At 41.4% G+C, this 121896-nt stretch overlaps 2 protein-coding genes across 2 annotated transcripts; both read right to left on the bottom strand.

Moving 5' to 3' along the window:
* Positions 1 to 9927: 9927 nt before the first annotated feature.
* On the bottom strand, positions 9928 to 46380 carry Bloc1s5 (biogenesis of lysosomal organelles complex 1 subunit 5). Its single transcript, XM_051194416.1, has 5 exons — positions 46213 to 46380; positions 42344 to 42426; positions 26257 to 26386; positions 21342 to 21400; positions 9928 to 11208 (listed from the first exon to the last, which is right to left on the bottom strand). Exons 1-5 carry the CDS (start codon positions 46322 to 46324, stop codon positions 11029 to 11031), a joined length of 564 nt encoding a protein of 187 aa, XP_051050373.1. The 5' UTR covers positions 46325 to 46380; the 3' UTR covers positions 9928 to 11028.
* Positions 46381 to 57276: 10896 nt separating this feature from the next.
* Positions 57277 to 69000, bottom strand: Eef1e1 (eukaryotic translation elongation factor 1 epsilon 1). The gene is made up of 4 exons (XM_051194418.1): positions 68870 to 69000; positions 66433 to 66633; positions 65254 to 65349; positions 57277 to 57694 (listed from the first exon to the last, which is right to left on the bottom strand). The coding sequence occupies exons 1-4, from the start codon at positions 68954 to 68956 to the stop codon at positions 57554 to 57556; spliced, it is 525 nt and encodes a 174-aa protein (XP_051050375.1). The 5' UTR covers positions 68957 to 69000; the 3' UTR covers positions 57277 to 57553.
* Positions 69001 to 121896: the final 52896 nt, after the last annotated feature.

The following is a 121896-nucleotide window of genomic DNA, read 5'->3' as shown; positions in this document are numbered from 1 at the left end:
GGACAAAAGTCTCCTAAGCAAGTTGGGAGCAGGGGAGAAAAAGAAGGGGAGAAGAGGAGGGGAGAGGAGAACATGGGGGAGCAGGAAGATTGAGTTGGGGGAGGAATGGAGGGGAACAAGAAAGGAGGTAACATAATAGAGGGAGCCATTGTAGGTTTAAAGAGAAATCTCACACTAAGGAAATGTCCAGAGACCTACAACGATGACAACAACTAACAATCCAAGCAATAGTGGACAGTCTACCTTAAATGTCCTTCCCGATAATGAGATTGATGACTACCTTATATGCCATGCTAGAGCTCTCATCCAGCTGATGGAAGCAGAAGAAAACACCCACAGCTAGACACTGAGCCGGACTCCTGGAATTCAGTTGTAGAGAGGGAGGAGTGATGAGCAAAGGAGTCAAGAACCAGCTGGAGAAACCCACAGAGACAGCTGACCTGAACAAGGGGGAGCTCATGGACCCCAGACTGATAGCTGGGAAACCAGCATAGGAACTACCCAGACCCCCTGAATGTGGGTCTCACTTAGGAGGCCTGGAAAGTCTATAGTACCTCTGACAATGGATCCAGGATGTATGCCTAGAGCAGGAGCAGACTTCAGTAGCCCATTCCCATGGAGGGATACTCCCTTAGCCTGGAGACAGGAGAGAGGGCCTACCCCAAGTGACTTGACAGACTTTGATGATCCCTCATGGAGGGCCTCGCCCTCCCTGGGGAGTGGATGGGGGATGGGAAGGGGGGTATGTGGGGGACAAAGGAGGATGGGACTGGTATCAATATGTAAAATAAGAAAAAGTATTAAGTAAAAAACATTAAGATCATATAAGGTACACACACACACACACACACACACACACACACACACACACGGTTGCTTTTAAGTATCTATGCCTAAAGCTATCACTCAACAGTTTATCTTTAAATGTTCTAATGTACTGTCTTTCAATGCTTTTAAAAATCCATTACCAAATGTAGTCAGGCTATTGAGAAATGCCTCAATTCTTTTGCAGTACACTTAAAAAGAGAAGGGATGAAGTTGCCTAGACGAAAGGAATACTGGGTTACAGCATATTCTACCCATCCATTTACTCAGCCATCTATTCACCTACCTCCTGACTCACCGATCCATCAACCTAGCAACCCATGTGTTCATCCATCCATCAAACCACCCATCCATTCATCCACCCCTCCATACATTCTTGATATCCACCCACCTACCCACCCAGCCAGCCAGCCACCCAGCCAGCAACCCACTAAGCGTTATATGCCAGACATTGAGAATACAGAGTGGATCAGACAAACAAGCTTCTCATACAGCTTATATTTTAGTGGTCAAACAGTACCTAAGAACAGGAAGACTGGGGGCCAGAAAAGGCCTTTCGGGAGGTAGCATTTGTAAAGAGAGCCAGTGAGATTAGAGTGAAGGGGTCTTTATTGGACCTGGGAGGTGGGAGCATCCAAGTTGCAAACAACCATGCTGGGAGATCAGGAAAGCCAGCATGGCTAGACGAAACTAAGGGCTTGAGGAGAAGCAAGAAATAACACAGGCAGAGAGAGCTTCAGAGTTTGGGTTTCTTGGTGTATGGTAGGTCGCTGAGTGTTTTCAGAAAGCAAATGCTACCCTCTACAAGATATATGCCGTTATGTACCAATGGGCAGAGGGAACCAAGCAAAGGGCAAGGAATCAGGTTAAGAGGCGATGTCTTGGGCTCGGTGGAGGGGAGTTGGTAAGGTAAGGTGGTGGTTACGAAGCCAGGACCAACTTAGCTAACACATGGGTTAGACTCGGGCTGAAGAACCAAGCCAGACTCTCAGAGTGCTGCTGAAGAGGGGCTGGGGACTGTTTCCCACCTGCAGCACCACTCTGAGTGCAGCACCAGTGGATTAGGTCATCTGCCAGGTCGGATCTGGTACATGCATAACAAGCACCCGTAGCAAGCGTAGCTGCCCGTTACTAGCACACGTGTATGTGCACACTGCTTCTGAGGCCGCATCTGTCTAGATTAGGAGTCGCTGTTCCAGTCACATTCTAAAATAATCTGCCCACAGGCTAGCAATTTCTCCCATCAGTCACCCATGAGTCCACAGAATAATCACCCTGACACATGTGGAACCTCATTACATACTATCAGGAAAAGCACAGATTACTGCAGTTGAAAATGATGAAAGGGGACTGCTTGGTGTAGAGTCCACGTGTAAAGGTAAGGATGGGAGATGGCTGAAAAGGCTTCTGACTCTGCACAGTGTTCCTCCCTTCCCAATCTGATCTACCGTTTCTCAACATCAGGGAAGTTTATAAATCGCTTGACTTTTCCAAGAGTATTTCCAGCATCCTCATTCTCTCTCTCTCTCTCTCTCTCTCTCTCTCTCTCTCTCTCTCTCTCTCTCTCTCTCTCTCCTTTAGCCACGCCCTTCTCCCTAGGAGTAAAAAAATACCTAGGATACAGGCAATCCATAAGCGCTTCCTGGATTTCACGACCATCTTTTCATTACCCAGATCCTCATGAATTCAAGTTTTACCTTCAGTGCAAATGATTCCCTAACCACAGTTCACAAATTATTGCCTGGATTTTTTTTTTTTTGGGGGGGGGACTTAATCCTGACACAGCTCCAGTGAATACAGTGCGTCAAATTCTACTGGAGAGGAATAAAACATTAACAACTAGCTTTCTAATTCCTACTTTTATATTCCACCAATTATGTTTTTATGTCCCCAAATGATGCTTTAGACATTGTAATTCTCTCTTATTTTGAAAGAAAGCATTAAAAGTTTCTCAGAGTCTATGTCAGTCATTATGGACAATGTTCTTGATTCAGTTTTGGTCACACAGCCTTGTAATATGTGTACTTTATTAAATTTACAAAAAGTTCAGAAAATTAAGTGTTTTAACCTTAACTTTTTCTTCTAACAAAATTCTGACATCAACTACATAATAAAAGATATGAAGAAAATTAGGGGAAAACATACCATTTTGAAAAACACTCCTAACCATTCACATTACAGGTCAGTTCCTACATTTTTCTATCTTTATTCAGCTATGTGAATATGAACTTTTTATTTCCTATACACTTTTATCAATAGAAGAGGAGGGAAAGAAATCTTTTATCACAGTGACACCTGCTGGTCTTGGTGGATAATTTTAGATTCTACTGGAAGACAGATTCTCTGGTGCCGAAACTGCTTAGTGGTTGGCTCACACCCACAGTTCTAGCATTTTGAAGGCAGAAGCAAAGGATCAGACATTCTAGGCTAACCTTAGCTATGTATCAAGTTCCAGGCCAGTTTGGTACACACTAGACTTTGCCTCAAATAAAATTAAACATAACAACAAAGCAACACCAAAAGACATGCTAAGAGGGGCTGGGGGGGGGGGGGCGGGAGGCAACATGGTCCCAAGGTCCCAACCCTAGACAAAAAACTACAGGCAACGAAGGAATGCTGAGCGGAAGTAAGTCTTCTCCAGGGAAGAGTGCACCACTTGGCTATTCAATACCAAATGTCAGCCCTGAAAACACACATACAAGTAATGTAATGCAGACTGAGCAGGTTGTGTTTATATATTTAAGAATACATGCACAAGAGTGCGCATACACACACACACACACCAATAATTAAAGAAAAAGACATCATGAATTTAAAGAGGGTAAGAGGAGATATATGGGAAGAAGGAAAGGGAAGGGAGAAATGATATAATCTCAAAATATAAATTAATTACTTTATGAAAAGAACTTTTTAACAATATCTAAACATTGTTTTCTACTTTAGTAATTCATCTGATATATACTGAATTTTTAAAACTTTAGTATATCACATAATTACCATGTAATTCTAAATTTTATAACAAAGATTTCACTGTAACTGCAATAACCATTCTCTTTAAAAGTACACATCTCCAAAAAGGCTGCCTAGGCACTTCTGATGATATCAAATTTTTAAAATGTGAACTTCATGACTTTTCAAATTTTACCTTAAGGAAAAAATGATTAGATCTTACCATTTGTAGAATTTTTCCTCAAGAATTTAGTGTCAGGAGCTGGGAATATAGTTCAGTGGTAGAGTGCTTGTCTAGCATGTGTGAGATCTGAGGTTAGACTACCCAGCATCACAACAAAAACAAAAATGAAGTTAATGTTTGCAATGTGAGCAAGTTCATCAAATAAAAGAGGGATCCATGTGAACAAGAGAAACCCTGTCTAGCTAGCCACACACACTGACTTTCTTTATAGTGAAATTTCAGTTCTACATAGCGATAACATTTGCTCTGGTGGTGAGGACCATTCATGCCTGTTCTCACTGAATGCTGTTTTGTTAAGTTTAAGAGGGAGAGGGGGGCAGCAAGGAGTGATGCAAATCACATATCCCTGTTCTCTTTGGCTTTTTTTACATCTTCATTTATTTACTTGGTGCATGTGTGCATGTGTTACGGAGCGTATGTGGAGGTCAGAGGACAACTTGAAAGTTGGGTTCCTTCGTTATATCTTGTGGGTACTGAATATTGATCTTAGGTGGTCAGGTGTGGTGCCAAACACCTTCACCCACTGAGCCAGATCTCTCTAGGCCATTTCCCTTCGATTTAAAAATGGACATTGTTCTTGTTGGCTGTAGAGGGGAGCTTCTGGCCATAGGGACCATGCACTCCAATGAGGAATCCCCGACACTCCTCTTCCTGTCAGTAAATGTGGTGCCAACTGATCAAGGGACTGTGTGTGCTCAGCAACTCTGACTCATGTACACATCTTTAACAACTTTCTCTTAACCAAAGCTATAATCAATGCCAGATGTGTTTTTGATGTATGCACAAACACTTGTAGGGTATACAAACAGGGCTTACTAACTCATTCATCACTTCCTCTGATATCCTATCCTGAACTCTAGCCTCACAACCCAATAAATGGTCAAGTAATAGTAACCATCTTTAATATTGTAGAATGTTCTACAAAAACCAAACCTCACACATATTGCACAAAAGCTATGTAATTATGAAGAAAAAAAATGGCATCTACCTGTAAAATAGATTTTTACAATATAACTTACAGAACTTTAAAGTTTACCTGACATTGTGTTTGTTTTTAGCTCAGAAGCGGTGCTTTTTTGTTGTTGTTGTTGTTTTGCTTTGTTTGCTTTTCTTTAAAATGTCAAATGAGTACTTCCTGGTTATGAGGATGAAATGAGATTAAGCTGTTTTACAAATCAATTATTCTGTCTCCTTACTGCTGTGGAATATACCTTTACAATGTTTGAATATATGCCACTGTGATTGGCTTAATAAACAAGCTGACTGGCCAATAGCTGAACAGGATGAAGATAGGTGGGAAAGCCAAACTGAGAATGAGAGGATGAAGGGCAGAGTCAGAGGAGTCGCCACAGATGCAGAGGGAGCAGGAGATGAACATGCCATGCTAATAAAGGTACCACCATGTGTCAGAGTGTAAACAAGGGATATGGTGTTAACTCGAAGTGTAAGTGTTAGCTAGTAACAAGCCTGAGCTATAGGTTGAACATTTATAAGTAACATAAGCCTCTGAGTGGTAAATTGGGAAGCAGCTGCTGGGTATTTGGGACCAAGTAACTCCGAAGAGGAAATATTCCTTTATACTGTGAGCTGGTTTTTTACTATTTCACTGACTACCTGAATGGTGAGTTTTGCTGAGGACAGAATGTTAATATACAGTGCACCTATGGATTTATTGCCCCATGAAAAGTGACACACTTGGAAATCTAAGCATGTTCCTCCTGTTTATAGAACACATGTGCAAGCATCTGCATTTTGCTTTACTGTTACCAGAGCAGTCCTGGAGATGCACTATTCTTAGTAGTGAGTCCTAGAATGAGGAAGGACAGGCAGAACGTGTTGCAACTCATCCCCTTCACTACCAGACCTTGAGCTACATCAAGTCAATCACCTGTCAACATTCACGAGACAGCTATAAAATCTTTGTAAGGTGTGCTTAGCTTTAAATGTTATCTTGCCACAACCAGAATCATCCAAGAGGTTTTCTGAGGAACAGTCTAGAGAAGGCTTACCTGAGTGTGTCTGTGGGTTTTTGTAGCTAGGCCCTGAATTACATGAGTGAAGAAATCAAGTAGGAGGTGTGGCTGCACTCTTCTCTCTGCTCTTGCAGGCACGGTGTGACCAGCTCCCTGAGTCTCTGCTTTGACCTCCTCAAAGCGATGGGCTGTCCCCTGGAATTGTGAGCTGAACCAAACCCTTACCCCTCGGTTGTAAGTGTTGCACCACAGCAACAAAATGCACCTGAAACAAAGGATTAAGACTAAACTACAAGAAAATACATGTTGGGAATGATAGTTTCAGGGACTGAGGCTGGAGTTAGTACAATGCTTGCCTAGCATGACTAAAGCCTCGAGCTCCTCAGCACCACATAAATGGAGTATGGGAGTATATACCTGTAACCTTGGCATCTGGGCGGTGAAGCCAAAAGGATCCTAAGTTCAAGGCTACACTTGGCTGCACCATGAGTTCTAGGCTAGCCTGGGCTACAGAAGACCTTGTCTAAAAAACAAAACAAAACAACCCCCCATCAAACAAAGAAGCAAAATGAACAAAAGGTTCATTCATTTTGGATGGATTAATGTTGAAGGTATTTTTTTCTGGTAAACTTAAGATATAGACTGACCCCCTCTCTACATCCATGTCTATGGTGGTAGCCTGGGGCATTTTCACTAACCACAATAAAGTCCTACAAATCAAAGACATCTAAGATTAGGTATTCAGGTATGTTACGCAGGTTTTAAAATCTGCTTTAAAATCATATTACTTATTTTGTATATATGTATGTATATATATATATATATGTATATATATGTTGTGACTGTCACTGTGTGTGTGTGTGTGTGTGTGTGTGTGTGTGTGTGTGTGTGTGTAGGTCAGAGGACAATTTGTAGGAGATGCTTCTCTCCCTCTAGCATCTGGTTCCTGGGGATGAACTCAGGTCAACAGCCTTGACGTCCTGCTGCTTAGCCATTTCACCAACCCATTATGGAGACTTAGAATAAGACTATTGTACTCACTTTGACTTTCATTAACTTATGAATAGTAAAAAAAAAATACCATAGAAATAGATACAATCAAATCTGTTCATGAATAAGAAGCAAAATAATAGAAAATATTTGGCACAACTATCAAAAGAAACAAACATATTCTTTTTGTTGGAAATTTTACTGTGGCAAAATTGCCATACTTCCTTAGCCATTTCCACACATAGAGATCTCTCTGGCTATGGAATATTTCCCCCCAAATGCTACAAAAACGATTTAAGCTGTATTCTTTATTCCTAGCTGAGTTCATGGGAAGTTAATGAAAACAACTGAAGGTGACTTAGGAGACAACACAGTTCTACAGCATAACTTAGCTCTGGTACTGCAGCTGCCTTAGAGCTGTCCCCTTCCCATCTGGCAAGAAGGGTTTCAAACAGCTGTCTCTACATGAGTGACAGGAATAAAAGGCAAGGATGGTATCAGTCTACTCTGGTTGTCATAGGGTTGGTGGCTCAACCAAAGGAAACTATTCGCAGGCCTAGCAGCCATGATGTCCAAGAATGACTTGTTCAAACGCTTGTCATGAGGTCCCTCCCTGGCTTTCAGACAGCCAGCTTTGCTTCTTGTCATACCCTCATGTGACCTTTCCCACTGTGCTTTCAGGGTTAGAAAAAAACCATACACACACACCCTCTGGTTTCTCTCTCTCCCCCTCCTTTTTTTTTTTTTTTTTTTGAGACAGGGTTTCTCTGCATTGCTTTGGAGCCTGTCCTGGAACTGGCTCTTTAGACCAGGCTGGCCTCGAACTCACAGAGACCCTCCTGCCTCTGCCTCCCGAGTGCTAGGATTAAAGGCGTGCACCACCAATGTCTTTTCTCTCCTTTTGCTACAAAATGATCAGATTCCCATGTCAGGGCTGTGAAAGGGCAGCTGCAGGATACAGTGGGTATTAGCGGGTCAAATCTCCCCTCTCTGCCTGGCATCCCAGGCACCAATCAATCAGGCAATGCGAGGTGTCAGACCTTGTTCCTTCATAGGACAGGTCAGAACTTACAACCTGAGTTATACACAAGGGTAAAGGGGGTGTAGTCCAGGGTTTGCACTGTTACTAGGGAGAAGTCAGTGGCGCTGGCAAAGCAGAATGTCTAACTGTCACAAAAGTGACACAAGGAGGACAAAGGTGTGCTGGTCACATAGACAGGTGTCATTTCAGAGGACAGGTGTCATTTCAGAAGCAACAAGGGAAGACAGGGAGAAAGGAAATAACCGTCACCCTGAAACTGCACCCCAACAGCTTTCCATGGAAATAAAACACAAACTGTGGGTAAGTTGGGCAAACAGTGCACAAAACAAGGCAGAACTAAACGTCTATATTTGTAAGTTGAAGAGGAAATCAAGACATTGTTTGAAAGCTCTCATGTTTAATGGAGGAAGAACAGGAAATTTAGGTTTTGTCTACTAACTCGTGTTAAGATTTTCCGGGGAACATGAAAGATTAAAAATTGAGTGTTCAACTTTGAGACTAGTACAAGAGAAGTTCACGAAAAACATTCTCTTAAAGGAATGTAAGAAAACAAGGGCTATGAGAAAGTAGGAAAGTGGGGGGACAAAATGAAATACAAGACCGAGTTTAGTCCCCAGAACCCATATGGCAGAAGAGAGAACCGACTCCCACAAATTATCCTCCGATCTCCACACATATGTGGTGCTTTGTCCTCCCCCAATAAATAAATACTAGACGTTTAAAATGACATAAGTAAATTCCAATATATTAGTATAAGTGGATTATACTTTCTAGCTAAAATAACCAGGAAAAACAAAACTCCAGTTAGATTTTGAACACATCTAGTTGGGGCTGAATGCACTTAGCAACAAAACACATAAAACAAAAATTAAGTTTCATAGATAAAATAGTAAACCCAGTAGGAAAGGAAATTCTAACATATTGCAGAAGCTGAAAGATCATGCAGAAGGAAAGGGAAAGAAATCCTGTACACAACAGGCCTGGCCTAATGGACACCCAGCCAGAAGTGCACATTTCCCAAGCACTGTGAAACAGACCTACTGACCATATGTACACTACAAAGCAGACCCTAACAAATCTGAACAACTCAATTGTATGTGTACCTATTCTCAACTATAGGTGTTATCGATAATAAAAACAGAATTTAAACTCCATATATGTTAGGAAATGAAAGTCACACATCAAGGAAAACTCAATTCATCATTTCTTAATGGTTTAAAATTATAAAATATTAAAATCCTATGAGCCACACATAACCCACAGTATCTCTGCTCAACATAGCACAAATGAATTTTTAAATAAAAATATGTAACAAAGAAGATTTGGAATGGAGGCTAAGGAGACATGTCCTCTGAACACAACAGCAGGAAAGCCAACAGTCTGACCCTATCAGATTTAACAGTGCTACAGAAAACTGAGTGCATTAACATGTAAAGCTTCAAACTGTCCTGGTTTACACTCCTTTGAAAGATAAATACAAATTTAGGAGGGAAAGATTTTATTATTTGTCTGTGATGCACACAAAGCACCAGAAATCTTTGCTGTGTTACTTTTTCAGTGACCAAGGTACACATGCCCACTGGCACACAGAATTCTGATTTGGTGACAGCAGCTATTAATGGTGTGGTGGTTACTAATGACATCCCAAAAAGTGTCTATGATACAAAGGGGATTTTTACTTGTAGCTCCCTCCCTTCCCTTTTCACGTGTGAGATATTTTTGGAAGTTTTTTTTTTTTCCATCCACTGAAGGAGAATTAAGAAAATTCTAGCATGCTTCTGTGTCAGCAAGTGCTCTTTCAGTCCAGGGACCAGAGGATGATTGATGAACCTGTCAGGCCCACAGTAGCAGACAGAGAAAGTTGGCAGAAGTTCAGTGTTACTGAAAGAAGTCTCAAATACTCATTTCATCTCATCTATTAGCTTTAATCACATTTCAACATGAGCCAAGAATGAAGCTTTCACAGTTGGCCATACGTTTACACAGGCAAGCATTGTCAGTGTTCTGCGGTTAGAGTACTGAGATATCACTAGAGAGTTAGGTATTTTCTTTCTTGCCTTGCTTGACTGAAGAGCAACAGAAAATACTAGAAAGACTCACCCACACCTCAAACCCACGGGCTATGCATCTCCTCAAATGACCGCATGCACGTCTGTTTAATTAATAGCAAATTGTGGTTCTTCGATTAGAGTAAGTGCAAGTATGTAAAGATCACAGTGGTGATGGACAGTGGTGTTCCATCCGGAAACAACTGCTGGAGAGCAGGCGTCAATATGGAGGGGATTTACCTCTAACACAGATCATCTGCTGTGTGGGCGGACATTTCTAGTCTGCCCAGAGCCAATCTTACATGGTTCCAAAGGGACTCTTTGGCAGATTCTGCTGACTACCCACTGAGCAGCTGAAACATGCACAGACACTATCCCTTAAAGAGCTTGCCCAAAGCAAAATGGACACAAAAGCAAGGGAAGAACTATGGGTAAGATGATGATCCTTGGAGAGTGCACTTTGGTGGGCTTTTTCTCCTGAGCTGTTTAGAAGATGGAAATACTAAGTTCTATGAGGCCACCAATCGGGTATGTCTTGTCACCCAGTAAAACACACAGTATTGTCCTGTACTGCAAACTCTGGTGTCTCCAAGCAAGTTTGTCCAAAGCCCACCTGGCATCTCGGTCATGGCAGAAGCTGTCACCCCTGCCATACCCTTGGTGGAAATGAAGTGGACTCTTGGAATCCACACACAGCCATCTAAACTAACCACCAAAAAGACTGAATCTGGTTAGAAATAAATCTGCCCCATTTTTCACTCTTCCTCAAAGGATCACATTTAGACACGTAAGCACTCTTCTTCCATGGACATTTATCGGGCTCCAGAAGTTTCTCCCTTCACACCTAAGAGTGCCACTGAGTATATTTCTAAGCTTGAAGAGGAGGCTACGTGGTTGGTGGAAGATCTGGAGGAAAGTCAGTGCTTTCTCGTTCATCTGTCCCTGCAGATCAAACTCTTAAAAGGTGGCAAACTTTGCTAGGTCCTTCTCCATTGCAGCGTATTGTTCTTTGAGCCTTTCCATGGCTCTTCTGTGCTCATCATCCACCTCAGCTCGGCGCTGTGGCTGTTCTTTCAGGAACTCCTCCCACTGGAGCAGACGACACTTCTCACTAGCTGTCATGTGGTCATTAATCACCTGAGAAAACAAAGCATGAAAGCCACATAGCATCTCTCAGACATATGCAGATGACACAACAGAATGTTATCAACTGACAGTTACTATAACCACTGGTGGATAGTCACAGTGCTAAAGTGCATGACTGTTTTGATATGCATTATGAACATTGTACATGAGATCTGTAACTCCAACACTTGTGGGGAAGGCTGGAGGGTCACCAGCCTGAGGTACCGAATGAAAGAATGAATGAATGTATGATATTAGAAACATTTAAAACTTTTCTTACTATAAGTGAACATGGATACTCCCTTAGCAAGTGCTCTACCACCAGCTGTCTCTAGGGCTTCCAGTATTATTAAATGACAAAAATTCATGTCACCTTCACAACTTTTATTTCTCCCAAAGTTCTGATTAACTACATATAAGTCTTTTGGTTTGGTTTGGTTTTTGATTTTTTGAGATAGGGTTTCTCTGTATAACAGCTCTGGCTGTCCCTGAACTCACCAGGCTGGCCGTGAACTAACAGAGATCCATGTGCCTCTGCCTTAGAGGTGCTGGGATTAAAGGTATATGCCACCACACCTGGCAAGTACATAAAGTTTTAATCAAGTCTAAAAATATACACTGTGATGTCACTGCAAGAAGTTAAATTTTCTGTCTTACATTTTCTGAAGCATTTTTTTTTTTTGATACATTTCCTGGGGGAGAATCTAAGTCATCTCTTAGTTTAGTCTCTTTTTTAAAGTGATATCACTATCTTATGTCATATATCTAGGTTGTTTTCAAAATGGTCTTTAACATTTTTACACCAACAAAGGTTTGCTTTCTTTTTGGTACCATAAAATACAGAGTACTGTAAAAAGAAAAAAGAAAAAAAAAAGGATTTGGATTCCATCTAAATTCTATGAAACAAACCACCAGAACCCACACAGAACACGTGAAATCCTTCTAAATTCCTGTATACCAATTCCAAAGAGTCCAAGAACCCTTCCCCCCCAAATAATATAGGCTACTGCTGTTGTACATAGTTGCTTCCCAGAGGTTGAAGGTAAATCTGAATTGCTGAAGACACTACACACTTCAGACACAGGACTTGGAAGATTTGAGCTGGGTCTCACCGGAAAGCTTACTTCCTGAGGTCTACCAGAAGTACTATGTGAGCTGTCAAAAGGGGAAAGCATTGATGCCTATGAATCACAACAACAATTACCATGGTAAGACAGCCCTCAAGTGTAATAGTGGCACTCATATCCTGGCAGTAACCAGTATCTGTTTAACTTATCCTTATACCCCTCAGGTAGGTGCAACTCTCACTCCTGATCAAAGAAGGTCTCTTTATAGCAAATGGAAATTATTACAGAATACAACTGGCCAAAATGCAGAGAACATCTGACCATAGGGTGCCCAACCCCAACTAATGTATCTATTGCATAACCTCTACCCTAAGATTCAGAGAGCATCTCAGAAGAGGGGGTGGGAAGATTCTAAGAGCAAGAGAACCAGAAAGTCTGCTATGAGACTGTGCCTCCTAGAAATGACAAGGAAGATACACACATGAAATCTCACTAACACAGCTACCTAAACAAGACCCAAACAAGGATACCAGTTGACACGCTAACACAGAAGAAGAACTCTCATGGGACCCCATCTCTAGACAAAGAACTACAGAGAACTAATGGAATCTGAGAGTGGGAGAATTAGACTTTCCCAGGGATGAACCCCCTAATTAATTGCTCAATACCAAGTAGTCAGCCCAGAAATCATTAACATTAAATAGATGTAGCAGGTTGTATTTCTTTATTTACATGTATATATCTGAAAAAGAGGCCATGATTTAAGAGGGAGTGAGGTGGTACATAGGAAGGACTGGGGAGAAAAGGGGGAGGATGATGTAATTACACTTAAGTTTTTAAAAATTAAAAAGGGGGTCAGAGAATAGACTGTGAACTTGAATGCCAGCACCAGAATTAGTGAAAGAGTGACACTGTTTCAGGCAGTCTGTAAGATCTGGAGGGCCTGCAAAGGCCAATACCCTCTCAGTGTCTATGAAATGCACGCCACAACTAGCTGCTCAGCATTGCTTACCCACTTCTAAAAGTCCCTCCTGTAACATCATACTATCTCATTTTACAGACAAATAGTGAAGACTTAAGGACAAACCTTTGCCTCTCCATTGTCCCTTATCTAATAGCTGGGCTGCTGAGGCAAACTCAGGTCTGTTTAGCATGGAAACACAAGCCTTTCCCACCAAGGGCTACATAGCAGGTCTTTGGAACGAGAAAAAAAGCACTGGCTATAGGTTTTCTGCTAAGTTGTCCAATGTTTTCAAGAGCCAAGTGTTCTAAAGTGAGAATTAAAATGAATATGAAGATGTGGTTTTAGTTAAGTGTTCCCCTAAAATATGCTGCAGAGGACTGGGATGTGAGCAGGGAGCCGAGAAGGAAGGAGAGGGCTACATGAGGGTTCTAGGATCCAATGCATTTGAGAAACGATTTAAACAATCATTTTAACCCATTACTGTTTTAAGTTGTTAGTCTTACAGGTTGGAATTCTCCAGAAACCGAGCAAAACATGAGGAGTTTATTAAATTAGTTTGAAGAAATTTTTGCCAAAAAAACCCCCAAAACCAGAATGTTACATACTAAGAGAAAATATAAACACACTTCATGAAAACGGCACCCTGTTCAACTTTATTTATTTATTTATTTATTTATTTATTTATTTATTTATTGTGTGCTACCTTGTCAGCCTGAATCTTTCTTTTTAATAAATACAGGTAATATTAACACCCATGCTCAAATGTCAGTTTTCTCCTTCCTTTGTAACTAAAAATCCATAATTGACTTAGCTGGCCATTTAATTTGTTCCAGAAGGCAGCTGCCTAGGCTACCCTCCTGCCATACAACACCAAGTCAGTGCAGCTCAACGGAGAGAAATACAGACTTGGGAGGAGCCCAGGAGCCTCATTTCAAACTCAAGACCACTCATCACCAACCTCACAACACTCATCATGTTAAAAGTTTCTTTGGCCTAAAGAACTGAAGAAAATTATACTTGGTGTTCATAAATAGAGTTTATGAAGACTGGAGGCAATGCCTGCCAAGTTCCTAGCCCAGTGCCTGAGATACTTAATAAAAGGTAAATATTATTACACAAGTCACAGGAAGCATGCCACACTGCTGTTTATGACCCTACCAGTTTGTTTCTTAATTTTAATATCATAACACAGGTTTTTAGCACCAGGGTCTTGTAATAAGTCAAACAATACAGGTGTCGCAGTAAAATCACAGTCCTCCTACCTTTGTGCTCAATTCATTCTACCTGAAGTACTCACTGTTAGTCTATGGCTGTTAGAAAAGACTTTTAGGAAAGCCAGTATCAAAGATCAAAGATGAGCATTTCTATTCTTAAAAGAAAAAAAAAAAAAAAAAACTGTGCTTGCATGAGCACATGCCGTTAGTGTTCATAGAGGCCAAAGGCAATTGAACTGTTTTTCTGTAAGAACACTATGTGTTCTCTCTTTCCAATTTTGTGTGGTGTGGTGGTATGTGTGTGTGTGATGTGTGTGTGTCTGTGTCATGTGTGTGTATGTATGTCATGTGGGGGGGGGTTCCCCTGGAGACAGAAAGGGTGTTGATTCCTGGAACTCAAGTTACAAGCAGGTGTGTGCTGCCCAAGTGAATGCTGGGACTTAAACTTTGATCCTCTTAACCACTGAGCCCCCTTACCAGGCAGTATGTTCTCTTAAATGCCTAGCCACTTCTCCAGACCCAAGTATTCCTATTCTGCAGTTGCAGAATATTGTCACTCAAGATATACACATACACAAGTAGTATTTGCTGTCAGGCAAATCATTCCTTAGACTCAAAGCCTGGGTGGCCATTAAGTAGAAGCTAACAATTCCCAACCCAAATGAAGATTTTCTGTGACTTTCCTACCAAGGAATTCCTGAAGCCACTTTATTTTACCCTTGCATACTATCCTGCTTTAAATAAGTTAGTTACATGCTCATGTACTGACAATACTGTAAGTGCACACTTGTAAGTTAGGGGAAGAAAAACTGTATGGTCTATCTACAAATATTGCAGTTTTCAGAAGACACTGGGCATATGTGTCCAACATCACATTCATTCTAGCCAGCTAACTGGTGTCTAAGACAGCACCAGAAGAAGAAAGTGCTCATCAGTGAGATGGGAAGAAATGCTATCAGCACAGGAGCAAAGAGGAGCAAACACTGCAACACTGGAACCCAGGGAGTCTGGAATAGAACATGACACATTATTGACCTCTCCATCTTCTACTGAGGTAAGTACTACAATCACAATAATATAAACTTTTGTATTTCAAGTAATATTCAATTCTATAGAAAATTAACCTGAAACATGAAATACTTCAAAAAAGAAAAGAACATGAAAATAAAGTTTTTAAAGGCAATCAAAGTCATAAAATACTGTGCTTATAGATTAAAAACTTAAGGTTTGTGGTAATCAAAGCTATATGTTAATATTATGATTACTTCTCAAAAAGGAGTTATAGAATTGTCATATAATTTGGCAATTCCACTTTGGGATATTTGCCAAAAAGAATTAAAGGAAAGGGCATGAATAGATATTTGTAAAGCTGTGTTAACAGTAGTACTATTTAGGACAGTCATGGGTCTACCCAGGTGTCCACAGAAAACTACAGATTCACAAAGTGTAGTGTGTACATATATACACACAAATATAGTTCTCACACACACACATATATATAGAGTCATATACACACAATTGTACAACTATTCATCCTTTAAAAGAACAAAACTTCTGTAGCATATTCCCATGTAAACAAACCTGGAAAACTACTTCTGAAGAAATAAGCCATCTTATTTCTTATTTCTTATTAGGGATGTAGCTCAGTTGCTAGAGTGCTTGCCTGGTATGCATACAATCCTGGGTTTAATCTACAGCACCACCAAAACCCAAGCCACAAACAAACAACAGGACTCGAGATAGAGACCTGTAATTCTACTATGCAGGAGGTGGAGGAATTGGTCAAGAGGTTCCAGGTCATCCTCTGCTACACATCAAGCTTGAGGACATGCTCAACTACATAGTGAGTTCAAGACCCATCTGAGTATACTTTTATGACATAGTATTATGACATAATTCATACAGACAGAAAGTAGAATGCTGGATGCATTAGTGTTAACAAGTACTGAGTTTCATGGCTCTGAAAATTAGTTAATGGGCTATAACTCTGCATCCAAAAACAATTGTTATAGTGATAATATCTCTATCTACTTGGTAAAATGAGCAAATTAGGTTACATCAGAGAAAGTAAGAGTAGTACTTATGGTACTTACGGTAGTATCATATTAGAGACATTTAAGTAGAAAATGATCCTGAAACTAATCTATATGTAGAATCAAGTATATGAATGAAGCCTGTACACACAGAAAAACATTTTTGCATGTATTACTCTAAGTCAGTAGTTTTCTTCATCTTTAAGAGATGTTTGGCAACCAGGTGTTGGTGGCGCATGCCTTTCATCCCAGCACTTGGGAGGCAGACAGGCAGAGCTCTGTGAGTTGGAGGTCAGCCTGGTCTACAGAGCAAGTTCCAGGACAGGCTCCAAAGCTATACAGGGAAATCCTGTCTCAAAAAACAAAACAAAACAAACAAACAAAAAAAAAAAAAACAAAAAACCCAAAACAAAACAAAAAACAACCCCCCCCAAACAGAACAACAAAAGAGATGTTTGGCATGGGAACACAGGATGAGAGAGAGATGCTATGGCAACTTGCAGGCAGAGGCCACTATCAAGAAAAGCCCTATGGGACCCCATTACACATCCAGTCTACAGTGCCAGCAACACCAAGCCCACTATGGGAAATTCTGAACAGGCCAACCGAGAGTAAGTCTTTTGGGAGCCAACATGGCAGGTAATGTCTATTATCTTAGCACCTGGAGGCAAGGGCCAGCCTGAGGGGTTCTGGTGAGAGCCTACATCAGGAGGTTCGGAACATCTGTTGAGTAATACACATGATGTTGATTTTACACGAGTTTAAATGGGCACAAGGGAAATGACTTCAGTAAGACGTATCACTATAAAAACTATTAAAACTATTTTGCATAGAGTATATGTATTCTTGTTACTGTGTACTTTCTAATTCTGTCAAGAAGAATGGTTATTTTCAAACTGTCAAGAGTTTGTAATGCCACTGCTCTCCTGACAACATCATAAAGGAAGCTGCTAAAGTTAGCAAGTGTCTGGTCAAGATGAACAGAAGCCTTCATAGTTGACTCCTTGTCACCAGGTGGCTGGACAGGGCTGCCAAAGTGGATGTATATATCTGGAACAACTTTACATTCTGACAGTCATTCCTGGCCAACTCACCCCTCTATGGGCTGTTTTTAAGAGCAAGGACTTCATGAGCCAACTGTATTTCAGTTCACTATTCTGTTAGAGCCCAGAACACAACTCTGTGTTAAAGTAGTTCTTTTTTATTTGAATTTTTGATAATATTTTTTAATTTAAATTTGAAACAAGCTTGTTTTACATGTCAGTCCTAGTTCCCACACCCTCCCTTCTCCCCCCCCACCACCCCCACCAACACCTACCCCATCCTGTTTCTGCTCCCCAGGGAGGGTGAGGCCTTCCATGGGAGCTCTTCAAAGTCTGTTATATCATTTGGAGCAGGGCTCAGGCCCTCCCCCATGTGTCTAAGCTGAGGGAGTATCCCTCTGTGTAGAACGGGCTCCCACAGTCCATTCGTATAGTAGGGATAAATACTGATCCACTAACAGGGGCCCCATAGACTGCCCGGTCCTGCCCTCCCAACTAACAACCATAATCAAGGGGTCTGGGTTCCCTGCTATCAGTCTGGGGTCCATGAGCTCCCCCTTGTTCAGGTCAGCTGTTTATTTGGGTTTCTCCAGCCTGGTTTTGACCCCTCTGTCCATCACTCCTCCATCTCTGCAACTGCATTCTAGGAGTTCAGCTCAGTGTTTAGCTGTGGGTGTCTGCTTCTGCTTCCATCAGCTACTGGATGAAGGCTCTAGGATGGCATAAAGTAGTCATCAATCTCATTATCTGGGAAGGGTATATAAGGTAGCCTCTCTACTAATGCTTAGATTGTTAGGTGGGGTCATCCTTGTAGATCTCTAGATATTTCCCTAGTGCCAGATTTCTCTATAAAGGGTATAATGGCTCCCTCTATTATGGTATCTCTTTTCTTGTTCTCCTCTAGTCTTTCCCTGACTCAATTTTCCTGCTCCCTCATGCCCTCCTCTCCCCTCTTTTTCTCCCCTTCTCTTTCTCCTAACTCCTCTCCCCTCCTCCCATGCTCCCTATTTGCTTGGGAGATCTTGTTGTTAGGGTAGTTCTTAAGAGATGTCAAACAAATGCAGAATGTGCATATATTGTTCTTTTGAATGTCCTTTTAGATATCAATTGTGGGAAATGTGATTTGGACAAATGACGCTTATCAATTTACTTCCCACAGAATTCCACAAATTGTCTTAACATAAAAGAATTACTGATTAATAGTAACAGCCTACTTTATTCCATTACTACTCCCATCTTTCTTTGTTCTGAGAGCCTTTCAAATATGCAAAATGTGGCCAACAGGATAACCCAAGGCAACAGCTAACATTAGGCAGTAAGTGCAAACAGAGGTCATTTTTCATTTGTGCATACTTGCTGTCCAAGGAACTAAGCTTTATCTTTATGACAAGTGTGTGTGGGGGTGTGCACACACACAGACACGAGCGTGCACATCTACTAAAACCCCGGCCATGTCAAGCTTTCAGGAGGAAGTGGGGTGGTAGTAAAATCAAACAATTTTAAGGACCTATAGCCATAAACTTCCACTGCTCTGATAATTAGATAAGTATAAAACATTAGGACGTAGGCTAACGGTTTATCCCACTGGGAATGTAAGGAATTTTCAATTGCTTCTAGTCTTTAAATGCACCTCTTTCATAACTTCAAGATTGTTAATTTATTATCTGCAGGGGAAAACTCAGAGTAGCTCTCTACAAAGTCAGGTCCCCTGTCACGATACTAATTCTTGGTGAACAGCATTTCAGTATACTCAAAAACACTCATTTTAAAGCCAGGCACAATGCAGAGTCTAAGTCACAGACTGTGGGAACTAGAGGCAGAAGATCAGGAGTTGAAGACAATCCTTTGATACATAAGAAATATAAGGCCAGCTTGGGCTACATCAGATTCTGTCTCAAAATGAAACAACAAAAGTTATACAGCCAGTATTCTACCAGATACTCTGTGCCTCACAAACAGAGGCATTCCTTGTGTCCCAGGAACAAAGTGTGCAATACAGGATTCAGGATGCTCCACACTCACCCAGAGCTGTTATTTGGACGTCCAAATAGGCTGCACACTAGTCTCTCCTACCTTTTGTCTTAGCTTATGTTATTTTCCTAACCCTCTAACAGCCATCCTCTACCCACCAGCAACTGAATTCTTACTTACCAGTCAGAACTGATGAGGATGCCACACCTTCCCCATCATTCCTTTGGCTAAGATCACCCAAGGTTTGTAACTTGACTATACTGCAGACTTTGACCTATTTTCTATTAGTACTTGTAGTTTAGGATTCCCAGATTTTAGCTCCTGGGTCTAGAAACTGCTTTAATCATAACAAATGAAGTTTTATCTGTCCCCTAACTACCCAGTGGCAGCTGGTAAAGCACAAGATTAAAATGTATCTGCTGCCCAGCCGGACATGTCCATTCCAGTCCCTGCCTTCCATTCACTCAGGACTGTACTGGCATTCTACCCAACATGGGTCTCCTAACCATAACTCTGCCTTGGTATTTCCTCTGTAGTCAGCAAAGTCCTGCTTCCAGAGCTGAACCCTGGAACCCCAGGGTAGCCTACCCATCTGACTCAAATACCAGATCCTTTCAGTAAGGTTTATGTCATCAAATTGTTGAGCTTCCAAACTCTATCGACATCCAGGACAGGATAAAGGATGTAAAATCACATCTCTAGAAGCCTTCCATTATCTAGTTATACAGTGGCAGACCTCATTTAATGAAAACACACAAAAGGACAATGCTTTCAGAATGACTAGTAGTTTCAACATCTGTACTAGTAAATGTGAGGTATATTTTTATTAATTTAGATCAATGAATAAATTACAGAAACACTAAAAGGTTTCCAGGTAAAAACACCAAATTATCTCACTGACTTTCCACATTTGAGTTATGATACAGTTCAAGTTAAGCAGAGCACTGCCTAGCTAAGGCTGCACACCTCTGTGACCTTCCACTGAGCACCTGCCATTTAAAGGAATATGCAAAATGCCTCAATGAATATGCTTCAGGCTCATAGGCAAGGTTTGTGTTTCCCAACAGGTGGGCACTTTTCACGTCATACAAAAGTCCTATTTTCTCTTTCCTGTGTGAGACACATATTACTTTCAGAGAAAATATGGAAATGTTGAAAAAGTCTATATTCAAATTATAAAAAATGGATGGGGGTTGGGAGACAGTTCCGTTACTTTGAAAGAATGGGGACCTACATCCCCAGCATCCAGGTGAATGATGGGAATGGCAACTGTAACCAGTGATGGTGGCTGAGGGCAGTCACAGACAGGAGGCCCTGTCTCCAAAAGTGAGGTACAGGGGATTGAGGAAGACACGGGGTGTCCATCTCTGGCCTACAGAAGCACAAATGCCCACAAGCACACTTGCATGCCCCCATGACACACACAAATAAACAGTTAAAAAAAAATGATGGTACCATGTTTTTAACAATCTTAATGTTTCAATCACCTTTAAATGTTTTTCCTGTACATTTATCGTGTGTGTGAATGTTTAACTATGCACACTTATGTATCATGTGAATGTAGTGCCCAAGGAGGCCATAAAAGGGCACTGGGTCCCTGGGACTGGAGTTACAGATAACTGTGAGCCACCATGTGGATGCTGGGGATCGAACCTGGGTGTGGTAGAAGAACAGCCAGTGCTCTTAACTGCTGAGCCATCATCTCTCCAGCCCCATCCTTAAGTCTTTTAAAGTCAGCCCGTCAGAAAAGTCAGAGAACAAACTCAGAGAACTTTTGGATTAAAAGGAAATGCTAATATTATAATAATAGGTGTGAAGAATTATATGCCCCCTTGCTCATGACCTACTTTTACCTTTTTCCGTTCCTGTTCTCTCTGTTGGAGTCTGCAGATAGAGTCGTTAGCTGCTTGCACTGAAATAAAACAGACAGTAGAGATTCAATGGCAGCCTCTGGTCAGGAAGAAACCTATGTGGATTCTTTAGATCTCAATAGACTACATTAAAAATAGATACTAGCTGCCAGTCGGAGGGGGTGGCTTACAGGAAAAGTACATTTTGTCAATATAGTCAGGGTGATATAGCTGAAAAAAAAAAACCTGGGGGTTTTGTTATAATTCCAAAGGGCATAGAAATACTAAGAAATACTAAGCCCATGACAAGTTGGCAACAGCCACCTCAATATTCTCCAGAAAGATAATTCAGATCAATCAAGCCTTTACAGTTTGGGCCCCTCAGCTCCTCCCTTTTTCTGATTTATGCTGCTGTTCTCTCACAGGCAAGGCTTGACATCGAGATGGACTCCACAGCCTTCTACCCACTCTTCCTGCCTCTTCTCCTGTCTTCTAACTCATCCTGGATGCTGCTACCACATTACTTCTCCTCAGCTTGAAAATTCATAAATCATTTGCACTTCTAAGGGACCAAAATTCTAACACAGGGTGAGCATGCCCAAATTCAAGATGCTTTAATACCTAAAACTTCCAAGGTGCTGGTGTGATGGCACAGGTGGAAACTTCCACACCAGACCTCATGGGATGGGTCTCAGGAAAGAACTCCGGTCAAAGTATTGCACACAACCACCCCCAGCCTGATAGGAATCCCACGTTCCTCGAATCTACCTGAACTTTGCTTCCACACTAACAACAGCAATTAGTCTGTAGGGTAACAGCCAGCCTCAGGCTAGTTGTGACTGGCCTTCTGCCTTCTTGCTTATCCGAAGCCTGACATGTTTGCAGAGCCTGCTCCATGTCATGCTCTGCTCTTGCTGAATGCCTTCCCCTTTAGCTCCTCAGCTTACAAGCCCTGCCTTTACATCCAAATATTTGTTCTGGCCACACCAACCTCCTTGCTCTTTTCCAATGTGCCAAGCACATTCCCACCACAGGGCTTTTGCACTTGCTACTGACCTGGAACATTTTCCTGCAAGTTTCTGTCTGGGAATCATTCCTCATTTTACAAATGAGTATAGATATGACCATTCATGAGAAAGCATAGTGAGAATGCCTGATAAGATATTAAGTATTAATGAGAATCATGATACAGGGCTGGGGAGATGGCTGCATGAGTGTGAAGACCTAAGTTTGGATTTCCAGCTGCTGTATCTACAAGCCCAGTATTGGGGGCAGAAACAATCTAGCTAAAACGCCAGATTTAATGAGAGAACTATAGGACAGTAGGGTCTACAGAGTGAGTTCCAAACCAGCCTTAGCCTGTCTCCAAAGCAAAAACAAGAACAAAAGAGAAGCTCTTCACACACAAGTAGCATCAAGTGATGGTATGCTGAACAACCTACTCACTCTGCTGCCCTCACAAAATGTGCTCTCTTTCAATGTAAATGTTTTTAGTTATGAAATTCCTTCAGCAGAGGCTCTGCTGTGCCACCATCTCTTATAGCTGCTGAAGCTGGAAACCATCTAATTTTCTGTCTTCCTTACCCTGGCTAGGGCTGACCTGAACAGGTCACAAGGGGCTATGGTTTCTCTTTCAGAAAACTGTGAACCTCCACCTCCCAGATGTAGCCAGAGGATGTATCTCATTTTCAAAAGCTTCGTCACTGGCGACTATTAACAAACTTTGCTGGATCACAGATGATATCTACCAAATGACAACTAACTTCCCAGCTTGTTTTTTTTTTCCCCTTAACAAAAAATATGAAAACAATGATTGATTTGATCTGCCTTCTTCCTGTGGCAATAAGTATGACATCATCATTCCTAAGTGTGGTACTATCATTTCCTATTTATCTTTTTTCCTTCCTATCTCTATGAACATAGCTTAAAAATCCGTTTTCCTGTCTTCTTTGCATGTCTAGGTCACTCTGAGTGCAATTTAAAAGAAAAGTTGTAGGACCATGCCACGTTTACCATCCTCTGTCACAGCCCCTCCCCTAGATTATAATTACATCATCCCCCCTTCCCCTTTCCTCCTTCAAAAGCCTCCCCATAGACCCCTCTTTGTTCTCTTTCAAATCCATAGCCTCTCTGTCTATTAATATTACAGCATCTATGTATACACATACATATTCCTAAATATAATCTACACAATCTGTATAATGTTGCTTATAAGTATGTTTTCAGGGCTGACCATTTAGTATTGGATAATCAACTGGTGTGCACTTCTCTGGGAGGGCAGGGAGAGGGATGTGGTGAAACAGAGTCTGGCTTTTAGATTGGGCTGGGCTGTAACTCACTATGTACCCCAGCTTCCTTCAAACTTCTGGTACTCCTGTTTGCCTCGACCTCCAAATGCTAAGGTTAGCACTGGAAGCCACCACACTTGGTTTTCTTTTTGTCTTATTAATAATACCCTTTTGCTTATAAATAACAAAGTTGCCGTGCTTCAGAAGAGGAGATGGATGAGGGAACATTCCCTTAGTGTGGCCGCATCATGTGGCTAGGAGTGGATAACCTGGAAGCTCCCTGTTCTTATTTGAAAACCAAGGGAAGATCTCCTTGACACTCAAGCCTGAAGAAATTTAGAAGCTTATTAAGTAACTGATAAGCAAGACACAGACACTTGTGTCTACAGAACAGGACAGCTATGATGCTCTTCCCTTGGGGGGTGCCTTCTTGTGCCTCGAGAGAATCTTGTTTGTTTTTGTGGTCTCTGATGAGCTGCAGATAAGAGTTTGGCCTGAAAGCCAGCCCTAGGACACTCTGCCCAAGTGGGCAAGGTCTGCATCTACAGGGTTCTCAAACATGAATTCTAGGAGATAAAGGTGGTTCTACAGACACAGAAGTATATAACTTGTCACTCCTGATGCTCTGCTTGGATGAGAGAAGACTCCATGTTGAAGCTCGTTTTAATGATTTCGCACAAATGAAAACAAACATGATAACACGGGTTTAAAATGTCGAGCTTTACAAAATGAACTCTGCTAGGAATGACAGCTGGACTCACGCCCATCACTATTTCCATTAGAGCCACGAGACTTAGCAAATTAGGCACAAGAAAACCCTCAAGCTGGAGCCCTTCTGCAGCACCTTCTCCTTGGTTAGCAGGGGAACAGCTTCCAAGGCCACGGCTAAGTTCCTCACACCAGCAATATGCTTCAGAGCACTCCAGAGGCCAGATCCCCAGTCACTAGAATGTAATTCTTCCATCCAAAGAAACCTACTTCTGGTTCAGATTCTCAATTACTGGTAATACCTTCCAACATCACTAGGAAGGCCTGAGAGCATAATAACTTCAGTCTGGAGAGGAAACCAGTCACACAGCTGCTCATCATTTCTCATTGTGTCTCATTCAACAGCTTCAGTAACCTTTCCAGTGTCAGAGTTCGTCTCAATTCCTATCTAGGCATCAGGGGTTAGGGAAGGGCTCAGTTGGTAAAGTGCATGCAAGCATGAAGAACTGAGTTGATCCTTAGCACCACATAAAAAGGCTAGGTACAGTGGTGCACACCTGTAATCCCAGCACTGGGAGGCAGGCACAGAAGGATCTCTGGGGCTGAATGGCTGGCCAGCCAACCTAGCTTACTCAGAGAGCCCCAGGTTCTAATGAGAGGCTCTCTCTCAAGAAACAAGATGGAGCCTGGTGGTGGTGGTGCACGCCTTTCATCCCAGCACTCGGGAGGCCGAGGCAGGCAGATCTCTGTGAGTTCGAGGCCAGCCTGATCTATAGAGCTAGTTCCAGCTCCAAAGCAATACTGAGAAACCCTGTCTCAAAAAACCAAAAAAAGAAAAGAAAAAAAAAAAAAAAAAAAGAAAAGAAAAGAAAAAGAAAAAGTAACAAAAAAAGAAACAAGGTGGACATCTATTAAGGAATGACACCTAAATTGACCCCTGGCCTCCATATACACACATGTGCATGGGAACTTACACACACACACACACACACACACACTAAAAATTATGGTTTTTCTTATAGCAAAACACCTAGAATGCTTGCCAGTTAGGGATGTAGCAGTATTATATAAGTATATACAAATAAATATAATACAAAAGCCTAATATCAATTTATGTATTTATCTATCTACTCATTTATATTTTTCTGCAGCTCCACATGAAGAAATCAAATGGGATCCTGGGAGATTTTCAACCTCATAGTACATATGACCCTCATGAGACTGCACTGCTACCTCAGAGCTCTCTCCCGCCTCCCTCACAGCCTCACTCATCCCCCTCCCTCACAGGCTAGTTCTACCTCCTGCTTCAGCCATCAATCATTATTCCTCTGTAGGCAAGCTACAAGTTCTTAGTGTAGACATCTGAGGAGATACCCTGCTGTCCTGATAGCCTTGTTTTAATACCAGACTTTACCAACACGCTTCTTTTTTATTAAAGTCTAATATTTTAAAAAAATGCTAACAAATATGTCAGTTACCTCTCCCCATTAAAATATTCTACTTAATGCAAAAACTGATAAAATATAAACATTTATAATGGAGTTTTTGTTTTTTTTTTTGTTTTTTTTTTTTATAGAAACAAGCAAAACCTCTCATAGTCCATTTGAAAAAGGCACTCATTTCCTGATCACCATATATTTTCTTGTAGAGAAAATTTCAAATTTTTTAACACCATAAACATGATTTTTCTCCCATCCTAACGAGCTCATTTTGTGAAATGCTTGTGCACACATCATACTTTGGATATCAATCCCAATGACATCCGTGACCACACTGGACCACCACTGTCTGTGGCTGGGCTAGCCCCTGGTCAGCCTCAGTCAGGAACACTCTTCCTCTCCACAACATCACTCAAGAGAACATGCCTGCATATGCGTATGGGAACGTGTGAGATCGAGGCTGAGGAGAGCAGCTAGACTTACATCTCTGCAGGGCCCCCTCCAGGCCATCCTGCATTGTCTCCCTGCACTTGGGAAGCATGCGGTCATTTGTTTCCTGGATCATATTCTTCAAGTTCTCAAGAACTCGCAATTCTCGAAGGCCACGTTTTTCCTATTAAGAAAAAGTAAATGAGCAGGACCATAAGTCTTAGCAGTTGCTGCCTGTAGTTCCACCCAGGATGAGCTCCTGACATTATTGCTATGGAGCACACATGCCTTCTTTTAATTCTCTGGCAGAAGAGGTTAAAACCTGGAGGCATTTTTATTATGAAATGTTTCAAAAATTGCAGTAGGAGTAATATTTTTATAGTAGTGTACAGAAACAGAGAGGAGAAATATTAGAGACACAACCAAAAAGCTTACATGGCCACACATTTCATTAGAAAGAGCCCTGCTCTAACTTTAATATTCATTCCATCATTCTTACTGTCATATCACTTCTGTTATGCCGTGCTAAAGATTTTATGATTGCCTTTTTCCTCTTCAAAATAACAACGGCAGTCAAAGTAGTGATATACAGACACTTCACCATGCAGGAAAATGAGCAGTGAAGGCCTGTTACTCTTACAAAGGCCTGTGTTGCCTTCAAGGCTGGAAATCTGCCCAGGAAGCAGCTCTCTACACTGGTGTATGAATTGACTTCTAAGTTGGAACTGTAGTTCAGTGAACCTAAGGTGTTTTACTAAGAATGTGGTTAATTCCAGTATCTGCTTCCTTAGGTATGTTCAGACTTGGCCCATGCTAGGCAGGTGTCTGTTCAAGCAGCTAGGACCACACTGGGCTCCTCACTCAAGCAGCTTTGGTCATTTATGGTTTACAAGTATTGTCATAGTTGTTGCTGAGGAGTCATACTCTCCTGGGGTGAGGACTCTTGGAAGCTTCTGTCTGGTTTCCCTCATACCATTTCCCACGCATCTCCCTTGCTCACTAAGCTTGGGACCCTTCAGCTGTGACAGCAAAGCCTCACACACAGCCCCATGCTAGGCCCTGTAAGTCTCTATCAATCATGGAGCCAGGGTGGTCTCAGCATCCCATCAAAAGGAAAACTTAACCCCCTTCCCCATCCAACTTGAGTGTGGGCGAGACTGAGCGACTTGCTTCTAAAGTACAGCACAGGGAAGCAAAGCACTTCATTCCACAGTGGAGGAAGCTGCAAGAGCTCCCTCGGTAAGCAATGCAGGGCTCACACACAGAGAATTCTCTCTGATGGCAGGAGCAGGACGGAATGTTATGCAAGGCTATTTCTCTTTGCTGAAGCCCATAAACTCAGTCTAATCATGAAAAACACATCAGATAAACCCAGGTGGGGAGGCATGCTACAGAATCCTTGCCAGTACTTTAGGCCCATTCTGGTCGGGGAAGACTGAGTAACTGCCACAAAGTAAAGAAGAAGCAGGGACAGTAAACTCTGGTATTTCATTAATACCAGTTTGTCAGTGTTGTTTCTCAGTTTCTACAAATGTGGTAAAATAAGACATCAGGAATGAGAAAAACAGGCTACGGATACATGAGAACACTATAGTATCTTTAAAAATGTTCTGTAAGACTAACACTAAAAATAATGTTAACTAAAAAGGAAGGTTGCTAAGCTTAATTGTAAGAAATAACAAATTGGTTACACTGCAGAAGGTTTGTTGGGTTCTGAGCAAGCTTATGAAACAGCTGTGGCCAGTTTCTTATATTTTACATTTTCCTATAACAAAAAACTTAAAACCCATACAAAAATTAAAAGAGACAGACATAATGCCCTTTGCCATCACCAACTCCCAGCAACACTCAGCTCATACTGACTCATTTCCTCTATAAAACCCCATGTACCACACCTCCCCAGAGCACTGGAAAGCTTAGATAGACATCATTCTATTGCAAACATTTCAACACATGACTTCCTTAGAGTAAAAGATACAGAGCTGGAGAGATGGCTCAGTGGCAAAAAGCATCAACTGCTCTTCCAGAGGACCCAGGTTATTTCCAGCAGTCACATGGTGGTTCACAACCATCTGTAATTCCACTTCCAGGGAATGTAACATCTTCTTCAGATCTCTGTGGGCACCTACCATGTGCATGGTGCACATACATAAATGTAGGTGCACACACATAAAAATAATCTTAAATGTTAAAAATAAGATACAATAAAAGTCTCACACACAGAGACAATAACTCTTAATATCACTAAATAATGTGTTCACAGTTCCTCAAATGCCCTATAAATGTTCTTTTCAACCATGCTTAGTTGAATTCAAATAGAAATGAGTCATACACTGCAGCTGGTTAATATGTTTTCAATTTACAGATTTATCCTCTATCACATTTTTCCTTGGCAATTCACTAGACACGGCAAATCATCTGTTCTGCTGTTTCCCATGGTCTGTTTTAATGAATGACTCCCCGTGGTGTAATTTAGCATCTTCTGCTGTCTGTTCCCTTTCCTGTAAGTCAGCAGTTAGAACTAAGTGTGCAATCAGACTCAGGTTTGTTTGCATGAAGTTTTCAAAGGCAGATGTCCACTCTCGAGACAGGATGGAGGTGGCATGTCATCTTCATTTAACAAGGATACTGAAAGTGAAACTGCCTTTTGCCAGCAATTTGATTACTCTGGGCAACAGTCATATATGAGAAGCAAAAGAAAACACAACCTCCTTCCCTTATTTGCCAGTTTAAAAAATGACAAGTTGGATTGGGCATGGTAACACATGCCTATGATCATAGCACTTGGGAGGTGGAGGCAGGGAGGACTGTGTTCAAAGGCATCCTCCCCTGCAGTTCTAGGCCAGCCTGGGCTAAGGAAAACACTATCTCAGTAGTCCTGGGAGCAGCAACAGTGACAAGTCATTTCCCTAGCATCTAAGGGCAATTAGGAGACATTTCTCAGTCATTACACACTCTGTTGGCACTCAGGCTTTCTAGATTTGAGCTTGTGCAGTGTCCTAGCTTTGTTTCAACCAGCTGTAGTGGCTTCAATGAGCTTTTGCTTTCTTGATCAGGCTCTTTGCCTTGGTATGACCTCACGTCCTCATTCAACTGGTACTTCTCTCCTGCCTTGCACTGGCTCTGGGGAGGCTGCTCACACCTACAGGTGGGCCACCACATCTAAGCCTCAGGGGACAAGGCAGGAAATAGTCTTGTTTCCCTCTGCAGCCCAAGCTAGCTGGGAACTCACATGTATTACAGGTTGAACCTGAACTCTGGATTCTCTTGTTTCTACCTCCCCAGTGCTTGGTTTACAGATATGAGCTATCACGACTGACCAGCCTAGGAAGTTATTCAGTTTTTATATAAAGAAAAGTGACATCTTGAGGTCATACTAACCAAACTAAAATTACCTTCATATATTCTGTTTCTTCTCAGTTTCTAAAATGCCAACACAATTACTTAGTTCCCTTTTCTTTGACTTAATCAAATAAAAACACTAATATGATTACTAAACACTAAGATGTTTTTAAAAGGACTTTTTTGTTATGAAGGTACATTACACTATAAATGTACTGTCAAGTTTGTTTGTCTAAGACAAGGCCTTACTATATAACCCAGGCTGGCCTGATCACTGTTTGTCTAAGACAAGGATGTACTATATAGCTTAGGCTGGCCTGGACCTCACAATCTTCCTGCTTCTGCATCCTGAGTGCTGGGCATGCAGACATGCATCTCTACACCAGCCAATCACTGTGCTCAGAGCTACTTGTAAGAATGTCTGAGAAACACTGTCCCCTTCAGAACTACACAGGAACTTCTTTATACTTTATATGTAACTTGGCTTTAGGGACTGCCCTTTGATATTCAGTATTGTTTTAAGTTACATAAAATATTTACATGGCTTCAAAACTGTATCTATCCTTGTTTATACTTTCATGTTAGGTACATTTTTTTAACGTATCTAACCATTGGTTTAAGTACAAAGATACATATATCTGAATGCATGCATGCGCGCACACACACACACACACACACACACACAGAGAGAGAGAGAGAGAGAGAGAGAGAGAGAGAGAGAGAGAGAGAGAGAGAGAGAGAGAGAGAGAGAAAGGAGTATATATACATGTTTTAAATTCATTTTAAAACAGAATGGGATACAGAGATGTTTCTTTTATCATTTATGAGTAAGATCAACCAGCACAGGGCTAGAGAAGTGGCTCAATGGTTAAGAGTACTTGCTGTTCTTCCAGGAGGATGCAAGTTCAGTTGCCAGTACCCGCATTGGATAGCTGTGAGCCACCTGATGGGGTGCTGGGAACTGAACTACTGGGTCATCTCTCCATCCCAGGAAACAACATTTTAAAGTTGGCGATTTGGTTCTCATGGTTGATAATGCTAGCACTTTGTTTAGCACCCGTGAAGAACATCTCTTCTCCTCATGAATGCTTATCTGTCCCTCACAAGGCACATCAGTGTTAGCTGATATCTTGTTCTTTTCTATAGTCTTTCCTTTTTCCCTCAGGGTGCAATCTGAAATGTGCTCTCTTATTTTCAGTTACTACTTAAGAGGCAACCACTGAGTGATGACAGCCTACTTTTCACAGGCCTTCCCCAGCTCCTTCCAAATTCTCCTATCATACAGTCTCTGTCCCAACATGGGCATTATACATTGTTCTCTCCGTACCACTCCCCACATCTCTGTTTTTTTGTTTGGGATAGAGTCTTCCCTTAAACCCTGATGCTTTTGCTTCTACCTCCCAGTGCTGAGACCACAGCCTGCACTACCACACCCACCTGTATTGCTTAGACCAGGTCTCTGTAGCTTTGGAACCTGTCCTGGAACGCACTCTGTGGAGTGCCATCAACTGGCCATCAACTCACAGAGATCCGTCTGCCTCTGCCTCCTGAGTGCTGGGATTAAAGGTGGTAGATGCATACCCAGCTATTGCCTAGCATTAATTCTATGGCTAAACATGTAAAAAGAAGTTTGGACAGCCAAGGCTACACAGAGGAACTCTGTCCCAAAAAGTAAAAACAAAATCAAAGTAATAATTATAGTCAAGTGTGGTATCACCACCTTTAATCCCAGCACTTGGGAAGCAGAGGCAGGTGGATCTTTAAGCAAGGCGAGCCTAGTCTACAAAGAGAGTTCCAGGACATCCAGGGCTACACAGAGAAGCCCTGTCTCCCCACTAAAACCAAACCAAAACAAAACAGTAATAAATAAAAAATTATATTTTCATATATTTACTGGCGGAGGTAACAAACACATGCAATGGTGTGGGGAGACATGCATGGGTGTGTGTGCATGTGCCTGTGTTGCTCGAGAGAGTGAGTGCGTGTGTGCGTGCATGTGTGTAAAGGACAACTTAAGGAAGGTCCTCTCCTTCCCCCATGTGGGTTCCTGGGATCAAACTCATGTCATCAGACTTGGCAGCAAACACCTTTACCTACGAAGACATACTCTGGCCCACTTAGCACACTTCAATGCTTACCAACTCTGGCAGGAAAGAGTCTGACTGTATGACATGCATTCCAATGTGCAATGGCTCCTGAGCAAAGGCTCATCTGAACAACCTCCCCAGAGCCCTGGACAACCCTAATAGTGCATCTGTCACCTCCTCAGCTAGGGTACAGATGGGCTAGATACAAACCCACTGTCATTATGTCTTTGTTTTCTACCATAACACAGACAAACCCACTAACAGTTGGATTTCTTCTCTTTACAAAGGGCCTATTCATTCAGCCTGGATGCCCAGATGATTTTTTTTTGCCCTATAAAAGTCCAAGTTCTCTCTCTCTCCCTCTCTCCCCCTCTCTCTCCCTCTTCCTCTCTCTCTCTCTCCCCTCTCCCCCCCCTCAGAAATGATATTAAGCATCAGCTACTCTGGGGTAATCTTCCCAGAAAGTAGTACATACTTCAAAATGAGTCCAATAGCATTTTTTTTTTTCTTGAATTCTGTTTTGTTCTTTTTGGTGCTCTGATCTTTTCTTGGGCTTGCTGTCACAGTCCTGGATCATCTGTACTCATCACCAACATGCATCCCTTCCTTTCGAGTCCCTCTCTTGTTAATGTTAAATCTTTTCAATCTTCCCTTAGGATTACATATTTTGTCCATTCATTCCTAGGCTCTTTGTTTAATTCTCACTTAAAAATAATTTAAAAACTTCTTTTTCCCAAGCTAGTATGGTGGTACACACATTTAATTCCAGCACTCAGAAGGCAGATCTCTGAGTTCAAGGCCAGCCAGGTCTACAGAGCAAGTTCTGGGACAGGTGGAGCTCAACAGAGAAACTCTGTCTTGAAAAATCAAAACAAAACAAACAAACAAACAAAAAAAGATTAAACAAAAAACAGAATTTCATTTTCCCAAATTCTTTCCTCTTACTTTTTTATTGTTTCATTTTATTCAATCATTGGAACAGTTTTTTTTTTTTTTCTGATTCTAACTTTTTTTTTTTTTTGCCCCCTAAGCTTGTATTAAAATAGCTATGATCTCTACTCATTCTGTCCTCTCTTCTTATTGCTGTAAGGATGGTTACTGTGCTCTGCATCCTCCAAAGAATCCAGCTCTGTTCAATTTTAGATGGATGGGAACAGCTTGACTTCAGAGTGAAGAACCCGCTTTGTTCCCGTCTTCACCTCCTCTAGCTTCCCCCGGTGTGGTCGTGGCCTACATGATACTCACTCTGAGGTGGAGTCTGTGCTTCCATCTGCTAGGCCTGATGGGAATTTTGAGGGGCGTGGATGGTCTGGAGCATTTGGGGCCTTCCCAAGCCCCTCTGCTATTGTCCACTTCCTCTGGCATTTCTGGTGTCATGAAAGCTATCTTAATTAGGGTTTCTATTGCTGTGAAGAGATACTGTGACCACAGCAACTCTTATAAAGGAAAACATTTAACTGGGATGGCTTACAGTTTCAGAGGTTTAGTCCATTATCAGCATGATAAGACAGGGTGGCATAAAGGCAGACATGGTGCTGGAGAAGGGGCTGAAGGAAACAGGAAGTGAACTACATCTACAGTGAGCATAGCTTGAACAAAGGAAATCTTAAAGCCCCTCCCCAGCCCCAGTGACACACTTCCACCAACAAGGCCACACCTCCTAACAGCGCCACTCCTTTTGGGGGACATTTTTTTTCAGCCACCACAGAAGCCTTGAGGGTATGGAGGACTTGGCCATTTGCTATTCTGGAGCCATTTTGCCTAGCCTTTATTATTGCTATTGATTGTATTTGCTGACCGAGTTTTGAGTTTTGCTGCATGTTCTCACAGACAAGATTTGAGTAATTAAAAAACAAAACAAAACAAAACTAAGCTGTTAAAAACTATACCATTAATGCTGCTGTTTCCAGATGGCATTGGAACTGGGAAGAATCAAGTTTAGGGGAAATATTTCAGTTCTTGTGTAAATTAGCCTCTTTATTATCAGGCAGAGGAATAATCTCTCAATATAGAAACGAAGTTATCTAAGGTAAAAGAGCAGAGCTCTGTAGCTCCAGAGGGGACAGGCTCTTCTCAGTCCACAGGAGCCCCGAGGGGTAATAGGATCCCCCTGAGATACAGTGAAACAACTGACTGTCAATCACTCTCTAGCAAGTGGATTGTTGTTATTTATTTTTGTTTCTTTCTATGTTGGTTCTCCTTCCCTCCCTTTCTTTTTTTATTTTGTGAGGCCCTGTCTCACAGAACCCAGGCTAGCCTCAAGCTCACTATGAAGCTGCTGATGATTTTAAATTCCTGATCCTTCTGCTTCCATCTCCAAAGGGCTAAAATAATAAGCCTGCAACCACCACATCTGGTATAGTTATTGTTGTTGTGAAAAATGGTCTGATATAGTCCAGGATAGCCTTGAATTTGCTATGCAGCTGAGAATAGCCTTGAACATCTCTGATTCTTCTGCTGCCACCTCCTGAGTGCTGAGATTGATTATACCAGTTTTATGTGTTCTGGGAACCAAGTATATTCCAGGAAAGCAATGTACCACTGCACTGTATCCCCAGCTCTATCAAGTGGATTAGTAGTCACATATCTTAGCCCACTAATGATAAGAATTAGCTTAAATAATGAAGAGGCCTGTGGAAGTGGCTTGCCTTTTACACAGGTTATTGAGACTTAACATCTGGTAAGTGCTTGTCTTTAAACTGATGTATGGACTACTATCAATATCAATCACAAAAGGAAAAAGCTATAGTAACACATGTGCACTAAAAGTCACATCCTATTTCCATATGTAAATTCTTGTATGTAAATATTAAATATTGTATGTAAGTATGTAAATATGTAAAAATTATTGGAACAATGCCCAGCACCAATGATGTGTAACCTTTCATAAAACTATATATATATGTGTGTGTGTGTATCAATTTCTTAATTCCTCAAGTTGAATTAAGTGCTTATGTAACATGCTTAAGACAATGCCTAGCAGTAAGCACTACAATGTTAATAACTGTTAATGATACTAGAGTAACTACAATGTTTATATCAGAGATGCAACTTGACGACATTAGAGAATAAAGGCCAACAACTGTAATTGAATCTCCTTTTAATCACGACACTAGTGAGCCCCACCGAGTTGAAGACTGGGAGGTTATGAAATTCTACTTGGTGCTCTCTTTAAGGAGTTCTTTCTTGACTAATATCTCACATTTGAATTTATTTACTCCTTTTGTCATCCTCAGACAGGGTTTCATGATATATTCCAGGTTGGCCTTCCTTCCAAGTTCTGGGATTACGATTACAGAGTGGACCAGCACCTCCACTTGCCCATATCAAAACCCATAACAAGATTCCTTTCAATTCCTGTATTACAGCACTTTGAGGGCCTCTTCATTTCCCAATTCTCTGCCTGCCCTTATCATCTGTTTTTCTGTCTCTGCTCAAGTGTCACCCTTCCTTCCGTGGTACTCTCCTGCTGAGTTCCCCGGTGTGTGTGTGTGGGGGGGGGGGTTCCCTGGAGTACTGTCCTCTCTCAGGGACTCTGCTTATTTATCAAACTGCAGCATTCTGAGTTTGCAATCGAAAGCTTCCCGACTGTGAGGGCCATTTCCCACTCACACCGAGACACTTGTGCATCACTCTCTTCCAAGGTCCACTGATCTGCGGTAGTCACAGGCCTCTAACAGGCTGACTGCTCTGCTGCTTCCTGCCTGCCCTCTCTTTTACCACACAAAGTGCAGACACAATGACTGAGGCTCCAAAGCCTCTTTTAAGAGAAGGGCAATGTGCCAAGGAGACAGAGGCTGGAAGAAGCTGACATCATAGAGTTACCATGCCAGCCCTGAACTTTCCAAATATGTCTCAGGGCTATGCAAGAAAAATAAGCCCTTGTTGAGGCCCGTTTTCCATGTATCTGTCCCTAGTAACTAAACACATTCCTACTGATATGCCTGACTGCTTGGTAGGTACCAAATAAAACACTGAAGGAAGAGCATATGCTGTGCACCATTTAATAAAACGCAGATTACCCACCCTGTTTGCCCCTCACGGAACTCTTTCTCTAACATCCCCTTCTCTCTTTCTGAGAAAGGCCATGATGGCTTACCCATAGCTAGCAACACAATGACTCACAGGGCAAATGCCTCTGCCCTGGAAACTGCCACACTGCCCTTCACTCAAGTTCTGAGTGGGAGTGTGCCCTACCATAGGCTCTTTGCCTGCCCATAATGTTCCCTGGAATTCAAGGGGAAACTGTAAAGTTAGGAGAACGGCTGTCAACTGTTCTTATACACAGAAGAAAACAGCTTGTCACAGTCTACCAGTACTTGGGGAATTTTTGAGAAATGCTGCCACCATGTGGCACTTATTCCCTCTTTGCAAAGAGCATTTTACCAAAAAAAAAAAAAAAAAAAAAAAAAGGTAGAGCTCCTCCTACAGTGATTTCTATCTTATCTGAGTGGCAGACAGAGATGCAATGCGTCTCTGCTGTGTCTCTCCTCACTGAAAATGATACCCTGGGAGAAGACCACTGCTTTTTTATTTCCTATGAGTGTTTGCCTGTATGTTGTTAGTATGTGCATCACTTGTACGCCTGGTACCCACAGGGAGCAGGAATGAGTATTGGGGTCCCTAGAACTAGAGTTTCAGACATCTGTGAGTCACCATGCGGGTGCCACAGCCTGAACCTGGGTCCTCTGCAAAGGCAGCTAGAATTTCAACAGCCTGGCTATCCCTGCAGCCTTAGCCTTTTCCTTCTAACTTGTAGAACAGCAAATGGAGAGGGGGAGTGGACTCTGACACAAGGGGAAGTTTCTGGGCTACACTAAGCCCTTGGGAGGAACAATAGGGGAGGTCACCAAGTAAAGGAACAGACTGAGTGCTTGTCAAAAAGACCAGATCAAACAAGGTCAAGCCTCCACTTCTAGGTCCTGTAAAGAAAGGTACCACGTGAGAACTTCCTCAAGATATGACTTGTTTCCTGGAGGGTGGGGCACTATGTGCCTCTGTCTGTTTTATTTATCATAGCACTTTATTTCCTGACATGTGACTTTGTCTGCACACACATATGTAGAAGTCAGAGAACAACTTAAAGAAAGCAATTCTCTTACCATGTGCACTCCAGGGACTGAACTCAAGTTCTTAGTTTGGCAGCAGGTCCTTTACCTGCATAACCATCTCATCAGGCCCTTGGTGAGCTTTTTTTTTTTTTTTTTTTTTTTTTTTTTTTAAGAGAATGCTTATACAAGCCAGTGGCTGTGGGCTATGTCTCTAATCTCAGCACTCATGAGGCAGAGGCAGGAGGATCTCTGTGAGCCCAGGCCAGCCTGGTCTACAGAGTAGGTTGCACAAAGTCCTAAAGGGGGAGGGGGACAGTGAGAGTAGAAGAAGAGGCAGTGGGAGGGGGAGAGAGAGAAGGTGGGGAGAATGTGCTTATACCATTTGTCTAGGCAATTTCTATTTTATCCAGTTATTAAAACTGAACCCGGTTCTAGGGGACTTGGCACCCTCTTCTGACCTCTGCAGCACCAGGCACGCACACGGGGCATATACATACATGTTGTCATTTCCAGTGATGAAGAAACAGCCTTGCAAAGCAAGCAATCATAATAGCTACTAAGAGGGGGATCAGGACTGGATTCCAGGTACAAATGGCAGAGTTTCATGTTCTTCCCACCCATCTACATTGCCTTGAAATCTTACTAATGCTCTCTTAGATACATGCCCATCTTCCCTTGACAACTATTTTATATTCTGGCCAAAAAAAGCAGTGACTTCAATAGAAGGTTATTTTAAACACATAATAATAAAAACACAAAGAAGTAAAATTTCTTTTTAGCCTCCGTTTCATTTGTATAATCCTTTCACAGAAAATATCTACATTGAATAAAAGTTAATAGAGAGAAAAAAAGGAAGCATCTACATTACTTCAAGAATAGGAACATAAGCATACAGCAGACATTTAATTTTTGGATGACAGCCATTAGTTAACCAGTTTATAGATTTCCAGCCCTGACCTCAATCTTTATGAAGTAGGAAGTTGGGTTAAAGAGGCCACCTTAATTTCAAAATTCTACAAGCATTTTAATAAATTATGTCCTTTGAAGTTTATAAATATTGTCTTAATAACAAAACTAACAAAAAGGATGACTTATGAGAAAGGTCAGTCATAGGATATCATAAAAACCCAAGTTTTAAGATTGTAACCTCTGCCAACACGGCTGCAGAGTTTTGGATACAAAAGAGAATATGACTGCTCTGAAGTCAACACTCTAGTGATGAAAGCCTGTAAGGTGAATGAAAAGAACCCAACTGGGTTGGCCAGCACAATTCTAAGTGTGCACCCTGGTGCACACACATCTACCAGTTAGTTCAAACCTAACTGTGTTACTATGGAGTGTTGGGGGAATATATGATCACACAGTGAACCCCAAGTTAGTGTTTGTGCTAATAAATAAAATCAACCTTGGGTCAGGAGGTAGAGCCAGCAACTAGCTGTCAGAAAGTAATTACAGAGAGTCAGAGGGAGTCCAGAAAATGGGAGATGCAGAGGAAATAGGAGGGAGGACTTTGGTTTGGAGTGATGGAGGAGACACTCTCTTTCTGAGAAACCAGTGAAGAGGGAATGTTAGCTGGTTGCTCCTCAACCTCTCTGAGCTAGCAGGTTGTCACCCCAGCCTCTGACTCCTGAGTTTATTGGCAAATAGAACAACAGAGATTTAGTTAAAAACTACATTTGGTGGAGGCAGCAGCAGGAGTCGGATCCAGGGAGATGTAGAGGTCCCTCTAGGCTACTTCCTGAGAAGCAGGCTAGTAAGTGCGCAATTGTAGTTACTGGCTGAAACAGCTGCTGTGCCAGTGGAAAAACAACTGTGAAGGATTGTGGTTTTAGAACTAAATACTATGGAAGCATTAAGGTGTCTGAGCAAGTGTATGGTAAAGCAGTTATCTGTGGAGGCCCTGACTTGTAAAGTGGGCCCTGAGCAGGGACGGGCTCTTCTTGACAGAGAGTTTTTAGAGCATGAGAGGAATTCCAGATGAGGGGGACTCTCCAATTCCAGCTCTGAAGATAGAAGAAGCTATGTGACAAGGTCTACAGTTATCTTCTGGAAGCTGAAAGCGGCCTCCAGAGCAGAGCTAAACGGTGCTACAATCGTGTGGATTTGGAAGAGGGCCTTGATTTAGGGAGGAGAATGCAGCACGGCCTACACTCTCACTTTGGCTTCCTGAGAAGCTGAGCTGAGGTCTTGGCCACCCCATGTGCAGACCTCTGAAGTAGAGAACTCGAATCACTGGAACTTGTTTCATGCGGCTGAATGTGTGGTAATTTGCTACGAGGCATTAGGAAGAATGGTGCTGCACAGAGTATCACAGAGAACAAGGAGACAGAACGCTTCAGTGGCAGCTTTGCAGTCAAGCTCAGTGGTGATCATTCAACCTGTATTCTAAATAGGAGAGTGAGGCATTCAAAAAATAAAGCGAAGAAACATTTTAGAAAGATGGAATAACAATAAGGATAATTGGGAGATGTATAAAAAGGAAGAAAGTGGCTGCAATACTGTGGGTTCGGAGCTGTACAACAGTCTGGCCATCCGAGATGCTGAAGTATGGCCAAGGAAATTCATTTCCTTGGGTGGGTAGAGAAGCTGTGTAGGCAGGGATCCAGTGAAGATGGCAAGGGCGGAAATGAGCCAGCAAGTGTGTGAAAAATGGTCTGCAGAAATAAGGCTGGGTATGACCATACAACAGTGATTCTCAACCTGTGGGTTGTGACCCCTTCAGTAAACGTCTCTCTCTAAAAACATTTGCATTATGGTTCATAGCAGCAGCAAAACTACAGTTATAAAGTAGCAATGAAAATGATTTTAGGGCGGGGAGGGGGTGGTCATCACAATGTGAGGAGCTGTATTAAAGGGTCACAAAATTAGGAAGGTTGAGAACCACTGCCATAGAAGAACGCTGCTTGCTAGCTTGCTCACCTGCAGGCTCATGCTTAGCTGGTTTTCTGAACAGCCTGGAACCACCTGCTGAGGGCATGGTGTCACCCAGTTGACAATCCCCATAAACACACCCATGGGCCAGTCTGACCTGGGCATTCCTCCAATTGAGACTCCCTTGTCAGGTGACTTTGGGCTATATCAAGGTGACAGTTAAAGTTAATGAGTATATATTTGCTTTTTACTTTTTTTGCGTGTGTGTGAAGACATGAAGAGAAAGACACAAGAAGAAAATCGGTCACTGTTTTAGAATTTTCCAGATAGTGCTGTAAGAGGTAGATGACACTGTCCAGCAAAGAGGATGTACAGTTATGAAATGGCAAAGGTAGATAAAGTACACTGTGGCTGGGAAAGGACTGTAGACCAGCTAAACGAGCAAAGAAGAAAGGGGACACTAGAGCCCCACAAGCGTGCTCTATATTTTCCTTACTCTGCTCAGAATTCCATCCAGGGTCAAAAGCACAAACGTGGGCATCTCCACTGAACATATGGCAGAAACTCTGAGTGAGATGTAGAACAACTTAAAGACAATGAAAAGTGGTCACACATCACCAAAGTCACAAAGCTGATGACAGATGGAAGGATGAGGGCAGCTATAAATCTAAGGGAAGTTTGATGGTCCTGCTAAAGTTGCCCAGAAAAAGGTAGAAGAGTAAGATGAAGAGGGGAAAGAAGGTTCATTTTAAAACATACAACAGCAAGAATTTCCTTGTCTACTTAGAGTAGGGAAACATCTTATTTGAGGTGTTTACCCTCGTTAGGTTTTATTACAAAATTGATTATATTGTCCCTTAAAGTGTCAGTAGATTATACAAGTATCCACGCCCTAAAACTATCAAAATTATACATATCTCCACACATTTTATTTTCCTTTTACGTTTTGCTTTAAACTATGTGTGTTTGTGTCTGTGCACATAAATATAGTGCCTGGGGAGGCCAGAAGACGGTGTTGAATCCTCTGGAGCTGGAATTACAGGTGGCTGTGAGCTGCCTGACATATGTGCTAGGAACTGGAATCAAGTCCTCTCCAAGAACAGCAAGTGCTCTTAACGGCTGAGCCATCTCTCCAGGCCCTCCAAATAGTCTTAAAATGAAAAGGCACTCCGTGTTCCCCTCACTCTGCACTTTGCTGGTGGTGTGACAAGGCATTTGCAGATGCCCCTGGTATTTCTGTAAGGTAGTATTGAGTATGTGGGTTGAAGGATAGAAATTCTGAGCTGTACGTATATCTTAGTTTGTAAAGAAAACAAAACACTAAGCAAACTCTTGATGCTCCTGCCTTGGCAGGGAGGTTGTGGTTGGAGGGGCCATAGCCCATGGAATGTACAGTGGGGTTGGATGTGTTGCTAAGGCAATGGGCATCCTTTTAGCTTCAGGATGTCTTCTATGCAGTAACATAGCATTCTGCTGACGTTTTTAGTTATGGAAAAGGGGAGAAGAGGTTGGTGAGCTGGTATAAGAAGTGTCTGCATTTTTCTTTTAGTTAAGTGCAGTAGATTTTAAACTTTTTTAAAACAAACTAGAATTTGTCACTGTCAGAAAACTGCTGCATCAACGATATTCAAGCACATTCTGCCCTCAAAGATAATTTGCAACACTGTTATTTTTTGTAAGCTTAGAATTCAGAAAAGTTTTTGAAGGTAAACAAACTGTAAAGGGCAACTAAAGCCAGGCATGGTAGCACATGCCTTTAATTTTAGTACTCAGAAGGCAGAAGTAGGCAGATTTCTGGGGCTTCAAGGCCAGCCTGATCTACATAGTGAGTTCTGCCCGGGCTTAGGGATAATTCTATCCTCATCCCATATGGGATATTTAACATTTTTAAGCATATTCATGAAAAATAAAGGAATCATGGCAAGTTTGTGGGGATTAGTAATGATTTTTACATGACATGTAAAGAAGGCCCTTTGGGTGATTTTCTCCGTCCAACACTGTTCTTATTCCGAATAAAAACTGCTAAGCACTCCTGGGGTTATTGTTCCAGTATGAAATGTCAACTCTTAGTCCTGGGCTGGTGGATCCTACAGTAGGTAGACTGTCACTGGAGGAAGTATTGCACTGAGGCTGACCCTGGAGACTTACAGCTGGGCCCTGCTTCCTGTCCTGCTAGTGCTTCTTGCTCTTCTGGGACATGAAGAGTCCTAACTGCTCAACCTGTTCTCATGCCTTCCCCTCCACGATGAAAAGCATCTCCTTACACTGTATGCCACGTAAACGTTCCCCTCTCTGCCGCTTCTGTTAGGTATTTGGCCAAAGTGATGAGAAAAGTAACTAGGTAATAGACAGGCCGAAGATACACCCACCTCTACACACATCTTTAAACTTCAAAACCTGTGGAGCTCCAGGCAGTTTTGAGTTACAGACTCTACTGAACATGTTTGTCCAGTGATTTTTATCTTTTCAGAATTTTTACTACATACATTTTAAGGAGACATAAAATAAAGTCAGGTTTTGTCAAACATTATTCTTCAGTGTAGGAGGTCATTAACAATTAGTGCAACACTTTTCAACAAATTAAGTTTTAGAGCTGGGTGGTGGTGGCGGCTTGCATGCCTTTAATCCCAGCACTCAGGAGGCAGAGGCAGGAGGATCTCTGTGAGTTCAAGGCCAGCCCAGTCTACAGAGCAAGTTCCAGGATGGCTAGGGCTATTACACAGAGAAACACTGTCTTGAAAACAAAACAAACAACAACAACAACAAAAAAAAAAAAGTTTAGATACTTACTTCAAATTCTTTTACAAAGTAACGAATTTCCCCTTGGGTAACTGGTCTGTGATCCAGAAGCCTTGAATGAATCTCTCCAAGATCTAGAAAGATAAAATAGAATGGAAAATTAATTCATGTTGACTGATGCAATCTCTGGCCCATTTTACTCTGCCTTCTTCTCTAGAAGAGGTGAAGATGGGCTAAAATCCAGTTCAGACCATGGATCAGGAGGGAATCTCATCTACTTCCTGTGTGTGTTAATTGCTGGAACTACTTTTGAGAGGCTTTTAACAATATCTAGTAGAGTTGAAGACATATATCCTTAGCAATCCCATGCTAAGATATATAATCAAGGGGAAAAAAAACTTATATAAATGAACATGACATCTATCGATGTTTCCTGAGGCATGTGTACTACCAAAAGACTAATTAAAAGGAAAAGAGTCTACATGTCACAGAATGGAATATTGTAAACAGGGAGTAAAAAATGTACGTACCAAATCTACACCTATTGATAAGGATAAATCTCACATTTAAATTATGTAAATTTGTTTACATAAACTTTAAATATATGAAAAATGATACTTCCTCTGGTTGACATCAGAGAGAAGGTGATGAAAGCTAAGTTGAGCCAGGTGCACGCTGGGGCTTTTTAAGTACTGGGGACTGAACTTGAGGTCTTGTACATTTTTGGCCAGTGCCTCAGTTTCTCCAGTAGGACTGCTAGTGATTTTTCTGTGATGGTGGGTGGTGATTGTTGGTTTTAAGTATCTTCACCTTATAATAAATCTGAAAAAGCCATAGCTATGAAAGAAAAAATCCCAATTGTACCTGTTTGAGTAAGTCAATCTATTCATTCTTCTTACATCAACTAGTTTAAGATACAAACCTCAAAATACTTAGAGAAGTTAAATGGCAAAATAAAAATATGTATGTTCTATATTCATGTGCTGGTAATAGTTTCCCTGTATTTTTTATTTTTAAAGAGGTTCAGATTCCAGTTCTGTGTTTTATAAACTTTGTTAGGATATATCTTGTTAATACACTAAGTAGAAAAACCATAACCAAATTTTGTTTAAATATCTCAGTAGGTTATTACCCACGTCGCTTCTAAAAGAAGATATTTGGAGCTTTCTTTGATGAAGAAAGTTCCATGTTTAGTTAAGTCTGAGAAACATGATATGCAACAGAGTATGTAGAGTTCTTTATTGGGATCGTGGTGGAGCCACTGGTACACTAAAGAGTTATGACTGCGTGGCTGAGATGGAGAGAATGTAGGAGCTTACAGACCTTGTGCAGAGAATATAGTCTCAAGAGAGAGCATCTGTTTGCAGCCCAAGAGTCTTTGAAACACACTGGCTAACAGGATACATACAGTTTGGCTCCAAAAAGTCCATCTGTGGTTCTCCATTCTGAACCACCTGTAGTTTTCTAAACACACCCTGCTGCCTCAGGCATCCTGATGCAGCTCTCACAGAACCCTATACCCTAACTACTCATATCACCTCATGCCAATTTCCCTCTACAGTCGCTGAGTCCTCATTCTTCCCTGACACTGCCGTTCATGCTGACCAGCTTGCTCTCAGGTTTCAGAGACAGCCCACATGCTGTGTTCTTGAAGCACCAGGGACATCTACTTCCAGTATATCATGTACCACTAAAACCCCCAATCACCTCTTCCCTGGTGAGTTATCTCACAGAGCAAGCTGTTTGTGCTATTCACACAGCACACATGAGTTACCATCTCTTTCCACATGACTGAGAAGCAGTTAAGGTTTGCTGGTTTAGAGAAATCTGCTTCTGTAGCCTGATGATATAACAGTTTTACATAGAAGTAAATTAACAGTCACTTCTAAACCTCAATTGTGGAAAACTATGGGGGGAGGGAACATATCATAAAATTCACATTACCACAGTTGCTAGGTACTTACAATGCTACCTAGTGCCATTATAACAAAACAAATTCATTATACTAATTCAGTTTGTAAAAGTCCCAAATATTAAATATAAATTCTTCTAGTTTAATCATGTAGTGTAAAATACAGATTTCCATAGGAATCCAACTCTAACCAGACTATATGTGATCTGTTTTTGCTTTGGAGCCTGTCCTGGAACTCGCTCTGTAGACCAGGCTGGCTTTGAACTCAGAGAGATCCACCTGCCTCTACCTCCCCAGTGCTAGGACTAAAGGTATGTGCCATCAACACCTGGCTTATATGTGTTCTTTTTACTGTATGGTATATTTTTAAAAGTTAATGAAATATGTAATCTTTTCATCTCTACATGTTCATAACCTAATGTGAAAGTTAGATAAATATCTCCCCACAAAGACACAGAGAAGTGTTTTGATGTAAGATCACAAGGCTACAGCATAAGAAGAAAGGAAAGTGTAGCTCTCTCAGTACCCCATACAGGGAGGGCTGGATGTTTGGGTCCTGAATGTGAAAGTGAGACTCTGTCTCAAAATAAGAATACAGAAAAATCAGTAGGTGATGTAGCCTCTAGGGGTATAGTTCTTGTCTAGCATGTGGGAGGCCTTAGGTGATCTGCAGTCCAGTACAACTTCTGCCTCAAAAGACACAATCAACAGAATGAAAGACAATCTCCTGCTCAAGGGCACTAAGGATTTATACAGACCAGCACTGATGGTACAATGGCCAGCATAGCTGCCTTCCAACAATGTATGAGGAACTGTAAGTAAAGGACTTAAAAAAAGACATCAAGTACGCCAGAATAAGTACACTTATCACCAAACATTACAGGAAATGTGAATGAAAACCACAAGGGGCATCATCTCTCACCCATTCGAATGTCTACTACCAAAGACGGAAAATGACAAGTGATGGTAAGGATGGGAGAATAGAAAAGATGCAGCAAATATAGACTACGTCAATTCCTCAGAAAGGTTAAAGAATCATCATATGACCCAGAGTCCACTTTTGTAGCTATATCCCTAACTACTGAACACGGGGCCTCAAAAAGATGTTTGTGCATTCACGTTCACAGCTGCAATGTTTCCAACCATGAAAGAGTGGAGCCACCCAAATCCACTGGGGCACCGGGGCAAATTCACAGATGGAGTTTTGTCAGAGATGCGGTATGAGGAGTTACAGTTTAATACGTGCAAAGTTTTGCAAGATAAACATTTGTAGATGGAATGATGGTAGGCCAACAACAGTCATAAAAAGAATCAATTCTTCACTCCGATTGCACACAGAAATAATTCTCAGTCTTAATACCCATGCAATACTACCTGACTCCAAATTAAACTTATGAGACAACATGAAAAACAGTCACAGCCAGCTCTGCTGGGGCTGCCCACAGATAAGGTAAGAGTAAAGTGGAAACCCGCACCAATGTTAAGACACCATTTCCCGGGCTGCGCAGAACTGTAGCTGAAGTGGGTGAGATGGACGCGGTGAGCAGAGCGTTAAGGGAAGCAGCGGAAAAGGCAATGGGAGGTCTTTCCACGGGAAACAGGGACTTCTGAGGCTTAGGAGTTAAACCTAGTTGAGTTACTGTAATAATTTAGATCGAAGCCTTCTAAGGCTCAAAGGAGACGGGTGAGATCGGGGCACTGTATGGTGTTTCGGGACGTTTCCCCAAGTGTTGCCCTTTCTCCCTGGGCATGAGCCAGGCGCGGAGGGCAGAGGGGAAGCGAAGGACCCAAGTCACCCTACTATGTGACTGTGTGGGGCCCAAACTAGTTCCTATTTCCAACTTGAGCGCCCTTCGCCGGTGGCATTAGGGCTGGGAAGTGAGCTTGGGGCGGAGGCAGAGTCAGGCCAGGCGGCTGAGGGCGGCGGACCAGCCAGGCAGCACCGGGAGGGGCGGGGCCCCGCACGCTCCCCTACCCCGCACGGAAGACCACGCCCTCCACTCCGTACCCTTGATAATAAGGTGCGCCACGCCCGGCGTGCCTAGCGAGTCCCGCTTCTTGCCGCCGCCGCCCAGCGCGGCCTCGCACGCTACTGGGGTCTCCGTCCCTCCGCCACTCATCCCGGCCAGCTCCGCCCACCCGCAGACTCCGCTGCGCAGGCGCAAACCCGGAGGCTAGTGCGGGAGACGGGGCCGTTACGTCATCACAGGGCGTCGGAGTCGTTGGGTTCCGGAAAGGCGCTCTGAGTGTAGCTGCCGCCGCCATGCTGGATTAGGGCATGTGATCGGGATACAGAAAATTGATCTGAAAGTTAATTTGAAAATTAATCTGAATATAGAAAATTAATCAGAAAATTACAGCCATCTCTGTTATTCCTTCCTACGCCTGCAGGAACTCACTGTGGTTGGGGCAGGGGTGGAGTGCAGAAGTAGTAATATATACATATTTTCTACGTTGTTAATGGCCACCACTATTTTAAAAAGCATTTTGACATGAATTGTCACGTTGGGACCATTATAGCAACCTGGGGAGAAAGGTCATACTTTTTAACAAATGAAGCTACATGGTTAAAGGTTAAGTAACTCTTCTGTTTAGTTTGTTTTTTGAAATGGTGTCTCCCTGAAGTGTCTCCTACTTCAGCCTCCTGCTACCTGAGATTACAGCCCTATGCCACCACACATATCTGCTGTGGCTTTCCTATTTACAAAATTTCAATCATTTGTTATACAGAATAAAAGTATTTGTATCTATGAAAAGAATTGACTGATTGAATTGATGGAAAACGAAGAGAAAAGCATCTAGTTGCCACACACCAAATCCTGACATTTGATAAATTCCATAATGTTCATTTTTCTCAACAAATATTCATTCTTCACAAAGAGAAATTCACTGCCTTCCAGAGGTTTATATCTCCTGTTTATCCAGGGGTTCTTTCTGAGGTCCCAGCTGTGACCTCTCCCTTCCTCTGCTCCTCTTTTCTGGACAACGCTCGTCCTAAAGGATCTAAGTTAGTGCTGAAAGAGGAATGTAAAGCAACACAAACAACAGGATGGGAAATGCATTCCCAGAAGAGGCAAGGTTTGATGTCATGCCTGAAATGAGATGTGTGGGAACATGGAGAGGATGGCTAGGTGAAGCAGACATTTGGGGATTACTAGCATAAGAAATAATGAACCCAAAAGCAAGAACAAATACAAAATTTCATCTCCTAGCTTTTTATTCAGTATGTAGAAGGCATAACTCTTGAAGGCACTTATTCTCCCCACTTTAAAGAAGCTTCCTTATTCAATCCCCTTTTTCTGCACTGTAAAGATAATTTTCCTTTAATACTAGGTTGCTGAAAACCTCTGAAGACTCCCCATAGTATGCTTTTGGTGTAAGGAACATTAGATGTTTCTCTTACATTAATCTGGCTGTGTGGATTTCATCTTTGAAATTTACCAACTTTGTGTTATAAGTGATAAAGGAAATTCTAGTATCCATAGTTAACATTTTGGAAACAGACAGAATTGGGTTCAAATTCTTGCACTGCCACTTACTTTCAGGTTTCTTTACTGCTTAACTGTCATAAAGGTATCTATCTTTTGGGATGTTGAAATAATTAAGCTCATGCACCCCAGACTAGGAAACCAGCATAGGACTGACCCAGACCCCTGAATGTGGATGTTAGTTAGGAGTACTGGGCAGTCTATGGGGTCTCTAGTAATGGATCAGTATTTATCCCTAGTATGTGAATGGACTTTGGAAGCCCATCCCACATAGAGGGATATCTCTCAGCCTAGACACATAGGGGAGGGCCTAGGCCCTGCCCCCAAATAATATGATAGACTTTGAAGACTCTTGAAGACTCTCAATGGAAGACCTCACCCTCACTGAGGAGCAGAAAGGGGGTGGGCTGGGATAGGAGAGGATGGGAGGGTGAGGGAACTGGGATTGATAGGTACAACAACCTTATTTCAAATAAATAAAAAAAAAGTTCTATAAAACAAAAATGCCTAATGTTTTCTCTTCTGTAAACAAGCTTGGTTGCTCCAACTGAGCAGGATATGCTTGATCACATGCAGGCTGGAGGTAAATAAACAGGAAGTACTTCAGGATGTATACTTGCCCCTGATTGGACAAAAGTGGGAAGTACATATCCTTGTGGGTGTTGCCTTTATAAGCCTCTAAGTAATGTAATTTACTGCCATCTCTGGTATGAACCTGGCCAGTGTCTATCATCCTGGCCAATATTTAATAAAGCTTGCTTCAAATTTGGCTCAAAATTTGTGGTAGTGGTCTTCTTCTCACCCATGGGATTACCAGCACTGCCTGTCAGGAGATAGGTTTGTGTCCCTTCACGTGAATCTGGGCTAACCTTGTGACTTGCTTTGACCAGCAGAATATGCTGTAGTTACAAGTGGATCCAGGAGCCACAGCAGCTTTCTGCTTTCATTTTCTTGTCAGGACATTCAGGCTGTACTGATGTCCTGAAGCTATCATGTGTAGAAGCATGTTAGTTTAAACACATATAGACAGAGGCTGCAGGGTGAGAATCAAGACATACAAACAGTCCCAGTTTCATCCCAGAGGTGTGAGAGAGACTTTTCCAGCCAGTTAGCCAGCTAGTTGCAATCACTCACATGATCTGTGTGCACTGTCAGAAGAAACTGCCAGATCAACCCCTGTATTGTGTGTGGGGGAGTGGGGAGGGGGAATCTGCTATTTATACAATGTGTACATGGTGTGTGTGTGTGTGTGTGTGTGTGTGTGCGAGAGAGAGAGAGAGAAACAAGTTGACATTCTTGAGTAGTCAACAGAAGAGTCAAGGTCAAAGTAGTGGTCATGACTTGCTAGAAGATCTCAAGGTAGTAAGGCCAGTTAGTGAGGTAGGGGCAGGCAGGGAGATTTTCTTGCTTTGCCATTTCTCCACCATTTTCTTGTTAACCTTCCCTCCCCGAGATGTTATATTTGTTCCCTCTACCTGTTCACTTCACCAACTAAGTTATAAGTAAAGAATTTGGCTAGGCGCCTGGAGAGATGTCTCAGCAGTTGAGAGCAGTCCAGAGGGTCTGATTTCAATTCCCAGGGTGTCTCACAGCTGCCTGTAACTCCAGTCCCAGGGAAGCTGACACCCTCTTCTGCTCTCCTTGGGCACCAGACATGCATGTGGGACACAGAACCTCCATACAGTCAAGCACCCATAGACATAAATTTAAATTAAAAAAAATTGTCTGGTATCTCCTCCTCCTTTCTGGAAGGCGATCCCATAAATCACTGGAACTTTCCAAGTGACAGGAGTATCTTTTTTATTCATGGTGGTCCCAGGACCCATCTAAATTTATGCTAGTAAGGTGACTGAAAGTAGACTCATAGGTCAATTACATTTGAGCCACATTCTAAGGAGGGGGATTGAGTTCAGTCATGTGGGTAGGCATGACCACCTGTGACTTTCTGAAGATCTCTGGACACTGAAGCTTGGTGGACTTCTCATTTGGCAATCATACATCTACATGCCAAGATGAGATGCTTTTCCGAGGATGCCTGAGTTACATGTCTAGGACTAGTCCAAGTCTCCTTGTGACTCTTCTTTTGGCTGCTACTCCGGAGCAACTTTATAATCAAACTAAGTGTAAACAGAGCACATCCCTGAGCTATATAGTTATTTTAGCGAATTATCAAATTGGTAGGTGCCTTTGGAACCCTGGAGCTTGCGGCTCCAATCGAAGAAAATATAAGGAATTTGCGGGGGACTATGCTCCCCACCTCTGCAGCCTGTGCTAACTCTGGGTATTCACTATCAGAACTGTATCATCCCTGAGCAAACATTCACACAGCATATGCTACCTGCCAGGTACTGAGGTAAGTGCCCTAAAACTATGAATTCACTTCATCCTCTGGCACTCCTTTGAAACAGGTATCAGTTTTTTCACTTTACAAAGAGGCTAAATGCCTGTGTGACTTGTATGTCGCAGGAAGAACTACTTCAGAGATTGTCTTTGTATGTATTCGTGAGTGAGGGGTGGGTGGATAACGGGGAAGAGAAACTGGAAGAGGAAGAGAGAAAACACATTCACTTTGAGGCCATATAAACCCTTCATGTTTTTATCTAAAACAAAACAAACAAACAAACAACAACAACAATAACATAATAATTGAACACAGTGTTTAGAGCTGGAATAGAGTGGTGACCAAGGCTGACCCCTCTCACAGAGTACAGTCTACCAGTGGAGAAAACACCCAGTGAGAACTTCCTGCTTTCCTGCCATCCCAATCTGAGCCTCCTGATCAACCTGACCTGTGAGCATCAGGTCAGACTTTATCATGTTGTGGAGTTGTTCTGTTCTCTGGGATGGTCAAGGTCAGCATATGCCTTTGTACCATCTACTTGGCATTTTTTTTTTAATTTGAGGCCACAGTAGGGCAGCTCACATTACAACAGACAGGAGACATGAAGCAAGGAAGGGAACGGGGATAAATATACCCTTTCTTCAAAGGTGCGTGTCTGTGACCCACATCCCTCAGCCAGACCCCACTTACTAAAGTCTCCATCACCTCCCAAAAAAGCAGCACCACCTGGGGACCAATTGTTCAATACAGGAGCATGGGGGGTGGGGGCGCACATTTCAAATCCAAACCACAACCAAGGAATTCTGTATCCATTCTTATTAAGAGATTTTACTGCCTTTCTTATCTCTGGATTACTGGAGCTTTCTATACATCATTTTGAAAATGTCAAAATTACATTTTCTTTACTTAGATTTCTGTGTGCATGTGTGCACACACAAGAGAAGAGATGAGGATCTTCGGTTCTTGGGGTAAAAGCCTATAAATTTGTATGTATTAACTTCCTGGTGTAGGAAACACATATGGCATGCTCAGTGTGAACATCAGCATGGCATGAAGCAACGTGCTGTGAACAAGCGTCACCAGGCTCATTGGTGGAAGCAATCTCATAGATCTCATACCTTCCTGTCCTGAATCCTGCTAAGTTTCCCCGAGAGATGCTTCTGTTGACACGGCATTCAGATGATGCTATGTGAGTTGTGAGGAAGCTCTTGTGACAGCTGCTCCATGGGGAAAAAAGTCACCAAGTCATCTCACCCAATCATGTTGGAAAAAATAAAACTTGGCTCAGCAACACCAAAAGTGGAAGGCTTGAGCTCTGGGGGTGGTGTGTGTGTGTATGTGTGTGTGTGTGTGTGTGTGTGTGTGTGTGTCTACCTTCAAGACTGACAATTCTCTGGGCTGAAATAAGTGTAATGGAGGTTCTCACAGGACTACTGTGTAATAACCCTTTTGTACAGTGTGAAGATGTTTTGCTCTCATTGGTTTAATAAAGAGCCAGTTGGTCAATAGCTAGGCAGAAGGAGGTTAGGCTGGAGAGCCAGACTGAGAGCATGCTGGGAAGAAGGGGGACAGAGTCTTCAGCCAGACACAGAGGAAGCAGATGAACATGCTGTGCTGGAAAAAAAAAAAAAAAAAAAAAAAACCCGTTACTGCCATGTGGTAGAGCATAGATAAGAAATATGGGTTAATTCCAGATGAAAGAGCTATTTAGTAACAAGCCTAAGCTATCGATCAACCACTTATGATTAATAATAACCCTCCGCATAGTTATTTGGGAGCCAGTGGTCCCAATGAAATCTACACAGGACAGTTATAACACCAGCATCACTTAGATACACATATTCTCAGACTCAACTCTAGATCTCATTAGTTGAAAACCTAAACGAGTCTAAAAATCCATCTGAAGAAGCCTCTGGTAGTTTCTGTACGTACCAAGGCCAGAGAATCAGTGCTGAGTGCCAAGTGCTACTCTTTTCCTATGCACCTGGCAATGAGGGTTGAGGTGCTTCCTTTATTGGTGGCTGTCCCACTGTCAGCTCGCTGAGGTCAACTGCAATGAAGACATTAAACTCAAAGTCCCACAGACAAATAACTCATGCTGTAAACGAATGACAACACACTTATTATTTTAGTTGTTAATTTTTTGTCTGTGCCTGTGATGATTCGGATGCCCCCACAGGCTCATGTATTTAAACATCTGTCCCCCAGTTCATGATGTTATTTGGGAAAGTTAGACAATCTTTAGGAGGGTTAGCCTTGTTGGAGAAGTATGTCATGGATTTAGGCACGTTTTAGGACAAAGGGTGTGAGTGTGTGTGTGTGTGTGTGTGTGTGTGTGTGTGTGTGTGTGTTTAGACTCACCCACTGCCTGCTCTTTGTGCTTCTTGCATGCAGATCAGCCAGCATTGCATGTGATCAGCCAGCTACCTGTTCCTGCTGTTGTGCCATGCCTTTCCCACCATGAAGACTCTATCCCTCTGAAACCATAAACCAAAATAAAGTCTATGTCATGGTATTTTATCACAGCAACAGAAAAATCTCTAACTTACAATTTGGGTTTTAATAAAGGTATGTGTATGTATAAAAAAAAAATCCCTACTCTTACATGACACTGCTATAGTTGGGAATTTGAAACGCTCCTCACATGCCTGTGTGGCGCTCCTCACATGCCTGTGTGATGCTCCTCACATGCCTGTGAGTCAATAAGGACTTGGACCTCAGCCTGGTGCTACTGGAGGTGGTGGGGTCTTTGAAAGACAGGGCCTTACAGAGCGTCATTAGGCCATTGGTGGCATGTCCTTGAAGGCATGTCCTTGGGATGCCACCCTCTCCTTTCTTCTCCTTTTCACCGTCACACCCCACATCCCTCTGGCCATGAGATGAGCAGCTTGACTCACAATCTCCAGCCTTGATATGCTGTCTCATCTCAGATGCTAAAGCAACAGGAGGGAAGGGCCCAGATGACCACGAACTCCCAAAGCTGTGAAGCACAGTACATCCATCTTCTGAGTTAATGATCCTAAGGATTTTTGTTACCTGGAATGGAAAGCTAACCGAGGTACTACTTAGGGTTCCTGGCAACCTCTGTAAAATGTATCCTCTATGGATAAGGGACATTGCTATACTGTTGTTTAATCCGACAGATGGGGCTTCAATGCTGAAAACAGTACTGGAAAGGCTAGTCGGCAACTTCAAAGTCTCTAAGGACCTTTAAGACATGGCAGGTAAGTGCTGCAAGACGTAAAGACACATGGGGCGGTTGCAGATAACGTAAATCACAGAGACTGCGTCAAAGGAGCTTTGGAATTTGTAATCTGGGGGTTGGAAGTTTCGTCTTGGTCAAAGCAAGCCTGGGGCCTTCTTATTTAAAGCTATGCCTTGTCAAATTAGCTGTATGGCAACTGTAGTTCAGACTTAACGTGGACAGACAGGCCCGCCAGGCATGGATTTCTCAAGCAGATGATGTGGGGGGGGGGGGAGAATAAATTTTATCCGTGGCAAGACTGCAGGGACAGATGACACTCAGCAGGAACGGCAGGCCAAATCTGCAGGATCTATAATCCAACCGGCAAGCCCCAGGGACCTGGCCTTGAGGATGAGGAAGCGACAGCACGAAGGAACTATCAAATTAACCCACTGAGCTGGAAAGGTTCAGGGCTTCTATTCCCTCACAAGGAAGCAACATTCCTAAAGGAAGTGTGATCATGGAAGCAGAGACACTTGAGACGTAACGGCAAAACTGGTTCATCTTTTAGGTTCTCCTGACTTTGCACCTACCTTCTTTTGGCCTCCCTCTGCTCGGTGAAAGATGAGTTTTACTAAATTGGGAAGCAGTAGGAATTAGTTTTATTCACAGGCAGTTTGGGGAATAGAAGCAGAGCCTGCAGGAATCTGGGCTCCGCAACAAGTAATCATTATTGCAAAATCAAATTCCCCATCTCATCTGTGATATGCTTGTGTGTAACCCTAGAGCTGGGCTTCACAGTGTTATAAATCCACCATACAAGACACGGAACAGCGGGATTTGGAGCCCCTCGTGTGTCTAAAAACCTGCCCGGCAAGAGAGATATATGATGCTAACTTTTCTCTCCATTGCTTTTGCAATAAAATTCACCCAGAGCTCCAGGAAGGGTTAGGAATGTAATTCAGCATCCATAAATCAAGACTAAAATTAAGATGGCCAGATATGTAGCAGCCTGTTCAGGTGTACAGAGGATTTGAAATTTAGTGCCCTTGGTAATGGGTAGCAGCAGATTATCTAATTATGGAGAGAAAGAAGAAATATTGCTCTCTGGGGTAAAAAAGCTAAATGCTGTAATCCATTAAATCACCACATCTCTGCCAAAGCTAGATTAATATTAAAGTTCATGTAACATTTGTCTTTTTTTTTTTTTAAGGAATGAAGTCAAATGTTAAGGAAAAAATATAACTGAAAAGGCTACAGTTCACAGTGATTCTAATCTGACTACTTGTCAAACAGTTGTATATTTTATCGTTTGGGTTGATGTACATGTAGCTGATTACAGGGCAGAGCTATACTTTCCTAATGGTAGATCTGTATAAATTTTTATCATCATATCTTGAAGCTATTTTGGACGACTTCAAGCAAGGATCACATACATTAGATGAACACCATGTGCTGGCAGTGGGCGCTCCTTCTTACTCACTCTGCAGTCACCCTGTCATTGTCCTTGTAGGAAACCCATAGTGTTTGTTTCTGACCCTACCCACAGGCATAAAGAGGTGAAATGAGTGTTTAACAGGAAATAAAACATGAAAATCCCCATATACAGTAGTCCCATTTCATGAAAGATTTCACTATGGTTTTAGTTACCCATTAACAAGTATAGACCAAAAACATTAAGTGGAAATAATTCATGTTACGTTGTGACTATTTCGGAGCAGCATGTTGAAATTCTGCCCTAATGCTAATTACCTTTGTTCAGTGTATCCACATTGTATATTATGGCTACCCATTAGTTACTTAGTAACTATCCAGGTTGCCAAATTACCTGTTGTGGCAGAAATGTTATAATTGTTTAATGTTAACTCTATCATGTCTTTTACTGTACTTAATTTATAATCTTCATCAAATACATGCATATACAGGAAAAAACATAATATATATATAAAGTTTGGTACTACCTGTAGTTTCAGTCATCAGCTGGGGTTTCTTATACCATTTATCTGTCAGCAGATAGATGATGGGGGACAACTATGTCTGTAAAAACCTTACTGAAATAATCCATTTACTGGAGGTGTTTAGCTGGGAAATTGGCCTAAAATACATGAATTCCATGTAAATGTCTATGAACAAGTGGCCTTTTTTTTTTTTTTTTACTGCTTTTTTATTATTTTAAACTAGTATTTATTCTAATGAATGAATGAACCCATGGACTCTTGACTGAAGAGCAATGCTTTCCTACTTGGAGTTCCTTTCTGTGTCTGAAATCTGTATGCAGTGTAGACATGTAACTCACCAGGGCAAGAACATCAGTGAACAATGTAGACAGGCTGTCACTAACCCTGAAAGGTCATATGATTCTCATTTATTCCACCACGCTCTTAGGCACTGTTTATTATGTGGCAAAGTCAGCCCTCCTTCCTCCTTGCTTTGTAAGTCAGCACGAGTTAACATGAAGTTTCCAGTACAGGGCCCAGAACACAGTACACAAGTTAGATTCAATACTTAGTATTTACTTCCAAGAAGTCAGGCAGACCCCAAAAGAATTGTTGTGTACCCTGCCTCAGGAGCCTGTTCACAAGTGGTTAGAGTGTAGATTCTCTAAGAGCAAGAATGTATTGTATGTTACCCCCAGGTCTTGAAGCCTATCTGTGGCAAGTGCTAAATGCACACTAGGGCAATCACTGCATGGTCAGCGAAGCAGGTTTGGGCAATAAGACCAAAATAGCAGGAAAGAGGTATCCACATTTCAGAAGGAACAGCACACGTTAGTCATTTTAGATGCATCTTATGGGTGTCTCAGAAACATAAAGATAAACAACAATCTGAAATCTTTTACATCTTCAAGGAAACAATGACTGAATTTTATGAGTGGTAATGTGAACTTGTTCTTTTCCACAATTAGATAGCACACTGCCACCCTCTCTCTTATCTCAAATGGAGTCACATGCCAAGCAAGCTGGCATCTCAGGGATGGCAGTGGGACGAGACTGACATGGAGTTTTTATGATTATCATCAAAGGTGAAACAATCAGTGATCCTTACCTCTACTTAGAAGGGGAATTTCATCAGATGCATTTATTTAACCAGTCTCATCACTAATATAGGGTGAGAGTGGCCTAATTCTGACTCATTACACTCCTTTTTTGAGCTATAATTCTTGTAATTGCTAAATATTTGCTAAATAATTGCTAAAGTATGCAACCATTTCATTTGTTATTTAAAAACCATATGCTTAGGAATAACAAGACTCAACCACAGTGCTGAATATTTCCAAATTTACTTCCCCCCCACCCCCCCAGAACTCTGAAACATATTACCTAGGATCCTCTCCCTTCTCTGTCTCTCCTGGCTCTGAGGACTGGACACAGGACCTGTGCATGCTAAGTAAGCACTCACTGTTGAGTTATACCCTAGCCCTCCAGTGTTCTCTTTAGGCCAGTTTCCCAGTGTCTAGGATGGCCTTGCATCTGTGATCCTTTCTGACTCAACAATCCTATAGTCAGGTTACAAACATGCAATGGAAGGCCATGATATGCCTGATTCTATTTCTCTTACTTGGGCAGACCAGCTCTTTAACGCTCAATAACCCATTATTATTACACTAGTGAGAGTTACAGCATGCACAGAGCTGTGGTTAACAGGGTCCTATGGCCCTGCTCTTCACTATGCTGAAATGGCAGATTCTGAAAGTGCTGGCTGGCTGCCAAGTGACGGGATGGAGAAGCCCAGCTTCTTAAGTCGCTGTGTCTTTCAATATAGAGAAAGGAGTCATTAGCTCACCAGATATGCATTTAACTAACTCCCTCTTGGAGGGGGCTCAGTAGCTTCACCTTGGTAAACACTGACCACAGCAAAGAAAGAAACAAAGTTGATTTTTAAAATCACATTTACTAAAATCCCATTTGAGAACAAATATTCATCTCCCCTTTCTGAATCCTTAGCATAATTGATCATGGATTTTAATAAACTATAAACATCTAAGAGGAGAATAAAATTTAAAAACACAAGAAAGCCATATGTGAAATGCTGACAGGGTGACTTTTTTTTTTCTTAAGATTTTGACACTGATTTGCAACTTTTATTAAAATAAATTTCACCTATAAATACGAGATAATTTGTAACCCGATTGTGATTTGTTTGGATGACAGTTGAACTTTTACATTAAAAAACTGCAAAGCTTCAACTAAGGGACAGCCAGACTTGAGTTTACACATTAAAAATTCTACCAACATTAACAAAGAAACGATGACATCATATTAATTTACATTAGAACCATGGTCCAAAATACATTTTCCATTACACTTCTAATCTTGCTGCTGCACAGCAGGGACTTCTAGTGGGAGTTAGCATACAGTCTGTTCTTGATGAAGACAACACTAGACAGATGTTGCCTGATGTCAGGGTAATGCTGAATGTGACAAAACCAGCGAGACACATTAAGATATTTCTCCTTTTCTTGAACTGTCAGGTCAACCTAAGTAGAGATTGAAAACACAAAATATAATATTCACTATACATAAGCAGAGCTGTCAACACTAGGGGGTAACCGACAGAAACAGAAAAACACCCAATCTCCCAGTTTTCAAAGCCTACATGTTTACACAGAAGTGAGAGCTGCAGACAATTGTGACCGATATAGTTAATACATTTAAGATTTTATGCTCAGTTCAAAACCAAATGTGCTTCCTAGGAAAATATCAAGCTTTCCATAAATACAAAAATTGACATTAATATAGAATTTAGAGGTCCAAAGGGGCTTTCATTTTACTAGAAAAAGAAAATGAGCCAGGCAGTGGTGGCACATTGCATTAATACCAGCACTCGGGAGGCAAAGGCAGATCTCTGTGCCAGTTCCAGACAGCCTGGTCTACAGAGCTAGTTCTAGGACAGAGAAACCCTGTCTCGAAAAACCGAAGAAAGAGAGATAAGAGCTTTCAAAAGGCTAAGATAATGGTTCTTTCTGATTTCTAAGCAAGCTTCAAAAATGAGGAGTTTTTGATGTCTAACATACTTAACAGGAGAACAAGAACATCATTTAATAAAAAGGAAAAAGTATTTGTATATACACATTACATATATGTACATATACATATTTACAAGACAAATTTTGGAATTAAGTTGTTCAGTAAGAAGAAGCCAAATAGAGCAGTAACTGGCAGCTGTAAGCTCAGGATGTGTGGGTGGTACAACCCCTTCTCCTGTGGTTAACTTAACATTTATAAAGGACATGTAAGTCTATAACTCAAAGAAAATAAAGACAGAAAGAACTTGGGCCCCACAGGTTCACACTCAAGCAGAGGACTACATGTCTGGAGGCACTTTATGTCCCAAGCCTGTATGTGGGTGTGCCTCTAGACAAATACCTGTCAAGTCACAGGACCTAGCAAAATGAAGGACAAACTAGAGTGTAGTAACTATTACAAAACACAAAACAACCTTAACAGTAAAAGAGTAAACAGGCTCTTAATTGACATTTTACTTGCCAACTCAGCTTAGACCATCACACACAAACTTCAAATTCACGGATCTTGTTTCAAGAGGAGTAACTGTGGCTAGTTATCAGAAAGATGTAATCATCCACAGTCATCTGTCCTGTAGCACAAGCACAGGTATTTTTGATTATATTAAGAAGGGGGAGAGTTCAAAGCTGTCAGCAAGTCACAAGACCTAAAGGTCAAAGGTGTGGCTACAGAAGGAAGTTTTGACTGTCTTTGTCTAAACAACTGACCTGAATCTGAGGTGTGGCTACTGCTGACTGTCAAGGCTAAGGAAGGAGAAGTTGAATCTGAGGTATGGCTACTCCTGACCTTAAGGCTAGGGAACAAGAAGTTAGAACTAAGGTGTAGTTACTGAACCCTTAGAATGAGTAAGGAAGAAAAGTCTGTTTGTTCCATATACATGATACTGTGTTCCCCTTTTTGGTTATGGTATATAAGAGTGGCAAAAAATAAACTCGTGGCATTTCAGTATTGATTGATCTGCCCTCCTGACCTTTATTCTGTCTCTCTTTCTTTATTGTCTATAGTTAGCCTTTCCCTCATCCACACTCCCCCACTCAGGTACGGACTTGGGGCCGCTCAGCTTCCTCCAATTGCAGCCCTGCAAAGACCACTCCCAACAAAGTCCACATTAAAGGAACAGAACTCATCATATGGAGCTTAAAAAAAAAAAAAAAATCCCTAGGTATTAGTCAAGACTGAACAAGAAAGTCTTTTTTTTTTTTTTTTTTAGCATAAAGGGTAGTTTTTATTACAATTTATGGTTTTACATATTCTTGAGTTTTACACTTGAAATAACAGAAGCAGGTGATGCATTAACATAGAAATAGGAGACAATGGCTTACGGCCTTAGTCTGTACTGAGAAAATACTTTGTAAATGAATTAGTTTTTTTTCTAACTTTTCACCATTATATCACAAATTTCACCAAGAACTTCAAGAGAATATTGGGGTTATTTACTCCTTTTTTTGTTGTTTGGTTGATAGTAAGGGCCTTGACATGTCAGGCAAGTGTTTTACCACTGAGTTGCCTTGGTGGTAATGAAAGAATAAACGATAACCTTCTTAGACTTTTAGAGCTATTTCATTACACCAAAACTGTACTTAGTGAGTCCATGAGGTACTATTTTTCAGGATGAACATTTCCAAACACTGAAGTAGTAATAATTACTTGATTTGTCTTTAGCTTATGCACTGAGATTTTGAACTGCATACTTCATATTGTAAAAAATATGCTAACATACAAAACTAGTATTTGTTGCTACCAGGCTCATTATTTTAAAAAAATACCAATTGATGACATAAATCTATCTATATATACACATATGTTCCATCCTATAAAGGACTATAGTCCAACCTAAGTACAAAATGATTTTTATTCTAATATCATCTAACTATCCTAATATTTTCAAGTTTAATCCAACCATTTTTGGATAGGAGATCTACTGCATAGTAGTCTCAGTTGATTTAAGCTTACTCACTCTTCCACTAGAAACACACAGGCTTCCTGAATGGATCAGAGCATTCTTTACTATCCGTTGACTGCTTAGGCCTTGAATTTTGTCTGAGTCTGAGAAAATGATGACTGAACTTGTCATGTCACCTCTACTACTTTTTAAAAAACATTAAAAATTTTCCACATAAAGTTACTGTCAACAAACTAAGCAAGTGATTTTTTGAAATCTTTACTGAACTCACACTATTTTAAAAAATGGTTCTGATGGGATTCCTGGGCTATTCCATTTATAACACTGGCTTTCTAACCAAATCTTTCACCCAGTTAGTTTACTTTTTCTTTTAAATAAGGGGGAACACAATGCAAATGCTGCCTCTTGCTTCTCACTGGCCTAGATGCCAGTGTGTCTCTGGTGGCGCGAGCTCTTTCTCCTACTTACTCATTTTTGTTTATACTGGAACTCAGTAATTACTTTGAACCTTAAAGCCAAACAGATAACATTCTGATTCACTTATTTTCCACTAAGAAATGTGGGAAACATTCAAGCCAACTCTTTGCAGCCTGGCTTTATCCTTCCAATGGCACCAGGCTGTCTCTGAATAGTCTTTCTGGGGATTGCTTCATAGTGATTTCTTTCCCTTCTTCCCTTCTCAAAGAACCCATATTCCACTGGTGCTCAAAACAATCTTACGGGTCAGCCACAGCATCACAAAGGATTCTATCAACCTCAAAGCACAGTCTGATTATAAGGGACCATTGCTTAGTAGAATCACTGAAGAAAGCCGTTGGTGCTAGAGTTGGAATCGACAGCCACAATATGGGCATTGTTGACAAAGCAAAATATAACATGCAGTAAGTGAAACCCAATCTCAGAACTTCTCAGCCAGACCTGTAACTAAGGGGTAACTTGATGACCCAAGGTTCCTTAACTGTTGAAGGTTTTGTTTCACACACTATGCTGATTACAGAACACAAAACACTAAGGGAAGGAACACAGGATTGGGCAAGTATCAGTATACTGCTAAAGTGAACAAAGCTGGATAAGTAGGTGGCCAAGTCACACTTAACACCTAGCAGTTGCTGTTCTCACACCTGTGTGTACTCAGATCCAATTAACAAAATGTCACTTAACACCAGGCATCACTCTATCTCCAGAGGGTATTAGTATATGAGGCCTATTCCTTAAGAAGGCTTTCCTCCTGTAAATACCTTGCCTGCTCTCTACTGGGAAAGGGCATACACTGTGATTTGTACAAACCCAAAGCAATGGTCAACAAAGAGACTTAGGAATTATTCTATCCAGTGTTGCTGTGAAAATGATAACCCTAATACATTTAATCACAACAGATACTACCACCATAGAAGATATACATTCCAGAATAGAAAATATAAATTGGTTTAAATGGCTGAAGATTAGGATAACCCTGATTTTAATATTCAGAACTGAGTGAAACAATTGCAAGTCTCCTGAAAACCAAAGGCCTTTCAAGACGCCTGACTCAGAGTCAAGAATCTGTGCAGCTGGAGCTAGGAGTGTTTTGTACTGTAAAATTATGATTTTGTTCGCTGCTATGGAACAGCAATGGTGTACAGGTTCCTACCCAGGATATGCAGGAGCCCAGCAGAGGAAAATGCAAATACACACGTAGTGTGCATGAGTTTCACATACTTCACCATCATCTTTGTTTTGAATTAGATGGGAGAAATCTTCCTTCTTAATAATGGCTTCATGCTTCAGGAAGCCCAGACCTCAGAGTTCTGTAATCACTAGCTTGCTGATAGTCACTGCATATTTCTCCCAGTACTAAGCTTTCAAACATTAAATAACACCAAAATATGTGTCATGGCTAAATGTGTAAATCGACCAACTCTGTTGAGATGTAACTGCCCTTCCAGCCATGATCTTGTTCAAGTAAAGTCAGGACTCCCCAAGTTAAAAGAATGTATGTTTGCTACCATTAGCAGCAAATCCTCTTTACCTTGGAGGCTTTTCTCATTTTGAAATGAGATAAATTCTGCCTCATCATCATTCTAAGTTCAAGAAGCTACTAAGAACATTGAAGCTAGAATGGAATAAATGGAGGCTGTAGTGACTGATGTTTCAGCTGTAATGAAGCTTTCTTCACATGTACATAAATTACTCTAAGTATCCTGAAGAACATAACAACACACTACATTTCACTGTAGATACACAACGTAAAATAGGAACACAGAATACCGAATATTGCTAATCTCAACATCTTGCATCTGGATAAGCCACTATGCTGAGTCAGGAGGGGACAAAGAAATAAGACACCAGCTTCACCATTCCTAGCTTTGTGTAAATGAGTCATATTCCTTCTAAATTTGGGGACCATTCACCTACTACATTTTCCTGTACAAGCAGAGTAATGAAAAGCTTCCTTTCACAGCTACACATGTTCCTTTTTGATGAGAAATCATATGGCCATTCTCTGGCTAGCCAAGGACAATCATTCTGTACATCATTTGTCATGTGTCTTTTTCCTGCATTACCCAACTCTTTAAATAATCAAATTATATTATGACCACAAATCAGTTCTTGTTTCCATTTTCTCTATTTTTTTATTTTTATGTAAAACAATCTATCTTTTCAATGAGATGAGTAGTTCCTTGAAAAATAAAGGTTTATGCTTCTTTTATGTGCCTGCCCATATAGTGGACAGTACACAACTCTTGATAATTTTAAGTACATAATAGGGAGTGCTATGCAAAGCTAATCAACTAGGCCATTAAGATGTTAGAAAAACTAACGCACCCACTTCAGAAAGCCTCCTTTGCCCTGTATCTCACTGTGCAGTTCTGGCTAGTCTTGAAATTGTGGCAACCCTCCTGCCTCAGTCTCCCAAGTGCTGGGATTATAGGTGTGCATCACCATACATAACTTGGGGTATAGCTGGCAATAAAGTAAATCCAAACTGAGAAGTATGGCTTAACCGGTGGATTAAGAATGAAACAATTCATTAGTTTCTGTAGGAGGCGGGTAATATCTAATGCACCATCTGCTCTGGGATAAAGCAGATGTCACCCTGTAGTGGTGAAGTAAAGACAAGGGAGGTCTGTGTGTGTTCAGTACAGATATGATTTTTTTTTATGTATTTCTGCTCTGTGGTTGGCTCGGTCAGGTAATGTGGAATCTGCTACAGAAGAGGGCATAATCTAACCGTATCACTTCTTACTCTGGTGGCTTTCAGTTTACGAAGGGCTTCTCTATACACTAAGACACTTAGAAAGAGCTGCCTTGGTCCTTGCAAATATACCTACACACACACACACACACACACATACACACACACACGTGTATGTATGTATGTATGTATGTATGTATGTATGTATGTATGTATGTATGTATGTATCCTGCTCCTTGGACAGCATACTATAATGTTCACATTTACTTGTTACTATGGAAGCCTGATTGTAAGAGGTGTGCCAGGAATTATGCCAGACAAAAGAAATCTCTACTTTAGGGTGTTCTAGCCAAAGCCAGAAAGGGGGCAGGAGCCAGAAGAAGGCCCTTCCATGCTGACAAACTGAACCTGCTGAGATTGAGGAACTATGGAATTATTAAGGAGGAAAAAGCCTGGTCTTAAGAAGCCATGAGGCTCATCTCATAGAGCCCACCTTATCTGTATCTTCTTTACATGGACCAGAGATAACAAAACTGACTGATAATCAGGCTGCAGTCACTCCAGATCCCAGGAAGAGATAGAGGACCCAGCAAGTGGAAACACCAGGCCCTGGCTGGATACATGAAGTGGAAAATATAGCAAATGTTATGAGGTCTTTACCCACAATGGAAGAAGGGTGTTGGGGGAGTTGACAGATTTTTTTTTTTTTTTTTTAAAGGCAGAGAAAAGATCTAAGAAGGCATGAACTCAAGACAGACTGCCTGGGTTCTGGACTTGGGTCTGCCGATTAGTTAGATGATACCTGACTGACCTTGCTGTGTCTCGGTTAATAGTGCCCACCTCACAGGAATACTACAAGGAGTAATGACTGACACGTATACAGTGTAAAGAACAGTGAAAAGAAAATAGGGAGTGTCTGCAATTGTACATAAGTTTGAGATGATGACACATGATTTAAAATGTAGAGATTAACCAAATACTTACAGGATAAATGTGAAGGAAGAGAGGAAAAAAGAAAACGGTTTGGGAGAGGACCGAGAAAGTGCTGGCAAGGAAGGGGAGCTGAGGTGTGGGGCTGGGGAAACGCCTTCTGAGGCCAGGGGTGGGAGAAAAGGTGGCTGGGGGGTTAGAAGCAGGTTGGCTGCGGATCAAAGGATTCAATGAACAAGGAGAAAGACAGGGAGTGGCTGTGTGGCGAGAAGTCAGAGGGAGAAACACCTACAGACACGTAGAAGGAAGGAGAGCTGATCACTACATAAGCCTTGCTGCAATCAGAGTGAGAGACTTTCTAAGGCTCGCAAGCTATACTTAGGTAATTTCTCAAACAGAGCTCTTCATACACAAAAAGCATGGCTGTAACTATATAGCACAGCAAAGAAGCCGACGGGGGCAATAAGATGTGGCTAAAGTCAAGGAGAAGGGGCAAGACACTTGATGGTAAGGAAAACACGCAAGTAAACTGGAGTCATTACATCAGGTTAGGATGCGCAACCAAGATACCTGATCAAGAGCTTGGGTAGGAAGGTGCACAGAAGAAGGGGGGGAGGGAGGGGGAGACAGAGGGAGGGAGGGAGGGAGGGAGAGAGAGAGAGAGAGAGAGAGAGAGAGAGAGAATGTGTGTGTAGCAGGATGTAGCAGGATGATGATGATGACAGAGTCAGAGGCAGCAGCTGTGGTAGAAGAGCAGAGGCAGAAGCTGAAAATACAGTAAGTAATACAGTAGTCGAGAGTAGAAGACAGGGTGCAGCTCTGCAAATGGACTACATGGCAAGTTTTGTCTCCAGCTACCTTACTTAGAAATAACTTAAAAAAAAAAAAAAAAAAAAAAAAAAAGCCAAAATGTAAACCTGATTAAAATTCCACAACATTTTTTTTTTTTTAAATGTGATTCTGAATACTACAGAAAAGAAGCTAAACACCACCTAAATACTCACTATAAAGCGATGGAGCCCGTAGTACAGTAGGATGTCTGCCAAGGTGAAGTTATAGCCTGCAAGGTAGACTTTGTCTTCAAGATAGGAATTCAGATCCTGTAAGAAGAAAAAGTGTCGTAATTTAAAAACAGCAGTGACGAAACTGTTGTGGTACATGACTTAAAACATTTAGACAGCTACCCAAAGAACAGTACTGAGACTTAACTGGAGAAACTTAATCTTTAAGGTGCATGCAGTGGTTCACCTCAGCACCTAGGAGAATGGGGCGGGCACACTGGGGAGAGAGCATTGTGGAGACTCTTTTGGAAACAAACAAACAATAAAACCTGACAATAAAAAAAAAAAAATCACAAACCAGATGCCAACTGTCTAAGAGAAAAAACAAAACTCCAACAGAAATGACATTCTAAATGCTATCTATGATCACGTCAGAGGGCAATGTTTCATTCTTATAAGGTGTAAACCGTACTCACTCTGGCTGGGAAGATGGCTCAGTGTAAGTGCGTGCACACAACACAGCATGGGCACCTCACTTCAGGTGAGACCTTCAGCATCCACATAAAAGCTGGACACAGTACTATACGCCTGTAACCCTCATGGAGGCAGAGACATGTGGATCCCCAGAGCTCACTGGCCAACCTTTCTAGTCATCCATGAGCTTTGGGTTTAGTGAGAGTACTTGCCTCAACCAAACAATGTGCAGAAAATAGGAGACACCTGAGGTTGACCTCTGACCCCACTTGCACAGGCATGCACACAATCTTCACATACACACAAACTACAGATACAAAATAAAATACATAAACATGTATTTCAAACACTTTGCTATATATATCAGTATATATTAATATTTTAATTAAGATTAGATGCACAACATAAAATTTACCACCTAGCCATTTTAAGACTGTACCTGGAAGTCTGAGCCTGTATAGTTAAGCATGTTTGCAGTTTCAAACCAATCTAAAGAGCTTCTGTATCACACAAAACTAAAGCACTGTCATTAAATGGCTTCTTCTCTCCCTTCCCTGCTAGGTCTCTGTGTAGGTGCCTCATGGAGCTTGCTTATTTCACTCAGTGCAGAGGGGAATGGGAGAGAAGGCCAGCAAGTGGAGATCCTCAGGGAAGAGGGACTTTACTTCCTGGCTCCTGTGGTACAGCCTACACACATAGCCAAGATACCTTCAGCAGGGTGTGGATGTCTTCTTTACTGGAGTGTCCATCTACTTGGGTGGTCCTGTACTCTAACCACTGCTGAACGATGGCCTTTTCTTCTGCGGTGCTCCCCAGCAAGTGCTCTTTATTGGCTTGTTTGACTAGATGGGTTGCGATGGTGGCCAATCCCATTAGACTTGGACCATTGTTCGTTTGTAGAACTGGAATCTTAAAAGGAGAAAAAAAAAAAATCAGAAAACAACAACAACCATTATGATTCTAAACTGGAGCTAAGCACTCAAATCCCCAGTTTTTGGAAATACTCTATAATACTAAATTATGTATAACTGAAAGTTAGGACAATGGCAGTCATAGGATTTATAATTTAATGGCATGCTGGATGACGTAACTGGTAGAAAGAAACACTACAAAAATAGTCATCAAAATTTAGAACTAGGAGTATACAACAGAAACCACAATACTTCATTAATTTCACTCATGACTCCCCACACTTGGCCCATGTAGTGGCCCATGCCTGTAATTCCAGCAACTTGAGAGGCTGAGGAAAGATGATTACAGGTTTCAGTCTAGCCTGGGCTACATAGGGAAACCCTGCAACCAAAACAAAAAACAAGAAAAACAGATTGCTCTTACCCATAAACCAGATAATACCTATTTAGACAAATTAGATTATACAGCTTTACCAAACCTAAAATCTTATTGGTGCAGTAAAATAAGTCTATACATTTATTTTTTTTGTGGTGTTGGGGATAGAACCCAGGGCCTTGCACTGAGTTGCATCCCCTGCCCCATAAAAGCCTATGGAAGTTTAAGGAGACTATTTGTACCAGTGCCATATCACGCCTGGTTTGTGCTTTGTAGCAATTCTCTTGAAGCATTTCTAAAACCACAACAGGGGAGTAGCTGGCCTGAGATGCTTGTGCCAACAACCAGATGTTTCCTTCTGGAAGTAATTTTTATCACTTCTTCATGTAACCACTCACTCAAAACTACAAGGACCGATACTGTGGGAAATGTAGCCCTTCCATGAATCAATAAGGCATGTTCTGGGAACACTCACAGACATCACCTACAACCAATTTTGGAACCCTTACAAGACAAAGGAAACATTTCATTTCTTTCCCCCTTTATGGGCTATAAATTCAAGGACTAGTTGGTTGGTTCTCTTTTAAACTTCAAATGCTTTATTATATGTATATGGGTGTTTTGTATGTCTGTGCACCACATAGATGCCTTGGAGACCAGAAGATAACCTTGGATTCTCTGGAAAATTAAAAACCACACCAGGTGAAAAGTATTAACCAGGAGCTGGGGGGTGGTGGTGCACACCTTTAGTCCCAGCACTCGCAGAGGCAGATGGATCTCTATGTGTTCAAGGCCAGCTTGGCCTACAGATCCAGGACAGTCTGGACTACATAAAGAAATCCTGCCTCAAAACCCAAACAAACAAACAATTCCCCACTTCCTCTGTGCCGTTCCTCATTGTGTGCCTTCCCAGTGCTTGTTCTGTTGGGTTCTTAATTGCTGGTGACTGTCCCTCAGATTAAATAACCCTCAAAGGAATATTCATGTCTTGGCTAGTTTCCTAAGCCAAATGTGGCAGTAGTGACTGATGCAAAGGAAAGGGGACGAGGACAGAGAACATCATCACCTCTGGGGAGGGTGGCCTTTGCAGCTTGTCACAGGCAAGTCACTGAACCTTTCCAGGTGTCACTTTAAGTTAGTGTAAATCCCACAACACTGCTACGTTTTGAACAAAAATTTAACCTGTACCTAATGAAAAAAAAAAAAAAATGAAAATTAGGGCCCAAGCAAGAACAAGCTATCTGGAACCACTCCCCCAAATACACATTCAAAGTGGGTTTCCCACTACCATTCCTCCCTCTAACACAGTCTTTCCAAGGCAAATAGTATGTTATCAACTCATTTTCAACACCCTGTGAAATCGGAATCCTTCCATCTCATCAGAAGCCCCACAATCCCACACCGGGGTAACTTCCTCAGTTCTCTGCACACTGCACAGCCAAGCCAATGTGTCCTCATAATGATCAGGGCCCCATTCCTTGCCCTCGCCGCCAAGCGGCTACCGTACTTGTCCCGGTGTTGGAGCCAGCCAGCCGCCTGCAGGGCGAGTCCCCGGCCGCATACCCGCTCCATCCCCGTGACTGCTTGCACGGTGGCCGCTGGGTGAAAGGAACATTCGCAGCTAACGCCCGCCTAGAGGGATCTCAACCCGCGGCTCTGCCCACGCCTCCCCGAGCTGGCTGTCTGCTCCCAGAAGGGATGATGACATTTGCCCGGAGGTCCAGACCAAATCATGCGGCCCGTCCCGCACGCACGCACGTGGGGCGCAGCGTCCGCTCGCGAGAGACCTCGCCGGGTCCACTCTCGAGTCCCGGCAGGCTCCGGGCCAACTCGCCGCTCGCCCGCCGCCCCGCCTCACCTGTCGCTCGCCCTGAGCGCTGTACTTATTCCCCGGCCTCAGTCCCAGAGACCTCTCCAGCAGCTTCAGCTCCGCGGCTGCCGCCATCTTCTGGCCCAGCTCCTGGCGGGGGCGGAGCCTGCACTGCTGGGGCATTGATAGAGCAGGAAGTCCGGCCCCCACGGTTGTGTTCCACGATTGGTTGGATGGACGGCAAGCCGGGCCTGCGCAAAGGGGCGGGGTCCGTGCAGGGCAGAGAGGCGGGGCCTAGCAATGTTCTGAGACAGGTGAATTTGCAGGGAGTAGTAAAAACCTTCCCCAAGAAAAGCACAGAACAGTGTTATCAGAATTCTAAAGACCGAATCATTCGTTGCAATGCTTATAATACTATTGTAGACCATTGAAGAAAAATGTAGGCTATTTGTTTTATAAATATAAAGGTATTAATTCCCAAATCCATCACAGAGTTCTCCAAATAAGAACACTATAGACCAGTCTCAGTTAAAAATATAGATGAAGGCCAGCGATCAAGCAAGGAGACTTGAGTTCTGTGATGGTTTGAATACAAATGACCCCCTTTGGCTCATAGAGAGTGGCACTATTAGAAGTCGTGGTCTTGATGGAGTAGGTGTGGCGGTGTTAGAGGAAATGTATCACTGGGGGTGGGCTTTGAGGATTCCGATGCTCAAACCAGGCTCAGTGTCATGCTCTCTTCTGCTGCCTGCTGATCCAGGTAGAGAATTCTCCAGCTCCTTCTCAAGCACTATGTCTGTCTATGAGCCTTCTTGCTTCCCACCATGATGATAATGGACTAAATGAATAGTAAGCCATCCCCAATTAAATATTTTCCTTTATAAGAGTAGCCATAGTCATGGCATCTCTTCTCAGCAATAGAAACCTAAGACAAGTTTAATCCTGGTAGGGTACCATTCTTATTCAAACCACCCTGCTTACATTTAACCCATGTTAACTGGTTATGTGACTAATGATATACATGCATAAAGCTTCAAAATGGGAACTAAATAAGTAGACCATGGTTCCATATAGATGTCAACCTTCATTCAGTTGTATGGGCTTTTTCTTTTTTCTTTTTATGTGGTGTGCTTAGGAGCAAACCCAGGTATGCACTCTACCACTGAGCTATATCCAGTCTTGAGGTTGACATTTTAGGCATAAGGATATATTTATTTATGTATTTATTATCGTGTGGGGATACTCCTATAACATAGTATATGTTTGGAGGTCAGAGGACAACTTGAAGACTCTATTCTCTTTTTCTACCACATGGGTTCTGGGGATCAAATGCAGATTATCAGATTTGATGGTAAGTGCCATTACCTGCCAGGCTGAATTATTTTTATTTATTTATTTATATATTTATTTAGTGTGTGTGTGTGTGTGTGTGTGTGTGTGTGTGAGAGAGAGAGAGAGAGAGAGAGAGAGAGAGAGAGAGAGAGAGAGAGAGAGAGAGAATCCAAAGGCTGAGATCCCTTTGGAACTGAAATTACAGGCAGTTATAAGTTGCCTAACACAGGTGCTGAAAATTATCCTCTGCAAGATCAATTCTCCCTCATAATGGCTAAATCATCTTTCCCACCCCTGAGCTGAACTTTTACAAAACAGTTTGCTGGCATAACATTGATAAATTCTAAGTGTATGATAAACACACCTGTACCAAAAAAAAAAAAAAAAAAAAAAAAAAATGAAAGCTCACAAGCACCAGGCAAGACTCAAGACTGTGTGTGTGTGGGGGGGGGGGGCGGTATTTGTCTATAGCACAGAGGAAACTCCTAGTCATGAATTCAGATCCAAGCACAATCATGAAGATGGTGGTTATATTTGACTGTGTCAAAATAGAGGTGGGGGTGGGGATGTGGCTCAGTAGACAAAGTGTTTGCAGCATAAGCTTGAGGGCCAGAGAGTGCATCTCCAGAACCCACAGAAACCAGGATACAGCATCATGCATCTGTAATCCCAGCCCACATACTTCCAGATGCTGCCATCCAGGAAGGAGTCTTTAAAAACAGGCAGGTCAGCTAGCCTGGTATGAGCAGCCGCGTGCACAACACCCTGCCTGGAACAACGGGGAAAGCAATGACATGCTCAGGATTCTTTAATCTCCACATGTTCCCAGTGGCATTCACCTCTGCACTCAGATACACTCACACTCACATACCCACTGCACATACATGCATCATATCATGCACACACAGATAAAGAAGCTTACAAATACAAGGAAGTTTTGAGTAGTTAGAAAAAGTCACTCATTAAATAAGCAGGTCAGGTGGAAAACTTGGTACTGTGGTAACCCGTGATAGTATAAAATCTGGAACCTGTAATTTATGAATAGATCATTAAAAAAGGAAAAGACCAGACCAAATCTGTGGAAAATGAGTAAAACTACGGATAGCAATTTCACACAACAAAAGGTGCTCAAATGACTAATTCTAGAGTTACAAAACGCGAGCACAAGCAACCCTTTCTCACATAGCAGATGGTGGCAATCCAAAAGTGACACAGTTATTCTCATATTCTCATGCACTTCAGGTGCAGAAGCAAAACTATACATTCCCTACATGGGGGCTCAGTCTAAAAATGTCTAGCAGTGTTTTTTTTTTTTTTTTTTTTTTTAAGGGATGAATGTGTGGGACTATAAAGGGTTACCCTGTTTATGCAAATAATCCTGTTAACACTTCAATGTTCCTAAGTTAGGAGCTAACTGAAGTCACCTTGGCATTTGTACCCTGGGGTAGTATGAACCACTGGACAGGAATTAGGAATACCCCAGTATAGTGGGAATAATGGTCTTCAGGATGTGTCAGTGGAAAAAAAGCAAGGCAGGAAAAAAAATTTACGGTGTTCTCTCCATCTAATAAAGTTTGGGGTGCAGCAAATATAAGCACATTTTTTTTTGTTATTGTAAAACCAAATTACATACCCAAAGCTTTATAAAGGGTAGAGGGAGAAGAACTTGAATTAGGCAATGTGGCTATACCCTGTCTTTTAGATTTGTCTATGGACGCATGTACATTTTTATGTCATTATAAATTCACCGAACTGAAAAAGAAATGTACAGAAAGTCTCTAGAAAAACAAAACAAGACACATGGCACATCAAATCAGTGAGATGACTAGACTGTGTAATTCTTTTGCTGAAAGATTTTATTTTTAATTGTGTGTATATATGTGTCTGTGGGAATGTGCACATGAGTGCAGTGCCCACAGCGGTCAGGAGAGGGTGTCAGATCTGGAACTGGAGTTATAGGTGTTTGTATCCCACTGATACGGTTGCTGGGAATCGAACTCAGGCCCTATAGACGGGCAGTGTGGGCTTTTACCCATGGAACAATCTCTCCATCAGAAAGTGTGGTGTTCTTTTAGTGGCTTTACAGTATGATCATTGCTGCAATTCAACAGAAAATGTTTTTGCCTTTTTGTTGCTGGTGTTATTTTTTCCAGCTTCTTGACAGTGTTAGAGTACTTGGTATTATTCTTATGAGGTTGCATGTATACTGTGGGATAAAATAAAGGATTAGTTATAGAGTATTATTGGAAGTTGGGATTTGGACATTGCAGGCGTCAGATAGGTCAGGTTAAATCAAACTCTTTTGTCTTGAATTTAAATCAAAATATCCAAATGAACACAGTATACTTTTGTCATAAGGAAAATAAGAAGTGTTTCTTGGCTCGCTATGTTTATTCACAAGGCTTCAGAGCAAACACAACCCAGGGACAAAAGCACTCCTACCTAAAGCATCATTTTGGTTTCAAGTTCCATTTCCCACAGGAAGTTATGGTGTCTCTTTGGAGACTGGCTGCTTCTAGATGTTGGTAGGAAATGCAAGAGAAGAGAAAGATGCCTGGTCTCTCCCTCTGGCCTCTGCATGTGCACAAACATGTTCCCTGTATGCAAATACATGGATACCTCCTCCTAATACAGATAAACATAATGTATGTGATGATTAATTTTCATTATCAACTTGATTGTATCTGCAAGCAACTAAAGAGTCTGTGAAAGTACTTTCTGGGAGGATTGCTTGAGGAGGAAAACTCTCCCACAGAATGAGCTACACTTTCTCTAGGTAGCCCATTCAGAAGATGTAAGGGAGGAAAGAGTGATGCTTTGCCTGCTTGCTCTCACCCCTGCCTGTGAGTGCATCTATTCTGTTGCTGCTGTTGCCATGCTTTGCTAACACTGGAAACCAATATCCTTCAACTTTCCCATGTGGACTAAAAGTCAGTGGCTTTCCAGGAAGCCATCAGACTGTCAGCAGCATACTGGGACTACTGAGGTATCCAACCAGATACCCTAAAGAGCTACTGGGGTCTCAACTTGCAGATAGCAATATTGTTTATGCCAATTTAATAACTACCCCTTGTAATATATAATTGTTTTTTAATGCTATGTTTCTTGTTACATTTATCTATTTACTTATGTAGTGTGTGTGTGTGTGTGTGTGTGTATACTTATGGATGCCACCATACACATATAGAAGTCAGAGAACAACTTTCAAGAACCAGTTCTTTCCTTCTACCATGTGGGACCTGGGAATGGAACTCAGGCTGTAAGGCTTGGTGCAAACTCTTTTACCTTCTGAGACCTCTCTCTGATCCAGTATGTATTCAGTCTACTAGCTATGTTTCACAGAGGGTCCCAACTGATACAGTGTGCTCCCAAGATTGTCTCAGCATTGCCTAGTGCCTGTGCAGTAATCTTGCTGACAGAATCTAAATTTGACCAGGACTAAACAATTTTTTAATTTAACTTTATGTTTTAATTAAAATTATTTCATACAATATATTTTAGTTATGTTTTCTCCCCTCCTCTAACACCTCTCAGATACTTTCCACCTCTTTATGTACCCAGCTTTATGTACTTTCTGTTTCTAAAAAACAAAAAAAAATTAAAAAAACAAAATAACAACCCCTCTCAAAAATGAAAATTAAAACAATTAAAAGATCAGTAAGAAAAAAAAAATGCCAACACACACCCTCTCAAACCTCCCAAAAAACAAATGAATAAAATCCATGTAGTGTGCCCAGGAGTACAGTTGACATATCCAGTGACAATCCATTGGAGAAAGCCGATTTTCCTCTTGCCAGAAGGTATCAGCTGCAGACAGCTTGTTTGTGGGGTGGGGGGTGGGAATGAGGGAGCCTGTGTTCACTTCCCCCTCTCAACGCTGGGATCCCCTTCTGGCTTGAATGTGTGCAGTCTGTGCATGTTACTACGGTCTCTTTGAGCTCATATGTTCTTCCGTCCTGTTGTGTCTGGAAGTCCTCGTTTCCTTGGAGCCATCACCATGTCTGGCTCTTATGATTTTTCCTCCTCCTCCTCTTCCTTCTCTTTCTCCTCCCTATAGATTTCTGAGCCTAGAGGGAAGAGGCTGGATAAAGACATCCCATTTGGGAACAAGTGCTCAAAAATCTCTGCATGTCATCCAATTGTGTTGGCCAGGCCTTTTGATCTAACAAAATTGCAGCAAATATTACAAAAGAAGGAATATGTAACACGATTCTATGGAGATACAAACAGCAAATTCTAAGACAGGGAAGCAACCAGACAATATGGTTGTTTCACCCAATAAATTCAAAGAAAAAAAAAAAAGGTGGAAAGACATACTATATATTTAGAGTCATAAGATACACAACTAATTGCAACGTATGCACCCTTTTCACTTATTTATTTTCAATCTGCCTCTAATAAATAAGTAAAATTTAAAAAGGTTGGTAGCCATATATCAACATACCCATCACAATATCGAAGTGCCTAACACAATAAAAAAGGTGTGTGTGTGTGTGTGTGTGTGTGTGTGTGTGTGTGTGTGTGTGTGCTATAGATCCAAATTATAGTATCATGGCATGGAATACTGACTATACTCACTTTATATAAAATTACATTAAATTATTTGCTCAATCTCAGAGATGCCATGCCAGGGAGGAGAGTTGACCTTGTTTTATGTTGTGAGGGATCAGGCTAGCGGATTCTAACATCCAGTCAGACTTAGGACCCACTGTAGAGGATCTTGAACTTCCATCTGCTGTCTTGGTTCTTATGCCCACAGAGCCCAGATTCCCACCGATGTTTTCCTGTGCTGTAATGGATAACGGATGCACATGCTACCTCACTAAGCATAAGAAAGCCAGCAAGCTTATATTTTATTTAAGAGAATCAATAAGAATATTTTTAGCTGCTCTGTCTATTTGATTTGGGGCTGTCAGGGTAGCCTTGCTCATAATAAAGATCATTTGAGAGACTGATTTTGCCGAACGGAACACTGCTCTAATGTGCTGTTGTCATCGTTGAGTTTGAAATCCACAATACCTTAGGATACAAAGACAATGTCAGATGAAATTAATTTGGCAAGTGGAACTGGATGGTTTGCTCTTTGGAGCAGACATGACAGCTCTCTGCATGTCATCCCCATGTCTGTTAAAATGATCTCTGTGTGACAGAAGCTGTTCCCTTCTGCGACTGCTCTTAGTGATGCTACCAACTGACAGTACTCTCTCGTAGGAGATTATTTTTGTATCTCGGACTGTGCTGGGCTTTAAAGTTAGGATTTAAATGATGTCAAATGTGGCGTAGGTAGAAGGAGGATGACACAGGTGCTGGGCATGCTCTCCTTTCTGTCGTGTATCTATTCCACTTGTTTACGGAGCCACCTCTATGCACCAGACACTGTTCTAGGCATCGGGGACACGGGAATAAGCAGCCACCCATCAAGCTTAGGTGTTTTGAGGGAAGGTAGATTTGTGTCTGGGTGCACACTGCTCCCTGGTCACTGTTCACCACCATAGTTTAGATCTAGGCTAGCCCTTAAATGCCTTCGGGTTTAAAGGACTAGAACTCAGCTTGGTGCTCTTGGCAGGTAGTAGACCCTTTAAGAATTGGGGCCCATGGGTTCTAGATCATTGGAAATTTGGGGTGATGCCCTTAAACATTGTAAGAACCTCCCACACACTCAGTTTTATCTCCCTAAGACAGGTCTCACTATGTAGCCCAGGCTGGCTTCAAATTTGCTGTCTTCTTGCATCGGCCTCTTGAGAGCTGGGATGTTGATGTGTACCACCACACATCTATCTTGTATGTATGTATGTATGTATGTATGTATGTATGTATGTATGTATCTGAGGGTTATCCTGCAAGTGCCAGACAGGGAAGTGAACTATGAAGAGGTGATAAAAAAAAAAAAAAAAAACTTCTAAAGAGTCTGATGCCAAGTGGTTCATTGTCAGCATATTTAAAACACAGAACAATGTGGGAAAAAAAGTTTCCTCATGTAATACAATCCCAGTGGCACAAGGAAGTATACTTACATTGAAATGACTCAGAGTACATGTCAATTCTTCCAAGAAGATGGGTTCTAAACATAGGATACCTGTACTAGCTTAAGGACCCAAGGAAGGGTCTGGCTTTTCTCAGTCATACAGATAGCATAAAGGTCATTTGGGCTAAAAGCCACTTCTGGTCATGGTTGTGGGAGTTTGGTGGCGTCTCTGGCTCGACAGTTATTGTAAGAGTCATTTAGACTATTGGGTATCTCTGGTCCTGCTTGTGGGAGATTGATATGGCCTAGTCCATATCAGATCGCAGGATCTGTTAATCACTTACAATTCCCATCTTCTGGAAAAACAGGTTATGCATCTTTCCTGGGTGCTTAATATTCCTTGTTTCCATGGAGATCTGTGGGCAGAAAGACCTCTGTGCTACCAACATGCATCCATCTATCCACCTGTCTGTCTACCTACTTACCTACCTACCTCCTCACCCACCCACCCACCCACATTTCTATCTGTCTGTCTATCATCTATCTGTTTTTCCCTGCAATGAGGTAGCCAAGCCTCTTCTACCATGCAGTCCTAACACAGACCCAAAGCAACAGCCACATATTGAAATCTTCAAAACTATGAACCCAATCAACCTCTTCCCTTTAGAAGTTGGTCATCTCATGTGTTTGTTATAGTAATAGAATGGCAATAAACTCGCTGTTTTTATACCTATCTTTAATAGCCATCTCTCTGTTACCTGTTGCTTATACTTTAGCACACCCACAATCAAATTTTTCTGTGGTTTCCACACTCCATTTCCATCTGTCCTTCACCCAGAAGTTCCAAGCCACCAACCTACTATTCAATTTTTCATGAAGGAAAAGATGTCTGAACTCCCCTTAGGGAATTTAGTTGAGAGACCTTTGCCTGGTGATTCCGTTTTCTTATACTATTATTTCTTTTGATTTTTATCTCCTGACTGGCATCGCCTACCTCAGTCCTGCTTGTGTTTTTGCAGCTTTTGGAAGCTATAGGTGCTCTCCAGCCTTTGGTCCTCTGTATCTATAGTTTTATGAACCAGGATCAGCTTCCTACATTGCTGCCTTAGAGCTGAGTTTGAGTTTCTGGGTTGTCATGGCAGCCTTTGGCAACACTCCCATACAAGGCATACTTATCCCTCCTGGGCTGAGTGCTTGGGATTGAACCGGTGGTAAAAATAATGAGCCCAAATCAGTCCTCTTTGTTCTAAGTTGATTATCAATAATTGATTTTCAATTATCAATACATCCTTACACACATGGAGATACATGCCTTTCCTTAATTATATTGAGACACATATTCATGATCTCTCTTCCTCTGAACTATAGACTTCTAAGGACACAGACTGCATCTTGTTTGTCATTCAGTCATCAACCTGGCATCTGGTTTAGAGAAGAGTGGACACTGACTGAGTTTATTTATTGAATGAACAAATACATCTGCAAAGACACAGAATGATGATGAGTGGATAAAAAGATGAACTGTGCAGATGCTAGTAAGTCTTGCCCTTGAGTAAACACTATAAACCAAGGTTACAAAATCCCTTTCTGGGGAGTAGAACAGTGCAAACAAAAGTGTCTCAGAAAACTACAAGCCAGTTTACCCAAAGAAAACTCATTCCATCTACCAATCTCCAAGCTAATCACTTATGAATCACTCAGACTACTTCTTTGAATTCAGGAGATGGCTTTGCATCCATCATCTTATCACAATCATCATGGTCCCCTTCCTCTTCTTCCTCCTCTTCCTCTTCACCATAATTATTGTCAGGTTACTAAACATTTATTGATCATTGCTGTCTGTTGGATTCTGTTCTAAAGTCTTTAATGGTATCAACACATCTGTTCTCAGAACAGCCTTCAATGCACATGCTATCTGGATTTCCAGAAGAGGAAACTGGCACTCAAAGAAGGGTGAAGAAACTGATTTTCAGGTTGTTACACAGAAAGTAGTCCCTTAGAAGAATGGAAAATTCTCTAGGTTATGAGGCCTGCAAGATAGCTTGGTAGACAAAGGGGCTTGCCTTACAAGCCTGCTGACCTACTACTACTCATGCCAAGGTGGGTGCAAAGAACAAACCCACTCCTTCCCTGAATGCTGAGATTATAGGTGTGTACCAGCAGACATGATCTAGGTTCCACCTCTTAAATATTATACTGCCCCCAAGCAGTACCACTCTTAATTTTTTTTTTTAATAATAGCAGGGCCCAAAGTTGTCCTTAGTCCTGTGGAAAACTGTTTGCAGCACAGTAGATTCATTTTCGCCCTGCACTTGTCCAGCTTGGTTGCACCTGATGTCTGTGTCTTAGGACCAGCTAATGTAGAGAATGGGACTTTTAATTAAAGAAAGTTAATGCTAATAGGAGTGGGAAAGACAGATCTGTGTACCTGCGTTGCTGCTCAGAATTCCACAGACGACTTGCCTGCTCATGTCTTAAAGCTGTTTCTGCTTTGCAATTCGGCAACTGAAACTTGTGTTTCCAACCTTTATTTGATTTCCCATCAAGCATCCTGCAAATTGAGGGGCATTTTTCAAATTCCCATAAAGTTTGTGAACAAGAACCTCTGAGGAGGCTTTGCCACCTCTGCTGCTGATTTGTGTGCTCTCGCTAGCTTGCAGCTCTTGCCAGGCTCTCTGGTGTTAAATTAATAACAACTGATGTGGAGCTGACAGGTAGGTGAAGATGGAGAGTGTCATGATATTAAAAAATTCTCAATCTATTATGTAGCTCAGTGTGCGATGCTTTGTCAGGTTTTGCCTGTAGGTATCTTAATTTTTGCTTAAACAGTTTGCTCACGTCTTCTAAACCCAGAGGATGGAAACATAGCCCTCAGCACCCGTCTAGCAGGCTCCACAGCATATGTTGGTGTGATACAGAAGATCAGAAACTTATTTGGGATGATAGAAAAAGGCACTAGATAAAATTAAAAGGCTAAAAATACTTCTATGGAATTATGTATGGTCTCATTCTCTCTTGTAGTTACAAGGGGGTATATTTGGGATCTAGATAAACATCATCCTCTTGAAAACGGATTCAAAACTCATGTTCCCCTTTGCATTGGAAGTGTTCAGACAACTGCCAATCACACATGGAATGATACCTAGCGAGGATACAAAAGCACCGGAAGGATGCTTGACAAATTTTAAACTCTAAAAGTGATCTGTTTTGTACATTAAATGTTAATGTAATAGTTCTTTGAAAATATTTACTATGGTTGGGCCTGGAGAGATGGCTGGGCAGTTAAGAGCACTGGCTGCTCTTCCAGAGGACCCAGGTTTACTTCCCAGCACCCACATGGCAGATCACAACTGTCTGTAACTCCAGTTCCAGGGGATCTGGCATCTTCACACAGACATGCATTCAGGCAAAACACCAGTGCACATAAAATAAACTAAACTAATTAATTAAAAATTATGGAAATTTTCTCAAATATATATATATATATATATATATATATATATATATATAGAGAGAGAGAGAGAGAGAGAGAGAAGTAGAGGGAATAACACATAACATCTCTTGAGTAATTAATCTGTTGTAGACTTATATATTTAATCTTTTGAAAGAAAAGACAAATAGTTTCTCTTGATCAAAAGGCCAGAGCACACAGAGAAGCTGCAATGTTAGGTACAAGATGGAAGAATCTTCCTCAGATTGGATTCTGATTCCCACAGTATAAGGGAGGAAATAGAAATCTGGGCAATACTGCAGCTAGAATCTGATTTACAGACTCCTGGGTTGGATGATGTTAGAATACTTCACAGTTCAATTTTTTAAGCAACATGACAGTTTTCCCATCTTGAATGATCATTGCTTTTTTTTTCTTTTCTCCTTTAGTCAATACATAATTGTATCTGCGTATAGAATACAGTGTGACTATTCCAGTACACACCTATAATGTATAGTGATCAAATTAGAGTGGTATGCCATTCTTTTTCCTTATGATTTTATCAAGCCTTCTATCTCTTCTCTTCAAAGGATTATACTAAGTTTACGAACTATGCTCATCCAACTGTGCTCAAACCACACTTGAAGTTACTCTTCTACTTCACCGTGTGTGTGTGTGTGTGTGTGTGTGTGTGTGTGTGTATGTGTGTGTGTGTGTAAATAGGCCAGTTGTCTAGAAGTTGTTATGAAATGCAGATTAGCAGATTTATAATTCTCCTGCTCAGACTGGTATTGTAGCCCAGTAATAGAGCTCTTGCCTAGCATGTGTGAGGTCCTAGGTTCAATCCCAAATACTGCCAAAAAGCAAAAAATAAAATCCTATATATCACCAAACCCTATCTTGAATGGTATTTTTGTCTGTTTGTTTTTGGGGCAGGGTTTCTCTTTGGAGGTTGTCCTGAAACTATGTAGACTAGGCTGGCCTGGAACTCACAGAGATCTACCTGCCTCTGCCTCCTGAGTGCTGGGATTAAAGGCATGAGCCACTAATGCCGGGCCTGAATTGTATTTTTATGCTCATTATCCAAACTCTATTCCTTGCCTCCTATCCCAGCACCTAGTAACAACCATTCTTATCCTTCACTTTGTGAGTTGAACTTTTTTAGATTTTTGTCCATCAGTGACATCACTCAAGATTTGGTTTTCTGTGAATGACGTATTTCAATAAGTGTGATGATCGAACACTATGCTGTTCTTTTTCTCTTTGTAACCGATTATTTTATTTTTATGTGGATAGGTGTTGTGCCCACATGTATGTGTGTGCACTGATTGTATGTCTGGTGCCCACAGAGGCCAGATGAGAGCATTGGATCCCCTGGACTGAAGTTAGAGATGATTGTGAGCTGCTATGTGGGTGTTGGGAATCAAACCCAGGCCCTCTGACAGGGCAGCCAGTGTTCTAATCACTGAACCATCCCTCCAGCCCTAGCACAGTATTCTTCAGGCTCAGTCATCTTGGTGCCAATGACAGGATGTTATTCTTCTTTTGGGCAGAGCAATAGTCCACTCTGTATATGTATCATATTTTCTCTATCTATCCCTTCACCAATGGATGCTAAAGGCCTTTGGATTTTGTCTCCAGCACATGAAAGAGCCCCCAGAAGCTTTAGTCAGGCGTATGAGTAGTTGGATATTTGCCGTAAAAGAACACTCTGGCAGCTACATGATAAGAGGAAGAGACAGCAGCGCAGAAGGAGTGGCAGTAGAGAAGAGAGTGTTGAGTGATCCACGTGGTTCAGAAGTGGGATGATGAAGGCTTGTTCCATCATGCAAGAGCATGGTCAGTGAATTATATCAGAAACCCAAGTACACTGGTTTCAGGAAGGCAGTTTGTTACACAGTAAGAAACATACTGGTGGGCTGTCCTTAGTGACTCATGGCCATTCTATCCATGAACTTCCGAGCTTGTACTATTTCTGTCTTCCTGTAACATCATTACAGGAGGATCCTCTTGTCTTCATGGTTAGAAGGTGGCTGCCATTTCTCCATTGCCTCTGCATTGACATGAAGACTAAAGAGAAATGGTGCTTGCTGGTGGAGGCTATCTCCCGTAACAGGAAAGTGTATTTGCTAGTGTTCTTGTAGAAAACAGAATTGGGCAAAAGCATGGCAATACTCCTCAGCTCCTGTGATGCTCACAACTAGTTGCTAAAGCTCCACAGTCCTCACCCCAGGAGGGTCCCGCCTAGGCAGAGTTCCCAGTATTGCCAACTACTCATGCTTCCTACTTCCTCCTTAGTTATAGAGCATTGGCTCTCGGGTGCTGAAAGGAACAAAGCGCACTTTGTTTAGGGAGCTAGTTGGCAGGATTTAGGCTCAAGTGTTTTTATAAGGAAAGTGACACCACCTTCTCTGACTTCCTTTTGTTCTGCTAACTAAAATGTAGACTAGACTAACCACTGTGGAACACAAAGAGAAAGTTAGGATCAGAGCAGGAGGACAAGAAAAGGGCACCTAACTCACTAGTGACTACAGGCTGTAGTGTCTGTCCCTTCAAGATGCCTCCATGTGACAGAAGAATACATTTTACCTTGTTTTAGCTGTTTGTCCTTGCTTGGTTGGTTATATGTTTCTCCACCACCTAGGTAGCCAGATCTAGCCATTATTTACTTAAATGTTCCTTGCCTACTGGGCAAATTCTTATTTATTTTTCAACAGGTAACTCAAATACTTTGTTTACTTTTTGGGTAGTTGTTACTGTTTTCTCAACAATAGAAAGGCTCTCTTATTTCACTAGAAAGGCTCTCTTATTTCTCATCTGAAGCATTCTGAAAGCATCTTTCTGTTTACTGCATTATAGCCAATCAGTGAGCTTGAGTATATCCCCAATGTCTGAGCTAAGGAAGGCAGAATTAGTGAACTAAAGAAGGTAGGGGTTATTTGTCATTAGTCTGATCACAGTTCCAAACAAATGGTGAGTATCCAAATCCGGCTTCAACGTGGTCATTCCTTTTATTTCTGCTTCATTTCAAGCAATGTTCATGGTTATGTTTTACATTTCTTCTTTTTTCTGGTGGGGATTATTGGAGGAATCTCAAAGCTTTATGCATGAGAAGAGAGCTGCCGCCTTTATACAGTCTAGTGACACTTTGAAAAATGTACTTATAAAATGGCCCAGACGACACAGTCTCACAGTGACATTTCTATCATATCCTATTTATCAAGACCACTCAGCATCAAGGAGAGGGGAGATAGAAGGCCCTAGAAGGGCGTGTGGGGCTAACATAGTTGCTACAGCCATTTTTACAACATGTAGTCTGCTGCAGTATATACCCTGTGGCCATAGCACAGTGCCTGTAGGGGTGGGAGGGGATTGGGGCTGAGATGCAGAGTGAATGTGCCCCAAAGCTACATCCTGTTTTGATTTCAGGCTCTACGTCAGTGTTCAGGGATCCATCATTTAAATCAGGTCCAGGTGTAGATGGGACTCTCTCAGGGTCATTCCTTTCAAATTCTTCTCTGAAAGCAGTGTTTTGTGATGAGATGACCTGCAGTGAAAGTGACAAGGCTCGTTTCCATGGTGATTTTCCTTCCCATCAAGTTAACAATTAAGATTAACCATCACATAGAGCTTCATTTTATTTTTTAGTCTTTTCTAATCTTTTCTTGCTGGATCATTCTATTAGATGCCTGCCTAGTTAGAAACAGGGAAGTCTGGACATTGTCAGATATCAGACAAGCCTGGGAATAAATAGTTTTATTTTGAAACTTAGCAAGATCTAGCTTCTTTGCACCACCTCTTATGGTGGCATGAATGAGATGTCCCCCATAAGTCTCAGGTATTTGAATACTTGGTCCCCCGTTGGTGGGTATTTGGGGAGGATTAGGAGGCCTGGTCTTGCTGGAGAAAGTATATCACTGGGTAGGGCATGGGCTTGAGATTGCAAAAGACTTGCATTATTCCCCGTGTGCTCTCTGCCTCCTCTTCAGTTCAAGATGTGAGCTCCCAGCTGTTCCTGTTTGCTCCACCTCCATAAACTCTGACCTTCTGGAACCATAAGCGCAATCAAATGCTTTCTTATTAAGCTGCCTTGGCCATGGTGTTTTTATCACAGCAAAGGGTAAGTAATTAACACACCTACCTTATTTTAGTTTCTCTCTCTTCTACAGTTTAGGATAAGCAGCTGCTTGACGAGAACTGAATATCTAGTTCTTGTTTCTTTTCCTCATTTCTTTGTTATTCTTTGAGAAGTGTACACACGGATACAGTGACTCTTAATCATGCCTGCTCCTATTCTCTCCGTCTCTATTTTTTTTTATCCAACACATCTTCCACTTCATGTTCTCTCCTTTAAAAAAAAATTACTGTGGTGGTTCTAATGCAAATAGCCACCAAAATGCTTTCTTTGTCATGGTAATAGAAAAGAAAGCAATTACACACTGAGCCCACCTTTGCATGAATGTGGAGTCATACACTGGGGCATGGGACACCAACCTTCCCCCACTGGCCATCAACTGCCAGTAGCTCCTCAGTCTGAAGCAAGTCCTTGAGAAGTCCTTGAGAGTCCTTCTCCCCTCTATACTGGGATTTTTATCTGGCTTTATCTTGTGCAGGTAACCACAGATGTTGTGAGTTTGTGTGTGCAACCATCATGTTCAGAGGATAGTATTTTATGGCACTCTTTCCCACCCTCTGACTCTTACATTCTTCTACACCTTCTTCCTTGATGTTCCCAGAGCCTTTGTGGAGTGGATCGATGTAGCTGTCCTGTCCATGGCTGAGTCCTCATGGTTGTTTATTTTTGGGACTTTGAGTCTCCACATTAATCACTATCTATGGCAATAAGAAGCTCCTTTAACCAGAGTAAAAAAACAGCACAACATGACCATTTAGCAAAACATAATAGATTCTCCTCTTGGGTCTATGATTCCTATAGCTTGGGTTTTGGCCATGTTTTCAGTATTGGGCATGAATTCCCTCTTGGAATAGGCCTCAAATCCAAATAAAGAGAGCATTTGGTTACCCCTATAAGCAGTCTTGCCACTATTGTACTAGTGAGAGTATCTTACCTGGCAGGTTGGTATTGTAGTATGCAGGGTCCAGTGCTGGCTAAAAACATTGATATTTTTTTTTCTCAGACTTTTGCATGACACCTTTGAACAGCTTGAAAGATAGCCATCAAAGAGAGAGTTTTGTGGTCACTTTAATATAAGTTTCTTTGTATCTAGCGACCAAAAATGTGAAGTAACTTCAGCAACAAGGTCTTGCTCTCTAGTTAGAGTAGGCAACCAAGAGCAATGACAGCAGCATGCAATGTCTTGAGTATTTAGGCGACCTCCCTGAAGAAGAGCTTACAAGGAGATACTGAGGCTTTCATTTAATAACCCATGTCTTCTGGGCAGTATAGTTCGCCCATGTGTATGTGGGGTATCTCTGTTCAAGCTCCCATTTTCCTTTTAATTATATTTTTAATTTGCATTTAAACTATTGGAATTTTAAAGACTTCTTTGTATATTCTTAGTCTTGCTTTTTCTCCCACCTATCCTTACTTTTCCAACTCCCTATCCCACTTCCCTCTTAAACCTTTAGTTCCTAATATTCCCACTTAACTATTTTTTTCATATCACATACATTGTACTAACCTCTCATATTATATTTCTTACTTGGGCTGCAATCTTATTTGCACAGATGCCCATGTAGCTCCTTCATTTGGTCAGCCCTTCCCTAACCCCTTCATTTCTTCATCCCCATCTGCCTGCTTGGACCTTCCTGCTCCTGTATTCACCCATTTTCATTCATGTCCATTCTGCTAATCCTCCATCCCTTCCCCTCCAAGGTTCATTTCTAGATTCCAGTATAAACATAGCAGATTTGAAGCTAGCATCCACACATGAGAGAGAAATTGTAGCAGTTTGGGAGGAGGCTGAGTGACCTCAGTTGGCATAGTATTTTCCAGATCCATCTATTGACAATTAGCTGCTCAGCTCAGGAAGCAAAGGCCTGGGGGCTCCTTGGAGAGTCATTGGTTTTCAGTCCATTTTAATATTAGCAGTGGCAGTGGCTCTGGTGATAGTTGTAGTTGCATAGGAAGAAACAAAGGCAGTCAGGTAGCATCACTTTGTCCTCAGAACTTTTTTTTTTTTAAGATTTATTTATTTATTATGTATACAGTGTTCTGGTATATGTATGATTCCAGAAGAGGGCACCAGATTCATTATAGATGGTTATGAGCCACCAAGTAGTTGCTGGAAATTGAACTCAGGACCTCCGGAAGAGCAGCCAGTACTCTTAACCTCTGAGCCATCTCTCCAATCCCCTCCCGACTAAAACTCTTTATATGTGGGGCACTTATTGGAAGGTACTGTGTACTTTAAAAGTGGGTTACATCCCCTTCCCTCACCATACCTAGTTAATCTCTCTGGAAATGTCCTCAGAGCTGCCAATAGAGGTGTGTATTCTAGGTGATTCCAAATCCTATTAAGCTGGCAGTCAAGGTTAACCACACCTTCCAGAAACTCCACCTTTGAATACTGATGCACTGAGGACCAAACCTTCAACACATGAGCTTTGGGCGTTTTAGATCCAATCCATTGCAGGCCTTTACTCCAGAGCTCCATTGGAGACAGTGTAATTTGTTTTTGTGTAAGGGCATATTCATGGAGACCAGGAAACAGGTTATACAATGAACAAAAATCAAAGTCATTTGAGCTATAGACTTTTTCTGTCTTTGTAGGATAAGGGGAAGTTCTTGTAAAAGATACACTTTCCATTTTTTATTAAAAACTATTCTTGCCAGTAAGGGAATTGTTGACTGCACATTTATTCATTAACATAACCAGTCATAGCAGGAAGTGTCTCAGCAGGTAAGAGCACTTGCTGTTCAATCATGAGTACCTGAGTTCAAATCACCATGTATACAGCTGTCATGCTTTAGTCCCAATGCTGAAGGGCACAGAGCAAGACTCTTTCTGGGGCTTACTGGCTGTCAGCCCAGGTTTAGTGAGAGATGCTGTTTGTAGAATAAGGTGGAAAGTTATAGAACAAGTTTCTGTGTACATACCTACAACCCCTAACTTGGGCATACAGCACACCACACACACGCATGCACACACACACACACACACACACACACACACGTGTACACATGCATGCATGCACACATGTGTATGATGCTCAAAGTTAATCAATCAATGGGAAATTGGGTTTTCTCTTAAAAATAACTACATTGTAAAAGTGATGCTTTTTTTTTGTTAAATAAGCTATTTAGAAGTTTCCATTTTTTTGTTTTTTAAATTTCCCTTTATTTTTATTTATAGTTATGGGTGTTCTGTCTGCATGTGTCTGTCCAATATGTGTGTACCTGATACCCAAGGGGGCCAAAAGATGATGTTGGATTCCTTGGGATTAGAGTTACAGATGTGAGCCACCACATCCACACCCTGGTCCTATGTAAGAACAGCAAGTTCTTTCAACCACTGAGCCATCTCTCCAGTTCTTAAAATCTGTTTATTGCTAGATAGCATATGTGGGAAAAGCATATTCATTATAAACATTTGACTCAATTCACTTCCACAAACAGGCCATCTCATCTAGGCTGCAGCACCAGGATGGGGAGGAAACACTTGCATACGTTTGGGCATACCTTTGGCAATCTGTCTAACCACTCATTCCAAGAGGAACTAACCACTGCCTGACTTCAGACTCCATTTATTCATTGTTTCTGCTGCTGAGACTTTCAAAAACACCGTCACATGCGAAGGGACCTTTAAGATGTTTCTAACATTTTGTTGAGACCCAATGACACCCACTACATTTCATATATTTAAAGGGTGCAGTTTGATGTGTTTTGACATATGAATATGCCCACGAAGCCATCACCACAATCAAGATAATGAACATACCCATCATTCCTAAATCTACCCTCTACTCTACCCTCCTCTTCTCTCCCCAGGCTATCAGTGATCTGCTTTCTGTCATTATACATTAAGGTTTTCTAGAATCTGATATAACTAGAATAATATGAGATCTGTATTTTTTCCCTTCTCTCCCCATAGTTTGAGATTCACCTATGCTGTCTTCCTATGTATTATTATTTAGTTCCTGTTTATTGCCGAATAGTGTTTCTTTGTACACACACACACACACACACACACACACACACAACACATACATATATACATATATGTATGTAAACACAAATGATATATACTTTATATATAAATACATACAAATGGATAAAAGTATGGTATAAAGTGATATACACACACACATATATTCATTTGCTTGTTAGGAAATACTTTTTGACATCTGGCTTATTTTGCTTCACATTCTTCCTGCTACTTATAAGGAGTGAAGCCCAGAGGAAGTTACTTCCCACTTGTGTGCTTATTTTTTTTTTTCACCTGTACAGAGGGATAATTCTTAAATAGTATTAGTTAACCAATAGGACAGTCACAAGAACTGAAAGAGTGAATATAGTTGTCTTCTGGCATCTCACTGCCCAGAAACCACAAGCCCTTTGGGCTTTAGCGTTTGCATGTAAACTCTGCATATTCTTCTGCACATTTTAAACCACCTCTAGATTACTTGTGACGCGCAGCACCAGTATGTCTCATGAGTGGTTGCTATACCTTATTCCTAGAAAATCATGACAAGAAAAGAACTTGTTCAGCACAGATTCCATCATTTTCTTTGGAATATATTCTTTCTGAAGTTGTTTGAACCTGGGGACATGAATCTCTTGGGTATAGAAGCTTGACTGTGTATACAGAGCATAGAGAACAGAGTCTCGTGGGTAAAGACTTAATGGGATGGATCAGCCCACATTGTCCCACTGTGGGCTGACTACTGGGTGTGGCTCTACCAATGTATTCACCACTGCATTGTGGACCTGAGGGGTTTTGATGATGTTGTGGTTTCATCAAAGGCCTTGGCTATTGGCACCTAAGCCAATAACAGGAGGGAAGTTTGTCTTCAGCAATTCTTTCCTTATAAGGAAAGAATTGGTCTTCTCTGCTGGTATTTGATGGTCCTCCTCTCCTTTTGGACCCATTTTCTCAGTATCTTTGAGATCTTGATCCTGACTATAGATGGACCTCTATTAGAACTATCCCATGGAGATTTCCAGCTTCTCATTATGTTCGAGACTCATATGTCCACAAAGCAACATCTACCTATGTGTGGGCAATGGTTGTGTACTAGGTGTGCCAACTTGCTTCTTTGGTGCTATGAAAAAACACTTACAAAAATCGTCTTGAAGTAGAAAGTGGCTTACACTTTTAGGTAATGGAACATCACCAAGGGAAGTCAAGACAGGAACTCAAGGCAGGAACTGAAGCACAGACCAAGGAGAATCACTACTTACTGGCTTGCTCCCCATGGCTTGCTCAGTCTACTTTTTTATACAATCCTGGACCACCTGCCCAGGAGTGGCTTTGCTTGGCCTTCTTGCATTAAAAATCAAGAAAATGCCTTACAGTCATGCCAGTGGCTCTTTGAATGAAAATGCTCCCATTGGCTCATGCATTTTCATTCTTAGCACCCAGTTGATGAAGAGTTTGGAAGGATTACGGGTATGTTGTCAGAATAGGTGTGGATTTGTTGGAGGAAGTATGCCTCTTGGAGTGGGCTTTGAGGTTTCAAGACCCTCATGCCAGGCCTATTCTCTCCTCTCTCCCTCTCCCCCTCCCCTCCCTCCCTTCCTCTCCCTCTCCATACCCCCTCTCTCTGCCTGCTACCTACAGACATAAAGTTCTTAGCCATTACTCCAGCACTATGCCCATTATGGATCATGGGGGAACTAAGTCTCTTACACTGTAAGCAGTCTCCCAATTAAATGTGTTTCTTTGTAAGAGTTGCCTTGGTCATGGTGTGTCTTCTCAGCAATAGAATAGTAACTGAGACAATGCCCATATACCAGTCTGATGGAGGCAATACCTCAACTGAGACTCCCCTTTCCTTGGTGACAATAATCTTTGTTAAGTGAACAACAACTAACCAGCAAGCCATATTAGAAAACTAGTTACAACTTGCAACTTTAGAAGCTTGCATGCCACACTGGATTCATTCACAGGGAACAATGGTATGCCCTGAGAACCCCAGCCATTTAATAGGATATTAAAGAAGGCAGTTATATTTTTAGGGAATATTTCAAAGTCTTGATATCCTTACCTGTGAGACATAGTGTTATAGATATTAGAGGCTGGGGATGGAAAGATGGCTTAATAGTTAAGAGTATGTACTGTTCTTACAGAGGACTCCAGTTTGGCTCCCAGTGCCTATGTTGGGCAGCTCACAACACTCTTCTGGACTATGTGGGCACCTGCACTCACACACACACACACACACACACACACACACACTTGAACCATAGTAAAAATAAATCTTATAAAAAAAATTCCAGCACATGTTGCAGGTATGCTGGGAATGTGTACTTTAAAGAAAGAGATCCAAACAGTTAGCAAGGCAGTGTATGCTGGGAATGTGTACTTTAAAGAAAGAGATCCAAACAGTTAGCAAGGCAGTGTAAGGGGAGTGGGCATCGTGAGAGAGTTAGACAGATGAGTCACAGTCTGCAGACAGGACCTGCAGGCCTTTCCTGAAAGCTGCTGGTCACTGTGCACAGCAACGCCGATGCACAGCAGGAGGAGTTAAAGATCTGATGCTGTAGTCCTGGCCACTGGACACCTAGAGCTTTTGCTGAAGCTGGAGAGAATGACCACAGCACTTTCCCACTCTCCTTGGCGGACCAGACTCCCCTGGTACTGCAATGCTTGTGTTGCTACTGGCCAGTTGTTAAGAACGGGTAGGCATTGTGTCCAATGCTGCTGGTCAACTTTGAGGTCCTTTGCATTTGAGATTGCTGGCCAAGTGCAAATTCTCAAGTGGCTTCTCTGCTTCTCAATAATCGGAGCTACATCTCTTTTAGCCCAGTGGCATTCACAACTTCCTAAAATGTAGCCTGGCTTCCCCCAAGTTGCTCTCTACATATTTATTTCCTCCTCTCCAGCATCCTGTGGCTTCCACTAATGTTCTTCCCTGGATCCGATACTTCTTTTTACTCATTGCTCATGATTTCATTCAAGTACCACACTAACCAGTTACGCCACTGGAACTCCTGCTGGTAATTTCATAAGCGCATTTTATTTCATCTATTTTTAAGACAATTTCTCATAGCCCAGGCTGGCTGCTTAACTTCACTTGTGTTGAAGATGACCCCGAACTCCCAATCTTTCTATGCCACTCCCAAGTGCAGGGATTGCGGGTGTGCACCACTATGCCGGGCTTTCCAATTCTTTAATGACCTCTATGATCTTTATCAATTGGATTTCCAGGTTACTATGCCTATAATCTTAACTGTTTGGTTCGGCCATTAATTAAATCCTGGTTGTGTCATGTGCTGCTGTGGTTCCTTGAAACAGGGCATTTCTGGAAGCTTCTCCATGTATTCCACAGTACCCAGTAGAGTGTCCATCTAATAGCTGCATCAGCCCAGGTAGTGTTATAATCATGGATCCTAGAACTTTTTTTTTTTTTTTAAATCTAGAGCTTATATAATTTGAGGGACCCTCTTCAAGGGAAAGCTGTAAGATTATGGGCACGAAATCAGAAGCAAAAGTGAATGCATTTGCAATGAATCCCTAGTACCCTTTGGGGGTGGTGGTGGAGGCTAGGGCAAGAAAGGGAGGTCAAGTAGCCCTGAAACTAAAGGTAGAGCCCAAACATGATTTGGCCTTCTAGGTTTCTTTTCTCCACCTTTTGCGCACAGACTAAACCCCAGACCTTGTTGTCTTTCTCTCAATTTCATCTTCTGGCTATGCAGTCTAGCACCCACTGACTTAACTCCAGAAGACAGATTGGGATGTACAACTATTCTAGAGAAAAAAAAAAGGTTGGTTGACAAGAACCAGCAACACCACTGATTTTTGAGACGTGAAGTAGGCACGAAAAGACAAAGATCTGTGCAAGCATCTACTTATCACAGCTGTGGAAATGTCTGTGCCCTTTTTAGCATGCATTTCAGGCAGAGAGCCCAGTGCTCTGAGCCATTTCTTCACAGAGGCTGCTATTGGAGATCTGGCCAGCTGATGTCGCTATGGGACCATAAATATAGCCACATCCAGATTAAAAAGAAGAAAAACAAAAAACCCCAACAACTTGGGTTTGGTACTGTAGCCCTGGGATAACCTCCTCTCTACCCACAGCTGCCCGACCTCATCTCTTTCGCCTGCATAGTTTATAAAATTGAGGACTTGCTGACGGATTTAATTTTGATGGAGAATTACCTGTAGGCAAGAGGACAATCAAACTCACTTTGCTAAGAAGAGGGGGCTGAGGTAATGAATCTGTTATCTATGTTTAGCAAACGGAGAATGTCAAGCTAATGATTTGCCAGACTCCTTTTCCTCTGCTATACACTTTGGTATCCATCTTGTTAGGGACCTCGAGCTTAGAAACAATTATAAAAGGATGGATTAACGAAGTGCTATATTTTTCAAGCACATCTGATGTCATTTTTCTGTTGCCTGCTCCCCCTCCCCCCCCCAACTATTTGGACCATCAAAAGAGTATTAGCTGAACTTAGAATTTACAGTCACTTGCTGGGTACAGAATTCTAGCAACTGTGCAGACTTGGTAGCAGAGGAGTTTGAAGGCAATGGCTAAGACTTAGAAAACTGTTTGACAGAAAATGTTCCTGCCTGCCTATTTGATCTCTACTGCAAACTGTGTCTGTTGCAGGTCACAGAGGGACCAGATAAACCTTTTTGTGTTTAAAGTCTGTTAAAAGAAGGGTCCTACTGACTCAGCTCACTAATGGTGTCCAGTAAAAAGTCTATGTTCTCCCTAGTTATGTGGTCTGCAGAGAGCCTTCCCAGGCATGAGCAGAGACTCTCTTTGATCTCATGTTAGCCCTCCAATAGTCAGCTTGGGTGGCATAGCAAATGCCACATTCAGGGATGGTGGCTTAAGTGGTGCCATGATTTACTCATAACTGGAGGCTGAGAGTCCGAGATCAGGGTGTTAGTTTCCCCTGGTCTTATAGGTGGTAGTTTCCTCCCCTTGGCCTGACATGGTCTTCCTTCTGTGTGTTTGTATCCTAATCCTTTCTCTCATGAATGCTATCAGTCCCAATTACGGTTCACACTAGTGCCTCACTTTAGCTTAATTTCCCTCGTAAAGACCCTTCTGTGAATACAGCCTCCTGGCGTGCTAGGTGTTTTACCTCAGCATGTGGATTTTAGAGAGCAAAAAAACTCCACCTGTTAGCACTTAAACCTAAAATGTTCCCTACGGGTTCCTCTTCTGACTGGCCCTAACCTGTGGTTGTGAAGGCTCTGGAGACCTTTGTAGGTGACACTTGGTTGGCAGAAGTGGGTCATCAGTGGTGGACCCTGGTCATGGGTGTCCCTTCAGGACCCACTGTGATACGATGAGCTACACCCTCAGCACAGATGGAATTGCTCTTGCTGCAATGCTTGCCTCACCATGATAGACTGAAATCTTTGTGGCACCATAAGCCCAATATAGCTTTCTTCCTTTAAGTCGCTTCTATCAGATATTTTGACACAATGACAAGAAAAGTAACTTAGTGAAGCCCCCCTCCCTAGTCTAGGTTGAAGGTGACCCATCTGAGAATCTGACTAGCTCATCTCCAATTTTCTTAGCTTGACTGTACCCTTATGAATTTTGTAATCACAAGCCCATAGCGCCCCTTCATCAGAATCACGAGGCCAAAGAGTCTTTGTTCATGCCTGGGAGGCTCTCTGCAGACCACATTACTTGGGAGAGCATAGCCCAAGTCAGTTGTTGGTGAGGAGCTGTTGTTTGAATGTTGACTTGGTCTCCTTTCATTTCCCTTAGGGTCTTTGAAAGCATTCTAAGGACTCAAGTCAACTTGCTCAAAAATTAACTCACTGAAGAGTCAATGCAAAAAGCCACTGACTTTTTGCTTTTGCTTGCAATATGGAGTTTTGACCTTTTGATATATAAAAAGTAAGGCAGATGGATATAGATAACATGCAGCTAATAAAGTTTCATTATAAACAATAAACAACAAAGCTTGTGTTAGAAAATAATGGTAAATAAAAGGAAGAAAAATCAACTATGAATAACTCCCTACACAGAGTTGTTTGTCTTTATTTCTTTCTAGCTATCAGCACACTTTACAAAAGAAAGATTATATTATAACATTTTAAAAACCATAATTTGGGGGTTACTTTCTTGTGTATGTGTTTATATGTATGTTCATATATGTGCAGGTGCATATACTTACATGTGTGTGCATGTACACATGTGGAGGCTAGAGACTGACATCACGCATGTTCCTCAATTGCATTACACCTTATTTATTGGGATAGGGTTTCTTACTGGACCTGGTGCTCACTGATGCAGCCACACTGACTGGGCAGTGAGTCTCAAGGACCATCCTTGTCTCTGCCTCCCTAGTGCTGAGATTACAGGAATATGCTACTAAGCCCAGAATTTTACATGAGTTCTTGGGGATTAAACGCAGAAGTGCACAGAAGACTCTTTAACAGAGCCATCTTCTCAACCCTATTCCCAGTTCTCTCTCTTTTCTAGACCTATGTATATACTCTTCCACTGAGATATACCCAAAAACCACTACAAACTGTTTTTTTATATAACAAAGAAAGTAAGACTATCTTATCCTTTTATTTTCAGTGCTGGGTAGTGTGAATGCTAGGTGAGCACTCTCCCTACCCAGAGAGAAAAAAATTTAATTGTAAACAAAGGCTCTCAGCTTAGAAACTTAATGGACTTTATGGACTCGTTTAATCATATTTTTGGAAAGCAGGAATTGATTGACTAGTCATTAATTTCTGTCTGGAGCTGGAGAAAAAGACAATAGTCCTGTCCTTGCATTCTTGTGGGAAGACAGAGCACAGGTAGCAAACCTATGCATGTTGCCCTCTGCCAGTTCCAAATGCGCATGTGTGTATTAAAAGTTCTCTGATGGTTGGATGCATTTTACATCACTGTTGATCTGTAGTGAGATATAAACAATTTCAGAATGGTCACTGAGATCTTGAAAAAAATTCCAGTGACAGTATGAAGCACTCCTTTGATCTTCATGAGCAAATGGTTATGAGACAGAAGTGGCAGCAGTGACATCCCCGAGCGGTGCAGCATCTTTCTGCAATCTGCAGTCCGTCAGGTCCACTCTGCCCCTTACCCATGGGGCTGTGGCCTTTAACAGTTTTAGGAAGTGCTGCATGGTCAGTGACCTTAATGAGGTGCTCAAAATGCAATCATAAGCTAATTGTGATCAGATCAAAAACGGATCCAGACAGGTGGAGCTCAGCAAACGTTTCTGGTTCTCTTAATTTCATGCCTTTAAAATGCTCATGTGGGTGTATACAATACCTAAATCCTGTGCCCACTAGATCGAAAGGAGCTCCTTCAGTGAACATAAGAGCATAGTCTGTAAGAAGGAAGCATTGTGCTCCATCTGAGTCAGCAGTGGCTCTCTTCCTAGTGCACATGAAACAATAGTGCACATCCCAGCCGATAGTTTCTGAGGTTGTAACGTGTGGTGGTGCATCATGTAGAGAGAAGTGACCAAGCTACTACATCTTTGAAGGTGGCCTGAAGGCCCCTGAAGTATTTGCAGGGCACCCAGAGAACAATGTCTTGGGCCCATTGACAGAATGAAGAGCGTGGTTATTTTGTCTTGTCTATCCCACAAAGTCCTGTGTGAATTTTGGAACACAATTTTTCTCAGCCTCAGGTTCTTTGTTGGCTAAACCCTGTTTATCCTGGCTGTTTGATTAGAGTATAAATGATGGTCTCCTGATATTTGTTCATATGGCTAGCCAATGATGACACAGGTCTGTCCATGGTCTGTGCTTGCTGCTTAGAGTATACCATGGAGGAAGGCAGAGGGCATTTCATTCCATCAGGGATGACTGTGGATAGCATACTGGTCCAGGTGTTTTTCTTTCTGGTTCCTTCTGGTTTTCTTGCCCACCTCAAAATAGGTGACATTTAGTGTGAGAGAACTATATGAGCCCTTTAATAACTTGTCTAAGCAGGATTAGAAAGAAAAAGACCCTAGTCAATGGATTGTATGCGGCTCCCAACAAGGTTACCTGGGAACTGTTTAATTTATTCAACAGTAGGACAGGGTCTTTGAAGTAAGAGAAGTTGGCCTTTAGGAGACGAGGCATTTGTTTGAGGAAATTCCTTCTCAGTGTTGTTGATGTCACCTAAGGATGAGCACGTTGTCCTCCGATCTCTTCCAGCTCTACCTCCCTACACATTCACGTTCCCAACATTTTGCTCTTAGGACACAGTTTCTCTGTGCAACCCTGGCTATTCTAGAACTTGCTCTGTAGACCAGGCTGGCCTTACATTCACAGATCTGCCTGCATCTGCTTCCCAAGTGTTGGGATTAAAGGTGTGTGTCCCCACTGCCTGACTTTTTTAATTTTATTTTTGATTATGCATATGTGCATGTGAGTGCAGGTGTACCTTCATATAAGGCCTCGATCTCCAGTCTGACTCCTAACATGACTTAAGCAGCATTGGTGTGCCAGTTACTTCTGCTTATCTCCAGAAGCTGGAGTTATAGATGGTTGTAGCTGGTCATGTGGGTGCCAGGACTTGAATTGCAGTCCTCTGGAGGAACACCCAGTGCTCTTAACCACTGAGCAATCTCTTCTGCCCCAAGATAATTTATCCTGAGGGGTAAATGATTAACATAAGCTTAAATCAAAATGTAGTCATTCCTAAATGCTTCCCACTTTAGCGACAACAGTACTTTGGGAAAACAACTGCTTTTTTTGTTTTTTAAATATGGGTTTCAGATGATAATCAGTAAATAAGGAATGTGAACCTGCCAATCCCACCGTCTTCCAGGGACCGTGTAGGATAATTAAAATTGTTGCAGTCATGGCCATTTACTTTGCTTTCTAGCAATGTTAGATGTACTTACCAGGACCTTTTGTATTTTTCCCCTGTTGTGTGTGTTCACATGGTACCATAGATGGAACCTAGATCTTTGCATAAGCCAGATAATGCCCTACCACTAAGCTATCTCCCCAGCTCTTGTTAGTAACTTCTGCTACAGTGACCTTATTTCATATTGTAATATTTTTTATCACATGGCTTTCTGAATCAAACCCATCCATCTTCTAAGAAAATCTGCCTCTTGAAAGAGCAAAAGCTGTAACTTCAACCTCAGACAACTATACTTAGATTTAATTTCTCAGAGTGGCTCTTTCATTTTAATTTTAAAGATGTGCATTAGATGGCAAGTTGTTATGTATGTGCTGGAGTAAGGCATATGTCAGAGAACCTGAAAAGTAATGTGGATAGGAAATACAAATCAGGCATACTCCATAGTCTCTTGTCTGATGATTCATTTTCTTTAAAGAAAAATGATTTCTTGATTTAACCTCAAGTGTGCCTTTCTAGAAAGTATATACAGAAGTCTTCTTGTTCTTTTTTTGCTGTTAACACTGGCTGACAGCATTCTAGCCAACAGGCAGTGCCTGCCATCCTGAAGAACAGTGACAAATATTTATGATGGTACAAGCTTGGTTCACATTATCTGTGCAACTTTTTTTTTTTTTTTAAATCATCGTCAGCTTAATTCAATGTGAAGTGTCAGGAAAGGATGTTTTTCACAGTGAGCCATGATCAAATAAAGTCACTTTCCTCTTAGCTGAGGTTTAATCAACAAGAACATTGGCATTCTATATACTGTACCGTCCTGCTGTGAAATGTGTGTGTTCTTTCCCCAGTCCCACTTCCCGAAGCTTAAGGAATAGGGCATTATTGTGCATAGCCATTCTAGCACTGAGAAGACTCAGCTGTAACTGGGAAAGGACCATGGCTGTGGTTCTAGTTCCAGGGACACAGCCAGGAGCTGGTCTAGGGCTTTGTGCCTCATTGTAGAGCAGCCACTGGGGAATAAGTGGTCCACTGCTGCTCATTCTACAGCTGAAGAGAAGAGAAGGATGGTTCTTTGAATGGAAACAACCTTTGCAACAGCCTGAACGAATACAGTGCAATTGGGATGGAGTAGCCACTGTGCCCACAGACGACAATCCACTTCCATTCTCTTTGATTCCCTTTTCCTCTAGACTTCCATATGGAAACAGAAGGGGGACTTCAGAATCATATCATGTGTCCTATGCTTGAAGTATTAATTTTGAGGTCAGAATTTACAACTGAGGAAACCCTGAACTCAAAAGGCAAATTACTTGCTCAAGGAAGGTCACAGAGATGTTGCTGAGTTTGAATTTGGAGTACCTTTCAAAAGCCCCATGTTAAAGCGTGTGCTCAGGGCTTGAGGGGTAGTGGACTCTTTATTAGATGGGGGCTGCTGAAAGGAAGTCAGCTGTGCCCTTGAAAGGAATGTTGAGAACCTGGTCTCATCTTTCTGTCTTGGCTACCTGGTCCTTGGGAAGAAAGTGGCCTCATGCTGCCACATGCTTCCACTGTGATATTTTGCTTTGCCACGGGCCCTAGATCAACAGCACAAATAACTGAAAACTGAAATCTCTGAAGCCATGAGCCTAAATAAACACTTCCATGCTGTTCATCTCTGATGGTTTGTCATAGCTGCTGTGTAGGTAATGAATAAAAGAACTGAATTTTTGATTCATAAAATCCTAGCACATACCCCACATCTGACAGAGGGATGGTCTCCAAAATACATAAAGAACCCAAGAAACTAGAAATCAAACTATCAAATAAAAAATGGGGTACAGATCTAAATAGAGAATTCTCAACAGAACAATCTCAAATGGCAGAAAGACACTTAAGGAAATGCTCAACATCCTTAGTCATCAGGGAAATGCAAATCAAAACCACTCTGAGATTCCATCTTACACTGATCAAAATGGCTAAGATCAAAAACACCAATGATAGCTTATGCTGCAGAGGATGTGGAGAAAGGGTCCCACCCCTCCATTGCTGGTGGGAGTGCTAACTTATACAACTACTATGGAAATCAGTATGGCGATTTCTCAGAAAATTAGCCACCAACCTACCTCAAGATTCTGCAATACCACTGTTGGGCATATACCCAAAGGAGACACATTCATACCACAAGGACATTTGCTCAACTACATTCATAGCAACATTATTTGTAATAGCCAGATCTTGGAAACAGCCTAGATGCTCCTCAATTGAAGAATGGATAAAGAAAATGTGGAATATTTACACAGGGGAGTACTACTTGACAGGAAGAAACAATGACATCCTAAAATTTACTGGCAAATGAACAGAACTAGGAAAAACCATCCTAAGTAAGGTAACCCAAAAACCAAACAGACAAATACAGTATGTACTCACAGTGGATACCAGAAATAAAGCAAAGGATACCCAGCTTACAATCAACAATCCCAGAGAAGCTAGAACTCTCTTCCAGAAACAGATGGAAGCAGATGCAGAAATCCACAACTAACCAATTGGCCAAGCTCCTGGAGTACAATCAAAGTAAGGGAAGAGCAAAAATATGAACAAAGGAGTCAAGACCATGATGGGGAAAACCACAGAATCAGCTGCCCCAAGCTAGTGAGGGATCACTGACTCAGGCCTGACAAATTGGAAATCTGCATAAAGCCAAGCCAGACTTCCTTAATATAGGTGACAATGATGTACCTGGGACAATATATGAGGCCACTGGCAGTGGGTCCAAGGCCTAACACTAGTGTACAAATTGACTTAGTGAAGCTCATGGTGTTTGTTCACACTGGGTTGGCTCCAGTACTGTGGGCTCAAGGAGAGACAGAATATCATAGCTTCAGGACCATGTGAATTGACTACATCTTGGCACTGGCCACTTCCTGTCACTACACTCTGCCTCCTGGCCATCAGCCAAGATGTATCCTTCAAACTCATGCTCCCAATGACATGTTTCTCAAGACCTCTTACCTTCTGGTAGTCAATTCAAATGTGAATCCATCAATGTAATCAATTTATAAAATCAGAGCTCTCATGATACCTCACTTCCCCAAAGCCCTCCTCTAGGCATTGCTTGCAAGAGATCATGTCTTTAATAATTGGAGGAATCCTTTACCTACATACCATAACAATAACTTTTAATGAAAATTATGTTGTGTATTTATAGATGACATTTCATATTTATAGAATTTTGAATCCTGTATTAAATATTTTTTAAACTTCAGAGACTTAAACATAGAGCTGGTTCTTGTTAGAAATATTTTGAGAAGTAAAATATTCACAGGCTTGATAATTGTGCACAGTGGGACTTAAAACCACAGCTGGTGATGTGATTTTGTACAACATTCTTCACCTACAATGTAAAAATCTTCTACTCCACAAATATTATCCTTTGGTAATTTATTCTAAATGTAACATATGGATTGATCACAAAGAAGGGGTTTAGCTGTTGTTTGGGGGAATTCTAAGTGTTTCTTTTTCGTTCTTTTCTTTTTTATTTTAAATCATTGTCATTGTCTCTGTTATATGTGTGGTGTGTTTGCATGTGTGTTTGTGGAGGGCAAAGGTTGATCTTGAGTGTCTTCCTTAATAACTTTCCACATTGTTTTTTTGGGACAGGATCTCTTAGTGCATCAGGGGTTGCTCACTGATTCAGTGAGGCTGGCTGGCCAGTGAGCTCCAAGGATCTGTTGTTTCCATTCTGCCTTTCTCTCCAGCCCTACTGTAGTACATTCAATTTTTACATCAGTGCCAGAAATTGATCTTCAGTCCTCACGCTTGTGCAGCAAATACTTTAAATACTGAACCATTTCCCAAGCCCTTTTTGTTTAAATTCTTATAGAGAAGGGATCTTCCTATGTGGCCTAGCTGGCCTTGAATTTCCAATCTTTGTACCTCAGCATCCTGAGTGGTCAGATTAGAGGTAGATGCCACTATAACCTAAGCTAAGAATACCGAATATTTCTTATGGGTTTTATTTACTGACTCCTCAAATATCTACCATGTTCATACATAATAATTTTGGCAGAGGTATTGAGTTGGCAATTTGTCTCATTGATAAAATCAGGCCAATTTAATATATTAAAATGAAGATGTGGAAAAAAATTGAAGTTTTTCTTATTGCTTTTAATTAGGACATGCACTACTCTAGAAATTCCATTTCCATTGATTTCTGAAAGACTTACATTTGACATCTAAAGATAATGGTCTCTTTTTCTTTAAAAAAAAAATGGTCCCTTTTGGACAAATTGGGTCAATTAAAAAATTTCAAATTCTCTCTCCTCCTCCCACTCCTTTCCCCTAAGACATGCTGGAAAGAGATGCTCACGAATCCCTTGGGAACTCAGACATCCTAGTCTTGCTGGTCACTTGGTACTCTGCACAGAAGTGCCATATTATATTGGGGCCTGCATGGTTTCTGGGCACCCTCCCAGTGCTATCTGGGGAATAATATCCCTCTGGAATGCCAAGATCTTTTCTTCTGGCTCTTTCTAGAATCTTTCCCTGGGCCATTCGTTTCCCCAGTGCTTTCAAAGAAGGGTCTGTTGAAGTGGCCAGATGCTGGAGAAGATAGTGAGGAGGAAGTGTGGACAGATGGGGTCCTTAGCATAAGCACCATGTCTATGGCAATGGAGGCTCAAGAATTAAAGATAATTTGCTGTTTCTGGGAGTTAGGTGATTCTGGGTGAAAATCAATGCTGCTGAGCCCAAATTCTGGTCCTTTAGTACAGCTTTCTGTGAGGTTTATCTGAAGTTGCTGCAATCTAAGGGATGTGTTGGAATAGGTGGCCAAGCCAAGAATGGTCAGTTTCTTGAGAGTTGGGGGTGGAGTGAAGGAACATACATAACAGGCAATGGATGGAATGGATACTTCTTAGTCATGGGAGAAACATTACAACATGCCCCTCTGGATCATGAAGCTGTGGTTAGAACTGAACATATACATGTATATAAATAAATAAGTAAGTAAATAAATAAATATATACATATATATGCATGTTAACATATAATGTACATTATGTAATCTTCACATATGATGTATAATATATACAATACCATTTTCTGTATAAAATAACTATGATGAAGTTTAATATATGAATTAAACTAGTAAAAGTATCAGTAGTAACTAATTGCAAAATAGGACAATTATGATAAAATCTGTAATAAAATTTGTGGGAATGTGCCCAGTCTTTCAGAATCTCTCATGCACTATAGATCTCAGCAACCTCAGCATGGAGTTCTCTTTGTTTATTTTTAAATCATAAACTTCCACCATTTTGTCTAAAGGAAGCATTTTCCATCTTCACTTGGCATAGCTGAACTGCCAGCATCATTACTTTTGTACTCTGGGACCATTATTAGGTAAAACAGGGTCACTTGAACACAAACACTGTAATTCCATGAGTCGATCTGCTATCAGACATGGCTACTCAGAGAGGAACAGGTGGGTAACTGGTGCATTTTGGACAAATTGGACCAAGGAATGACTCAGGTCTTGGACTGGATGGGGTGGAAATGTGCAAGAATTCATTAATCTGATCTTGGGTAGCTAAGGCCATACAAAATAAGGATACAGGTAAGTGTGGCCTAAATACATCACATGAGAGGGCTCAATGGCAGGTTTCTTTTCTTTTTGAGAGATTGGGAGGTAGAGTAAGATGTTTATGGGTGGGGATGGAGACATTGAGAGATGAGGCTTGACATGGAACTGGGACCAAGTCAAGAAAGGTTATAGTAACCATGTAAACCATGAACATTATAGTCATTCATGGTTAAGAGCAGTGGGACAAGTATTAGACAGTGTTGTATACAGGTGAAGAACCAAGAGAATGCTTTTATAATTTTTTGAGACAGGGTGACACTGAACTTCTGATCTTCCTGCCTCACTTACGTGATGAGACTATAGGTCAGAACACCGTACTCTTTATGCTGTACTTGGATGACACCTAAGACTTTGTACATGAAAGGCAAGCACTCTACTAACTGAGATGCACCCTTACCTTTACATGTCTAATTAGAAGAGGGGATTTATTACCCTGGTTCTCATGACTAGGGGCTGTACAGTCCCACAATAAAAGTGTGCAGAATGGAAGCTGCAGAAACCCAAATTTGGAAACTTCAGAACAAGAGGAACAAAGACCATGGTTCCAGTGAGAAAGTGAAGGTCTGGAAGTTATCTGGAAAGTTTCTGTGTAACCAACTTCAAAGCCAAGAACTATAGTGTCTGAAGTTCACAAGCATCAGGAGGAAAAAGGCACTCACTCAGAAGGTTATCTGTGTGCGTGCACAAGCTTCCTCCTACTTTATGTCCCATGGGATGGTACCATTCAGAGAAGTCCCCACTTTCTCAGTTTGTTGACCTGCATGTCCATCATCTCTAGAAACACAGACACACCTAGAAATGCACTTGACAAGTTTTCTAGATGTTTCTCAATCTATTCAAGTTGACAACAAAAGTTAATCTTTATAGGAAGCTGCAGAAATTTTGGAAGCAGAGGTTAGTCCTATAGATGGGAGAATGGCTAAACTTGGGGAATGGGTCTGAACACCTTTTGTTCTAGGCTAGAGATTTATCAGGAGAAAAATGTAGATCCTATTCCTTCCTTAGGCACTTGTCCTTCCTTCTACAAAAGCATCTAGAATCTGCATGTACCCTAGAGAAAAAAAGACAGAGTCTCTGTGTGGGTGTGCATGGTTTTCTACAACAGGGTTCCTAAAATCTTCCCAATATGATGTCCTTCCACCTAGGTATATAAGTATATAAAATGAAAATTTGTTCAGAAAAAAAATCCTTAGTTAAAATGACTATTAACAATTTAGAGTTTTGAGAATTCATTTACAACATTTGTTCAGTATTAACTAAGTGGCAGTTACTAGATTAGACTCTGAAGAGTAAAAGGATTGACTATTTTTAGCCTTCCAGCATCTCAGGTTTAGATAGAGAAATAGACACAAAGCGAGTACCTCTAATAAGATTGCTAAATTCTCTGTAGGAGAAAGGCTTCACGTTGGTGGATAGATGCCCAATGTTGTTATATGAAAGGGCTGGCTTGAATTTAGCTCCATGTGGTTCATTATTAGTCTAGCACATTAGAGAGATTTAATACTTCTTTCTCTGTAAAAATTTCTTGTCATTCAATGCATTGTTTAGATAATTTCTTGTTCAGGTTCAGAATAGCTTGTTTGGGATTCATCACCATTATCTGAGCAAGAAGACAAAATGTTTATATGCTAGGGGAAGCCATAGACAATTTCCCCAAGAATTAAAAAGCCATGTTAAAATGAACACATATATAAGCATCCAAATAAAGCACCTCTTTGCTTAGCCTTCTGAAATAAGTTGGCATATCCAGTGAGAAGATGCAGGTTAGAAAACAGGCCCTCACTCTTATGGCTTTAACAGGACCTGACAGTTTCTTATTTAGGCAGAGCATGCTTCTTTGTTGACATGAAAAGTTCTGATGACACGAAGCCCTAATTATCCTCTACTCCCTGCAAGAGCCGAATCCTTAACACAATTCTGGGTGACATGTTTCCCCCTTTTTCGTTGTTGTCAGTCTCCACCTACTGGTTATCATCTCAGCTCAACCTGCAAAGACAAATTCCCAAATCATTTAATGAGACCCCTATCCACAGCCAGCTTTGAAGCCATTATAGAATTCTTCAAGGAGTGCTCCCATCAGCATAGAGGTGTCTTTCTTAGAGATGTCAAGTTTGGGGTGCCTGGCCTCTGAAGCTGGATAATGCATTGCTTCTTTGCTAGGACAAGGTAAGGACTCACTGGAATGATTAGAGCAATTATTTGTAGCTATCTGCCATGGGTAATCAGCCGCAGGTCAGCTGATGTGAAGAGGTGACCTAGACCTGCCTTTTCAGTATGAACATTGTTATCAGATGACATCGTTGCCTTCAGCATCTCCTTAGACATGCTCAAGTTTCAAACATCTTTTAGCCATGTTTAACTTTCTTGGATTTATATTTCTTCCACATTTTAATAGTTCTTCGACTCAGAGGAGGTCACCTGAGGCTTACTATGATCTATTTTTTCTTCTGCAATTTTTCTTTTATCCTACTTGACATATTTCCTTGCTAAGTTCCCTTGTGATACAGCAAGAGTTGTTCAGTTACAGAAAACTTGTTTTCTTTCATCCTGTCAAATCATCCCAAAGAGTAGATAAAAGCCTTTCAGTGAACCTTGGTTTTTATTATAAGCAAGGAATGAAATGTGAAAGTCATAGGAAGTGGCTATTCTCTGATGCAGACATTATAGGAAAGGAAGGGCTTGTCATTAGCTACTGTGAGCCTGTCATCTTAACCAACAACAACTTCACTAGTATCATTCTGGTTTCAGTACCACTGGGTACTCTGTGTAGGCCACATAGTGCTCAAAATGCCATAATAATGGGATTAGTCGTGCCTCACAGAAAGATTCAATTTAAGGCAAAGGAGCTGGACCCATACACAAATAAAAACACAGTATATTTTTGAAGAGAGCCCATATGAGCTCAGATTACAGAAAACTGTTGAAATACTTTCCTTAAATATGGTACTTTTAAAAAATTTCATGTGAGAAGTGTGCCAGGTTTAGTGGCCCATACTTGTGATGGCTAGTTTTATGTCAACTTGACACTTACCAGAGTCATTTAGGAGGAGGGAACCTCAATTGAGAAAATGCACCCACCAGACTGGTCTGTGGACAAGGCTTTCCTACATTTTCTTGACTGATGATTGATGCGGGAGGGCCCAGCTCACCGTAAGTGATGCTACCTGTGGGCTGGTTTTCCTGGGCGCTATAAGAAAATGGACTAAACAAGAAATGGGGAGCTTAACTCAAGCAATGAGTAAGCAGAGCTCTTTTAGGACCTTTGTATAAAGTTCTACCTCAGGTTCCTGGCCTGACTTCCCTCAGTGATGGAGTGTGAGGTGGAGGTGTAAGTCGACATAAACCTTTTCCTCTCCAAGTTGCTTTTGATCCTGATGTTTACTACAGCATTGTGAACTCTCACTAAGACACTTGTAATGCTGGAATTCCAGAAGCTAAGGCAGGAAGATCGTGGGTTTAAGGCCTTCTTGGGCTACATAACAAGTTTGAGACTAGTGAGTGATAGAGAGACTGTGACTCAAAACAATAAAATACAAGCATGCAAAGGAACCTTGGGGTGACCTTCCAGGCAGCCAGCTGTTTCTGTCATTTCTCACAATGATGGAAGTTGCTTGCTTTGCACTTCCTGTTTACTTAGGCAATATTATATCTTTCTCGGGTTTTGATGGAATTGAAGATTAGACAGTTATTGTTATAGTTTCCATTAGTCATGATAGAAAGTAAATCAGGTATGGAACTCTGGACTTATCAAGAGAGGATAGATAATGGAGTATTTTCTCTGGACTTGCTGAATGCAAATGGGCTGGACATTGTGAACGTGATTCTTACTTGATAATTGTTTTTATTGTATTTAGTTTCATTTGTTAATACCTTTCCTATTTATTTAGACAATGCCTGACATTCACACTTATTGTTTATAGTTTTACTATGTTAGAGTTAAAACCTTTCTTTTTTATTTAGACAAAAAGGGGGAAATGTGGAATAAGTTTTTGTACTGTGAAGATGTGTCTTTGCCAAAGCACCTTCTGATAAAGAGCTGAATGGTCAATAGCTAGGCAGGAAGAGGTGGGGTGGGACTTCTGGGCAGAGAGAGAGAGAGAGAGAGAGAGAGAGAGAGAGAGAGAGAGAGAGAGAGAGAGAAAGTAGAGATGAATGAAGGTGCAGGAGAGATACCAGAGGATAGAGAGGAAATAGGAGGAGAAAGATGGAAAAGAGGTAAAAAGCCATGAGGCAAAACATAGATTAATATAAATGGGTTAATTTAAGTTATAAGAGCTAGTGGGACAAGTGTAAGCTATAGGCTGAGCTTTCATAATTAATAATAATCTCTACGTAGTTTTTTGTGAGCTGGTAGCCCAAAGAAATATTCATCCTTTAATATGTTCCTCATGCTGTGGTTATCACCAACCATGAAATTATTTTTGTTGTTACTTTATAACTGTAAATTGCCACTGTTATGAATTGTAATGTAAATAACAGTGTTTTCTGTTTGTCTTAGGCAACCCCATAAAAAGGTCATTTGGCCCCCAAAGGGGTCAGGACCCACAGATTGAGAACCACTGCTATAGAGGGGGAGCAGAGACAGGTACTTTGGAACTCTGGGGTGGTGGCTATGATAATCATCACGCTTAGAGAGAGGGATGGGATCAGGAGGGCCACAGACCAATGAATGAGAACTGTAGCAGGTAGGATATGCAATAGAACGTAAATGGGTAGATGTGGAGCTTTGCACAAATTGCACAAAGGGCAGGGAAATGAAGCCAGTCCTTTAATGTGAGGTTTGATTTTTGTTGTCCTGGGATTGCTAGGGGCTCAAGTTGGCATTCCGCATGCTTTAGGATATTTGATATTGCTATAAAAATTTTTGATGCTGGTTACTTTACATAGAAATGAGATTTGTTTGGCTCATGATTCTGGGAGCTAGGTGTTCTGGCTACATCACATGGCTTGGAAATGCAAAGGTATGGTGGGACTAGTTTTTTTGAATTTCAGCCTGAGTAACTCCATCTTGGAGTAAAGTGTCATAGAGCTGATGTATGTTGTAAAATGCAACCAAACAAGTTGTCTTTTTCATGGTTGGATGGTGGTGTCTGAGATCAGCAGACTTCCTGATGTGAGCAAGGATATGGTGTGGAGCAGGACTAGGTTTTTGTCTGTCTTATGTTGTGTAAGCCTCTGGTCATTTCTAATACCTCAAAGTTAGGCAGTGCTCTGAACCCTGGTTTGTGCCAAATGAAAAGGGGTTTGGTGGACAGTGGTTGGGACTTCTGGGTGTGGTATCTGTCCATCCATGAGTCACCTACAATCCTATAAGTAACCATAATAAACTCAGTTATTTGACCAAGGTGGGCTCATTAGGTGTTTAATTCTTTTTATTTTTTTGTCTGTCAGTGACCTCCTTATTTGGGGTGAATAGACAGCCCTCTTATTCTTTATATCTCCATAGGACTACCATGCAAGAAAAGGTATAGGCTGTCTACACAAAACCAAGATGTTAGTTTACTTTTATAACCACCCCTACTTCAGTGAATGAACCATGCAGAGCTACATTAATACTTTCCACGAACAGTGACCTAATTATATGATAGTAGACCCTGTCTCTTAAAGTCATTCCTTCCAAATACTGCCATACCATATGGTGCCTAGTTTCCAAGCATACAAACCTCTATGCAGAAACTAATCATATCCAAACCACACAACACATATAGCTTAACTGGGCAATCAGAAACCCCAGGAGGAGATGGTGGAAATTAATGCAAGGTGAGATCACAGGTATTTCCCAGGCAACCGCTGTAGGTGAATTAGGTCATATTTCATTTCAGGTGAGTATATTTGAATTCCACCTAGCTCAGAATACAGCTACTATTTTTTTAAAATTCATAATAAAAAATATTTAAACAACGGACTTACATTTCTAGAAGTAACTGGAAAAAAATGTTATTGCTCTTAAGAGGAAAACTGTTCCCTACCTCCTTGATTAAAGGCACAGTGCAAACCTCATCATATGTGTAGAAATGCATAATTGTGTACCAGATGTATTAAAAAAGAAACCACTATAGTGGAAGGGTTATTCAATACTCTCCTAAGTCTAACTGTTTGCTAGGTCTTGAAGACATAGAATGGAATCTCAATGTTTTGACACATTGCACTCAAAAGCTATTTGATTTAGCAGATTATGGGTTCTGCTTTTGAAAAACGACATGTTTGCTGCTGTGGTTAAAAGAAAAATCTTTGTAAAGATAATCTCATTTCAACCCAATGGCTTTGGGACGGTGAGTTCCCCTTCACTGATACTGAACAGCTACATCCCTCCCAGGCACACTGCCTCACCCAGTACCATCACTTGTAACAGGACTAACATCATAACATTTGTAAGTGGCAGCGTCGTACAAGCCTGCAGCACACAAATTAAAGCTCTTCCTGGCTGGTCTGAGTGCTTCATCAAGTAGGAGAGATGCTGTGGTTTAGATGTGGTTTGTCCCCCAAAGGCTCACAGGCAGAATTGGTGCTCAATGTAGTGATGTAGGGGAGAGAAAACCACTAAGAAATGAGGTCTAGTGGGTGGCGATCAGGTGACTGAGTCATGACTACCCTCATTAAGGGATCAATGCAAGTCTCAGTAAATTAGTTCTTGAGAGAGTTGTTTGTTATGAACACAAGGCTGGTCATGAACATCTGACTCCTTTTTTCTTGTCTGACTATGGGAACCTTATTGCATATACTTTTACCATATGGTGCAATCAGCGACCTTGGAAATTTCAACCACCAGAACCATGAGCCAAATTAATATCTTTTATTTGCATTTTACCCACCTTTGGGCATTTTTTTTTTTTGTAGTAATGCACAGTGAACAAAGACAAAGAATCTATGCTACCACTCAGAAGTTTTTGGGAATTTGGGGTTACCACTTCTCACCAATTCTATTTTACCAACTGGCCCAGGATACATCTCCCTTCTTATCTTGGTAAAGGAAATAGGGAAGTCATTTTGTCTATTAGGAGACAGAAAGGACTTACATCAGACCTAATTCAGACCATCTCAAAGGTCCCCTCTAACTTAAAAAAAACCACACAGATAAGTGGGGTGGAATCTTTCCCATCAAATCTAAGTCTAAACATGGACCCAAAACACGTACAAGAACAGGAAGAAGGAAAGTTGCTTCTCATTACCATTCACTTTTTATTTTTATTTTGCTGCTATCATCCATTTTGATTGATCTTTTCCTTGGATTTTGAATACAAGGAAGTGCTGAGCCTCTCATTTTCCCAGAATAGGTTTTCTCCTAAGTAAGTATTCCACACCTCTATTATTTCACATCTCTAAAATACACTGCGAATATTTTTTTGTAGACAAGTTTGCTTCTTTTTACGGCAGTGCAAGTATGTTCTGTGGAAACATCTGATACCCTAGGAGGTGATCTTTGCTGGTTTGCAGGGTGCAAGCTCTTGATTTCATAGCTTAAGGCAAAAAGAAAAGTTCATTCTTTCCTCAATTGTTCTACATCCAATGACATATGCACTGAGAATGTGGGCTTACATTTTAGCACTTTCCTACTGAAGCTGCAGCCTAAGTCACAGTTGGATTTATCAGACAAAGGACCAGATACATTTTTCCATTGCTCCCGTCTTTCCTAGAAAAGACCAATAACCAATTGCTTAATGATAAGAGTGCTACCTTCATAAGCTCACACTTGAAACTTAGTTCCCACTGTTTTTAATACCCCAGCATGTCCATGGCAGAGGTGAGTACTATTGATCAAGATCCCTATGGAACCACCCACACATTCTTCCCAGAATCGTGGGCTACAACCCGATGCAGAGATTGGAAATGCAAAAGTTAAATATAAATCTTCATAGAAGTTTCAGTAATTTTTAATAATTTGTTCTTTTGTGGCATGCATATGTGAATGATACATATTTCCTACAGCAACAGGAATTCATTTCCCCGCATCTGTAATATCTGCAGTAAGCTAAATTAAAAATGCATTTGTACTTGTACAGTTAAATGATCATATTTAATGAAATGTCAGAGATGAATCTTAGCAAGTAGCTAGGAAATTATTTTAGAGGGTACAGCATTTTATTACTTGTAGTCAGGGAAAAGCACAGTGATTAAACAAATGGTTTACTGCTCTAATGTGGTGGCTGCATAAGAATAGGAAAAGAGTGTGGATGGTGGGTAGGTCAATGCTGAATTTTCAGTCCTTTCACTGCTATCTTCAATGGCTTCCTCCATTCCTGCGGAATCTTTTTAAAAAGCTGTATATCTTTTAAATGTATGTGTCTGTGTTTGAGCCTGCATGAATATACATTAACTACATGTGTGCCAGGGCCCACATGGGATAGAAGACAGTGTCAGATACCCTAGAATTGCTGTTACAGGCAGTTGTGAACTGCTATGTCAGTGGTGGGAACTGAACCCAAGTTGTCTGCAAGAGCAGTAAGTACTCTTAGTCCCTGAACCATCTCACTAGCCCCTCCTAAGCAACTTATGGAAAAGAGATGTTATTATTTGTGGCTTACTGTTTCAGAGGGTGTAACCACAATAGTGTAAGGAGTACGGTTTTTCCGCCCGCCGCCTGGTATTGTCCTGCCACCGGGCCAGCCCCAAATGATACACAGATACTCTGTATTTTATACAATGTTGTTGGCCCGGTTACTTGTTTCTTATCAGCTAGTTCTTCTAGTTCCGCCTATCTTGCTTTCCTATTGGCCAACAGTGCTTTATTATTAACCAGTATGAGAAACATATATACAGAATGACATCTACCATCATGATAGCATGGCAACAGACAGGTAGGCATGGCAGCAGACAGGTAGGTGTGGCACTGGACCAGTATCTGAGAGCTCACATACTGATCCAAAAGCATGGGGCAGAGAGTTAATTGAAAATGGTGTGGACTTTTGAAACCTTAAAGAACGTCCTAGTGACACACCTCCTCCAACAAGGCCAGGTCTCCTAATCTTTCCTAAACAGTTCCACCAACTCCCTAGTTCAAATATATAACCTGTGGGGAGGGTGTTCTTATTTCAGTCACTACAAATAGGAAATAGTTTGTCAAAGAAAGAAGAGCTATTTAGGTCAGCCAAAGTTCTTCACCTATCACAAGCATTTGGGTTTAGTTTCAAATAAACTATTGCAGAAGAAAGATAGGAAATTTGGGACTGTGTTGTAGGTCAGCACAGGGTGAATGAAGACAGGCAGGTGTAGTCAAAGAAGGAGCAGAGAAAGAGAAGAGGATCGGGAGAACAAGAGAGAGTCTGGAGGGAGAGTATTTGTCAGCTTAAAGACACTGTGACTGTCAGGTGAACAGTGTGACCTTAATTTGCCATTAGTACAGGGCCACATCCTACAGAAACACCACACCTACAGAAACAGCAATTTGCTGGTAGAGCCATGCAAATAATAAGATTAAGAATATTCAGCTGATTTAGTTAGTGTTGTGATGTAAACTATGGTCTCTATACGGGCACTTGGAAGCCTCAGCCCTCTGTACTTGCACTGTGCCCCTTTTTGGAACTGGGATCCTTACCGATATAATTAGCTAAGCAGAGGTTATATGTGAGTCAGGTGGTATCTTCATGCAGGATGCACAGTATCTTTATACAATAATGTGTGATCTGCAGGAAGAGGACCCTGTGACAACAGAGGTGGAGCTTGGGGGGACACAGTTGAAAACCAGAAAGGCCTCGAGTGTCATTGGCACCACCAGAGGCTCTAATGGACAAGAAAGAATTCTTTCTGGAGCCTTCAAAGGCCATATATCTCTGAGGACATCAAGAGGTCAGACACCCCCAGAATCATGAATCAGGAGGTTTCTATTGCTTTTAAGATAATCTAGTTTGTGGAACTCTATTATTGTGCCATAGACATTCAAGTACTTTTAGAAGAGGCAGAACTAGCTAGTCATCTCTCAATGTATTGAATTAAACTTTGTACTGATACCTAGAATTAGAGTAGGATTATTGAGGCACAGTTAAAGGGGCTACTGGAACACAGTAATGAAAAGGATAAATGTTTGAAAATATCCAAAAGTCAACCATGAAGAAATTAGGAATTTTTCTTCATATTTAAATACAATTTTTGATTTTTTTTGTTATTTAAAATTATGGTGTGTGTGTGTGTGTGTGTGTGTGTGTGTGTGTGTGTGTGTGTAGGGATTTATACAAACATGAGTGTAGATGCTGCTGGAGTTATAAACTCTTGTGGGTGGGGTGCTGGAAATCAAAGTTGGGTCCTGTGCAAGATCAGTTTGCACTTGTAACCTGTGAGCCATCTCCACTCTTTATTTTTCTTTCTTTCTTCCTTCCTTCCTTCCTTCCTTCCTTCCTTCCTTTCTTTCTTTCTTTCTTTTTGTATTACTCAGGCTGAATAATCTTCCTCTTTCAACTTCATATGTGCTGGGATTATAGATAAGGATTACCACACCTATCCTATGATCCTTTTAAAAATGTTTTTCTCCTAATCCCACTATGGCCTGGGTTGGTACTATCAGTATCCAAACAACACAAGTACATTTAAAAATGTATGTAATGGGGACATAGATTTAAACATACTTATAGAGGATATAAGCTATAGATTTGTGTGTGTGTGTGTGTGTGTGTGTGTGTGTGTGGTTTTTAGAGACAGGATTTCTCTGTGTAACAGTCCTGATTGTCCTAGAACTCACTTTGTAGACCAGGCTGGCCTCAACTCAGAGATCTACCTGCCTCTGCCTCTCAAGCATTCAGTTTAAAGGCATGCATCACTACTGCCTGGCAAAAGCTATAATTTATAAAGTTATTTTTTGTATGTCTATGTGTTTGTACATGTGTTTATATGTTCATGTGAATGCAGATAGAGTGTAAGCATCTATTAAACTTACATGTTGTTTCTCATTTTGCTTTTTGAGACAGGCTCTCTTCCATTGTCCTAGAACTCATTGATTTGTTTAGGCTGGCTGACCAATGAGCCCAAAGAGCCACCCAGTGCTTCTCCACTGTTAGATTACAATTGCAGAGTATCTTGCCCTGGTTTTTAAGTGGGTTCTGAGTATTGAACTCAGGTCTTTACACTTGTATGACACGCATATTACCTACTGAACCATCTCCCCACATCTGCTATATTCAAGTTGTTACAGGTAGAAAGCCCATTTGAGTGATATTAGTTAAGGCAAGCTGATTTAGGTCAAATTCATTTTTCTCCAGATAAAACTCAGATTGTATATGGATAAGAAACAGACCACATTAGAGCTCAGTTAAGCACTGTTCAAATCTACAATCTACATTAAAAAAAAAAAAAAAAAAAAAAAAAAAAAAGGAAGAAGAAGAAAGAAAGGAAGAAAGAAAAAAAAAAAAAAGAAAAAAAGACAAGCTACACTAATCCCAGTAGGGAAAGGGATTAGATTCTCTGGCCTTTGCTACATGACAGTAAATGACAGCATAATAAATAAAGCAAAGATGATTTCTGACTCCTGTTTCTCACATTGTATCCCGGAGGCACTTTGCTATTGTTACAAGTATATTAAGTGCAGGTCTGATTATTTCCAGGGGAGAGATGACAGGAGGCATATTCTGTAGCAGGGAGCTGCTAGCGTGTGTCTGGTGGTTAATATTTATTGAGTATGCCCACTTCTAAAGCCAGGGAGTGATCAACAGTAGAATAGGGGAGATAGAGTTTGGAACAGCATATCGCACATTTAATGAATATTAGCTCTCAGCTGCTTAAAGATAGCAAGCAGTATTTGACCTGTGATGCTGACTGTTAGCTGCTCCATGCTCTGGAAAGACAAGTGTCACTCAAGGCCTTATAGGCTGTGGGTTCCAAAGCAGAAAATGAATAAAGATGGACATAGTCAAAGAAGACATGGATTTGTGCTAATGAAAAAAATTGTTGATTCTTTTAAAAAAATGTAAAGCATTTTTCTAATATTTGCTCTCTCTCTCTCTCTCTCTCTCTCTCTCTGTGTGTGTGTGTGTGTGCATTTGTGTGTGGTGCCAGCTACAGTGCACGTGTAGGGAACAACTTGGAGGAGTCTGTTCTTTTCTTCAATTTGGCAATTTCTGTGGATCAAAAAACAAACAAAACAAAAACAAAACAAAAAAGGATCTCAGGCTTGGTGGCAAGTATTTTTACGTGCACCCTGCCCCCCCCTTTCTTTGGTTTGTCAAGGCAGGGTTTCTCCATATTGCTTTGGAGCCTGTCCTGGAACTCTTCTGTAGACCAGGCTGGCCTTGAACTCACTAAGATCTGCCTGCCTCTGTCTCTGCTGGGATTAATGCCTTGCCAATGCCTTGCCCCTTTTTATTGACTCTTATTTTGTATGCATTTCTATGATTTTCAACATGTGCCCCTTGCCATTATCACAGGGAGCATAGTTTCATACCTTCCGGGCCCTAGCTCCCACTCTTTCCTGGCCACATTCTGAATAACTTGACACTGTCTTTGTAAGGAGGGCCGGTATTATTAATATCTTACTTTTTGTGAACTAAGATATATTTCTATCGAGTAAATATTCTGCAAATTCATTCTGATTTTAATAATTCAAAGCTATTTGCTATTGAATTTTAGAATCTCTGACTTCAGGTTAACCATCTAATAAAATGCTTGAGCAAAAGAGGAAAATATGGAGATAAGGCCACTGTTTGAACAGATTTAGATGCAAATCACAGGCAGCCAGAAGCAGTCAGTGCACATAAGCACACCACACACTCTGCTTTTAAGGGACGTGGAATCTTTGTAACATGAAATTTCTTCTGTAGCTGTATTTTTACAATTGATGTTGATAATTTGAATGGGGTTCAGATATATTAAATCCGATTCTTTTCAGTGTCTTCTCTTATTTCAGTCATTTTCAAGTGCACATTTTAGTGACAGTGAGTACGTCCATGTTGTACAGCTGTCACCATCATCCGTCTGCAGGTCTTTCCTGTCTTCCTACACTGGAACTGTACCCATTCAATACAGATTCCTCATTCCACTTCCTCCCCAAACCCTGGCCACCATTCTTTGACCACTGCAGACCTCATGCAACAGATGCAACAGTCATACAGTGTTTGCCCCTTCTTGACAGGTTGGTTTACTTTTCATAAGGATCTTGTTCATATATATATATATATATGTGTGTGTGTGTGTGTTAATATATGACAGGATTTATTCTTTGTTCAACCCTGAATCATATTCTGTTGCTCATTTTAGTTCATTCCCTATTAATCTGTTACTAGGCACGGGTTGCTTTAAACTTTCGCATATTGTGAACAGCGCTGTGAATGTGGCTATATAACTATTTGCCTAACACCCTACTTTTTACTCCTTCAGGAAATACACTGGAAGTGGGACTGTTGGCTTACTGAATAATGGAATTTTTTTTTTTTTTCTGAGTACACGATTGTACAATTTACACAGTGGTTTCCTTGTACCATTGTGTATTTCTCCTAGCAGGGCACAGAAGCTCAGTTTCCCCACATTTGTACCAACAATTGCTGTTTTTGTTGTTATTGTTGGAGAGGTGATTAGTGGACTAAGATTCTTATCACCAAGCCTTATCAATTGAGTTTGGCCTCTGGGTCCTACATGATGGAAGGAGAGGCCCAATTCTCACCACTTGTCCTCTGAGCTCAACACAGGGCACTGCCTTCCCCATCCCACTCCCACAAAACAAAGAAAAAAATCCACCCAAAAGGATGGAGAGCGGTATGCTGCTGTGTTTGGGGTCTGCATTTCCTTAACATCCACTGGTGACTGGCACCCTTTCATGTGCTTATTGGCCATTTTGCACATGTTTTGTTTTGGAGAAAAGCAAAGCCCAGGGAAGATGGCTGTAGCTTTGTAGCTCACCAAGGGTCCAGGCTTTTCCAAACCTCTGTGAAGGATTTTGATTGCCAATTCAATTTCCTTACGAATTATATCTGTTTAGATTTTTTTCTTTAGGATGAGATTTTGACTGTTTTTAGGATTTTTCATACCTCTAGTTTGTCAAGTTTGTTGTCAAAGATTTTTTTTTTTTTGGATAGGGTTTCTCTGTGTGGCTTTGGAGCCTGCCCTGGAACTCACTCTGTAGACCAGGCTGGCCTTGAACTCACAGAGATCCACCTGCCTCCGCCTCCTGAATGCTGGGATTAAAGACTTTCGAAGCCACTGCCCAGCAAGACTTGTTCTTAGAACTCTCAAGTATTTTTATTTCTGTAAAATTCATAGTAAGGTGTATACTTTGTTTCTGATTTTAGTAATGAGGTTTCCCTTTTACTTTTAGTGAATCTAGCCATGTGATTATCAGGTTTGTAGATATCCTGAACATACAATTCTTGGTGTTACCAATTTTCTAGTCACAGTGTCATTTGTACTCTGGTTTTTACTATCAACTTGGCAATGCAGGCTTTGGCTTTAACTTAACTTTTTAGAAATTTTTGGTTTGAGGTCTTTCATTTTAGTTCAGACATATGTGCTTATGACTTTGCTTTTAGTTACCGATTTCAATTGACAACGTATTTTCAGTTTTATTTATCTCAAGACAGTTTCTGTTTTTCTTGTCATTTCTACTTCTGACTCATTGGTTGTGTAAGAGTACTTTTTCAGTTTCCTACCTCATTTGACACCTTTAGCTTTTCTCCTTGAGCTGTTCTCCAGTGTTGTCCCAGGGAAACTAGAAAAGATATTCTGAATGAGTCCAGTGTTTGCCCTTTCTTCTGAGGGAGGTTTCATGAAGCCTTGGCAGCAGAGGATGACTTTAATCCTGATCCTTTCCCCTCTACATCCAAGATGCTGGGGAACACACTACCATGCATGGCCTCGTCTTCATGTATTTCACAAACATGTTTACATTCCAGGAGTAGTCTATACTAATGAAGTTCTCATATACACATGGGAAAGTGTGTACTCTGCTGTTGTTGGATGGGGTACTCTGTGTACATACATGCTGGGCTGTTCATGTCAGTATTTTCCCATTAGTCTTCTACCTAGGTATATTGTTTATATTGGATATGGCCTGTGGAAGACTCCCATTAGTATTGCAGAGTTGACTATTGCTCAGGTTTATTGATATTTGGTCTGTATAATTTAGAGTGCTAGTGTTTGGTGCCTAAAATTCACAGTTCATATTCTGGATTAGCTGGCTTTTTGTTGTTATATGATGATTTTCCTTGTGTCTTGAAAGTTGGGACTAAAAGTTTATTTTGATGGCATTAGGATTGTCATCTCTCATCTCACTATTTGTAATCTGACTTTCTCAGCTTCTCATTTACTTTCAAAAGGAAAAATACCATCTAGGTCCTTTATTTACTTTCTGTAAATTAACCATGAGTTCAGAGGGAATGGGATCCTTTGTATTAGGTCTCAGAAAGCATCCTTCTCTGGGTGTTGCAGGCTTCACTTCAATTGAATCCAGTTGTGTTTTCCTTGGCATCCATTTTCTTTTCTGATCATTTTTCCTTCATCCATTTTAGTAAGGGCTCTTAGAAACTTACAGTCCACACATCAGCTCCCCTGGCAAGAACCTTCCCCTTAACATGCTTGTTTTATAACCATGCCCATGGCATGCCGAGTGATGGGGTAGATTCTTCCAGTTTTGCCATGGTAACACACTAATGAGACAATCCTTGCTGAACAGTTCCCATTTCCTTGATGTCAAAAATATCACCTTTCTTGCAGATTTTCCTGTACATGGCCAAAGCAACAACTCCCAGTTTCCCAAAAGGCCTGGAGAGGATAAAAAGTGTGCCTCTCCTCTTCCTATTTATTGCTTGTCATCTCAGCCAGTTGCAGTTGCTGGAAGATGGCTACACATTCACTTTGAAACTGTGTGTGTCTTTAGCAACTCTCTTGTGGGAAATTTATAGTTGGATTCTATTTTATTTAATCCAGTGTCTTAATTTACATCTCTCTCTCTCTCTCTCTCTCTCTCTCTCTCTCTCTCTTTCTCTGTGTGTGTGTGTATGTGTGCTGGTGTGTTGGCTGGCCATGGAAAGATTTACTTTAGCCTTTTTGTATTTACTTTCTGTTCATCTTATAGACATTAAATACCCCCTGCCCCCCCAGGCTGCTTACCTTATTAATTGCCTTCTTCAATGTTTAGCTGATTTAATTTTAGCAATATATTTAATCCTCTTATCATTACCTTTTGTGTATATTCTTTTGGTATGTCATGTATTACTTCCACAGACATCACATTGTAGTATCCTAAGATTATCACAAACTATTTCAGACTGAAGCTAACTTGACTTCAGTTGCATGCAGATCTCCACTTTACAACTCTATCTGCTTCGCCTTATTGACATCATCGATGATAACTTTACATAATATACATCTATTAACATAGATGTACAGTTGCTTTTATATATTGTGTTGTGACCCATGAGGAAAATAAAATTATTATAAAGATTAGAACCGTATGGATTTAAAAATTATTTGTTCAGTATGTCCCTTTATCAGAGAACTTTTTTATTTTGTTCTTTTGTTTCATCTTGAAGGACTCCTTCATAGTCCTTGTTGTTTCTAGTGATAACAAATGTCCTCAGCGTTTGTTTGTCTGGAAAGGTAGTGATTGTCCCCTCATCTTTGAAGGGTCATTTGTCTCACACTATAGAATTTTTAGTTGACAGGACACTAGTGGTACTTTAAATATTCCATGCTGCTGTTGCTCCTGCCTCTGACCTGTAAGTTTTTTTTTTTTTTTTAAATCAGGATAATTGTCAATGGTTTTGTTGGAGTTCTTCTAGACACGGTGGTGAGTCAATTGCCCCTGCTGCTCCCATTGTCAGAGTGTCTACAGTTAGTTATGACATATGTTGATACAAGTCTCAGTTTATCCTACTTGGAGTTTGTTGACTTTCTTAGACCTTTAGATTTGTCTTTCCTCACATGTGGGAGATTTTCAGCCATCTTCAGCAACATCACTATCTCTTTTCCTTCTTCCCTTTGGATTTATTTTCTTTCTACTCTTCTGGAAGTGCATTTGGCTCTGTTCATTTTCTCTTCCTCAAATGTGACAATTTTACATGACTTATTTTCTCATTTTCTGGCCCCTTCTCTTGCCTGATTGAGCTTTGCCTAGAACCCCTCTATCAAGACTTCTAAATTAGTAGTTTTATTTTTCAGTTCCATTTTTTTTATATTTCTTTCTTTTCTCTCCCTCTTTTTATTTAAAATAAAAACAATCTTATTTTGCATACTCATCCCAGTTCCCTCTGCCTCCTGTCCTCCCATGCCCCCCACCAAGCCCCCATCTCACCCCCCATTCACTCCCCAGGGATAGTGAGGCCTCCCATGGGGGGTCGTCAAAGTCAGTCACATCATTTGGGGCAGGGCATAGGCCCTCCCCCTTGTATCTAGGCTGAGAGTGCCCCTCCATGGGGAATGGGCTCTCAAAGTCCATGCACTTTGAGAGGTTCCATAGATTGCCCTGGCTTCCCAACTGACACCCACATTCAGCGGGCCTGGTTCCGTCCAATGTTGGTCCCTCAGCTGTCAGACTGGGGTCAGTGTACTTTCACTTGCTCAGGTCAGCTGTTTCTGTGGGTTTCCCCAGCATAGTCTTTACCTCTTTGCTCATCACTCCTCCCTCTCTGCAACTGGATTCCAGGAGTTCAGCTCAGTGTTTAGCTGTGGGTATCTGCTTCTGCTTCCATCAGCTACTGGATGAAGGCTTTAAGATGGCATAGAAGGTAGTCATCAATCTCATTATAGAGGAAGGACATTTAAGGTAGCCTTCTACTATTGCTTAGATTCTTAGTTGGGAATCCCTGGACATTTCCCTAGTGCCAGAATTCTCTTCATCTACTATGATATCTCTTTTCTTGCTCTCTTCTCTATTTTTCCCTGAATTCGATCTTCCTGATCCCTCATGTTCTCCTCCCACCTCTCCTTTCCCCACCACCTTGCTCCCAATTTGCTCAGGACATCTTACCCATTTCTGGGTGTTGATATATGTCTCTTTTAGGGTCCTTCTTGCTTCCTAGCTTCTCTGGAGTTGTGGATTGTAAACTGGTTATCCTTTGTTCTATGTCTAATATCCACTTATAAGTGAGTGCATACCATGTTTTTCTTCTGGGTCTCGTTTCTTCTAGTTCCATCCATTTATCTTATTGCTTCAAGTACAATATTGAAGAAATATGGAGAGAGTGGACTACCTTGCCTTGTTCCTTATTTTAGAGGAATCACATTGAGTTTCTTTCTATTTGGTTTGATGTTGGCTGTTGGCTTGCTATATATTGCTTTATTATGTTTAGGTATGTTCCTGTTATCCTTGATCTCTCTCTAAGACCTTTATCATGAACGGGTGTTGGATTTTGTCGAAGGCTTTTTCAGCATCAGTGAGATGATCATGTGGCTTTTCTTTTTCAGTTTGTTTATATGATGGATTACATTGACAGATTTTCTTATGTTGAACCATCCCAGCATCCCTGGGATGAAGTCTACTTGATCATATATTCTTGGATTTGATTTCTGATGTATTCTTGGGTTTGATTTGCTAGTATTTTATTGAGTATTTTGCAGGAGATTGGTCTGTAGTTTTTTTTTTTTTTTTTGTAGCCTCATAGTTTGGCAATGACCCTTCTGCTTCTATGGAACAATTTGAGGAGTGTTGGTATTAGCTATCTCTGTTGATAGTTTCATCTTGTTCATATTAGTAAACCATTACCTAATTTCCCTTAGTTCTTTTTGAGTGTGTTTTCCTTTAGCTGTTTGAATGACCTTAATACAGTTGTTTTTAATGTTTTTTTTCTTTTTTAGACAAATGCCCATGTTTCTTCAGGGATGGCTTATTTTTCTCTGTTGAATGGGCCATGTTTCTCTGTGTCTTTGCATGCCTTGGGATTTTCTGTTGAAAGCTGGACATTTAAGAAGAAATAACTACCTCTGGTAAGGAAGAACTTTCTTGGACAATGTAGAGTACTGGGAACTTTAGGGTCCAACAGGGGTTTTCTAAAGTTCTTTCTATCTGGGCTGTGTGTGTTATTAAAAAAATAAAAACCTATGTCCATAATTGCTTTTCAATATCTTAACATCTAGAAACACCTAGAGCACTGATTCTCAACATATGGGTTGTATTTCTTATCCAATGTCCTGCATATCAGATATTTACATTATGATTCATAACAGTAACAAAATTATAGTTATGAAGTAGCAATGAAATAATTTTGTGGTTGAAGGTCACCAGGAAAACATGACCCTGTGTTAAGCAGCATTAAAGAGGTTGAGAACTGCCAGACCCTCTGGCAGGTAAGGCTGCAAGAAGGACCAGTCCAGCCAGTTTCCCACTAGGGGCTGAGCAGGATGGTAAACATCCATGACTCAGACCTCCCCTTTCAGGGTTACAGTACAGGGAGAAACACACACTGAATTGGGAGTCTGTGGAAGCAGGATCTAGGTTCATTGCATCAAGCAGGGACTTATATAAGTAGGGTAGGGGGTGGGAATCTTAGGATGGGGTAAGGTGAAGAGAAAGAGCCAATAATATTCCACTAAGCTAGTGGTTAACTAGGCAGGGGGCAGTCTTACATCAGTCCTTGCTGAGTCACTCCCATGTGGAGGTTACAGGCCAAGGAGGTAGCCAGCCTCAGGAAGTTCCACTAGGTCTCAAGTCTTGGCCTTTTTGGCCCAACAGAGAACCACTGCTCTGCAGTCTCAGTGTTGAGCCTCAGATGTGTTCTTGTATTCCTGGTCAATTTCATTTTCCACATATGCGTGGGCCTATAATTTCCCTACAGTTTCCAAACACTGAGCATCCCACAATTGTCTTCTGTTCTTTCTCCTGGCATGAGTTATGTACCATGCTGTCCTTTCAGTTTCATCTCTGGTTCAGGGGGGGACCTTTGGGCAGCCCACAGATACTTCAG

This window comes from Phodopus roborovskii, unplaced genomic scaffold (assembly GCF_943737965.1).
Source record: "Phodopus roborovskii unplaced genomic scaffold, PHOROB, whole genome shotgun sequence".
NCBI lineage: Eukaryota > Metazoa > Chordata > Mammalia > Rodentia > Cricetidae > Phodopus > Phodopus roborovskii.
The sequence above is the reverse complement of the archived record's forward strand: the minus strand, read 5'-3'. Positions and strand labels throughout refer to the sequence as shown.

What these genes read in the sequence shown, in the direction of transcription:
- Bloc1s5 (XM_051194416.1), bottom strand. Translation starts at nt 46,324, where the DNA reads ATGAGTGGCGGAGGGACGGAGACCCCAGTAGCGTGCGAGGCCGCGCTG. An exon ending in GGCGCACCTTATTATCAAGG is followed by an intron (nt 42,427 to 46,212) that starts GTACGGAGTGGA and finishes TTATCTTTCTAG; the next exon opens with ATCTTGGAGAGATTCATTCA. An exon ending in GGAGGGGGCCCTGCAGAGAT is followed by an intron (nt 21,401 to 26,256) that starts GTAAGTCTAGCT and finishes GTTTTATTTCAG; the next exon opens with TGCAAGCAGCTAACGACTCT.
- Eef1e1 (XM_051194418.1), bottom strand. Translation starts at nt 68,956, where the DNA reads ATGGCGGCAGCCGCGGAGCTGAAGCTGCTGGAGAGGTCTCTGGGACTG. An exon ending in GCGCTCAGGGCGAGCGACAG is followed by an intron (nt 66,634 to 68,869) that starts GTGAGGCGGGGC and finishes TCTCCTTTTAAG; the next exon opens with ATTCCAGTTCTACAAACGAA. An exon ending in ACATCCACACCCTGCTGAAG is followed by an intron (nt 65,350 to 66,432) that starts GTATCTTGGCTA and finishes TTCTTCTTACAG; the next exon opens with GATCTGAATTCCTATCTTGA.